At 41.9% G+C, this 144,179-nt stretch overlaps 1 long non-coding RNA gene across 1 annotated transcript; it reads left to right on the forward strand.

Annotated features, from left to right (window-relative positions):
• The first annotated feature begins 24,811 nt into the window (after nt 1-24,811).
• Nucleotides 24,812-54,932, forward strand: LOC134552384 (uncharacterized). Its single transcript, XR_010080851.1, has 5 exons — nt 24,812-34,339; nt 34,545-34,705; nt 35,897-35,988; nt 36,171-36,353; nt 48,334-54,932. It is a non-coding gene; the product is annotated as an uncharacterized LOC134552384 (long non-coding RNA).
• The last annotated feature ends 89,247 nt before the right edge of the window (nt 54,933-144,179 follow it).

Below are 144,179 nucleotides of genomic sequence, written 5' to 3' on the forward strand. Positions count from 1 at the left end.
TTCTGGCACATTCTTGCCTCTTTCTCCAGGGGTGGGTGGCATTACTCACACTCAGCATCTTTGAAAGTTGCTGGTATAAAGCCCAGTGAGATCCACTGTGTTCTCAGAACCCCCTGCTGGAGTCTGACACCCTGTTAGAGATAAGTTACACTCTCCTTGGATTATCTGAAGTGGAGATTTTCACCCTAAGTGGAAATTTTCAGGTGTATCAAGCCATACAATCTATAAATGCTAATGAAGTCCCACTGTGGTGGTAATTTATTTGGGGCAGTTTTGTGCATTTGGGTCTCTGGGCAGACTTTTAAGGGTTAAGTCCAGGGGAATATCAGCAGCCCTTCTCTCAGTTCACCATCCCTCCTCTGAGTGCACAGCAGGTTGTAGGTACACAGTGAGAATGAAGGGATTGGAGACTTTGGGCTCCTTTCTGTTGCTGAACCAGTTGGGTTTTGGGATTTCTCCTTGTCCTGGTCCTGGTGGCTTTGTGCAAGCACGTGCCAAAACCCTTTCTCCGAGGCAGGAGGTGTCTGGAGTGCAGGGGTCCATCCCTGGGACTGTCCCCAGGAGGGGGTGATGGGCAGAGATGTTGATTCACCTCTGGGCACAGCCTGGCTCAGCTCCTCTGGGCTCCTCCTTTGCCACCAGCAGCCAAGTGGGTCAGGAATTGTGATCGTGGCTCTGTGAATGCCAAACTTTATTTCTGAAGCAACCCGAGTGCACTGAAAACCTTCAGGAACCGAGAGTGCTCTGTTTCGCATTGTAACACAACTGGAAAAAAAAATAACTTCTGCTATGTTTTCATATTGATTTTCTTTCTCTTGGTGCAGCATTTTCAATTTAAATGGCAGCAGACTGAGGCACAGAATGGGAAGGAATGTTCTGAGCTCTGTAACTGGGAAAAGAGCCTGGTTTTCTGATTTTATGTCCATGTTATCCAATTAAATTTTGTCACTGTCCTGTGATTTCATGTCCAGTGCAGTATTGCTTCCACAGAAAAGCTAATTATGGAATAAGATAAGTATGAAAGTGCCCATATTTAATTACTACTATATAGTATATTCAGGAAGAAGATTTTTTTCCCTAAAATTGTTTTAATTAACATGAAGGAAAAGTTTCTACTGATTTTTATTGCCACAAGATAGAAAGAAAATTATTTCATGCTACCATTGAACTATATTTAACTTCCATCTTTCTATCTACAACAGAAAACTTGAAAATTAGTTTGTTAGATTTTATTGCTCCTTTTTATCTCATAAATGTTTTCTTCAAGTACCATTAAATAATGACACAGTTTTTAGAATATCAGTTATCAGATGGTAAAAGTTTAATTTTTGTTTTTTAAGTTGTGTGTTTTGTCCTTTTTACATTTCTTAGCTGAGGGGGGAATCTTCTACCTTCCAGAAACGTGATATATTGGACCAGATCCCTGTCTGAACAGGTTGTATGCTGCCCTTTTCAAAATCAAGCTATCAGAGGATGCCCTTCAGCAGAAGTGCTAAGAGGACTTGGTGAGCTTAACATGTTTCGCCTGCTTAATTTAATTTGGAAAAATTCAACCAGAAAATGAAGTTATTAACAGGTTGGTACATTCAGAGATAAGATGATGTCACAGGAAAGCAGTCAAGTGGGCAGCTTGTCAAAATATAAAATATGTATCTGTCAGAATCAAATGATAGATAAGCTGTGGCTGGGTGTGGGATGCAGTGAAAATAGTGAGCTAAAAATTGAAGCCGAATCCCACCAGTCTGGAGCACAAGCTTTTAGTAACTATTGTGGTGAGCAGAAACACAACAATCCTGGGGACACGAACTGTGCTGCCTAAACATCGAGTGTGCAATTTCTGGCCAGCAGCACTTTCATCACCATGGGACCTCCAAGGGACAGCAGAGACCTTGAGAGTGTGGCTGGTCCAAGAGGTGGGGACATCAGCTCTGGTGTCCCCAATGTGAAGAGGACCTGGAGCTGCTGGAGAGGGTCCAGAGGAGGCCAAGGAGCTGCTCCAGGGCTGGAGCCCCTCTGGAGCTGGGCTGGGAGAGCTGGGAATGTTCCCCTGGAGAAGGGAAGGCTCCAGGGAGAGCTCAGAGCCCCTGCCAGGGCCTGAAGGGGCTCCAGGAGAGGGACTGGGGACAAGGGCTGGAGGGACAGGACACAGGGAATGGCTCCCACTGCCAGAGGGCAGAGCTGAGTGGGAGATTGGGAAGGGATTCCTGGCTGGGAGGGTGGAGAGGGGCTGGCACAGGCCAGGTTGGATGGAGCTTGGAGAGCTCTGGTCAAGCAATGCTGTCCCTGCCCATGGCCTTACTGAGCCTTACTGGTCCCTTCCAACCCAAACCACTCAATGATTCCATAACTGATGTTGGGGCATCAGCTCAGATATACCAAAGAGAGCATTAGTAAATCTTTCCCGGGGTAACTTGGAGACTTTTTGAGTCCTTAAAATGTGAAAATAATCTCTCTGGCCAATGTGATGAGTATTTCTGTATTGGAGAGGTCAGATGAAAGAGAGGAGCCTCCAGTGAATTCTCCAGGAACATGTACATGTCGTGTTCCATCACAGTGCCCTTCCTGCCTTCTGGCTTGTCATCTCAAATAGCTGGCAGCAGGAGGTTAAAGTTAATAAACTTGGGAATTTTAAATGGCAATTTGGAGTCTCGTATGAGCAAAACAGAATAGGCCACTTAGCAAGGAATGCAGTCGAACTCCCAAATATTGTGATGGCAAAATGAAAGAAATGCCATTATAATAAAAGTCAGCATTGTGTTATCATTGAATTTGGGAAAATGATCCCATTTGTGTGGAACTTCATTCACTGCAAGTTGCAAAACTGAGCTTAAAGGCTGTAAACTCTTGGGGACAGCTCATGAAATGTGTCTGTTTGCTCAGGACCTTCCATGCTGCAGAGTTTAACTGTGATGGAAACTCTCAGGACTAACAGAATATGAAGAGTAGAAGTCCTAAATAAAATGCTGCTTTTATATTTAAAGGTCGGAAGGGACTGGTCTTACCCCTTGATCTATAGGCTGTAGTGCTTTGTTCACTAATATCACCATGATATTTCCAATTTATGCTTCAGCTTAAATAGTTCCTAAAGACTCAGCTAGAGATGTATTCTTCCTTGGAAAAAATAAATTTTAATATGTTGTTCTGTTGTAATTTTTTTCAGTATAGAAAATATTTCTCACTCAAATTTCTTTAGCCTTCTGACCTCCAGAATTTGATTCTTATTATTTATGCCTGAACAAATTTAACTTTCGTTGAAATCCTTCTCTTTTGTAAATGAAACAGGTGGGGTTTAAATCTGTAATGGCTCTTAAAAATTGTCATTTTGGGTTTTTTTAATTCCTCCCTTGAGTTAATGCCAGTAAGTTTGCCAGGCATTTTATTGTGTTATTTGCAGAACGGAGTATTTCTGGGTTTAGTTTGGTGAGGATATTTTTTGTTTTTTAATAGTTTCCCCAGTGCTGTATACTGAGGAGACAGCAACACTGTTAGCTGCTGTTATCTTCCATTTTATGTACTCAAGGATCACATTCTTCCTTTGGAACTTCAAGCTGTTGGCATTTTATGTGCTATACTTAGTCTATATCATTCTAATTTTTTATTCAGCAATAATTGTGATGGTGATATAGAATGATCTATAGTGCTGCTGTACAAATTTAAAACATCATAGATATGTATCAAGTCTTAAAGTGGAACATATCATGCATTTTTTTGTTTAAAATCTGAAAATAAATCACGAATCTCCCAGCATGAGGAGCTCTGTTTTAGACTTGTGTAACGACAATGCTCTCGTAATTGAAAGAAAAAAGAAAAAGGAAATTTGGGAGACTGTTAGTCTACATGTGGCATAATTTTTTTTCCCTTGAATTGAAAAAAAAAAAAAATCCATTGACACATTTGGACTGAAAAACTCTTTGCTGCACATGTTTTATATATGTGGGTTTATTACACAGATCATGTGTCTTAATTAGGTAATTTATATTGTGTTATCCAAAGAAAATGTTCTTGTTCAATTGGATACACAATGAAAGTTTCAAGAAAACTCATTAATCCTGTGTTTACAGAGATCAGAGCGTGGCCATAGAATAACAACCACTACAAATATATCTCTGTATGCTGAGGGAGTTACCTATGAGGTCGTGTTCCCTTTCCCTGGATAATTGTGTTTGTAAATATAGACATATACACAATATAGGTAGGGATGAGTCATATTTTCAATGGGACTTTTTCTTCCTGATTCTCTTCCTGAAACAAAATATATTAGATTTATCCACTGTGCATCTTTTGAAGCAAAAATTTAGTGATAAATCAAACTGGTCTCAATGAGGAAAGTTCATTCATTTTGTTATCTCAGACAATTTGAGCACTGATGTTTCAGAGGGGCAATGGCAACTTGAATTTGAGCTCTCCTGACCTTTTTTTCCCTCCTTCCAACAGACTCTTGATATTTCCTAAATGAGTGTTTTGTTTCCTTGCACTAATCTGACACTGTTCACCCAGAAACTGAATTTAGTTATCGCTGGTTAGGCTAATTAAGATTTCTTGGTTTCTCTCCCCCTTTGTCATTAAGCTGGATTTGAGCTTCACGTACCCTTGCAATTACTTTGAAATTCCAAGTCTCCTTGCAAGTACTTTGAGAAATCTGAAAGCTAAATTGTTCCCAAGTTTAAAATAGGATGTTCCCTAGTTGAAAGGCAAAAAAGCAATATTGTTATATTTGTATTCTGATGAAATTCATTATGTACAATATAATTTGTGTCTCCATAACAATCTACTCTTCTTCAATTAGGGATTAAGCCAGATACTGTATTTTCTCTAGATCTTTTTAGTAATTTTTTTTCATTGAAAATACAGAAGGAATTTGAAGTGTTTGTTACTGGCAGTTAAATATATGTTTGCGGAGTTTTTCTTCTGTTTATTGTAGATCAGCTACAGAACAGCAATCCATGGCATCAGTCCAGATGAGATTATGTAGTCAGTAAAAAGACGAACAAAATATCGTGTTTGTAAATCTTGATTAACATCTTCCTTGCTGTGCAGTGAGGACCTGCTCCAGCTCTCTTTGAAGTCAACTGGAAATCTCCCACCAGCTTCCAGTGGGATTTGGCTCAGACCCTGCTTTCCCACATTTTTGCCCAGTTTTTGGGGGATACTCCCAAAAAAGAGTGCAGGCAGAGAGCTGTGGCTGATGGGATTGGTGCAAGGACCTTGGATGCAGTGGGGAAGGAAGGTGAAGAGATGAAGTTGTTTATCACACCAATTGCTTTATTCATGGGAACACCAGCACTGGAAATGGGGGCCAATTTGTTCATGTGCCACAAGCCCTCACTGCTGTCCACAACTCCAGTCCCCTGAAGAACATCTGAAATGTAACCTAGGAGAAATCTGTTGTAATTTGCTCTCCTGCTCTCTGTATTTATAAGCCTACAATATTGTGAGTTTTTGCTGTGGGTGGACAAGCAACATCCACTCATATCAAAGAAGATACAAGTACAGATAAATATAACTTTATACATTCATTTTTATATAACTTATGCAAATGTATGCACAAGTTAGTCACAGTCCCCAGGCTGGCAGCAGATCTGATGTGACCATTGTTGTAGCTTGTTCTGGACACCGGTGTTGCTGGACAATCCTGAGGCCTCCAAGAAGAGCTTTGCATGGGTTTGATTGTTAGAGTGAGGTTTGGCTGGATGGAGGTGGCAGGAAGGGACACAGAGGGGCACAGTCAAGGCAGTTCTTCATCTCTCCACCCAAGGTGTGCCTTAGGCAAGCTGCATGTGGGGGCTCCCAGAGTTTTAGCTCTTGAGGGCATTAGCAAGAAGGGTTGAAGTCTGCAAACTGGGGCACAAGGAGCTGGCTTTGTGCATGGGCTGCAGCCCTCACTGGCTTCTTCATATTCACAGAAAGATTTGGGTTCAAGATCATCCCACTGCACCCCCTGCCATGGGCAGGGACATCTTCTACCAGAGCCCCATCCAACCACCCCCTTGCTCAGCCTCATTTCCTTAACAGCCTGTGACAACTAGAGTGCTGTTCTCCACCTTTTACATTAAATAAAAAATTGTCTTTTGCCCCATCGCAGCACTGGTTGCTCCAGAAAATTCCAGAAAAGAGTGGTTTTCTTTAGCTCTTGCTGCTGAGCGTTAACTGACCATCTTAGAGAACAAATCAAAGACTATAGACACAGCAGCTTATTCTTCTTTTCTGTGTGAACTTATCTGTTCCCCAAAGACCAAACAGAACAAAAGGGACAGTTTTGGTATGCCGGGTTCAATTGTCAAAATTAGTATTCTTAATGTTCTTCCTTATTTTAAACACCCATGAATAACTTAGTCCCCACTGCTTAGATTATAGATTTTAGTGTATGAATTTTAATAATTCTAATTAATGGTGCTATCTTTATTATATTACTTTGTACTTGGGTTCACTCTTTCATCAGAAGATCTCAAAGCACTCTATTAAGCTGCACCAAATCTTTGTAAAGTAGATGAATTTTAGCCTATTGAGTTTATGTATTGGATAAGTGTAGTAAAGGGAATGAACAGTTTTTCCAAAGTTCATTTCAGAGCTTTGCATTGATTCTCTGCAATATTTAAACACTGGGAAAATTAGCTCCAGAAAACTTGACTCCCACTTCTACCCGCTAAATTATGGATCTCTTTACTCCCTATTTTGAATTTCAAGTAATCTTTGAAAAATTTGTATTCGTGAGTCTTCAAATATGAATAGTGATAATTTTATCAATATTATTAATATGCACTATTAAAAGAAATAAATCTACATTTGCAAAGCTTTGATGTGCTTACAAAAACTGAACTTTTAAATGAAAGTGTGTTTTTAAATCACGTATGTATTACAGAAATCTGTTCAGACAGTCTCACAAAGATCTGCATATGCTCAGAGCAATGAATCACGTGCTCCTGCAGCAATGCCCTGGGAGCATCACAGATACCTCATGGAACAGACCTGCTCAGCACCTCCCAGGTTTTTTCTCAAACCAGTTTTGCTGTGTTTTCTCCTATTTGTTAAATATGTCAATTTTAAAGAATCTGTTTGATGTATATATATATATATATATATACATTTGTGTGTGATTTTTATGGTGCTGTAGCTGTGTGCTGTGAGAATTACCACCTGGAGAATCTCTCTGCTAAATCCACCCCAGATTTCTCTGGTGAACTGTTATCTCTGATTATCTCACCTTTCAAATCCACCAATTATTGAGGGTATTGTAGTACTTTCCTTAAAAGTTCTTCCTCTCCTTTCCCACTGCTCCACACCAAGGTGAGAGCTGGTCATTCACCACATGAATTTCCTTCTTCTAAAGGATTTTCATATTTAGGACTTGTTAAATAGTTCAAACTGCTACATCATTACTCTTTCTTTTCCATTTGGACATTTTAAGACACTTACTTAGCTGGTTTAAAAATAATAAAATTGTGACCTTTAGTTGACATTCCAAGCTCGTGTTTTGAGGGCTGTGCTTATATTTTGAGGCTGCTGCCTAGGCAAATCAAGACTAACTGAACTGACTAATCCTGAGTGCTTACCTCCTTTCAATGCTTTTTTTGGGGGGTAGGTTTTAGTCTAAAGGAGAATGTTTAAGAACCAGTCTCTGCCCAGGCTGCTGAAGGCAGAAGCAAAAATGTTTTGAAGAGCAGGATTGGACTGCCTGTCTCTTCTGCACTAACCACCAACAGCTGGAGAACAGGCTGCAAGAGGCAAGAGGATCACATCTCATGGACACGTGAGCAAAGGCTTGAGGCTTAGCGAAGTTCCCAGGGGAAAGGTACAGGTTTTTTGTTGCCTTTGCTTGATTGTCTGTATTTAAATTTAATAGAAGTTTTTAAATGCTAGTAGGGATCATTGTAAAATATGTAAGTTGTAGTCTGTGGACTTTCTGTATCAGGTAAGTGTAGCAGTATGCGTTTTTTTGGTTTGTTGGTTTTGGTTTTTTTTTTTAGTTTATAGCTGTTTTTACCAAACTGCTGAACAATGCAGCTAAGCTGCAACAGGGGGAGGACTTTGGTGGCAGAGGGAGATAAGAAAAGTTGGAAGGAAGACAAAAGGATGTCTGTAGGTGTCCAGGGAGTCTCCAGACATTTGCACCATGACTTCAAACCCCGGGATCAGTGGATTCTATTCCTATTCCAGCAGAAGTTTTGCTCAGGGCAGCAGCATATGGGAGGATGTCCCGTTGCAATTTATGGTTCTCAGTAGTGAGGGCACAGTGCCTGTACCTGTCTGCTTCCAGGTCATATGTGGTTAGAACATGTTTGATCTCCTCCAGAAGACAAGGAGTATCCCACAGCCACCTTAATTTCATCTGCAGAAACATCTGGTGGTGGCTGTTGTTGGAGACATTAGAGTGGATGTGTTGGGAAACCCATGTGGCTCAGGACTGAGAGGTTTTCTGCTCCTCTGTGCTGCACAGTGTTGGGGGATCTGGCAGTCCTTCACTGACCTTTTGGCAGTTGAGATGCTTGGTGCAAGGCTGTAATTGAAAAAACATCATTTCCTGCTTAAAGCTTTGTGAGACATATTTTTATTTCAATTGTGAACTTATAACCACTGGTTAAAAATTGGGTCTTTTTAAGTTACCTTAGACCATTGTGTTTTAGTGTAAAGACCCACCCTTTGTTTCTCAATGATACTCACGTAGAATGTGGTTATGTGGGGATAATCTTGACTAGTAATTATTTACTTGGTCAAACTGGTTAGTTTTCCTTCAAACTATGAGTTTCATTTTAGCAGCAGCATCTTAAATAGTTATTTAGAGAAGAGCTGCAGAAGATAAAAACCTCACAGAGGAGGGGAAGAAAAAAAAATCCAAATCAAAAAAATGATAAAGAAAACCAACAAACCACCACACACAAGTTGGAAGGGCTTAGAATAAATTATTGCATGTCATTCTGTGGGAAAGTCTCCCCGTACGGATGCAGCGTTGTTCGCAGTGTGAGTGCCAGATCCACTCAGCTCTGCTTTGCACTTCTGTCACCCTTATCACTCATGAGACAATCCTCTTCTACTGTAAGTGCTACCCCCAGTGGCATGTACTCATTTATAGGACTCGCATGCTTATGCTGAAGTCAGGCACCCAAGAGGCACGGGATGAATTGACAGTATAGGCAGATGCTTTCAGCAAAGGAACCAGGATGTTAAAAGAGCTTTAGCGTGGTTATTGTTTTGCCAGGCAAATCCATGTACTTGTCATCAAGGTGTTCAGGAATATTTCAGCCTCGTCGTACAAGCTTGAATACAAGAGCTGTAATCAAGAGTTACATCATTCGGTGAGACAAGACCTTGAGGAATACAGCAAAGGGAAATGTGCATAATTAGAGCAGTTCAGTTACAAGGGAAAGGGGCTTTGATAGTGTTAGAAATGCAGCTGAAACATGCAGCCTCCATTGCCCTGTCATCAGGCATTAGATAGTAGATGTCAATGGGCCAGGGGAAACTCAGGATCCAGTGGAGTGTGGGGTTCCCTCTTTGAACCTTTCCAACCCTCAGGAAAATGTCTAAGGTGACCAACTGCTGAGCCACAAGGTCTCCTTCTCCATTTGTGGATGAACACCAAACCAGAGATTAAAAAAAAGAGCCACTAACTAAAAAAAAAACCCCAAAAACTAAACAAACAAACAAAAATTAAAAAGCAGTTTGTTTTGATAGTTTTTCTCAGAAAAGAATGCTGAGAAATGGGAGCATGACCAGTTCCTCTGCCATCTCAAAATTCCTGTAAAGGAAGAGGCTGACACGAAGAGGGGCCAGACGTGGTGACAGGGACACGTCGTAGGTCATCAAATGCCTTGGGGCCAGTGCGCTTCCCATGGAGATTTCCACACTAACAAAGTTGCCAAAATCCTTCCTAGAAATTTCACTTGGGGGAATAAAAAAAAAACCAACCCAACTTTAGTGACACCCGTTCTAAGTATGCAACATCCAGCCTGCTTTATTTAGATTTTTCACAAAATATTTATCACTGCCATAGTGATATCTATCCTAAAAAAAGAGACGATGTTTCAAAGCAATCTGACCCTCTCTAGACCCTATCCAGAGACATCTCTATTCTTACACGTGTATTATTGGCAAATGTTTTGAATTTTTGAGTTTGTAGAGGAAAATGCTCCACATCTCAGGGATTCTTGAGCCATGGGAGACTGCTTTCCACCCACCACTGAGTAGGTTACCAGACAATACTTCATGTTTAGGTATCAGATATGTTGTAACTATCCCAGGATGTGCAGTGAATTAATTACATTTCTCCTCTTTGCCTTTTCATTTTTCTATTTATTATAAGGCAAAGCTTGCTGGTGAGGCAATGTGCCAGTGGGGCACTTCCAAAGAACACCACTCAGGGATCACTGGAGGAAGGATTTCAGCACTGATGCTCTTCCAAATCATCAGCACCAACTGGCATCATTGGCATTCATCTTTTGGGTGAGACTTTGGCTGGAATCTTCTCTCTCAAAGCAAACACTTCTCCAGGACACTGCTGTTGAGTTCTTCTGAAATCGACTGATTCCGTGATGATATAAAACTCAAAGTTAGACATTTTTTTCCTTGAGGCTGCTGGCTAGGCCCTGCTGGGTGCTGTGGAACTCTGGCAGTGCTATGAATATCAGGAATGTTAATAATGGGGTCCCATTTCTAACTTGGGAACAAAGGTTTCATTGCGTGCACATAACTTCCATGGGTAGGCATTCCTCTTGTCTTGCTGGATGCGGGGTGTGTCCCTGCGTGAATAACCCCAGTCCTTTAAAAGAGTACTGGAAGACAGTCAAAGAATTGTTTCTTTGCCAATAATCGTAGCGTGGGGAGGCACCAGGCTCAGGTTTTAATCCTGCAAATGATTCCAGTGCAGGGAAGGAGGTAAATATAGAGTGCAATCTGAGATCTAGGTCTTCGTTGGTTTTGGAGGTCTGCTCACTGGGGGTTTCATTGCTGTGCTCTTGGGATTGTTTTATATTTCATTATTTTTAGTATTTTAATTAATTTATCCTAATTTTCTCTGGACAATTCACAGTGTTGCTTGTTACTAATTGACTCCAGGGTGTTTAATACGTTTAAGCCAATAGCAGAGGTCAGAGGAACGGTATCCAAAGACTGCACTGGGAGCATCTGCATATTTGATCTTGTTTGTACCAGATTCCTGGCTCTCGCTGTCTTAGGGACACCCAAGAGGGTCGCAGTTGTCATAAGCATGTCTTAAGTGGGTGCTTCAGAATTGTCTTGGGCTGGTGTTGAGCCAATCCAGCAGCTTCCTCGAGTGAAGTATGCACAGCGGAAGAGGGAGCAAGGGAGGAGGAATGCGTGGCATTCCCCTCCGTCTCTCTGGCACAATTGTCCTGGTGGTCCTGTTTCAGCTGGTGGAATCCAGAACAGCCCCGTGGCTGTGCTAGGGCACGTGAAGATCCCTTTTCTGACCCTTATATGGCACAGGATTGCAGCACGACTGGCAGGGTGGGTTTGCAGCTCCTTTTCCTCTTTGCTCAGCCACAGCGAGCCCAAACGTGACATGTTTAGGAATCTGTATTTCCAAACTCCATGCAAATATGGTAATAATAGCTAAACTGACATTTGCTTTCGTTTCTGTATAGTATGTCTTTAATATGATCACTACCCTTAACATTTAAAGGAACTTTGACAGTTATGTAATCCCTTCAACATTTAAGTTCAACAGGAATTTATTATTAAGTTCAGTGGCTGGAAATGGAGCACTTTTTTCATTCACACTATAAACAGTTATGTTGGATTAGTAATCCTGCTTGTCAGAGTTGTTCACTGTTTGATATTAATCAGAAGGTTTATGAAAGGTGCAATAGAAAGCAGAAATGAGCAGTGAAGAAGTTGTAAACCTTGGTTCCATAAAATCAGACTCTATGTATTGCTCAGGTTCACAATATTTCTTGCAGTGACCTCAGGCTGAGGAGAAAGGAAGTGCTGTGTTATGGTAGTGGTGCCTCTAACTGTCTTTTGGTAAACATATATTTAGCTTCTCACTATATAAATGCAATAGCTGTTAGTGATGAAAGCCCAGACTTTCAAGAACATTTTTAGGTTGTTTTGTAAAGAGTGTGTTTTTCAGATTGTTGTGTAGATCAAGCATGATACAACCTCGCAAAACACTTAATGATCAAATATTACATGACAAAATGAATACCGTCTCCTTTTGGTGCTTATCCACTATTAAAATCATGTGCAAATCACTTCACCTGAATATTTCTACCTAATTTGTGGGTTGTTATCTTTGAGCTACATAATTAATTTCTGTATCTTGCAAACACTGTTGTACTGCAGGTTTGTTGTTGATTTTTTTTCCTTTTTTTTTTAACACTTCTGAGTCTCTAGTACATATTCATGCATCACATACAGAGGAGCCAGGTCCTCTGGTTGGAAATGTCATCCTGTGAGATCTTTAGATGATCAAAGTGACAATGACACCAATGTAATGCAACATGTCTTCAAACAGTGCATAATAAATTACCATGATTGGTTAATGAACATGCATGATTAATGAAACAAAATATAGACATATCATAAAGGCTTTTCTTGTAAATGTCAGTCATCTTCCCTGTTCAAATGCTTCTGGATATGTCCCTTATACACACACCTTGTAGAACAATTGACACATATATGCATGTAGGTATGTAGTAGTGAAATCAAAATTCAATATATAACCTTTCCACTAGAAGTGAAGTTAAACTTGAATAGCATATTTGACAGGTTTCAATACCTAAGTTTGTTTCAAGTTAATTTTTCCCCCTTATTTCTGAAGTCTTGCTTATTACAGCTTTGTTTTGGCATTGAAAAATAAAAAAAAAATCTTCATTGAATAACATTGGACTTCATTAAACTATGTATATCTTTAACTGATCACTTTTAAAGCAACGTGGCATTAGCTTTGTAAATTCTTGGGGCTAAATTTAGCATTTGCTTGTGGTAGGATCAAAAGTGTCAAAAAATCTGCATCACTGCCTCATTATCAATCACTGGGATATTTTGGGAGAAGCAGTTTGATTTGCATCGTCGGACCTCCCACCTAGCATCACAGAAGGCTGTGCATCAACAGAATTAACTTTTGTCACTCAAACCAAATCGGGCTGAGGCGCCCCTGCCAGAACAGCTCATGTGCGTGCGCGGAGCGCGGCCGATCCCGGAAACGCTCGAGCCATGTTTGGGGAAGGCAGAATAAAATAGTTAATTCTCTTCTGGGTGTCATCCCAGAGCTTTCTTTGTCTCAAAAGAAATCCAGCAGGAAGGCAATAGGTCCCCCTCACACAGAGCCAGAAAAAGGAAAGGTCTGGATCCAGCCAGCGCAGCGATGGGCTGGACCAGATCCGGCCTGCTCCATCCCGGTGTGCAGAGCCCTGCCCAGCTGTGCCTCACCTGTGGAAGCCTTGGAGCTGTGATTTACAGCACAGCCGCCCTTTGCTCAGCTCCCTGTTGCTCTGGAGGAAGTTGCTGCAGCTCTTTGCAGAGCACAGCGTACCTCTCATCTCCTGCCAGCTCTGCAGAGCAGAGCAGTTCCCGGCGGCAGGATCACCACCCTCGTCGCCTCCTCCATCGTTTGCCAAGTGGGAGATGCTGCTCTTCCAACATCTGGAGGTCTGGTCTGCAGCATGGGGTGCCTGGGGTTCACACGCTCCCCTTCCCCGTGGATGCAGTTCCAGCCATGCTGGGAGCCTTTCCCAGTGAAGCCCTGCATGGCTGGATGTCCTTGCTGCCAGCGGGCCACTGCAGCAAGGCAATAAAAAGACAAAAAGTCACAGCCTTCCTACAACATCCTTTTTTTTTTTTTTTTTCTGGAGGTTGTATGAGCCAGAGTGGAGGGAGGTGAACGTGTCCTGCCTGGCTGCGTCCTGCCTTGCAGCCAACCCACGCAAGAGATAGAGTTGACTTTTCTTGGGCCTCCTTTTGGCAAAAGAAACAATTCTGTTAAGTCTTACCCGTTCTGAAACACTTTGTGTGGTTTTGAGATAAAAGTGAGTGTATGTTCCTAGGCATCAGTTTCTAAATAACAGATCAGCATCCTGTAGCTACTTTTTTCACCCCTCCTGTCCCAAACTTCTTGCAGGTGCTCAGTACTGTGCTGTAAATGTACATGACATTAGCTGCTAAAGATATGTCAGTAGTACATCCATTCTTCCTTCCTCCTGTGAATCCATCCGTAGCCCATTGATATGGTCCTCATCTATGTTTACTGATAGATTTTCTTATTCTTTGAATTTATGATGAAGAATGCTAGTTTTCTATGTTTCTGGGTTTTTGGTTGGTTTGTTTGGGATTTAAGCTGTTCTGTAGCTCCAGTTTGCCCCAGGAACTGAAGAAACCACCGAGCTTTTTATCCCCTCAGGAAAAAGGTAACAATTTATGGAGACTGCAAAAAGGCAGGATTAGGGGATTTTAGAAAATGTAAACCTTTTCCTTTTCGTGTTGTACAGGCCTTTCCCAAGATGTCATTCCTAAGGAAAATGGGCTACTGTAGTGTGGATGGATGAAAAGTTTAAATTCGAGTTTGAACAAAGTCAGTACATGTACACTCTTCATAATTTAAATAATTGTTTCAGTATTGTCTGTGAAACAAATATTTAGACTTTGATCTACTTTTAAAGACAGATAGTTCTCGAAAATTTTCCTAACCATTTTCCCAATTTCCTGAGCCAAGGAAATGATTTTTCAAAGCCTAAGTCATCTTGTTTTATCTCAGAGGATATAATGTTATTTTAGAGTACCTGGTAGGGTCAACTGAAATATTAAGAAGACTCAAGTGCTCGCTTTTGTGCAAAGATTTCTGAGAAGAGTAAATCCAAACAGGACAAAATAATTTCTTTTAAACCCTTAAGCAAATGAAATGTACAGATTTGCACTGTCCTTTCAAGAATATTCTTCAAATTCTAATTAACAAGTAAACCAGGCCACATGCAAATTCAAATGAAATTTTATTAAATTTTATCAAATTAATGGCATGGGACATGAAAGGAAATAATCTTAAAAACATCAGCAGAACACTCACTGGTAATAATGCTAATTGACTTCTCTCTGCTCTGTACTGCAGTGGGGACTTGGACAAGTCAGTCAGAAAGGAAGAGATGGACTTGTAGGAATTGCACTCTGTGCTGGGTGAGAAATAGCTTCAAGAGGCTGAACTATTTCATTACAAGATCTGAGCCAAAATATTAAGAATGGTAACATTTGGTAAACCAGCTTTCACCTTTTCAATGCTTATAACAATCAAGCTTCAGTCCGACATCACAAAAAACCTCGTATTTTTTCCAAACTTTTTGAAATTTAAAATTGTTTGTTAAATTAATTGCAGGAAGAGAAGTGGAATGCTCCATTTTTAAAAAACTGTTCACCTCTGACATGCGTGGTCCTGGTGAAGGCCATTTTGACTGATCATGGGATGAGCTCTGCTGGTGTTTGGAACCAAGTTCCAAAGATGAATTAGTGGCATCACTTGAAACAGATTTTACAACTGAAAGTAAATAAACTGCAAAAAAACCTAATCCAAAAGACAAAATTAATTAGTGTGAGCGCAATCTATCAAAGCCTCCATAAAAATAGAAAAGCTACCACTTGTTTGAAGCAAACAGTCCCTTCCTTTCCCTTCACACTTTACTGTTTAAAATAGAAGGTAATTTCTAATATTTGCACGTTATATTTTTTTCCCTTTAAATTTATTCCTTTGTAACTGACTCTAAGCAGTCCCTCTGTCTGAAAGACATTTGTAACACCACCTAATTTCTTTCTAGTTTCTCCAAGGTTAAGAATATCCATAGGTATCCATTCAGGGCATATTTATTCAACGGTTAGAAAGTACACCAAACTGTTGTCTCGTGTAGAGTTTATTTTAGGAGCAAACATAAACACGAAGAAACTATAATCCTGGTGTAATGTAGGAATCTAATTAAGACTAATGAGGCAACATTAAATTTAATGTATGATGCATTTTATATGCCTTACCATTAGAGCTGCAGCAAGCTGTTCGTCAGAGCGTCGAACTTTGGTGAATAAGCCCCTCAAGGCATTGTTAAACAATCTGGGCTCAGGCCTTCTCCTGCCCATTAGGTTGTGCTGGGCTTGGAAAAATCTAGGTATAAATGGAAATTCGGGTCGGGGGGGAGGCCTCAGGAAGTTCTGCCCATCTCTGAATGGCTCAGCAAGATGGTAGAGAGGGAAGATAAATGGATGGCTGCATGTGAAACCCTTGAGGAGGTACCAGGCTGGGACAGAAGGGAGGAGGGCCAAGTGTAATGTGTCAACTGCTGTTTGAGAGGCACCTATAGCAACAGGAGAGGGAAAAGGCTGGGATTTAAGTGACACGGTTGATCAAGAAGAATGGGTATGGTGATCGTTGCTTAACAGCTAATTAACAGTACAATTTATTATTTTCTTTTTTTTTTTTTTAATTCTTATAATTCTTATTAAATTCAGGAAGTTCAGGAAATTCTTACATGTAAATAAGAGTACAGCTCCAGATATAGATTTCACTCTCCTGAATCCTTCCCCCAGTACAAAATAGAAGACTCCTCCAACAATAAAAATGAAACTTTTAACAATGATTTATCTCGTAACCCTTCATAGAGTCTGTTTAAGTCCCCATTACTGGAGGAATTTAAGACTTGTAGATGTGGCACTTGGGGGCATGGGTTGGTGTTGGGCTTGGCAGTGATGGCTAACAGTTCAATTTGAGGATCTTAGAGAGCTTTCCCAACCTGAATGATTTTATACTTGCCTTAATATGCAGGGAAGTATGCAGGATACAATGAGGGTAAAGATGAGTTTGAATGAAGACTGGGTGCTGAGGAATGGGGAGATTTTTGGAGGAACATGTAATGAGTTGACTTCATGGGTTTGCAGCATAAACTGATACTATGGTGATGGGTCGGAAGTGCAGGCTGAGCTGTAGCTTGGACAAGTTCATGGGCTCTGGTGTTAATTGGTGACTGCCAGCTGCTGTGAGACTGGGCCAGCCATGGGAAGAAGGTGAGGTAAGGAGGATTTTGTTGGCATGGGGAGGGCTGGTGTCAAAGTGCACTTCAACCCTGCCGCTCCAAACGCTGAGTATCAGCCTACTACATCCTGGAAATTCATTCCAGTTTATATTATTGCATGTGTTAGTGATGGCTTGAGTGTTTGAGACTTTGAAGTATTTCATCTATACATGAAATTGGAATATTTTTTCTTTTTTTCTTTTTTTTTTTCTTCTTTTCTTTTTTTTTCTTTTCCATGGAAACCTGTAGTCTGTGCTGGAAAATAAATGACTGGAAATGTTCCTCGTTGATTAACCTGCTGCAAGACGTTACTGTAAGTGCAAGCACCAAGTTACACTTTTGACAACAAACAAATGTCATGTGCTGGGTTGGAATCAGGGATTCAGCAGCGAGGCTGGTCCGAGGAAAAAGATGCTGTCAGGATGACTGGCAGTGGCCTATATGCTTCTATAGCATATAGAAGGACTTTAAACCTACCTAGTGCACAGGTTTGGGCTGGGGGAATGAGTTATTCCTTTCAGGAACATCAGGGAACACCATGAAAGCTCAGCTGGGGGCAGAAAAGAAAACAATGCTGCCAGAGGGGCTTCAGGGGGGTGGGAAGGAGCGACACTTGTGTTCACAAGTGTTTGGGGATTGACCTCACTCAGCTGCTATGGAAGTGTGGGTGGGGGGGACGACTTCAAGGCAAGCAGATGTAGGCTGATGCTGAGAGTTTTTACAGCCCCCTGGTGTGTGGGGGACATGCTGGGACCACCCCGTTGTACCTGACCCGGCTGCCCGAGAGAGGGAGAGAAAAAGCACAAGCAAAAGGGGGGTGGTTTTCCCACCACAACCTGCTCTGCTCTTTCCCTTCCCACAGGGAATGCCTGTGTGCCTCTACCTTTATAAACCTCAGTGAGGTTTATGCTGTTGTGTCTGCTCCTTGTTCAGAGCTGAACTGAAGATAGTTGGATAATCAATTCAAACAGGGAGATGTGAAGTTTTATGGAAGCAGACAACTCCTGTGACCCCTCCATTCCTCATCCCCTTGTGCTCCGTGCTCATCTATCCATAGGAAAAAAAAACAAAAACAAAAAAAACCAAAAGGCAGCAAACCACAGAAAGTGCAAATTTATTGCTGAGAGAGAATTAATTTGTTTTCATTTTATTTTTCCTTCTCCAACATCCTTCAAATTTCATTACTAACAATTCCTCATCTTTCTTGTGATTGAGCTAGAAATATTCATGCTTTTCAAAGCACAGGTATAGGTCACATTTTTTTCCCCTTAAGATTTTGTCTTTTCCTTGAACATATCACACTCTGCTCAGCTTTTGCCAGCTGGGTGCTCTCTCCCTGTGTTTGGATCCTGTGGATCACAGTTCTGGGATGTCCTCCCATCTTGGCCTCACTGATCTGGCCCCCAGGGCAGCCTGTGCCCCACTGGGGTTTATAACACACAGGTTTAAACACATATTGCAACCAAAGCAATCAGGGCTAAGACATTTGCAAGGCTCCTCAAATCCCACCACTTGGTGTTTGACCCAATTCCAGGGAAAATGTGATACCTGCCTTTCCTTGTTGTGTGTGTGTGTTGTTTGGATTTAGGTCAAATTCCTTGAACGAGATAAACATCCTTTTAATCTCGGCGTCCTGTTGCAAATGGCTTTTCCTTTAGGAATGGATTCTCACCCTCCTCTGCAGCCAACTTCCTTCTGCTTTCCCACTGAAACAACCGTGCTATTACCATATCTTGGGATTTTTGTCTGGGATGTTAGGACAAACAAGGATGGCGTAAACCTTGGGAAGTGTTTGGTCTGCTAGAAAAGCACTCAGATGGGCTCCAAATAGGATTCATAAATTATACAGGGATCTGGTGGTTGTCAGAAGTCCTTAGTTCTATTTACTGCCAACGTGGCCACGATGCAGTGGGAACTGCTAACTTTCCTGGTGCAGTGTTTTTCCTGCTGGGGTGTGGGTTGTGTTCTCAAAATCCATCTGGCCATTACTTGTTTCCCCAGCACAACAAGCAGTCAAGGTGGTTTTTACATAACCAGCCTTCTGATCGGGGAAAAGAGGTGATTCTTGCCCAAAACTGTTACAGAGCTTCCTCCATCCCTGCCTCTGTGGCTGTGCTCAGCTCCTGCAGGCACTGAGCTGGCTCAGGGAAGGGTTAGGCTGTGTCTGCTCCCTTGAACCTCTTCCCTCTGTAGGGAGCCTCTTTTAAACACTAAATCACCAGCGATGATCTGGGAGAGACTGATCCTCCTCACCTCTTCAATAGGTAAATTGCCCTTTTAGAAGAGTGATCCATGCTCCTGTCCTCATTTTTCATATCTCACTTTAAAAAAAAAAAAGAAAAGAAAAGAAAAGAAAAAATAATCTTCAAGAGACTTTGACTTAAGCAAAGGCACTTTAGAGTCTTTTTCTAATGTCATTCTAAAGTTAAAAAACAATTTGACTTCAAGGGAGATACAGCCCAATTTTTTAAAAACTTAATAGGATTAGTCATGGGAACTATTTTTAGCCAAAGTTCAACTTTATCCATGTATTTTAATGTGGGAAAAGTGTGTCCTTTTCCCTCTGCTAATGTTTGATGTATTCCAGCCCTCCTGCGAGTGTGTTTGAGTATCTTAGGGGCTCTGGAGTGGAGGAGAACTTCCTCTCGGATTCTCTCTGTTTTCTTTCGTGAAAATGACATTCCTAAGCTGTTTCACTTTCTGACAGGAAATGGAGCCTTGCCAAAAATGATTAAAGTCCAAGAAAGCATAACAGTTCCAAAGCTGCAGCAGTTCTTTAGGAGTCCCGAGTTTGACATTGTGTCAAACAAATGTGAAATATTGTTTAATAAATTTGAATAATACAGGGAAAGGGAAAAATGGTTCTTGGCTTATAATGCTGGTGCTCTTTATTAAGTCTGTAAAGGCCTGCCTAGCTCTAATAAATTGAAATATATACATAAATATACTTGTGCATGGATAACAGTTTAATATTGTAATATATAATGAACAGCGCACATGCACCCCCCACATGCAGACACTGATTTATTTGTGCTATGACCATATATATATTGATATGTGTGTGTAGACTCCCTCACAAGTTTGTATATATTTATACACAGAATTACCATTCACAGGCAACTCCTGTGCCTGCTTCATATAAGAAATATCATAAGCGTTATTTATAAGGTGTGATGTGACATGATGACTTTATAAAAATACTAATCTAATGCTAGATAAAATACAATTGTTAACGGTTTCTCAATGGTTTTTAATTCAGCATTTGTTTAAAGGAATTATTTTGAGGCCTTTGCTTATGCCAAATGACACCTTATTGTGTAATTCCAGCGTTACTAGAAGGGCTGTGCCGAGGCTCAGGAGAGCAGTGGGAATTCCATGGCACCCAAGAGCCTGGCTCTGCCACCCTGTCCCATTTAACAACTCTCTCTGCCAGGAGGGCTCCCAGCCACTGAGAGCCTGACAGTTTTCAATATTAGGGTATTAACGCAACAGCTCTACCGAAATGAGCCAGACTTCTAAGAAACTCCTGCGCTGTCAAACCCAAGTGTGAAAAAGTCCTGCCAGGCTCCGGTAGTCCTAAGGTTGCTTCTCAGAATCCACCAACACCCTTCAGCTTTTGTAAGTTGGCTTCCAATTTTATTTTGGATTTTGGTTGTACTGGATTCACAAAAGTCACATTTTTAAGTTGTTCTCTGGCCACAAGACCAGGAATTTCTTTTTTTCTTTTTCTTCTTAATTTTAATCTGAAAGCTGGATTACATCATTACCAGATTCCAGGAGCTCTGAATTTTAAAATTAGTCTGACTACTTAAGGCTCAATAAAATTGGGACAGTTGGCAACTTTTCTAGAAAACATGAAAAGTTGCTTTTGTTGGTTCTTGCAAGAAAACTTCACTTGTCTTCCCTCTGTCAGATACATTACTCCTTCACCAAAATATATCAAATATTCAGGAACTTAGAAAACAATAAAAATGTTCTCCTCGTAGGCAAAACATTCTTTAAGCGAGGTGCGTTTCAGAGCAAAGCTGTGGGAAAGGTTTCTATTTTTCATTCTTTGCATGGAGCTGTTGTGTTATTTGATTAAAAGGAGCCCTCTTTAATAGTTTTTCTAACGGCGTTTGAGATTTCACATCGGTGAAGTTGAGCCGGGACCGTTGGTGCCGTCATTCACCAAGGACAGCGATTCACGGCTACTTTTCAGACGAGCTAAATTGATCAGACAAGTCAGTCAATGTCATTGAGCACTATTTGTCACTTCATAAGCAGCTACAATCTGCTGCTCCATAAATGCAGAAGGACCGTCGAATAAATCACATCAACCAGTGGGAGTAGATAGGATCCCTTCATCCATAATTGGAGCGGTCCTCTCCTGTCACTTTCGCTCATTCCCCGCGATTCCGGCGCGGATTGACACTGACAAAGAAAGAGCAGCCGCTGTCACAGGAGCTGGAGTCTGTCTGCTGCTCTGCTCTCCCCACTAATAGATATCTATCATAATATTGTATTAACATCACAAAAAATCAGACTTAGAGCTCCGCTATCTGGGTGTATCGATGACATATGTAGGGGTTTTCTCCTGGGTTGTGGGGAAGGGTGATTGATGCAAGAGGAAAGCTCCTGATTAAAACCACTTACCAAATCCGTCAGCCGAGGGAGTATTCACTGCTGTGTGTGCTGCTGACTTCACAGACAAAAATATGGTTAAAAAGTAATTAAAATAATGAGAACGTGGTTTGTTGTAAACAGACCTTCTAGAAATTTGTTATTTGCTGGTGCAGGAATTATTGCTATGAAGTGGTTTTATGGTGATATATTTACCAAAATAATTAAGGAAATGGAGCACCTTGAAAAAATATTATTGTCTCTTTAGCAAAAATAACCTGCAATAATCCCCCCAAAACTTCTTTCTGGTGCCCGGTTTAGCAAATATATATTTTCTAAGAGAACTGATGAAATCAGAAGAGAATATTTATTACGAAGGTGTGCCAAACTAGCAACTTTTTTCCCGGAGAAATGCTGGATGGTTTCTACCAGGAATATATTAGATTAATCAGCTCTCTTGGTCCTGGAGAGAAATCACAGTGGAATACCCAAACTGCCATTTAGTCACATGTAAATCTCTCTGACAACCTGGAGGCACGGATCATTTGTTCAGTGTTTGGTTCCAACAACAAGCTCGTGGAGGAAAATATCTTGTTTGCTTATAAAAAAGATTGTAGCTGAATGTGTAACTGCTGAGAACAGAGCACTGGGATCCCAGGTCTCCAGGATGAGGATCTGGATCCTTTCTCTTTATTTTGGGGGAGAAAAAGCCTTAAGTCAATTTGCCTGTGTGTAAGCAAAGCCTCACATTGCTTGTCTTGTAGGAAATCAGTGAAACACTTTCTTTTTAAAGGTGCTCGGTGTAAATGTCATGTTCCTGGCTGGAGCCTTTGCTGGGCCCAAAGGCAAAGTGTAATATCAAATGACTGCTACAATCTTCAGTCTGGGACATCTCTTGACCCGTGTGCACAGATGATGAACAATTTCTCCTTTCTGGGTTGGCGTCTTTGCCTCTTGGTGCAGAAGCTGTCCTGAAATCATGCCAGGAACCTAAGTCATAGGTAAGCAGCAGAAATGATTTTATATATAAAAGACACAATTCTGTTAATATTCACATAAATTCTGCTAGAAGTACAGTTCAAAAGAAAGCTCAGAGCAGTAGATCATAAAAGTATTCATCATTAAATACAAGACTTCGACTTGTTTTTAGATTAAAATGATAGAAATGTTACGCTTAAAACCAAAATGTGAGACAAATCCACGTGCATTGGAGAACTGAACGGCATCCAGAGGAGGCAGCTTACACAGGAGCGCGTTCATTGTCAACATCTGATATTGAAAAGGTCAATAGTTAATTAAATAATCCATCACCTTAGGATAGAGAGCCATCCTCACTTCTGACAATCAATGGCAGAAATATTAAAAGGTCAGAAAATGAGTTACTATTTATTGTGTTTTCTTACTGTGTGTTATAAAGATGTGGCTTGTGTTGAGTGGTGTGGGCATGAAGACAGGTGGGAAGAAATATTAGCTGTTGCCCAAATATTTTCTTAGATGCTCTTTTACCAGGCTTCTTTATGTGTGGGCTTCTGAATCGATGGACCTCAAAGATGTAGTAAACTTTTACAATGACAGTTTAAGACTGTATCACAGAATTTATAACACGCTTTCTTTAATTATCAGTGTGTTTTCAGGAGCATTTTTCTCCTGTGCTGCTTGAGGTTATACTGGGATAAACTGGGTGAGTGTGCTGATATTCAGGTTTTGTTTAGATATGGGGTAGAGTTACTTTGGGAGCACAAAAGGCAGGGTTTTGGTGCTTATTTCCTAGATCTGATGGGTACAGCAGGGTAAACAAAGTCCACTCAGTGACTCCTGATTGTGTCTTTCTGCCAGGACGTGGTGTGTACCTGGATCCAGGGTTATCCTTATGAATAATTGTGGTACTTATTAGAGGGTAATGTTTTTGAACACTGAGTGTTTATAAATAGTTTAAATTAATTTTAATAACAATGTTGCCATAAATATTTTTTGCTTTTTCTGGTCATCTTTTGCAAAAGCCTTTCCCTTCCTGGTTGTGGGGCTACTCCTGCATTGTGTTTGTCAGAATATGAGTGTGGAGGACTTTGATCAATTTTGCCATTCCTTTCTCAGGACAGGCAGAAGTTTTATTGTTTTCTGAGTGGAAATTGGGTTTTCCATATGAAAGAAAGCAACAGACTGATGTTTCTGTGCCCAACACAGCTGGAAGGGGCTCCTTTGGTTGATGCTCTTCTCACCCTCTTCAACAGCCCCTTTATGTTGGGACCCTCCAAACTGAAGGAAGGGCTACAAATGCACCAGAACAGGGATGTGCTTCCCTCTTCTCCCACAGTGCAGGAACAATATGTATTTATTAACCCTCCCTTTGTTTCTAAATTTTCTTAATTTTACTTTCCTGGTGGTTAGCTTTTACCCTGAGTGTAAAAGTCACAGCGCTGAATTCCGGCAAGCATTATATGATTATTTTATCTCTCGCTGTAAAGAGTTTTGAAAGACTTTGTATGAGAGGCAATATAAAAATAAATTGAATTGAACTGTGGCTTCACCTCCCCACTTTTTTAGTGCAGAAACCTTTAGAGCAAAAACTGCAATATGAGGACAAAGAGGAGATTAAGACACTGTCATGAAAGAGGTGATGCTGGGCGACAGGTCCGACCCTGCCTGAGCAGTTTGGTGGGTTTGCAGTCAGCTGTGTATTAATTAGATTTTAAGCATGTTCACAACTGGGGAAAAGCCTTGTTTGTATTTTTTAGTGGGAAGGTTATTTTAAGCCATGAGAAAGGTATTAGGTATTATCTACTCTGGTGCATTTATATAAACAAAGGTCTACCTGATGGCTGTGCAAACATCTGTTCTGTTCTTACCCAACATTGCACGGTTCATTAACACTTACCCTGTTGGCCTCTGAAAGGCCAGTTCTGGAAACACATAATCTTACTTACAGATCCTCAGTTGCAATAATCTGACTTTTAAAAGAAAATATTCTTAGCTTGGGGTAATGAGGGGGGTTTTTTGCTGTGGTGGTGTTGTTGTTGTTGTTTAGTGCGTGTGAGTCCCACAGTAAAAATATGATTTTATGTTTTACAATGCCAGCTCAATAAATTACATTAATAAATGACTCCTGGTTCATGAGAAGTGCTCTATTTTGACAATATCAGCCAACCTTACCATTTGTTTAAGCAGGAAAAGTGGGGAGCCAAAATAAAGCTGTAACAGAAGAAATCTCAAGAATGTTTATGAAACTTTGCTCTAGCTACATTTATTAGAAGTAGAAGCATAGTCTTAATTTGTCATGCAGAATTCCAGGGGAGTGAGTAATTTCCAAAGCTTCTCCAAATGCCAGGACTTAATATTTTTCTGCAGCAATTTGTTTGTAAACATGGAGTAAACTGTATAGGTTGCAATGTGACAAAAAGGTATCTAGGATTTGTCATCTTCTGCTAACAGCTGTTTGGTTTATTTTATAGCATCTCATGGGGTTTTTTGGATAAATGCTCTGCTGATGGCAAGCAAAAGCACCCTGAGGATCTCTGATGGTGGGCACGCACAAAGTTTAACTGTAATAAAGCTGTTTGTCAGGGATTTGCTCTCCAATGGATCTGCTCCCCCGGGTCTCAGCAATTCCCACCAGGGTGCCCATGTGTCACCTTCAGAGAAACCCACACTGAACAGGAGGCAAACTCCAGGCAGGATGGCAATTTCCCTTCTGGCAGGGAGAATTTTATGGTGTGAAGAGGGGGAATCAGGGCTTCCTAAGGAGGATTTTTAAGGGAATGGAGTTCATGAATTTTACTTGCCAGTTTCCCTGGTGCTACAGGAACCCAGGATATTTTTTTTTTGTCACCCCCACCTCTCTTTCTCATCCTGTGACACACTGTAGTTGTGGACTTTGGTCTTTTATTTGGTAGCCTGAGGCAACATCTTTTATTTGTGGTGCACCTGAGCTGGGCTCATGGTTGGACTCAATGACCTCAGAGGTCTTTCCCAACCTTAATAATCCTAGTGAGCAGTGGAAATGAAGCTGATGAGTTTGATGCTGAGGGTCTCAAATCTGCCACATTTGTTTTTTGGGCCCAGCCTTGGACTGAGACTGGTGTGGTCCCATGGACTGACTCCCTGGCACTGAGGGCTTTGGGTTTCCCTTGGTGTGCACCAGCATTTTAGTGCCATTCCAAGGGCACCCAGCGAGGGGTTTCCAGACAGCTCCTTGCAGTGAGATGGGCAGCAGAGTCTGGGAGATCTCCTTCAGAAGTTCCCTCTGAGCTCAATAGGAAACTCCTGCAGAAGCTCACACCCGAACCTTAGACAATGTTTTGTGGCCTCCCCTGGTGAGCTGTATTCTCAAAACTCTTCAATATTAGATGTTTCTTGCTTGTTTAAAACTGTTCTCATGCCCTCACTCAGTCTGTGTGCAGGAGGCAGGTGAATGTCTCCATGGGTGCCATCAGAGCATCCCTAGGCTGGATGTGAGCACAGCAGAAACCTCAGTAAATCCACGTAAACCACGTTTTAGGGACGTTGTTGCCTCGGGAGGGAGATGAGCCTGCCTGTGCCAGACGTGTGCTTTCCCGAGTCCTTTCAGAGGTTTTTCATTTTTGAGTAATGTGGCAGTGCCTGAACCAGCACATCAGTTCTCATGGTCCCCTGCTCCCCAGATCGATTACACCCTGTCACAGCAGCACGGCAGAAGTCATCGTCTGAGGGGAAAACCCACTCGTTTCTCACTGCATTCCCAACTGCTTCAGAACCTCTGCCAGCACATGCTAGCTCTGATAACATTTTAAGATACTGCTCTGCTGAAATGAAAGCCTTGCTTGCAAGGCCACGCTGTCCAAAGTTCTCCCATCCCTCATTTAAATCCAGCCTAATTAGCCCAGCTACAGACCTTGTTGTTACACATGCTGAAGTATAATGGCTGCTATTATAGCAGCTTGCAGCAGCAAAGATATATGATTTTGAACGATATGTCAAGGAAAAATAAACATGTTTCATTTCTTCATTAGATAATGTTTATTTATAGCACAATATATATCTACCTCCACTGTACCATTAAAGTTTTGACTGCTTTTTAACTATAAAATTTGATATTGTTGTGGCAGCTGCACTACTCAAATGATTGCTATAGTACAGCTGTTATCAAAGAGTAAGATTTATAGCTGCCCTACGTGGTGTAAAGATATGTGCATATTTACTTTGTGTTTTACTACTTGTGTCCTATATTTTAATGACACAAGGTGAGATGAAATAGTGAAATAATAAACTCTTTTTTGCTGTCGCAAAAGAAAATGGCACTATGTTTAAAGTTTTGTGTTAAATTATCTATTGTGGTATGATAATTTTTTTCTCTCTGTTATTTTGGTTTATTTAAACATATTTTGCATGTTAGTAGCAATCTTAGTTGTTTTGTTTTGTTTTTTTTTTTAACTGGCTTTACTTTTCAAAGTGCTCTGGAACTGGAGTGAGAACGACATGCTTGATGAAACATGTCAAGCTACATTATATTGTAGGTAAGGATCAATATTTTAACCCTTGGATAGACTGTTGGAGCACAGTGAGCAGCAGCTTCCCTCACTGGTGCTTTTCTAGGAAAATTAGATGAATAGACCACCAAAATTCACTTTTATGAGGCTGCTGTCCCACATGGCCCTATTGCAGCTGGACCCTGAGCAATGCACCACATATGAAAAGAGTTTCAGAGGATCTCTTGGTGAAGGAAGGGGTGATAAAGTCTGTCCAGCTCAATGGCCAGATCCTGCCCATCAGCACAAATCATTTACAGCCAGTATTGACCTCTCCTGCCCAAACTAAGGCTGGTTTCCATGGGATTCAAATCTTCTGACCACACCATTTGCAGAGTAGGCACCTTTGGATGCTGTTTTCATTTTGTTAGTGACCAATGTCTTTTTACGTATCCATAATTTTTTTTACCTCACTGGTTAGATCATACTCAACTAAGGAGTGCCTAATCAAAAGGTCCTGCAAGCAGGATTGGGTTATTTCATGAAGGCTGAGGTCCTTCAGCAGAAATGTGGCATAGATGGAGTGCAGTGTATAGTCCTGTGTATAAGAGGAGAATTTTAAATTCAAATATTCTCTGAAACTCCAAAACCAGAAGGAAACAAAAGGACAAATCAAGCTACAGAGGAGAGGTGAGTGACAGACTGTACATTCTTATTTAATTTTTATGACCTGCTTTGTGCACCTTTATTTGGTTGATGTTAATCAATCCTGTTCACTAATCCTGTCCGTGTGAAATTCAATTTTGTTGCATTTTTTTGAGTGGGGAAGAAGGGACACTGGTTTTAAGATAATCCGTGAGTCAGTGTTGAGTCAGTCATGTATTGGTGTTTCCTACCAAACTCTTTTATGTATTAAATCTATTACATTTATCTCTTTGTTGTAATTTTCCTTTTTTGGAAACAGGAAAACATAAACTACAGCAACTTACTTATCTGCTCTCTTTTGAACTCACTTCTGCCTGTTGCCTTGAACATTTCCTATGCCTGTAGTAGGTACTTTTACCTCTTCACCATATTTTTAATAGATTTGAATGAAACTAAGAGAGTGTTTGAGATGCCTCAAGCTGGAAGAGCTGAGCACTGGACAACTCAATGTTCACAGGTTCTTGCTGAAGATGCAAACTTGCAAATCATGGACTGGAATGTCTGCCAGGCTCTAATGCAAGGTACCACCTCTTTTGACTTGGCAGGGAAAGGAACTCCTCATGTTTTTTGGTTTTTTTAGCTTTTGTACCTTTTTTGCCACTGTGTACACTTCGAAAGTCATGTAAGATGTAGTGAAGACAGGCTTTCTCATGAGTTCTTCTTTCCTTCCTGGATATTCTGATGTCAGAAATCCAAGAACAAACTTTTTCCTTTGTATTTTGATATTTCTTTCTTTCTTTTCCTTTCTTCTTTGTGTTTTTTTGTTGGTTGGTTGGTTGGTTGGTTGGTTGTTTTTGTGAGGTTTTTTTTGTTTGGTTGGGTTTTTTTGGTTTTTTTGGGTTTTTTGGTTTTTTGGTTTTTTGGTTTTTTTTTTCCTCTCTTCTGGCACAGACCAAAAGTCCTATCACAAATTAGAAAAAAAAAAAAAAAAAAAAAAAAAAAAAGAGAACTTCACGTCTTGTAAAAGATTTGGCTCTAGCTTTGAGAAAAGCTCCATGCTTCCTATTATTTTACTCAGCCATCCCTACCATGAGATTACTTTGCCTTAGGGTGATGGCTTGTAGGATTTACTCAAGCGTTACTTCTTATCAAAACTTTGACCAGCAACTTGGTGATCACCGGAGTCCCCAAGCACAGATTTTTACAGGGAACTTACAGGCTCAGTTAAAATGCAAATTGCTGTTAATTAGGCAAACAAGCTACCAGTAAAGCAGATATGGCAAGTGAGTTGACATTGGGTAAAGCAGAAGTGATAATTAATAACCCAACAGTTTGGACGGGTCATCGGCTCAGCTCTGCCCCATCAACAGCTGCTGTCTCTGTGCTTTTTGGCTGAAGCTGCACCTAGAAAAAAAGGGCATTTTTGTGAAAACCACCCTGCCCAGCCAGACAGATGTGCTGCACCACATCTGTCCAGACATTTCCTGCAGCTTTTTGCAGAGGTAGGGCTCTCCAGTGTAGGGGCCAGCTCCATAGGTATGGAGACCAGAATTTTGGATTAATTCACCTTAAATGAGCTTAGTATTATTTTTCAGTCCTTTCACTGTTTTTTTTCCCTAAAACCCTGCCAGATATTACTGAAGATCAGATTTTGCAATTACAGAGTAACCACATCCTAATCCTGGGTTTTCCTGCTAATCAGAAACAATTTTTCTCTTGTCGGTTGTGTTCCCTTAATTCATTTTGTCTTAACTCTTTCACTCCACTTAACAGAAGATAGATGCCTAAAATTTTCACCTCTGCTCATATGGGGAGCTTTTACACTGACCAGACACCAACAGTAACTTTAATGTTATGTTACAAAAATAGTCTTTGAGCATCTTAAACACATGATCCTTCCAGGTTCAGGAAACAGGAATGAAAACCAGTAGCTCTGCTGTAAAGACCTCTGCATCATCTGTTGAGTCCATTTTCCTTATTTAAAGTAGACAGAAAAAAAAAAAAAAAAGAGAACCATAAAGAAGATAGAAAATAAGTAGCTGAAAAACCCACTGAAATAACACACCCACTAAAATAATGAAGTCATAAACACAAGGAAAATTTGTGTTAAGGCTACAAAAATACTTTACCTCAGTTCCCTTGGGGCTTGTCTTTACAAGACACATGGCCCTTTTCACTTTATGAGAAGAATCCAAGACGCTCAGCTGTATTTCCAAGGCTGGGCAATACTTAAAGAAAATACTGTAAGACTGCTATGTCTGGTCTGACCCAGGACCCTGCTTGAAAAAGCTTTACAAATATGCAGGAGCAGAGGTTTGACTTGAAGTATATCTGCCATCAGCTGATGGTGTGCCCTGGTGTGTTAGCTGATTAATTATAGAGCCCTCCTTAATGAGGGACCACCATCCCAGAGCACTCCTTTTAAAACTCAAATGTTGAGTATCTCAACTGGGTGACTCTTTTTGTGAGGCTGAACAAAAGCAAAACTCAGAGCAATAATTTGTTTATCCTTTCTCAGGCACCGTGTCACTGTTTTGTTCTTCACAAATATGTTCCTATCAGAGTTTGGGGTTGGAAAGGTCCTTAAAGGTCGTCTAAAATAAAATCTCCATCTTTCTCTCTACCATCTCTTTGCTTCTGCATGTTTTTCAAGGGAAACAAGTCTACCTCTTGCTCCCACACACTGATGAGGTGATGCAGAAGTATTTGCAGAACTGACACAGACTCTGGTTTGCATCCACTGAAGCTATAGTGATGCAGTCCTAGATAGCTCTGCCTTTGCAATATTTATGCCATGGTTGTCTCCTAGGTCTTAGAAGTCCTTCCCAGTGTCACACAAAATTAGCATTTCCTGTGACCGGAGTCAATAAAATTACTTATTTGAGTAAATACTGCTGATTATGAAAAGCAATTGTGTATTTTAGTGATTATAGCCATATTTTGACCAGAAGTATTTCGACACTTCAGCAGAGTGCCAGATTTTCAGCAGGGTTTGTAACTCAGTGCCTTAGATTTGAAATCTTGTGGCCATTTTTTTTAAATTATTTTTTTTGTGATGAACACCGAAAGAGCTCTGGGAGTGCTGAATTCTGAGCTGGGGAGGGAGGGGAGATCCTGTCCTGCCTTGGGCAGCCTTGCAGTGGCTGCTGGGGTCATTCCTCCCCAGGCTCCAACCCTGCAGTGCCTCTGTCCTCCAGTGCTACACGTGTGGGTGGCACAAAGAGGAGCTTGGAATGTTTTTAGGGAAGTTTCCTCTTTCTTCATGTGTCGCCTTGGACAGGGTTACAGCGTTATCTGATGAAGCAAATCTCAGCATCTCTTTGAAGAAAATGTTTCTGTGAGAGGGTTTTTGCAGATACATAAAGCTGGACTTGTATCTGAAACCACAAAGAGGGGGCTGGACACAGCTGTAGAGGTGACACAGAAGTGATTTCACAAGGCCTCCATCTCCCCTCTGTGTGACAATCAGGATGTGCTGCACCAAAAACATCTCTGTCCTCCTTCCCACTGAAAAGGTTTCACCTTTTCTTGACCTCATGGCAGGAAAGAACCTTTTTGGCTATTATTCACTAGGGCAATGGTTCTCCTTAGAGAATGAAAATTGTTGTGCTTTTTTAACTACCTTTTACCAGTGTAGCAAAGCCATTACTAAGCTGAACTGAAATTATTTTCTTATGGTCATATAAAAGAGTAGAAAAGTGTTCATATTATCTCTGGACACTCTTACTTTAGTGACAGTATGGAATATATACTATTACGAAAAGACATTTATAATCTCTTAAATTTACCCTTTCTCTATCTGATCTGGCATTTGCTGCCTCTATGCTGGTGACCATATGTGTGTGCTATAGATCAGTGTGCATGTGTTGCATGGAAGGAGGAAGAAGCCTGACCAACTAAATCCATCAGAAACAAATATGATACAGCACTGAACTTCTACAGTGCTTTTCTCTGAGTCCAGAAACTCTCCTTTCCATCAGGGCCTCTCAGTTCTGCTGCATTTTTCCAGAGCTCCATTCCCACCTTGACAGAGGGGTGAGTGTAACAAGAAATGTACTTTGTCAAGGCAGGTTTGGGAAATATTTTGGGGGTTGAGTTCAATTTTCTGCGACGTCCCTCTTTGTTCTGTTTTTGATTTTGTTTATTTGTTTAACTGTTTGTTTGTTTGTTTGTTTGTTTGTGGGTTCTGTTTTGTTAGGATTTTCTTCCATAGGTGAAACAGGACAGGAATTCTGCCTCAGACATGGGAAGTGTCCTTCCCAAGCACGTAAGGAGGTCTGTTCTGCAGCAACAGGTAAGATGATCCATTGCTCGACACTGCAGAGGTTTATCCAGTATCACACAGGTCAAGGGACCGTGTGTCCAGCCTGGAAAATTCCTCATCTGCTCCTTTTGCACTGGAAGGGGAGGGAGCTGGTGTCCACTGCCCCTTCTACTCTGTAGGATTTCTGCTAGGGATTTAAAATATGCAACTTCTCTACTCCTGCAGCAAAGTCCAGTGCAAATCCTGCCTCAGGGATGTCTTCTGCAGAAAAATAAATGAGTAAAAACACCTGTTGTAGATGAAAATCCCCTCCTAACACACAACACTGGCTGCATTTTCTGTACTGTTTCACTCTGATATTTCTCTGTCTGAAGTGGCCACTCAAGCTAATGTGTAAAACCCCCAAGAAATCACATTTGTGTCAGTTTTCTGACTTGCTGTTCAGCGGTCTGCAGCTTTTTCATGGCACCTGGAGATAATTTAAGATGTTGGTAATTTTCAGTAGGTGCAGGAACTGTGTGTCAGTTGTCAGCATCTGTTGCTCTGTTATGTACAATACCTCATTTATGGCCATAGAAAATTCCCAGCAGTTTTTTGTTTTTTTTGTTTTGTTGTTGTTTGTTTGTTTATTTTTGTGGATTTTTTTTGTTTTGGTTTGGTTTTTTTAGGTGAAACACAGTGGAATCATTAAGAGTGGAAAAGACCTTTAAGACCCTTAAGTCCAATCATCAACCCAGCACCACCACCATGTTCTCCACTAAACCATTTCCCCTAGTGCAGTATCCACATTATTTTTGAAAACTCCAAGGATGGGGGCTTCCACCACTTCCCTGGGAAGCCTGTTCTAATACTTTTTGACCATTCCCATGAAAAAACATTTTCCTAGTACCTAACCTAAACCTCACCTGGTGCAGTTTGAGGCTTTTTTGTCCTATGCCTTGCTACCTTGGAGAGGAAACTGAGCCCACCTCACCAAAACCTTCTTTCACAGAATTGTAGGGAGTTATAAATGCCTCCCTGAGCCTCCTTTTCTGCAGCATAAATAACCCCAGATCCCTCAGCCCCTCCTCATCATACCTGTGCTCCAGACCCAAACCCTACTGTCTTAAATTAACATGGAAAAAAAAAGGCAATTACATATTTTTCACAATTGCTACCATTTATTAAAAAATACACAATTTTCTAAATATTTCATGTGATTTCTCATGCCAAATCTACTGTTAATCAGGGGGATGGAATTTTAAAAAATGTTTCATGTTTTTTCTGGGGTGTTTTAATGTTCCTGGTCATGTGAGTTGCAGGGAACAAGTAAACTGGAATTTGCAGCAAGGATGGCATAATACATGTCAGGATACACCTTGACAGAGGCATTAATTCACTGCAGGTTCACTCCACATGGAATCTCTGTATTTTTATGGCATGTACAGTTGGTTGTAATGCCATACTGGGTATCATGTATAACATCAAAGGGCTAAGTAAGTATAAAGGCATGTTATATTTCTTCAATTCATGTCAACAAAATCCTTTTCAACCTTGGATACCTCTTGTTTAAAATCTTTAGCTCATCCTGCACTTTTATTTGCAGCATTTCTGTCCAAAAATAATATTTGTAACAGGAAAATGGAACGACTAGGATATCTTCTTTTTTGTTGTTTTTGTTATAGTCTTAAATTATTTAACTCTTAGGTGCCCTTGGAAAGCGGACAAAAGTCTACCAAATAAAGTTAAGTTCTTGGAGTATCATCAGCTTGCTTTCCACGCTGTCATGAAATTGTTTTCTTAAATTGGGCTGCTTCCCAAACGAAATTTTCCTCTACTGAGATAACGTCCCACAGCAGATTTTCTGAAGCCTTCAGAGATTATTCCTGGGCCAGGACTGCAGGCTTTGCTGAGTGAAAGGCAGAGGGATTTTTGTGAACAGGACCAAGCAAGGCAGGGAAAAGCTGGGGGTGACCTGGGAGCTGTGGAGATGCTTTCACACAGTACCTGAACCCAGGGTGACAGATCATCCTGAGGAGGAGGGATTGCTCCCTGTGGCATCCTCTGAGCAGTTTGTACATGGCTAGAATCATATAATCACAGGGTGGTTTGGGCTGGAAGGGAACTTAAAGCTCATCTTGTTCCAACCCCTGAGTGGGCAGGAACACCTTCCACCAGACCAGGCTGCTCCACGTCCTGTCCTGCAGATTATCTGAATCCTTCAGTAAAAGATGGGAAAGCTCTACTGAGCTGAGGTGTACATTTATGGGAAAGGTGTGCACAGGCCTGGATCAAACCCCTGTATTCTCTGCTCCCTTTGGAGGTGACCCTGAATTCCCCAGGCAGAGGAATGATCAGGCTGCCCTCCACAAAGGAAGACAAAGGGAATGATTGTCCAACCTTTGCCCGTGCTGGTGAGTAGTTACCATTAGCTGGCAAAAATGTGTCAGGAGCTGGAAGAGATTTTGTTTGACCAAATAGTTTAAAATAGGGGTTGGAATTGAAACCAGCTGCTGCAGATACTGGCCTTTGCAGTAATGTAATTACAACAGTCTTTGCACTTTCCATATCGCTGCTTTTAGCAAGGCAAATGGCTTTCAGGGATTTATTTTTGTACAGAGTATCTGAAGAGTGCCCATCTCCGAGGTGGACAGATGCCAGTGGGGACATCACGTCTCGTGTAACATATTTCAGCTCGAGGCTCAGAAATGTCACAGGATCCACAGAATCCTTGAAGAACAGAGAGGACCTGAGCTTCTGATGTGCCACTCAAAGGAGAGGTTGTACATGACACATAGGTTGCTTTATACCACTCTGTAACTTGGTGTGCTTATGCAAAGAAGTGCATGTGGGATCGATGGCATATGGTATATTAAGAAAGAATAACACCAGATTTTTTAAAAAATGTATTCACCCATTAAATGGTGTAAATTAAAGTAAGCTGTCAAAATGACAGCACAATAATGCCATCTTTGCAATAGCACATACTGCAGCACAGTTAAATCATATCACTTTTGGGGAAGAATTACAGATGAGATCCAAGAAAAAATTGCTTTTGAAATGCAATTCTTTGTTAGTTAAGGATCATCATTGCTAGCCAGGATCCCCTATAAACACATAAAGCACAGAGTCACTGTAATAAATCATGATAATTTATATCACAGCTAATTCTGGGGAAGTAGCATCAGGGGTTATACTTCAGATACACTTCATATTACTCAAACTGTAATTATTTTCATTAAAATATAAAATTGCTTACAGCCAAGTTACTTGAAACACACAGCATTGCACATTTAACCATGTACACAACAGGGCCACAAGAGTTCAAACTAAGTAAAGTCAAGTGTTAAATAACAGCACTTATACTTTTTAATTGCATATCTTTGCAGACACAATCAATGCACTTTTAATATTCCTTTTTAGTGAAACGTTGGGCTGGCTTTTTCAATCATCGTCACGTTGATTAAAAGTCAATGTCAAAATAAACTTGAGAAAATACTGTTAGGTGCTTGTAAGCACAGCCTCTCTAATGGTTTGTGCATGTCAAGAGGGCAAATCTTATTCCAGGAGGAGAGAGGGAAATGCTTCAAGTCTGTGAGAAGGCGAGCAGTGGAAGGCTGAAGAGTTTGAACGTTTTCAAGTGTAATAATTTATAACACCACTCGCTCTCTAGTGCCTTTCTCTAACAATCTCAATGGTTTCTACAAACAGTAATTAATTACAGCCTCCAACACCTCTGAGAGGTAAATACAGGCAGTATGGGGTGCTCTTCATCCGTCCGTGGAGCAGAGCAACCCTACAAATCTCTGGAATATGCAGGGGTTGCAGGAGAACTTCCCTCTTGGCAGATATTTATATCACCTTGGATATATATGTCTTTATTAAATTGAGAGTCAGAAAATGAGTAATAAAATGCATCCTAAAGCCTGTTTGTGTTTTTGTTTTGTTTTTGTTTTTATTTTTCCTTAGAGATCATCCCCTATTCTCTGCAAAGGATGAGTTTTACTGCACAGGAGAATCAAAGCTGAGAGCTAAAAACATCCTCACCTGTTTGTCTCAAAAGGTAAGTGACAATGGTGAATGATGCACAGAATTCCAGAAAAAGAAAGGAAGAGTGGGGTTTTAGATGTGCAAATGGACCTTGAAATCAATGTGAGTACACAGAGCTTGACTCTAGCCTCAGTTTTCAATAATTTCATTCGAAAATAATTGTATACATCTCCTGATGAACATTTCTTGATGCAGGTCTCGTGCATTGCTGCAGAAACCATCAAGCTCCTGGAAATCTGTGGCACAGCTGAACCTTTCGTGTCTGTAAGAAAACTCTGTATTCAGACTGGATGAGGGGCCCAGGCAGGCTGACCAAGAACTCTTAGAGGAATTTTTCCAGGTGGCTGTTCCAGAAACTGCTTCCCACAACAATTCCAGGTGAGTTTAGAATTCATTTTGAACCTGAGCCTGCTTCCTACATTTTGTGGTGCTTTTGGTGTCTCAGACATACTGAACCATCTCCATTTTTCTAGGTCAGGCAGTAGTGAGTCTTCAGTTTGCTTAATATCATAATCCTCATTTCTCCTGAAGTGGAACAGTCCAAGCTATTCCTATGACTGAAAAAAAGGAGGAGCTGGTTTTCTCAGTCTTTATTGTGTATTCTCACAAACTGGGGAGCACTAGGAGTGTTGGAATTAAGGAACTAAGACACAGAGATTAGGGCTAAATCTCAGCACTAAACTTTTTGACGTCTAACTGATGTCAGCAAAACTGCTTTTCCCAGCTTTCCCATGCCTGTTGTGCAATGTTAGAGGGAGCTGAGGATGACACTCAGCAGTCTTCTTAGGAATTTCAGAGGAAAAGTGATCATCAGGAAAGAAAAATCATGACAACTCTCTGTTGTGGATTAAGGTGCTTTTATGGAAGTGAAAAATGTGTATAAATTTAGCAGTGAGGGAAGGGATTTGAACTCTGGCATCAAGGGAGGGCAGTTGGTTGCCATCACTGTTTCCTGACTCTGTGACAGTGAGCTTGAGTTGGAGAACTCTCCTGTGCCATGTCCCAGGAATGAAAATCCAGGCTGCTGGGTCCTGTATCCAATGCCAGTGGTGCTGTCCCAAAGAAAAACCACCTCCTGGAGAGTGCAAACATCTTTATGTTTGAATGATACTTTCCTAGGAGAACCAGAAACTCTCCAGGTAAATCCAAAATATAAAAGTGTAAGCACTCTCACAAAGCTGAATCAGTTTCCCAAGCACAAGATCTCTGGACAGAGCAAAGCAGACCTGTAACTCATGGTGGATATTCTCTGTCCACACTTGATTTGCAGTATTTTTTGTCCATTTAGATTAGATATTATAAAACAACAGGTTTATATATGCCCTGGCACAAATTTTCCAGAGAAGCTGTGGCTGCCCCTGCATCCCTGGAAGTGTCCAAGGCCAGGCTGGATGGAGCTTGGAGCAAGCTGGGATAGTGGAAGGTGTGGAATTGGATGAGCTTTAATGGCCCTTCCAACCCAAATCATTCTATAATTCTATGACTTGTCCTGTCACTTATATGTAAATAAAAATTGCATTATTTCATCCCTTCCACCATTTGTTAATTTTAGAACCTTCACAATGAGAGACTAAAATAGAATAAAACAGGTAAAGTAGTAGAAGGCAGTAGAATTATTTCACATTGTATGAGATACCAGCAATCTCCCCAGGAATGTAACTTTTTTAGTTCAAGTTGACATTTAAATTGCATTTTGTGCTGGAAAGAAAAGTCAGTGGGAGAAGAAGGATATCAAATGAAATAGTGGCACATGTGGTGAGTCACATTTGCTATTATTTTGTAAGTATTATAAAAATATATTTGATTTTATTGGAATTGACAGAAAATTATTAAAAATTTGAGATAAAGTTTTCCTTTGGTAAACTGTGCCTTACAGATGGCACATCAGAGAAAATTCTCTTCTTGTTAAGAAATCAAAACAGTTCAGGGAACACGGCAGCATCAGGATAATAATAGTTGACAGGTACAGTGGCTGTGAACAAACACCCATATCATGGTATCTGAGATACCATATTTTCCCCACTAAAATTAAACCATGAGCTCTCTTTGACAATGCTGTGTTAATTATATGCCAGCATTTGCTTCACTTTGGCTTAATACTGCTTTAATTCCCTCACTAGCAGGCCTTCTTGGAGCTCACCAGGGATGTTTGGTTAGAAACCTCTTTCCACTCCTCAAATCTATCCCAAGCAGAGCTCCAGCAGCTGCTGAGGGTGTGCTGGACACAGACAGGAGAACCAAATCACACATAACCCTGTAGTAACCCTGTAGTAACCCTGTAGTAACCCTGATGCTTGACCCGTGTGTTTGTGTTGAGCTGTGCAATTTTCACTGCATCTAAACCCAAATTATATTCTATGCTTAATGTGGCAATAGCTGAGGCGGATGGATTAAACATTTTTTGAACTGCATGGATTAGGGCAAGAGTATTTTTATGATGATAATTGGCTATTTCAGAATGAAATCAAACTGATAGTAAAATTGACAAAGTCCTAACAGAAAGTACTGACAAAAAAAGGTAATCAGTCTGTTGTTATATTTGTCAAACCCCTTGATTAAATTGGTGTTTAAAGCAATAACAGCTACAATTTATATTACAATATATTGCATTTTTGTGCACAGTAGAGAATTAGACAAAATATCGTGTGTCAATGAGTGCCACTTCAAGTAAGGTAATTAATTACTTCAAGCAAGGTAATTAATTCTATAGTAAATGAATCTGTGGTATTAGACAATTTCAAAGTTAATGCACTGTTTTTTCTCCCCATAAGGTTTGAATTATACAAGAGTCTGTTCTCCTGATGACTCCCAGTGTCCCCACCTCCCACAGGTGTTTCTAGGGGAAATAACTCTCTAGTTTTGGTTTGACCCAAAATTATGTATCAAAATTATAGAGACCACTTGATTCATGCAGGGATGGATTCTGCACCTTGATGGATGCAGTCCATCCTAACCTAAGGGGTAGGACTTGGATGCTACTTTCAGACTTTCCAGTAATGCCAGAACTGCCACGGCTTTCAGAGCAAAACACTTATCCCAAAAAATAAAAGGAGTTCTCTTCTACCCCCTCTTGTCCTCCTCCTGCCATGCCATTACAGGGGGAAACCTGCATTCGTTCTGCACAGCAGAGATAATTGCAGTCTGATAGTCTTAATGAATGAGTTTATACAGAAATGTTATCACTGTGACAGTCGAGAACAGGCTGGAGCACATGTGTGGCGAGGAGACCAAAAGCTGTGCTTGAATATATATGAGAGCACGAGCAGCATCAAGCTTAATTCCTCTTAAACTCCTTAGATCGTAGCCTGGGATGCACAGGAAGCCTTGCAGTTGCTCTCTGCTTGCAAATGTGAGGGGGAAGTGAAATTAGCATAGATAAAAGTAAACCTAAAAGATATGTATCTGTGCTGGCATGCAGAACAGCAGGGTCAGTGAAACCATTCAAAGCACTGGGCTTGGATTCAGCATATTCAGAAGGTAAAACATCAAAACTGGGGAGAAACAGGCAAGTGAGAAACGGTGCAGTAGGAAGAAAACAGAAATACTGAATAAGCCCTGAAGCTTTTCAGAATTACTACTTCCAGTGAGGAGGAGTGTCATGAGAGCATGGAGAAAAAAAAAAAAAGGCCTGCAGAGCCCTATTTTTGGTGGTGCTGATCACCACTGTGTTATCTCCCAGAGCTGCCTCCTTGCAGAGCTCCCACAAGATTTCACTCATCCTTTTATGCCACATGCAGGGCCCCAGAGCAACCAAGGGTGTCGGGGCCCTGCCACCCCCAGCAGCAGCTTCTGCTCCAGGCAGGACAAATGGTTGTGGCACCATCAACCCTTCCCAGCCACTCCCTCTCTAACATCATCTTTCAGCCTTACAAAACAAGATGTCATGAATGAAAGAAGCCACCAAACAAATTAAGTTCTCTGAATGGACCGGATATAAACGCTGTGTTTACCAGTGGTAATGTTTCTCCAGTGAGATTTTCCCCATTATTGTGAAAATGGCACCAAAGAAATCAGAAAGCTTTATTTTCTCACTGATTTATGGAATATAAATCAGGCATTAGCAATCAGGTGGAAAGAAGGTGCCAGACCCAAAGTATATTCCAGGCAATGAGGTTCCTTCCACTGACCGGAGTGGATTTTGGATCAAACATTTGGAAGTATGGGCTGAAACGCTGCAAAATATAGAGGAGAAATGTCAAGTTTGATTGCTGCTGGAAGCATAAGAGAGCAGTGCTGGTGCTCCAGAGGCCGAGGCAGGAGCTGAGAAGATTAGCATGGAGCTGACAAGCTACCCTGGTTTGGGGAGTCTGTTGGAGGTTTCTCCTTGTGGCATTCCCCAGATCCCAATCTCCTCTGTTACGCTGCCTCCATAGAACCTGGAAATTTCTAAAAGAAAATTGGCTTTCTGAAGCAAATGGGAAGGAAGAGAAACTGGAGAAAAAAAAAAAAAAAAAAAAGGAGAGGGAAAATCCAAGGAAAAGCAACCCCAATCACCGTTCTCCCAGCCACCTGTGATGTGTCCATGCTCCAGAGCAGGGCTCATGTAGAGATCAGAGATGGACCAAATCCAGAAAGGTTTGCTGAAGCCCAAATAAAACGGGATAAGGATCTGACTCACCACTTCCTCTGGTTTTTGAAAAGCCAAAGCTCCACGGCCATGGCTTTTCAAACCCAATCCAGCCCTTCCTTCCCACCCGGTGCCTGCTGCACCGCGCGTTCCGAGGCGAGCTGTTCTCATGACTCACGGGGACGGCTGACCACCATTCTCAACTGTGCTCCTTCTCAACACATTTGGTACAAAGAAGGCGAAAAAAGGGATCCATATTCCAGTTTTATGGAGACACAAGCACATACACAGCAATGCTTGATCTGAAGCCAGCTAATGGAGAGGATATGTTGAAACCACCAGGCATATTGTTATGAGGAGAACAATAGATATTGGCAACATTGTTTGATCCGTGTGCCAAGGGTAAAATTAAAGCCGTATGTTCACCCCACCAGACACAGATTGTGGATGGATGTTTACGTAAACAAAAGGGTTTGTTGAGCTGTGTTATCATTTTCTTCCTTTGGCTCTCCAACTTCTAGGCCAGGTACATCAATAAACTCTTTTCTGGAAGAGTCTGGAAGAACCACATCAAGAGTAACAGTTACACGAAACCTCGGTTGATTACCATGTGGATATAAAATAATTTCTTTTCTTCCCTTAACCTCTCAGAATAGCAGCAATCACAGCCAACCCCTTTATTCTTGCAGGGAAAAAAACTCCACTATAAAGACCCAAGAGATTTTTCCTGAGAGAGCTTGGGGATCGTATCAAGAACAAGCTGTAGCAAAAGTTTTCCCATTTCCTACCTGTGCCACCCAGCATCCCGACCTCCTCAGCATGGCTTGTGGCAGTGCTAAAGCAATTGGTAGAAAATGAATCTGGAAAATTTCCCGGAGTGTACAGCTGCCCTTTTAACTCACACCTCACCAACCCACCAAGTCAAGGCACCGACATGTGGTGTGTGCTCCTCCGGGAGCCGCGGGAGCGCAAATACAGCTGTGCAGATCTGGCACACGGGGTCTTTCATTCCAGATTGGCTTCCTGGCCAGGCAGCAGTGAGCTTCCAGGGAAGAGTTACCCAGTACTGCCTTGTATGGAAAGAATAAGGCAGGGAAAAAACAAAAAAAAACAGAAAAATCTTTCAGTGGTTTATCAAACGTTGTTGTCCGAAGCTCCCAGTAGGAATATGCTACAAGTTGCTTGTGCATTACTGTACTCAGAGCTCTTTTGGGGTGTGTGATTATTGCTGGTCTTCATAGGATTTTATAAAAATTCCTGATAGATCTGGATGCATTGAAAAATCTTTCACCTTTTTTGGCTTGACTTTGGTTGTCTATCTATGAAATTACCAAAATTTCTCAATTTAAGAAGTTACAGGGGAAGCTTGATGCATTTGCTTTTTTCGTTATTTCATTTTTTTTTTTTAAGAGTGGATGCTATATTTTAATAATTTTATTAATTCATAACTATTTTTAAGAATAACAAAAACTATAATAAGGCTGTTACCATCTGGTTCAGATGAGTCTGGGACTGTAAGCATCTCTGGCTACTTCAACACAAAAATTTCTGTAAACCAGAATTAGATATTTAAAAATGCCCACATCTTCAATTTCTTTGTGGAAAATACCCAAGTCAAAGAAACTTTATTAAAAAACTTGCAGCGACAAATTTTCTCCCTTTCTGCATGATATCAGCAGCTGCTCTGCTTTAGAAACTGCATACAGCAATTTTCAGGGTTATCTCTGTAATTCTGGCTGGCACCGAGGCTTTTGGCAGAGATTACTTGCAAGGAAGAGTCTGCTACATCTTGTAGGTCCTACTTTGAAAACAGGCAGTCACAGGTACTGAAGAGATACATCATCTTCATTCTGCTCTGGCAGTTAGCAGGAGGACTGATCACTAAACTGGTCTAATTGAGCTCTTCTCAATCACTTGCAGAGATGAGAAAGTTGTTGGAGAGATATCACTGGAGGCTCTGGGATTTTCTTCTGAAGTCATTCTGAATTAGCTGCTAATGGGGAGCTTTCTTTGATAGCTCTTTTATAATTAAATGCAGCTGGATGGAAATCAACCACAAAGGGAACTCAAGTTTGTTTATCATTACTTCTGACTTTGTTAGCAGATGTTTTCTGAGTACCGTGGTAGCTTGTTTAATTTGTCTCCGTGTAATGTGAAGCAGGTAAACTTTGATTAATAAACTGACAAGAACATTCCTTCATTTATTTTAGAAGTTTCCATCTATGTCTGTTGTAGCACATGTGCCAAATCCCAAAAGAAAATAACTGTTTGTGTTTGATTTTTACTGTTATTTCTAAATCTAAGGCCAGATGAAAACGTGCTTGTTGGTAACACAGCCTTCACCTTTAATGGACACAACCACCAGCAAACTTCTGCCATGTGTGAAAACTGCACGTTACATTTCCCACTGGGCTATTCTGTGTTAATTTATGAACAAGAATTCACCTTGGTTTACAGGTTGTTTATTTTTCTATTAATTCCATTGGAAATACCCTCTGTTTTTGGGCTTAATATGTGCCCACCCTCACTAACTGTGGTGGATGACTGTATGCCCTCAGTCATGCATGTGTAATTTATATTTGATGCTGTCAGTAAACAGGTATCTTAGGAAAAAAGTGCTTAAATGCAAGTATAAAAAACTGAACTTGAATGCTTAAATGCATTTTTTCCTAAGTAAGACATCTACATCTCTGTGTGAAATTCAAAATCCCAACCAGAGCCTTTTTGCTTTGCAGATTGAGTGTCCAGTGCTTTAAGTGAATTATCTGAAAATCCTGCAGTGTTCCAAGCAACATTTTAAATTAAATAGATGGTCCACTTCCTGCAAAGTGTTTCAGATTAACATCTTGGGGATAGTTACTAAAACTGCATAGGAAATACATATGCAGCAGTTGGTTCCCATACATAAGATGAACAGCTTCTTTCTTATCTTCCTCTCTGTACTGCATGTTTTCCTTCTTTCTCTCTCTCATTTATCTGCTTCTAATCTGCAAGAAAATTATTTCTGCCTCTGTCTAGCCTGATCTCCTACATTTCAGAGCTGACCTTGCCTCAATTTGTAGCATTTATTCACCGCTCTTTTTTAAAATTATTATTTTTAATCTGCCCCTTCTAACAGCGAGGACTCGGACATCTGCTTCACATCACGGTGTGACGTGTGAAGCATCAGGTTTTTGTAGCTGTCCCATTATTAAGTGAAGGCTGCCCTCCTCACCCTGGCCCGTGTCAAGGCCACTTCCCTGGGCTCTGCACACCTGATCTGGGCACTGCTCATTGCTGGCTGGGCTTGTGGAATGAGAGATTCAGAAAAGGAGGGGTTGAGGGGAGAACCAGCATTGGCTTCACAGACTCAGGACTGTGTTTTGGGGGTTGGGCAGAGCTGGTGCTCAGGTGAGATAAAATCGCAATACCTCAGCCCAGCTACCAGTTTGTTCTGTCATTCCTGATGGATAGTTCTAGTCTTCAGAGAGAAACAGGATATTTTCTGAATACTTGGTGTCCCTCTCAATTTTTGATGCTTAAAACTCTACAGGTTTAAATTTACCACAGTTCTTCGTATTTGTTGTAAACAGCCTGTCTGTTGTTTCTTATTCTGTAGCTTAAGAAGTTGCTTTTCAATAATTGCTTTATAATTTTATTTTTAACTAGCCTTAATGAGTCAGAAATGGAATTGACAATAGTTCTTGCTTTTTTAGAGCAAACATGTTAAAATTAACCTTCCACAAGAGAAAAAAAAACCCTGTTTTCTCACCTGCTAGCAAAACCACATTTCCTTGTGACGTTCTTTGTGTATCTGATGACTGTTGAGGTTCTTTGGTGATAAAGTGAAGTACAAATTGCAGCAAATTAATGGGAGAACATTTTTGAAAGGACAATCAAATCTAATTCAGTGGACCTCACCTTGATTTGTGGCTGTTTGGTGCACTCAGCTGTGAACCAGCACTGCTTGTGAGCCTCCTGCCAATAAGGAGGGCTCCAAAGTCAGGAATTAATTCCTGGGGGACTCTGGTTTCAGGGATTTGGATGCCTGAGCTCACAGCCCCAAAACCCCGATCACGCAGACACTGGCATTGCTGCAATATCGGGATCTACGGGCCTGAGCTAATATTTTAACTACTGAGAAACGTAGGATATGCAGAAGATGATGTGTAGAAAAAAGAAAAACTTTCCTGAGTCATCCTTTTTTAGAGCAGAACAAGGCATGAGATAGTAAATATTGGATATTTTACTCTGCCTTTACGTTTCCGAGACTGGGTAACGTTGTGAGCTCTCCTTACAAACCCCAGAGCTAAGGGATTAGCAGAACCACGAGGTTTCCTCTATATTCACCATCCAAGAAGCAGATTAAAAAAAGGATATACCATTTGATCAGCAGCTTCCTGCATATGGAAATCCTGGGTCACCTTGCTGCTCCTTGATGTCTAAACCCGCTCTCAGGTTTCTGCAAGGAAAACGTGTGTTTTGCCACCGTTTTGAGGACAAAGACAGTGGAATTTAGCAGTGCTGGGGAATGCCAAGGAGTCGAGCTCTGAGCCCACGCGGGTCACCAGGGAGGGTCACCACAGCCCGGTCAGGTGGTGGCTGCTGAGATGGTTTTGTTTGCAACATTTTCACACATATTTATTCAATAAGGCTTTTGTTTTACTGAAACTGAGGAACACTATATGGCATTATCCTGATTTTGAAGTGACAGCGCCAAGGGGACTTCAGTAAAGGATTTGAAGGCAATTGAATCTGAAAAGTAAAGCTTTGTGATTGCTTAGTTATTTTTTGAAGCCGTGCTTACATTTAAGATTTATGTACAGAAACAGACTATATCAATAGTAGTGAAGTGGTTTCAGGCCAAGCCTTTTTCAAAGAAACTTATGAACAGAAGGTCATTTCAGAGTTCTTTCTTCTCTTGCAAAGAGACAAACACAAATCCCACCTCGCTGTATTTGTATAATATATAATACATTATTACGCTGCTGCATTTTAGTAAGTGCTTGTACTTCCACAAAAATATTCTTTATTCTTGATTATAGTGCACTGCCAACTGCAAGCAAAAGCAATTGTTATCCTCAGAGTTTCAGTGACCTATTAGGAAAATATAAATTATGACAAGATTTTTTATTCTCTCATCTGTAAACTTCTGAAGCCTCATCTTACACTGTCTAAACCCCATCTTAAAAATACATAACACAGAGAATCCTTTCCCGAATCCTCTGATGATACTACAATATTGAATCATCTTTATATAATTATGCTGGTGAATATGAGGTATCATTGTTTTCAGTATCTTTCATGAAAGCTGTTTTGACCTTCAGATTAAAGGATCCATATGGATTTCCAAATGCAAAAGTTGGAGCTCCTGTTTTAAAAACTAGAGCTCTGGTTCGGCACGCAGACATCTGATGTGCTTCCACTTGAAAAAACGCAATTGTAGCAGCCCATATCCCGTCTGAATTTTTCTCCTGGGTAAACTCTTATAAACGAGTGCATCGTGCATAATGAGGATTGGAGGTTAGCTGCTTCCAGTGAATTCCTTTTCAAAGTGCAAGAAAGAAGCAGAGCAGCAAGGAGGAGAAATCCATTGGTATTTGAGCTCTGTAGGATGAAGAGGTTTGCTGCTGGGGGAAGATCAAGAGGAGGCAGTAGGAATATTTTGGGCACTTCTGAAGGAGAGATGGAGACCATCTGGTAGAGAGGATGCTTAAAGGAAGAATGCCAGGACAGAGATAAAAGTAAAGGGAAAGGAAATAGTGACTGAGTAACATCAAAGAGCCAGGCTGACTGTAGAGCAGAAATGAAGTAGTAGCAGTGACCCAACACAGGCAAATCCCGATACAAATGGTGACACTGGGCCAGGGATCCACAGGACTCACTGAAGGCTCAGGGGAAAAGCTCAGTGCTTTAATTTCAGGAAAGTCTCCAGGAAAGTGGCGTTGACATCTTTGGAAGGCTTATAATTTAAAACTGATGCAGTAAGCAGGGTTCCTGCTGTTTCAGAAATACTGTCCTGGAGTCTAATCCAGATACTGTCACTGTAGCAGAATTTCAAGTGGAGAGACGCCAGGAAGAATGTTTCTCCCCTCTTCAGCATCAGCATCTTTTCATTTGGATGATGTGAAGGGTATTAGAGGTTTCTGTTGAGTTGCCTCCTAAGGCTCGTGTCCTGAAGCCATGGTTGGTGTGTGGTCCTTCCCTGTGCTGAGCTGGAGCTGATCTCATGTCAAAAAGGGAGATGCTGGTTTTGCTTTGCTTCTGCTGAAGCAGAATAGCTGTTGGCCAGCCCTTTTCTCCTGCCAAAGCCTGGAAAACCTTGCTGTCACTGGAATTCCATCCAGAGGGAAACTATGACAATCCCCATGGTTTCTTTGGGTGAAACAATACAGAGTAAATAACTCTGATATTCCCTTGTGTCTTGGTTCTCCTTAGCATTGCTTTTCTGCCCTAAAGGTAGAGAGTGGGGGCAGGTGATAAACCTAATTATAAAGGCTGTGCTCCTGTCTCTCTCCACCTTCCTTCTTCCCACCTGCCTATAGGAGGAAAATTTCTGCATTCTAGAGAAACTGTGCTTTTTGAGGCTAAATACCTCTGTGGATTCAAATTCAAGGCCTGAAAAAGTCTCTTGGGGTTTTTTTCCCTTTTTTTTTTTTTTCTCAACAAAACTTGTGTGCTGCCTTTTTACTGAAGTCAGTCCAAGGAAACAAAAAGAAGAAAGTATTTCCACAGGGTGATTAATCCCATCTTAAAACAAGTGTGTAAGACAGGTAGGATAAGTCTCTCTCTGAAAATGCCAATCTGTCACCACTATCTATAGAAGGAGCCTTCACGAGTAGCTTGGAGTAGGTGTTTGACTTTTACACAGTTAAATTTAGACAAGATGATTGCCACTTTATAAGTCAAAGTGTTTGTTTATCAATGATTAACCATAATAGAATGAAAAGTTATGAGAGATAACAAAAGTAAAAATATAATGCCATTGATGGAGATATCACATCATAAGAAATAGCAGTGACAAATGCAGATGGTTAACATTTACATCCCCATTGTTTTTACTTCACTGTTAAATCTTCCCAGATTTTGGGTCTCGTTTGATCTGAAGAAAGAAAAATTCGCCTCTGCTTTGGCATAAGCAAAAACTGCTGAAATACCAGTAGGATAAAGAAGTGATTTGTCCTGGAAATGTCAATTCTTATGTGTAAGGTCATTAATCCATAAAACGAATTTGCAAACATTTATAGGTTTCCTTTAGTGTTGTTGGTGGCTCACTTGTCATGCTTCTGCCTGGGCTCTAAATGAAGATTGTGCTCAGAAGACCCTGGCAGGACTTGGTTTTGCACCTCTTGACCCAATGTATACAGCCAGTTACACTGAAATAAACACTCTTGTCATTTAGGAGAATTAATCCTATTTCAGGCTGTTACCCAAGGGCTCCACTGCATGAGATGCTTTCACCATTCATTACCATATTGCAGAAATAAGTAAATAAAATTCATTTTTCCTATACAAAAAATTAATTCTTGACTGTGGTGTAGTTTGCAAAGTTGATAAAGTTTGCAAAAAAAATCCTGCAACACCTCAGTAGTGCTCAGAAGCTTCAGCATATTGGGACGCTAAGAATTTTAAACAAAGTTGGAAAAAGCATATGGTGTATATGGACGGGAAATCCTGTGGTAGTTTTGATTTTACAGAGAAGAAAAGTAACTGCTTAAGTTCATAAATCTGTTGTATGCAGTATTCAAATAGAAATATTCAAGATCTTAACTTCCCTGGTTTTTTTTTTTTTAATGTTGCTTTCAAGTACAGATGGGCCTCTACCACAAGTTTGGGATCCAGATTTGGGCTTGGACCTGACCTTTATCAGAGTTTAGGAAATGCTGAACCCAGCATCTGAGGTCAGGCTCTGGAGGGATTAAAAAAGATGCTGCAAAGATCTGGATTGAGTGGATCCCCTCCATGTTTCAAGGCATTGGTGTGGAAAATACAAGGACTTTATTTGACCAGTCTCTAAGGTATTTCAATTTTAAAATGGGAGACTTTTAGTGGAGTGGGAGGCTGCGATTGTTGTTGTGCCTAAAGGATGAAATTGCATATGGGGATCCGATTGACTGAGTGCTGTTGGAGATTGTAACAGGAGACAGGAACTGCCTAAAATGGTTTCCAGCTTAAATCCTTGTCCAAGGTCAATAAGAGTATCTGTGAGAAAATACTGAGATCCCTGATTTATTATCCAGTACTTTTACGACAATAGGGTTGCCTCAGTATAATTCTTGACTTGTCCTAAAAGAGGATAAAATACCTTAATAACACTATACACCTAGGTGAAGAAAGAGACTGCAAATGCTCTGAGATTCTCATCAGGCTACAAATCCCTCATATTTCCAAGATTAATGGCTTCTAATCCGTTTTTAAATGTTCCATGTGGATAGTGAAGGCGTAACTATCAAAACACTGTAAAATCATAATGTCTGTGTAGCTATAAATTACTGTTTTCAAAATGAGCTGGAGGTCTCCAACTTATTCCTAAGTGCAAATTCTTAGATGGTATAAAAGTGCTCCAAATAATGACTAGGGGCAAAATTTCTGGCTTTTGCCATGGGGAAGCCAATTGCTGGTCTGCCTGCTAACTCCATAGCAGTGTCTGTCCTGGTGACACTGAAATTGTCCTAAACAGTATAGATTGGGTAGATCAAAATCATTTCAGATCAGAGATTGATTGAAAGGCATGAGTCTCTTTGCATATTTCTCTGATGTGTCTTGTGCTTTTCATTTGTCAAGTTCTGAACTACTTTGTATGAGCCTGATGATGAATTCAACTCATACTGAAGTACAAGTTTCATGACAGATTGCTTTAAAAAAAAAGTTTTATTGGCTTAGAGTATTTTCTTAAGCCAAATTAATGCATGGCATTACAGAAAACAGGTAAAAGAGAACTTCCAACTCATTATTATTTGAGTTAAATACATATGCAATGATTACTTCCAAAAAACAACAACACAAAGCATGATTTAAAAGATCATTAGGATAGTCTTTTGTGGGGCACAGAAAAAACCTTTACAGATGTTATGGGCTCTTTGGGGTTATGCTTAAATAAAAATTTTGAGAAGTGCCTCATTTGAATTTATACTCCCTTTGTGGTCCATCAAAAAGGATTCATCTCCTATTCAAATGACGAGTCAATATGTTAGTCAGATCAAATACCACTAATAAGATGCTAAAAATGCTTCTGAGGAACAGGGGGATTTCTTTAACAAGCCATAAAGTGCTTTTTAATCCATTTTTGACTTGTTAAGTTCTTTGTGATTCTCACAACTGTTCCATCGTGACACAGTTTCAATCCTTCGTGCAGATGGAAAAAATCAAGGTGTAAATCAAGGGCAGTGCATGGATATTGCTTTTCCTCTCCAGCATTTCCCAAAACCACTGTGGTCCTCCTCCTTGTCCTTTTCCATCTCATGTCTATTTAAGACACTGATGCTGGTGGGTGTTTTGGGTTGATAAAGCTGTAATTGATGAGATTGCCAAATCACAGAGCCCGAGATTCACTAAAGATCCAAAACAACATAAAAGAATGAAACTCCGTCTCTTCCCCACAACAGAGGTGGGAGGCTTTGGAGAGGAGAGATGCTCCTGGTGTCCTGAGAGAAGGAAAACCTGGATTCCCAGCTTTGGTCTCTCCTCTGCTTTGCAGAGCCATTTGCTGAGTTATCTGTCTGTGGGAAGTGCCCCGGTATTGCAGTTTTGCTGCAGACACAGCTGCACGGGGCCCGGGGACGTAGGAGTTCTCAAGATATATCTCTCTATCAGCGGCAAAAAATGCTGAATAGATGCAGATATTATGAAGAGGCTGATGAAGGAGTGGGTTTTTTGCATATCTTCCTGGTCACATCAGCAGAGAAGAATTCTCCTGTGCCTTAGCTCTGGGGTCAAAGAGTGATCCTTAACATTTGTCTGATACCCAGGATGTATTTCCCAATCTGCTGATGGCAGTGGCAAAACCCCTCAGCCTGTTTTGATTCAGTTGAAGTTTCATACTATTCATTTTTATTTTTTTCTTTAGCTAAATATATTTAAGTTTTGGGTTGTGAACGACAAATAGAAACTAAATAGCTACTTAAAAAAACAAAGTAAAAGTGGTTTTGATTAGCACTGTTATCCTTCCTGACTTTGCTCACCTCTGGAGACCAGAATAAGTCAAAATTCAAACTTCACTACCAAATCTTTGCAGATAACCCTGAAAATAGTTTATGAAATTCCCATCATGACTTTTTTATTTGCTGAAAGCACAAAGCATTTGACCATCCCTGTAATTTCTGATTGTATTTGTGGCTGACAGAACAGAGCGTTGTGACAAGTTTATCCTCAGATTTTATGTGGAACAGGAGGCACTAGCCCACAACACACTTTATTCCATAAACATAAATTAGTTCATTCATTAAAATAAGTTTTTCAGGATTAGGTCTGTGAGTATCAACCTTTTGTGATGGAGAAAATAAATAGCAATGTTTAATAAATACACAGTGTACTAAGATTGTATTTATTAGTCTTTTGACATTTTTATCTGGCTCCTATAAAGGAGTCTTTGGAGCTGGGACAACAACTGGTGCAGGTAAATTTCCTACATTGTGAAAGGATCTGGTATTTAGTTTATGGGAAGCAGGCCTGAGCAGATGTGAAAAGTTCAAATAAAGGAAGGCCAGATAAACGCACTTTTGTGGCTGGAAAATCAAAACAGATGTTATTATTCAACCACAAAAAAATCTATTTGCACTTAAGTAGCATTAGGTGTCTGACTAGTTATATATTTTTTTTTTAGTGAAAACAACAAAATGATTATAAAATTATATAGGCTGATAAAGTGCTTTGAAATGTTACCAGTGGACTGAATAGTTAGCTAATAGAAAAAACCAAGCAGATCTTACAAGACCAATAGAAATATGAATAAATCTATTTTTGAAGGGAAAGTGAAGAAAGATACACTGGAGGAGCAACAAAATTGAATGGACTCTCCTCTCTGAACCCTTGATGTACATCAGAGAAATGTCGATTTAAGATGGGTGGATTTTACACTGCCCATAATCTTTTCTGGAGACCTGCCCGTATAGAAAGGTTGATGCTGGCAGAGGATGACAGGTGCTGGAGATCCTCAGGAGCCCTTGACTACAAGAAAACACTCGCAGGGTGTGAATGCTGCCAAATAGTCTTGCAAATTATTTCTGATTAAAAAAGAAAATTCGATTTGGTTTCAGAAATGTACATGTCAAAGAAACACCTAGAATAGATGGAATAATACAGGAGAATAAAAATGATTATTTTTGTCTGTGAAAACCTGCTCATGTGGGCAGTGGAAATAATCCTTTTTTCTGGAAAAGCTGATCTGATTTGAAGAGATTTTGTTGGCCTGACACATTTCTGCTCTTGATATCCAACTTTTCTGCTCTTGCTTGCTGGGAGTCAGAGGTAAATTAAGAGTAGGTCTTGTTGGCTTGCTGGAGTTGGTGAAACTTGTTAATAAATTTGGGGTTTGCTGTCTGTTGCTTCCCTCTTCTTTGGGAAATGGAGTCCAAGACATCTTCATCTCAAGAATGGTAAAAGAGAGGACAGAGCTGCTTTTTGTTCCAGTTTGAGTTGCTGCAGGAACACTGAGGGTCTGCATGGTTGGGAGGATGTTGTGAAATAACAGAGCTTTTTCCTGTTTGTGCAGTTATTCAATATTTGATCGTTGCTCCTCCTCCTCCCTGTCTTCAGCACCACCAGGTCTGGTCCCCATTAAGCTCCCATCCTACATCCAAGCCACCCTTCCAGTTCTGCTGCTTTTCCTGAGGTGGAGCTGCCCTGCACTGGGAGATGGAGAGCTGAGATGTCTGGGACATGAGGCCCCTCCCCAGCCCTCCTGTTTTCCTCTGCATTTCTGGGGAAAACTCACACAGATCTGCTCTGAGGAGCTGGACTTTTCAGGGCAGAGATGAGTGGTATAACCAAAGGTTGGCTGTCCCACCTCATATTTAGGGTTAGGAGCCTTGCTCAGTGAGCCTGTAGCTCACTTATTCTCTGCCTGAATGCCCCTAGAACCCATCATTGCTGTGCACTCTCCTCTCTCACATTAAGATTACAGGGAGTTACCTCTTAGTTTAATTTAAAGATTATTGCAGCTCATTTGGGCTCTTCCCTGGTCTTAGAGCTCAGTGGTTAGTAGTCATCAGTGATGATTACTCTCAATATTTGGGATTTTAGGGAAAAAAAAACCCCAAAACCCCACCATTGTAGCTCCTCAATCACACAGGTCTTCTGCACTTTTCCCTTATTTAAAAATGAAGTGATACCAGAGGCCACACCTTGTGGAGAGGTGAATGCTTAGCCATGATTTGTAAGTTTATGAAACTGTTGTTCTTGGGAAGAGTTCGAAACTGAAAAAAAAGAAACAACAAAAAAATCCCACTCAAAAGTAAAAAAAAAAAAAAAAAAAAAAAAAAAAAAAAAAATTCAAAACAAGATTAAATATTAATTCTAAAGGTGAACGTCTGGTTGGCTTTCAGGCTATGTCAGAGTCCTAAAGTCAAAAATCAAAAGGTTTTTAAAGATCTGAAATTCCTATTAAAATCTGTGGTTTAGCAGCCTAAATCCCATTGAAATGCAGTGTAATTAAGATTTCCAACACACTTGGGGTTTATTTCTAAGAAATGATGACCTGTAGGCAACTTACTGCATTTTCAAGGGACTATGTAATTTTAAAACTATGAATACTGGTCATTTCTGTCACGGACCTTAGAAAACCTTTGTAAAAATGCATAGTCTTTAAGAAAAAACTTATTTTTTGTGACATCAGGACTCAGCTAATACAGCTTCTCACTTGAACAGTTCCTTCACATTCTCACTGAGCTTGTGGTTGAGATATTCCTGTGAAGGTGGGAAAATATTATGTGAGAAAAGGTGGTGGGACCATTTGTCTTTGACTCCTTTCCTTATGGAGATGCTGAGTATCCCACTGATACAAAAGGGTCAGAGAGAGCAAAATGTGTAAATAATTTAATAAGCAAAAGAATTGTAAGACAGAAACTCACCAGAGTAAGGACAATGGAGTACAAAATGCCATAAAAGATAATAGGCTTAGATGAATTGGCATGTGTTAGTGATTATGCAATCATTCATTTCCCACAGATTTCTTTTTATAGGAAACCTTGGAAAATCCCTGAAGAACTGACCGAGTCGTTTAACCACAACAGGTTTCTCTTCGACGTGGCTGGGAGTGGGCGAGGAATATTTTCACATCTCTGTGCTCTGCTGGTTTGGGAGTGCTGGAAGTCAGGGCGCAGAGGGCGGCGGGGGACGGTGACTCAGCCCGGGGCCGAGCGGGTCCCCCTGCCACCCTCCCTGAGGGAACACTCCCGTGTGATCAGGGGCTTTGAGGGTTGGTCCACGGCTGAGGAGGGGATTTTTGCTCCAGAGGATGTTCCCAGAGCCGGGCTGGATGTGAATCCCTCTGGCTCACAGGGAGCAGCTGAGCTCTCCTCGGTCACTGGCAGAAGGAGTCATTTGCTTCCTTGCTGTCATGGGCTGTTTAAATACTTGTGTTTCTGACAACAATTTTCCTTCACCGCTGGGCTAAGGAAAACAAGTCCTCGAGCAGCAGTTTGAGTTTCTTGAAATTTTTTCTCCTTCCTTTTCTTTTTTTTTTTTTTTTTTCTTTCCAAACAGGCTGCTCTCCTTGCGTTCTTCAGAGCAGCTCCTCAAAGTGTCCCTGCTGCTCCGAGATGTGTCACTGGAGGGGCCACCCTTCACTCAGCTGCCTTGCTCCAAACCCAGCATCCTCATGTGTGTAACATCTCTCTCAGATCCTCCTTCTGCTAAAGCTTCCTGGTGTTGGGCTGGATGATCCTGGAGGGTCCTTTCTGATACCTTGAGTTTTAGTTTTCATATTTTTCAGATTCTGTGCTGCCCAGGGGCAGCTCTGAGCTCACACTCAGGCTCACTCAGCTCTGCACACAGCAGGGACACAAAACAAATCCTTCTCCTGCTGCACACCAAGGACAACTTTCAGCCCCAAAAGCACAAACAGGGGTGGCTGAAGGGAGGAACAAGAAGGATGGGACCTCACAACCTGGAGCTGTAATTGGACAATTAAACCCCAATGTGCAAATGGCCCAAAACTTATAAAAATGTAAGACCTTGTGACCGATCAGCCATTTTGTGACCATTCACGTTTTGTAGCCCTGGCCAGGCTCTTGTCCTGCCCAAGGTGTACCCTGGAGGCCTTTTAATAAACACCCACTTTATTCTTTAGCTCTGTCCAGTCTCTGTTTCAGATCAGCCTTCCAAGGCATCATTTCCAACTTGAGATACTCTGTGATTGACTCCACGACTTGCTCTGCTCAGCCCTGTGGAACAACCAGGCCCAAGCCACAATGGTGAAGAGAGGAAACGAGAAGGTTTGTGGAGTTTCATGGAGATTTGTTGCCCCAAAAGAAAGTTTCATGGAAATTTGTAGCACTCTGGATTAGGGAGGTAAAATGGGTTTAATCACACCCATCTCATAAGAACCTCCAAGTATTTTTGCTGGTATCACTCAAATGGTCTTAGCTGGGTGCAAGGTGTTATTCTTCTTTCCATATAAGTAGCAATATGAAATGGTGAAACAAACTTTGAACGCCAAGTCAGTTTAAAAGACTGAAAAATAAAATCATTTGGAGGATCTGGATCTCCCTCATGTTTCAGCTTTCAAATTCAGAATTCTGATGTCTGAGAGATGCCATAAATCAAACCTTTCACCAGGTTACAGACATTTCTGAACATGAAATTGTTCATTATTAGAAAAAATGAAACAAAAGAAATCTAAACTAAATCCTGCAAATGATTCAAAATGGTCATTAAGAACATTTGCAAATACTTATCTTAGCTGAAGTTAGATGGGCACAATTTTGACTAAGCCACAATTTTTTTCCCTTTAGTTACATTACTAAGTCAACTATGAATAGCAATGTTTTAATTTTTAAGAGATATTGCCTCTTTATTCAGTTTCAGTTCTCTTGTGTTAGAGTTTGACCAGCAGTACTTGGATAAAAAAAGTAAAACAGGGTGAGGGGCTGTACTAGAAAAAGAGTTTGATCAACCCCTTTTCAAAACACCAATACCTCACTAAATCCTTCCCCTTCCTTCAAAATATCAGCAAACAACATCAAAATATCAGCAAACAACATTAAAACCATGAGGGAACCTGATGGTTGAGCTCACCTGATGGCTGAGCTCACCTGATGGCTTCAGGTCACCAGCAATGTTCCAGAGTCAAGAGTTGTGCCTGAGTTTGTTTCTCCCCCAGTATCTGAGCTGATCATGGTTGCATGAAATAAGAAAAGCAGTCAGCTCCAGTTGGCTCAGGGCAGAGCTTCTAAAAGAGAAAATTTCTTGACAGTCACACAATAAATTTTAAAAAGTTGTCATCAGTGAAAGCTGTGCATGATTGTTCTCACCTACGTTTGAGCAAAAATGGCTCATGATTTCAGGTTCCTTCGAGTTGGTCACTGAAAATGGAGCTGCTGCCCATGTTCCTATTTTAGATTTCTTAGAATTATAGAATATTTTGGCTTGGAAGGGACCTTAAAGATCATCTCATTCTACCCTCCTGCCACAGACACCTTCCACTCTCCCAGGGTGCTCCAAGATCCATCCAGCTTGGCTTTAGACACTTCCAGGGATGCAGGGGCAGCCACAGCTTCTCTGGGCACCCTGTGCCAGGGCCTGCCCACCCTCACAGGGAAAAATTTCCTTCTAAAATTTAATCTAAATCCACTCTTCTTTAGTTTAAAGCCATTCCTCCTTGCCTACAGTTCCTTTCTAGCTCTCCTGGAGCCCCTTTAGGCACTTGGAGAGGCTCTAAGGTCTTCCCAAAACCTTCTCCAGGCCGAGCAACCCCAACTATCTCAGTCTGTTGCCACCCTCCAATCTTTCCATGGTTTTTTTTTCTGTGTTTACAGCCCTCAGTGGCCAGGCTGCCAAGTTTTAAAGTCTTTTTCATATTTTCAGTATGAAATATTTTCATATTTTCAATATTTGTGAAATATTTTTGCAGTTAGGAAACACAAACGTAAGGTAAACCCCGAGTTGCCCATCGTGTTTCCTTCCACAGGGCATGGACACCAGCCGGAGTTCCTCTTGCAGCAGTGCACTGAACCAAACAATGTCTGTGATTTTAAAGCAGTGTTAATCTAAAGCAACGAGTTCTGAATAATGTTTATTAACTATATTTTAATGACTTGTCAGTTTTCTAAAGCACATGCTGAAGTATTTTAGAAATCACTTAGTAAATGCAGTTTTAATTCTGTTCCCATATTCATGGGCTGCTACTTACTTTAAAAAAAAAAAAAAAAAGGAGAGATTAGAAGGTTCAGATTTAGAGCAGCAAATTGCTCTGCTAATCTGCAGGTATTTCTCTTCTTGATATGGCCACTAATGTCTAATCTTAGCAACGCAGGCTCAATCATTGTGCTTTTTCATTAGAGCTGCAATGAACTGTGTGCCAGGGACTTGAACTCTGGTGACAAGCTGCTCCGAGCCTGCGAGCTTTCACAGGAAAATGTTCTGTGCCAGTCTAAAATGATCCTGTTGGGTTTGTGCAAAAGATGGGGAGCTCACCACACGAGCTCTGGTAGGAGCAGAGTGCCTGTGAACCTCTGGGCCGCCTGGGGTTTGGGCTGGACACAGACAAGAGTTTATACTGTGAAAAAATTTCAAGCCTTTTAATTTGTTCCCATGTCTCATGAGACAGAAAAAAGAAAATCTTGGGATTTTATTTTTTTTTCCTGCAAAATGTCGTGGAGTAAGGCTATGGAGCACATCTTTCCTTCTGGATGCTGTCAGCAATGTTGGGAATGTCTTCAGAGTTGGGATTTGGACCTGAACCTCCCGCCATCCCTGGGCGTGTAACCATCAGGCTATGGGTGAGTCTGGATTGGCTTCCTCTGTCTTTCCTCTGGCTATCCAAACCCCTCATCCCAGAATTAAAATCCTGGCAATGACCTTTTTTTTGAGAAAAAGCTACATCTCTGTGAAAGTTTCAGTGCTATAATAATTTTTTGATCAGCTGGAGTTTTGGTGAGCTCTTTTTGCTGAAGTTTTTAATGGTTGCGATTGCTCTGTGACCTCGGTGTTGTGATGTCCTTTGTGTGACTTCTGTCCCTCTTCTTGGAGCCTGGAACAGACTGGTTTTGGTAGAGAGCTCAGTAATGGGAGATGGTCATTGATGTTCATTTCCTTACGAGTTGGGGGTGTTACTCTTGAAAGGGACTTGTTTGGAAATCCTCACCTAGAGGTGAGAAGTACCTCCGGGGATTTATTTCCCAGGTGTTGCTGAGCATGGAATTCTTGATTCCTGTTTTCCGCTTTTCCTGGTACTTGAGTTTTGCCTTCCTGTATTCCTGCATTTCCAGTATTTCTGTTTCTGCAGCCAAGTGACCATACAGATTGCTCCCAACATGCTCAGAGCTTATCCACTTCCCTGTAGAACAATCTTCTCTGTCTTTGTGGTTTTCCTCTGTCTCTATAGTCTCCTAATTCTTTTTTTCATAATCTTTCATCTTACTCATTCCAAGTATGTACTAGTTTTGATCCTCCCCTAGAAACTTATTTATCAGTTCTTTTCCTTGTCAAACAAAGGGATTAAAGATATCCTTTGAAACCAGTGGTCATTTGACCATGCACTTTAAAGACAGTGAAGCTCCTGAGGACCAAAATGGTGAATACAGCCCAAAACCAGCCTTGATTTAATATTATCAACTTTATAAGTCTAAACTTCTGCTTTCTGTTTTTCTGCTTGGACCTATGGCCCTCTGTGTAAAGAATTCAGGGTGTGGGGGACAATTAAAGAAGTCACCATCATTTTCCAGAGCCGACTTCAAAGAAAAGCTCACTTTTCCCATTGCTTTTTATCTTTGTTCTATTCCTAGTGTTTACTCTTTTTTTTTTTTTTCATGCTGCTGTTCTAATTTTTTCCCCCACTTTTAATTTCTCTATTAACTTTAATTAGGCTCATGAGCTTGATCACCAGGTGGGTTTTCCCCAAGCTTCCAAAGCAATGCTTTCCAATCAGCAGCAGGCTTGCGAGGGAATTTTGTTAAGCTGCAGATAGGAGATAGAAACCTAATGTGATCAGATCCGGTGTGCCTCATTGCAAAGTGTTTTTTATATCTGGTGAATTTGCCAAGAAGTGTTATATATTTAATTATTTCTAAGCAGGCAGGCTCAAAAGCCCCTGATCAGTGGGGTACCAGAGTGTGAGTGAGAGAGGAGGGATGTGGTGTTAGCCAGGGGAATGATTCATACCTCTGAAGTTAACCAAATGCTCGTGTATCTCAGGGAAGTTGCTCTGCATCTTCCAACTGCCTTTTTTTTTTTTTTTTCCTGGGGAAAATGCAGTGTAGGAAAAAAATATGGTGAAAAAAAACTTACATTAAAAAAATCCCTGGATTCATTTCTGGAGAATCTCAGCAGATGTGAGGTCCAGCTCTAGGAAGGAAGATTGGCATGCACCTTTTGGGAGTTCATGGTTTTCCTGGGCAGGTTCTTACAGCGTAAGCTTTTCCTGTCTCAAATGCTAAGTAGCATAAAATACGAGCTATCAGGGTAAATTGCAGTTTTTGCAGCCTTTGCTTGGCATATTTGCATATTCAGAATCTGCCTTGGGTTTTCTTGTTTTTATTCTTATTCTTCTAAAAGTACATTTACCTGGAGAAGGGCTTAGTTCTGAGTGCACAAAATAAGCATTTTCTCTGCAGTTGACTTTAATCCTGCCAAAAGAATTAACACTCAGAGCAGAAAACCTTCTTTGGGTCCTACAGGGCATTAGAACATCTCAGGTACTGGCTGCTGGTTTAATAAAAGGATAGGATTTCCATTTACTTCAGGCAGGCTTAATGTATTGTTCTTGTAGTGAGACAGTCAGAATGAGTCAGGAGCCAAAGAATACACTTTATAGACACAAATAATCGTAAATTCAGAATGTCACCTTTAGGCAGAGGCATTTTTATTATTGTTAGTGGAGCTGCTGAGTAGGTTTGATGTTTTATTCTCTTGAGTACTAAATGTTCCAGAGTACCACAGCCCTATCTTTATCAGGCTCACAAGGAGGGAGCACAGCCAAACTTGCTTCCTATACTTCTCTATGATTGATAGCAGATGGCATGCTTTAAAATAAACCTATCCATTAGCAGTCCTCAGTGTTTTTACTCAAGGCATTTACAACTGTCTCAACCAGAAAACACATTCTCTCCACAAGCTCGTTTCAGTCTGCAACAGCTGTACAGGTGCAAATCTTTCATTAACTCTTAAACCGTGGTGAAATAAATGCTGCACTGTATTTTATTTTTAGTGGAGGAGGTTGCTCTTCAGAGGCAGAGTGGATTCTGTTCTCCCTTTGCATGTGGCAGGGGTTGGTGTTAATACACTGATATTGAAATATGGGAGGTTTTAATTTAATTTTTCCTTTTAAATCTGTCTTTTTCCTAGTCCTCTGTGAACCTTTAGGATGTTCCATTGCCAGGAGATAAACATGGCTGTCTGTAGGCATATAGAAAATAATTGGTGAGGTAGCAACACTGAAGGAATTTTAATTCAGGGCTGGGACTCTTGTGGGACAGCAGCCACCTCCTTCCCTGTCCCTGTGGCATCACGTGCAGTGGCAGCACTGGCTGGAACCCGATGGAGGGGAGGCTGCAGGGGTCCCCCACCTCTGCCTCACAATGGGGATGTTTTTCTCTCTCCCAATTTATTGGAGAGATGCAGAGAGGCACGCACTCACATGCCCACACACACACATACATTTTCAACCTGATTCTGAGCTCATTGCTGGCAGGACAGTCCATAAATAAATTGCTAAAACCTATCCCTATATTGCAGTTATTCTGCCTAGATTTCTATGCAATGCTCATAAAGGCTGTTAAAATTTATCCAGCTGTCCTTCCAATATAATGAACTCCCAAGCACCTCCCCAAACATTAGCACACTACCAGCAAGAGCTTAAAATATTAGTAGCAAATCTTTAATATTAGCATTTAGCATTAATATTAGACAAGATCTTAAAATATTAGAGCCAGATAAAAGAGTATTAACAGGGGTATAGGAGTCATTAGGCAGAATAACCATCACTGACTAAATGGATGCTGAAACTTTAACACGCAAACCAGTGCAGATGATAAGAACTTCACAGAGACAAGAGGATCCTTTCATTTAAAAGGAAGTTGGAGAGAGGAAGGTTAGGGATTTGAAAGCTGGTAAATAAAACAACACAGCGGGAGAAGTTATATAGAACGTGCTGTCTTGTTAGTGGTGATCATGTCCTATGTTATTTTTCTTAAGCTGAAAAGATAAAACAAGAAGACAGGCAATATTCTGTCACAAATAAATGGAAATTGGGGCATTTTTTGTATAAATCCAAAGTAGCAGGAGAAAAATACAAATGTGCTCTCAGCACTGTAAGTCTGTGTAGGGTAAAAGAGGTGCTAAAATGATTTAGCATGATGGACTGCAGATACCATGTCCTTTTTATGGCACAGCAAACAAAACCCAGGGAATTTGAACTTGACAGCATCGAGGTGGGGCAGTTTTGCCAATGTTGGGGGGCAGAGGTGCAGAGGGGCAGCCCCTGAGGGGGGCTGAGCTCTGGGGTGGCAGCGGGGACCAGCCCCCGGCACAGCTCTGCCCTGTAAGCACCTGAGAATTTGGTGCTAAATGAAACAGGAGGGAAAAAAAACAAGGCCAGCTGTAGACATAAGAAGTTTAAGAGCATCAGTACTTGCTTCCAGCTAATCTCTCTTGATGACTCCTGTAAGCAGCCACGGCTGGTCGTTCCTGTTAATTATTCAAAGCCCCACACCAGTTTTGCAGCTGAGTGGTGTAAGAGGATGTGCAGTGTCCCCATTTCTCAGTCTGACTGGGGGAAAGGCATGAGACATCGCTGAGTGACATCCTGTTTTCCACACAGGAAAGGTGAGACTGGGAGAGGCAGCAGCTGACCCCATTCCACAGCACACTGTCACCCTGAAACCTCACCTCTTCCTGGAGGGTCTGATGAGCTGGATGCAGGGCAGGACTCATCAGGGTCATATTGTATCTCAAAACTATGAGTGTGATGGCTTTTTCTGAAGGTTCAGGACTGCATTCTTGCGTGTAGATTAATAATCCAAAAGACATGTGATTGCATTCGTTAGTGCTCCATCACAGGAGGAAAAAGAGGGAAGAGCAGGCACCTCGGGATCTACATGGTGTCCACCATATCCTCAGGCTGCCAGACACTAGAAGGTCAAGCCTGCTCTTTTTTCCCCGTAAAAAAGATGGGGGCAAATTTTTAACAGGGCTTGTCATGATAGGACAAGAGATCAACCTAAAGAGGGTTGGTTCAGCTTGGAAATAAGGAAGACTTTTAATAAGGGAGGTAAAACAATGAAGGAGGTTGTCCTGAGAAGTGGTGGCTGCCCTGTCCCTGGTCAGGCTGGATGGGGCTCTGAGTAATGGGGTCTAGCTTGGAGCTTGGACTAGATGGCCTTTAAAGATCCCTATCAGAAAATAGAGAAAATTATTCCCAAAAAACAATCTACTCCAAAAAGATCTGTTCTAGAGGCAACCTTTGAGACAGCATTGATATGTTGGATGGGTGTCTGTTGATGCCAAGCCTATATAGATATATATTTGTATATATAGATATAGATATATCCCTCACAATATAATTTTTCCATTTCATTATAGCAAATACAATTTATTTCATTATACCTTTTGGAACTACCACTGGGCTTTTTTTTTTTTTGTGTGATACTTGCTTTTTTTGGTATCCAAGACTGCTCCCATCCACACAGTTCACATCTCCTTCAGGTCCTTTAGCCTGAAGCAGAAATTCTGAAACACCTGTCAAAGGTGGCTGCTCTTTTTGGTCCACTGGTGTTGTGGAGGAAGATATCCCAAGCCCATTCCTGATGTGATTAGGGGCTCTTTGAAGATAACTTTGCATAAATATCTTCTACAATATGCAGAATTTTGGTTGTCACTGATCTCACTGTGGTTGTTTCCAGGAGTTGAGGTGCACAGGTGCCCAAATATCCAAATAGTGGCACATATATTCTCCTGAAAGGCAGGGAAATATCTCTTTTTATTTTTCTAAATGGGAGTCACATTCACTCCCTCAGTTAAACATATTCTTAAGCACTGTGTGAACTTGGGGCCAGAGAACAGAGTTTATTATGATACCACAGGTTACTGCGAATTATGTGGGGCCTTTATAGCAATAGTTTCATTTAGCAAAGGCAAAAAAGAACAATCCTTTTATTGCCCCTCCAAACCCTTTATTTATTAATGACCTAGAAGGATACAATGTTGTTATTATTAAGAAATGAACAAATTTTACCTGGACGGGGTCCAGCACTCTCGGAACTGGTGTTGCCCTCTAATAGCTCCTTTTTCTGAATCAAGGAATGAGTCCCAGTTCCATGTCTGAGCTGGTAAATGGAGGGCAGCCAAGGGGGACAGGGAAGGGGAGGGTGGAGAGGGGCTACACTTAATCCCCAGAGGATTTGCCCTTTCTGTGAATAAGATGGATTTCTGATGCTGGTCTCCATGCCATTCATAGCAGCATTGCCAGTAGTAAATTTGTGCTTGCAGAACCCCCCATGCCCCCTGCTTTCTTGCCAGAACTTAACTCAGCTAAAATAAATCATATTTTGGAAAGCTAATCATACAGCCAAATAACAGAAAGGTATTGAAGAACTGTTGTGTGCCTAACATTAAATGAATTTAAGTTGGCAGTAAGGAACACACGCACTAAAAGTAAATGCAGTAATATGGGCAAGAGGAAGTAAAGGAATTTAAAAAAAATGTAATGCCAAACATTGGGACTGGTGTTCAGGCCCATTGCAGAACTAATACTGTGAATCCATTGCACGCAAACTTTTACAGCTTAAACGTTCTGAGTTAAATTTGCTGTTTTATCATTTTATTGTATTTCTTGGAAAACTAAAATATCAGGGGAATGTAATATTCCCGCCTTCAATTGTATTACAAAAGGTGTGTATAAGTCCTCTTTAAGGGAAGAACAGCTTGAGGCTGGGGTGTTTAAAGGCAGCTGAGAAACAAGGTAGAGCCTAAACAGAAGCAAAACATTAATAGAAGAGAGAAGTGAAAGGGGAAAAAATCTTCAACAAACCCCTCAACTTTAGGAGAAGATTAAATAAGTTTCCCAAGGGATCAGCATCCCTGAGATTAAACATTCCCATATGTAGGCTGACATTTTAAAATGTGGGTCTTATAAAAGATAAGGAGGAAATGGTGATAAATGCAACCTTAAATATTTTGAAGCACGACTTCCTGTATTATGTGGCAGTTGGCAAAACTTTCCGGGGAAAGATGAACACTGCAAAATCCAAGTGGTGAGTTGAGGTGGTGAGTAGGTGCATGAGTTTCCCTAAAAGTTCCCTCCTGTTGCTTCCTAGTTTGGTGTTCAAAACCTTCCACACCTTTGGAATAGCACTGCAGTGTCCCTTCAATGTTTAGGGATAATTTAATCTCAAAGACAGATGTTTTAGATCAATCGCTCAAAACGCAACAGTTTAGCAGTCAGAAAACACTGTCAGAAAAGATTTGTTGTAAGGAGGACAAAACCGTGAAATAAAATTGAACTTTTATCCCCATTTGGATGGGAACTGCGCTTGGCTGGGAATCCCAAGGGGACGAAGGCAGTGGCCTATCGTGTGTTGAAAAAACAAACAGATGACAGTGCTCTGCAGTAATCAAGCAAACGCTGCTTCTGGGAAATGGTGTGATCACCATTGTTCAGTGCTGCAGGACCCAAAAGAAAGAAAATTATTGAAGAAAGGAAGGTGGCCTTGTGACTGGGGTGAGGGAAGGCAGGGCAAGCTGCTGCCAATGGGTCTGAGTTCCTGCTGGCCCTGGGAAGCCCGTGTTTTCCCTGTGGTTAAGGTGTGACATACCCAGCCTTGGCAGAGTGACCGGGCTTTGTTTTCCAGTGTTGTTCAGAATCAGGAATGATGAACACACCAGCAGTGGATGGTGTCAGTATTTCTTGGATGCAAGAGCTCTTCTAATGGCACATCTTCCCTGTGAGTGTGGGCAGGCCCTGGCACAGGTTCCCGGAGAAGCTGTGGCTGCCCCTGGATCCCTGGAAGTGTCCCAGGCCAGGCTGGATGGGTCTTGGAATGACCTGGTCTAGTGGAAGGTGTCGCTGCCCACAGCAGGGGTGGGAACAGATGAGCTTTAAGGTCTCTTCCAACTCAAATCACTCTAAGATTTTTATTTTTATTTCTGAAAATCCAATGGAGATGGGGCAGTGCCACTCATGTAAGTAGCCACAAACTCTGTGCATCCAGCCAGTGAAACAGAATTGGCTCTTTCATGACAGCCCCAACCTCCTGGACAAAATCAGTATCTTCCCACCGATCTCTAGATATTTTACAGCAGAAATATTAAAATGTACTCCTTCCCAGAAGGCCTTATTTTGTTTTGTGTCCCGTGGTGGCCTGTTCATATGCTGAGCTGGAGCTCTGCTTGGCAGCGTCTTGTGGTCTAACCATATTGCAGTGTGGTACCTGTTTGGAAACGGCAAATGTTCCTACCAAGGATTGTGCCTTGGAGCCAGTTCCACCCCTTTGTCCCCCCTCATCCACGCTCGGGTGCACCACGTGCTTTTCCCTTGCCTTGTACTTTGCTTTGGGAGGTTTTTGCCTTTCCCTGCCCGCCTCCCTCTGTATCCTCTGTGCTGGATGAGTTTGCATTGTGTGGTGTTTTCCTCTTCATTTATTGCAAACAAATCTGGTCCCTGCCATTTGTTTACTCTTATACTCTGTCTTTATGCCTTGGTATGCATTTTTAATTAGATGCGCTTCAGTTCTTTCACTGCTTGTTAACGCTTTCGTATGGTAAGCACCGTCTCCACCAGTCCTGTGAACCCTCTCCGTGCTTAGGAAATTCGGACTTGCTTCTCCTAGCCACGACTGTCATTTGATTCAGAGGCTTGTTCGCTGGCTGGCCTGTCTGCGAGTGCTTACGCTCTCATCGTGGACTTTTAAGGTTGTTCCCCTACACAGCCGGCATGATCCAAGTGCCCTCATTCTGCTTAAAAATATTCTGCATACAGAGAAATAGTGTTTTTGCTGTTTGTCTGGGCTGTTTCCGGACTTCAGCAGCTCCAGTTTGGATGCCTGACATGGAGAAGTCCTGGACAAAGCCTGCAGTGTGTGCAGATCAACTGCCTGCATTATGAGGAGTTCTTCTGCACACGCAGAGCGGGTCCCAGGGACCAGGAATGCGCCGAATTAGCCCTGAATGCGTTGGCCATCAGTCCTGTGAATGGAGGATGGATGTGTCTGGAGGGGAGTACTGGAGTCCCAAACACATGACAGCTTTCAAGATCTGCATCTTTCCTGAGTGCCAGTATTGTTAAAGCATAAAATTACTTTTTTTTTTTTCTTTTACTTTTTTTTCCCGTGGTGTGAACCCGTTCGTGCTTTCACTGTTCTCTTTTGCCTCCACATCTGACTCATGCCACAGGCAAAGGACTTCACCCTTTCTAACTCCCCTCTATGCCGTCAGATTTCTGTAGATGATCTGGGAACTGGGATGGAAAAACTTGACCCCACTCCACCCTTTCCTTCCAATTTGCCCACCCTGCTGCAGCATTTGCCTTGTGTTGCAGAACCTGCATGATCTCTAGGATTTCATACCCTGTTGAGGGACTGCAAGGTTAAAAAGTGACTAAAATGGCTATTTCCATCTCAGACAGTGCTCCCTGACCCGCCTCTCTGGCTGGGGGTGAGGTTGCCAAAGGTCACAATCCACTTCAGAGTGCACAGAGATCGATATCTGCAGAAGCCAGTGCCTGGATTTGCTCCCTTTCCCTTGCCACTGCTGTATTTCATAGTGAGGAGCCAAGAAACATTCCTCCTCCCTTCCAAGAAGAAAGGGGAGAGAAAAAAAAGGAAAAAAAAAAGGAAAAAGTCTTGTCTCCACACTTCCTCCCACCAGGAGGGCATTGTGTTTGGCCTCTGCTCCACTTTTTGTTGTAAATTTGCATGGTGCTATGTTTGCTTTGGCCGGTGCGTGGTGGCAGGGCAGCAGCTGGCACGCCGACACCGCGACCGGCTCCTTTGCTGGGGGACAGGCCAGGGCAGGGTCCTCCCAGCCCCTGTGGTGGTGGAGAGGAGATGCTCTGTCTCTGGGAGGCCTCAGGAGGTGGAACGCCCTCTTTGAGGGTTTGGGACATCGAGGGCTGTGTTTTGCGCTCGGGTGCCGCGGTCTCGGCGTTGGTGGCGGGAGCAGGGAAGGCATCGCCCCTTGGAGCACCCTCACGTTGGCAGCACATGGACTAATGGGTCTTTTCCACTTTAATTTCTGCTCTAAGATGACTCTTTGTTGCTGTTCTCAGACTCTGCGCCAACCGGGACGCCACACACCAGATCCTTCTTTCTTTTCTGCCCTTAGCTTTGCAGAGAAGCCTTTAAAACAAACAATCACAAAACTGTGAGAAACCAAGGGAAGATACGGACTGGCCCACTCGTTAGTGCTGGAATGTGGAAACTATGAAGGCATCTTTTTTTATTACCAATGCTGGAAAGCACGGTCACTGAGTGGGCTGGGATACAATTTATACTACATGCAGTAGTTAAAAAAAACTGCAAAAATGGGTGTAACCCTGGGCTGTGGTACAACTGGCCTTTCAGCCCCCACTTGAGATCGGGCCATCCCAGGGGGAAACTGTGGTTTGGAATAAGAGCATGCATTTAATTTCACTCGGAGAACTTATTGGAGTTGGCACTTCAACAAAGGAGCTGAAGTATATTTTTTGTCGTGATTAGTGGCCCCCCTCACCACTACGTTTGATTATGTTGGAAGCTGAAAAGTTAAATTCTTATAAAATGATGATTTACAGTCCGTGATTATCCAGGTAGGGTGCGTGGATTGCGCCAGCTTGGTCATGGGACTCCAATCTCATCCTCTTACATTGCTGTGAGAAAATAAAATTAGAATGTAAAAAAGCTGAAAACACATCCTCTGATTGCTCAGGGAATTTTCTTAGTCATACTTTATCTTTCCTAGTAGTTTCAGTTATTTTGTCTCCACTAAAACCCAAAACAAAACACTGCCCTGACACTTTCCCCTTGATTTTGGATCTGCAGCATCCACATTTATTTTTATCTCGTGTCGTCTTTTCCCCTATGGTTATGCAAATCTGTGGAATAGGGGGCAAAGGGAAGAGGTAATTTTAAAACCAGCAAATTCCAGTGGAAGGCTTCTTCGGTCTCTCTGAGCAGGACTGTCCTGGGTGCTGCTTTGGAGATGGGGCTGCCTCAAACAGCACAGGGGTAGGTGCCAAGTGGGGAGGTTGAATATTTTCCTTGTAGACGCAAAACTTTGCCCACAGGATTGAAGTCTCTTGCCTTAATGCTCTGCTAAGCTTCTCAGGAAGTACAAAGCTGTGCCTAAGGAAGCACACGTTGGGAAAATGTGTCTCCTTGTGATCAACTGCCGGATAAAACCTCAGTGTGGAAAGGGTTTGGTGGTGGGTGAAGTGTGAGGCTCATGAGAAAGATCTTGGAGAAAATAAGGGGCATCAGCATTTCATGGCTTTTCCCAGAAATCTTTTGGTGTTTCAGTTAGAACTTGCTGTATTTTGTTATGATGTGCCTTTTTTTTTTTTTTTTTTTCTTCATTATCCCCTTCTCCCCTGCCCAGGGAATTATTTTTAATTAGTAAAATCTATTTTATTTCAAATTTATCTTTACCCTCCCTCCACCTCTGCCCTAGTACAACAATATTTCCTTTAACCTGTGTTTAACTCCTCTGTATAGTAGTAGATACTCAATGAGTTCCCTGGCTACAAATCCAGCAGGAGTAACACTGGGGTGTGCTTTGTGAGCAAACATGAGTGTGCCAGTGTGCATGTGTGGATGTGAGACCTGTAGAATCATAGAACATAAAATCGTTAAGGTTGGAAAAGGCTTCCAGGATCACTGAATACAACCTTTGATCTCCATCTCTTCAATTAAACCAGAGAGCCACATTTAGTCATTCCTTGGACACCTCCAGGGATGGTGACTTCACCACCTCCTGGGAAGCTTGACCACCTTTTCAGTGAAGAAATTCTGAACCTGAACTTCCCCTGGCACAGCCTGAGGCAGTTTCCTCTTGTCCTGTAGCTGCAGCCTGCTTTATAAGTTTTACAGAAAAAGTTGGAGATATCCAGGGTATATGGCACACATAAGAGCCTCCTGCCAGTGCTGGGTGAGTCAATGCAATTTGTGGTCAATGTCTGGAATCACATTCAACGCTTGTTTGCTCTTCCTTTGAGTGCCATTGCTCTGCTCATTACTGCAACGAATTAACCACAGTCTCTAATCTTCCGTGGGGCCTAAAGTTTCTGCATCCAGCAACACACAGAACCCTCTCCTTGCATGGTGTGTAAGGGGGCTCCAAATGCATCCTTAAGTGCTTCCTGAACTAGGATGAGTTTAAATATCCATTTAAGCTTTTCTCTGGTTTGAGATGGGGAGATGAGGGTGCGAATATTTATTTAAAAAAAATAAATTATTTAGGTGCAAGGTACCAGGTTTGGGAAAACTTGGCCCATGAAACACAGTGAGGGTGTTTGTCGTTATCTAAGTTAACAAAATTCATAACTCATTTGGATTAATCTCTCAAGTTATTACAGGGGCATAATGTGTTCGCATTCATGTTGCCTGATTATGAAATTATATTCCAGTTTTTCAACCCAATAGACATACATGATTTAAAATGCCATACATGGTTTAAAATGCCTGACAAGGGCTGCAGGGTTTGGAGTATAAACTCTGTTTTCTACTTTCCTGAAGGACTGTATGGATGCCTGACCCTCCTTAGAAGGAGCCGAGTCTCTCCCATGTCAGTCTGCAAAGGAACTGACCATCTGAATGCCAAAATAAGTAGAATAAATTATTTCCTTGAGATACACATTCGAATGTGCTCTTTTTCACATGTTCAGTTCACTTGTGAATTCTCTGGAAGTCGAGTTTTCTGCTCAAACTTTTGGACCCCTTGTGATCTGGCTGGGAGCTGGAGCACATGGAGCCTGGGACGTAATCAGAAAATGCCGTGTGAGAACGAGCACTGCTGGGAGCAGCGTCTTTGTTAAATTCCAGCTACTCCAAACTTGTTCCTTGCTGCTCCAGCCCTGAGTTCGCTGCTCGTAGGACTCTGTGTGCAGTCTGAATTGATTCCTGAGCCCAGCTAAGGGAAAGAGTTAAGCTTGTTCTCCCCTTCTCGTTGGCAGAAAGTTTGCAGTTTAAAATTACATACTGACTCTGGTGTAGAGACACAAGAAATTATAGAGCAGACACTGTCCAGGACAACGTATAATTTAAAATGTACTAAAGAATGTATACCACATGGCAAAGTAAGTGAAGTGCTTCTTCAAATATAAGTGTTTTGCATAGAAAGGCTGTAATTATCCACTCCTAGGGAAATGTTTGCATTCATTCTAAATCAATATTTACTATTCATCTCTTGTGTTCAACAAAACAAGGATTTAACATTTTTTTGTTTTAATGAGGTACTAAGACTACAATAATACTACAATGTAATTGTCTTGATACAAAATATTGCTAAATTGCGTTGCTATTTCGGGAGCAAGCAGTTTTTTAAGAGGAGGGGTGTCCCTGTTTGTGAGATGTTACTGCAGTAACACACGATTCAAACCCAGCCAAGCAGGGAGACTCACCAGTTCCAAAGAGCTGTAAAAGCCTCCTCTCTGTTAAGGCCCTTAACTGGGATCATTCGGGTGAGTCCTCTGTCTCCCCCTGAAAGTATCAGCCTCTTTATAATGATTCCTTTTCAGCTGGCATCTCAACAACCACAACAACGATGCTATTCCTCTCTCTGGTTTTTAAGCTTGGGTGTTTTAATTTTTCACACCCCCTGCCCTCCCAGCATCTTTCAAGCATGCAGTAGCCGAGGGTGGGCAGTAATTGGGCTGCAGCCTCTCTGCACTCTGGTTCAAACCTGTTGATGTAAATGGAGTTTCCTGAGCTTCATCCTCCTGGGAAAATCTGGGAGGGGGAGCTGAGGAAGTCTGCAGGGTGATAGCAAAGCTCGGTCCTTTATCTTTTTCAAAGGACTGATCCACCTTGAAAAAGTTTGATGTGGTACTTGGGGAGGGCATGGCAAAGGAAAAAAAAAAGTCCCAAAATTGCATGGGAAAGTCACTGCCTGTGGTGAGGGGGGGTTGGAACCAAATGATTTTAAGGTCCTTTCCAACCCAAACCATTCTATGATTCCTGCAGCAGGATTCGGGTGGAATGAGAGCATCTGAGAAGGATCAGAGTCTCTGGGAGGAACAGCACATTTAATCACAGCCTGTGGCACTGCTATTCTGTGGTTAGGAGGATGTCCTTGCACCAAGCATCCCTCTCTTTGAATTTACCTGGCATGTCTTAAGAAGTAATTCTTAAACTTCTCCAACTTCAAAAAAACCCAACAAGCATGCATTTTTGGCACTGCTGTGGCTCCATGTGAATCAAATCAGATAACTGGAAACACTTTAGTTGGAAAATCCTTTAAAATCCTTTTCTTTAATCTCTATTTTTTATTCTTGCACGCTGCCCACCATATTCCAGGCTCTGGCCTACCCTTCCCAACACTAAATGCTTCCACTTCTGCTGCTAAAATTCACAGTACAAGCGTAGGCTCTTGAGTGGATTTCAATCTTGTGCTCAAGCAGACCATTCTGTATTTTTTTCCCTGAGTCTGAAGTCATTCTTGTCCTCTTAGAAAATCATGCACATAAATGGGGTCAATAGCCCTGAGAGAAAAAAAGTCTCTTTCTCCAGCAAATGTTATTGTAACTGGTGTTTTAATTCTCCAGATATCACTCTCAGTGTACTGGGTAACAAAGGGCTGTGTAGTGCCTGATCATTCAGCAGTGATCCAGGGAAAAAGCAGAAGGTTAAGAGCAAGTTCCTAAAGTCTGTAAAATCAATGGGACACTAGAAAGGGAACTGAAGTGTACCAGAAGGGACCTCTTGAGGGTCATTAAAAAAAGCAGAAACTGATTATGAACAGAGCTTTTACTCGAAGAACTGGAGGGGGCCAGCAAAATCATTCTGCTTCACTCCAGTTAAATGTCTAATAGTGGAGATGTTTTCTACACAGCCCATAAAGGATAATGAGGATGCCTTTGATAGCTTTCAAGAAAGTTGTTCTTGTCAGTGTTCACAAAAACCTGTTCTGGGCAAGCACTCCCTGTGCATACAGCCCGTGGTGATGGTACACAGAGGGTGAGAGGGAGGATGGCAGCCCAAAACTCAGCATTTCACCCCTGAAACGCATCCTGTCCATCCCATGTGGGAAAAATGGGATGGGCCTGACAACAGGATGAAAACTGCAGCAATGGTGAAGCTTGGTGCTGCCTACTGGCTTGGTGCTGTGGGGGATGTAAGGAGAGGTGACAGAGCCCTGTGACTTCCTCCAGAACGAGTGAGAAATAGTGGTTTGTCCTGGAACTTACTGAAATCGATTGCCAACGGCAAAGTTTGGACCAGAATCTAATTGCTTTCTGCTCAGTTTCTGTGTTGGGAAAGCAACCCACGGCAGTGGGAATTGGAATGTTTGTCCTCCTCCTGTCTCTGACCCTCATCCTCTGTGTGGTTCTGGGCGAGTCACAAATTTGCTATGATTCATTTTCCCAATGAAGCAAATTAGTACGATCCAACTTGCAGATCTTACCGGTGTGCTCTAAGAATGATTTGTTAAAAAATGAAGTGGAACTGTGTTTTGGAAGTTAAAGGTTTTATTGGCCACCTTAAAGTAGAGATCTGGCTCACAGAGAGCAGACTCTGCTCTGCTTTTAGATTATAGAGCAGCTCTGTTGGGAAAAAAATACCAGAAACCTTTCTAGTAAAAATGAACTTCGAGTTCTTTGCACTTCAGAGGAAACAAACCTTTTCTCCAGAAACAGGCGTTCACAGGGATGAACTGAATGTGAGTCAGTCCAACAGTCCTACAGCCAAATTGTGAAACTTTTGTGTCACTGCCCTGTGATTCCAGCTATCTTCAATTAATAGAAAAAAATGCAGGAAATTCAGGTGGAAGGAATGCATGGAAATTGAAGTCAAAGAAAAATATTCGTTGTGGCCTTGGCAAAGTGAGTTTTCTAAGCTGAAGGAGCTTTTAAGCAATTAGCATCTGCTGTGTGCAATTACTGAGTGACACGCAGCCCCAGATGGAGGGCTCAGCAGCCAGTGGCCATCTGGATTTCAGTCTCTATCGAGGGTACACTCTGTTCTGGGCTTCACCTGGCCCAGGAGACAGCCCTCCCTCTGCCCCACGTTGCACAGTCAGCCTTGAGTCATTGGTGGGGGAAACAGTGAGACAATTCCTCCAGGTCTCTCAGGTCCAGAGCTTTCTGAAGTCACCGGAAAGATTACGACTGGAGATGTTGACCTCTGAATTGATGCACTGCCCCCAGTTTTCCAAAATGAGGTAAGTTACTCGGCTAAAATCCACCCCTCAGCTGTGAAAGTGGCTTGATGTGCACCAGCCTCTGTGGGGACATATGGCTTGGGAGCCCCAGCATCTGAAATTACACAACGAAAACCAGCTCTTAAAGGGAGAGTTTTGTCAACAGGCCTTTTTATTTACAAAAAAAATGCAATTAAATTTTTCTTAGAAGTGCTGAGAGGTATCAGACACAGCCACAGAGACTAATTCTCTGAAGTAATATAGTTCTAAAAGTGAAACTATACTTCAATTTCTGAAATTCAAAGAATAAAAATCAAAACCAACTGACAAACAGTTTCTGACTACTCCGTATCTAAAAATGGGCCAACCTCATTTGCTCTATTTAAAAATTGTGAACCCATAATGCTCATATGCCAAGTTCAGCATGATGAAAATGAAAACGGTTGAGGTACAAACCCTTGGAAAACAGGGTTTATAATGGAAACAGTAATTGACTCTCAAATACCGCATCAAAAATACAATGCTATAATACAAAGCCTCCTTCTTGGGATCCCAGCTCTGCTCCTGACCTCAGGTTGGCAGCAAACACCTCACCACAGAGCTAACTAATGGTTATAGGTTTGGTGTTTTTGTTGTTAGCTGTTTCTTCTATTTTTTTTTTCCTTCATGCAAGCAGAACATGGCAAGTGAAGAAAATTTATAGGAGAAAAGCAAAATTGACCAACAATTCAAAAGATCTCTCTTGTAAGCTTTTGATATTTTTCCCAATCACTGATTCTCTCTCAACTCATAAGACTGAGGAGATGCCATGATTCTGGTCTGGATGCACATATTATTTTGCTGATTCAAAGGTCACAAATTTGGTTATCCTGAATGGAGAAGACCAAAAAAGACCAATATCTTTGCAGCTGCTGACTATCCCTGTTCTGCATGACTCTAACAGAGAGGAGAGGCAAAGCAAATATTCCACTGATCTCATTGAAGGTGCTTCCCAGAGCCTTTGCCTGGGCTGAGCCAGGGTGCTGCCTTGGTGGCTCCCATGACATCTTGTAATTTTGGGCTACACTGAAAGTACCAGTTCTGGCTGAAAATATCATTAAAGGTGGTGAAATGGGGCAAATCAGGAAGTTCAACAAGGGAGAACCACCAGTCAACTGTGGTTGGTAAACGCACATGTGTAAATGTTAAATAAAAATACCCTGATATCTGCATGCTTAAAAAAAAAAAAAAAAAAAAAAAAAGGAAAGAAAAAAGAGAAATTCTACTAAGGTGATTGAGTTTAAAGTGCTTTAAATATTACTACTGTCTGTGCAGAAATAGGCTATCAAATTCATATTTTCTTAAGTTTTGAAGGACACACAGCAGAAGCATTTTCTGTCCATAAATGATCTTCTTTTGGTAACAAATTAAAAATAAAATAGTTGCTTTGGTTTCTTTAGGCACTGAAGATGATGCAGAGCCATAAGCTTTGATCTTGGTAGAGCTACACCTTCACCTCTGGCAGCTTTGCAGTGGCTGCAGTGGTGTTTGCAACTGGATCAGGTGGGTGCACAGGCAGAGCAGCTCACAGCTTTGTTTTTGATCACTGCTGGCTCTTTTAAAATTCAAAGAAATAGGTCATGGACATTCCAGAAATATAATTTACCTCTCCTTAGGCAACATTCCCAGCCATGGTCCCATGGGCACTCTTTTTTCTTACCTTTAGCCATTGAGCACCTTTCATTTCAAACCATCCTGCTGATGTCAGTGCAGAGAATCTGGAACCTAACCCAGAATATTATTGTTAAAGCTTTTTTTCCTGGAATAGAGAAAATTTACCTTTACTGGCAACCATGTCTTTATTCAAATGCTGCTCCTTGTGAAAATGATTGGGAAATTGCCAGTGCAAACAACAAATAAAGACTCCAAGAATTGGCCCTTTATGATGAGTGATTTATGATTTATGCTCTAAACCATATAAGCTACGTATTTCTATTTGGATTTTGAAAAAAACAAGCCAGGAAAAAACAACAATGGCTTGGCAAAAAAAAATGTGTACAGTTGTGGAATGTTAGTACAGTCTTTGGCAAGGCATCAAATAGAGATAAGGCTCGATTCTATAGGGATATTAACATTTTTTTAAAGCAATCAATGTGAAATAAATCCAAGAATGTATGTTTAAATTATAAAAAAAATGCAGCATGAATATGCATTTTGCAGTTAACCGCTCCCTGTTGTTTTGGGCTCTTGTCCTGCTTTAGCACGATTTTTGAGGAAGAAAATCCTGACTGGAGCACAAGTTACATTTCAAGTCCTATTTTAGGTGGTTTGCAATCGTGGATTTCCCTATTCCCCTTATCATTTTTCTTTGATTTGCTTTTTTAAGAGTATTATCCAGCTCGGCTTGGCACTGCTCAAGTGCACAACTGCAACCTTTTCCATGACCCAAAAGTCAGTGCCACTCTGTGGGTTGGCAGTTTGCAAATAAAACATATCCTTAATGAAGTGTGGAAGCTCCTGTTCTTTTCCTTCCTCAGGAGACGTGCCTTAATCTCTGGCTCGGAGCCTTGTCAAATGCTGCAGTACAGAACTGGCAAGCTCCATGCTGCTAATGGATTGAAACCTCCACCAGGTTGTTCATTTCTAGAGGGTTTATTTTTTGTATTATTATTTTTTCTCTTTCCTTCTTTTTTTTTTTTTTTTGTCCCCCCTAAATACTGCGGCAACCAAAGCATCACTCAGTCTTCCACAATGATTGGTCAGGGACTCCAGTGACAACTCCACAGTACACATAAGAGAAATTTAAATTATGCCACTGTAATGTACCAAGGATTTGGTTGCTTATGTAGGTCAATTATTAAGGGAAAAAATAAGATTAAAACCAGGGGGCTGTTCTGTGTATTTGAAATTATTCCCGAAGATATAAAACTGTGCTATTTATGCTTATAATTTGTGACAGGTTCTCTAAGTCACAGGCATTTTGTCTCTTCTACAGCAGAAGCTGGAAATGCTTGGATTTTTCACTTTTATTTTATTTTTTATTTTCTTTTTTTTCCTGGAAAACAACCATAATCTAGTGAAAAAGATTTGAATAAAATGACTAAATTTACTAAAAATGCAGTACTGGTATATATTACAGGTCCTTTTCTTCTTCTTTTTTTTTTTCTTTTTTTTTTTTTTTTTTTTTTTTTTTTTTTTTTTTTTTCTGGATATATCTGACAAATATTGAGACATGGGTAATTTTCACTATCTGTGGCATAAATTGAGATAAATCTAGAAAACTCTGTATTCCTTTTTGAAATTTGGATTTTTTTTTTTCTTGTAACACAGGTGTGCTATGTGATCTCAGATTATCTTTTCTAGAAATGCTGGGGTTTATACAGCTGAAGAAAATGATACCTCAGAATTTACCTCTTTACTGAGTCATTTTGAGAGGGGTCCAGGCTGCCTGATCAGGGTGCAAAATGCAGAGCACATTTTCAACGTGGTGGGCAACAAACCCCCTTTGCAACCTGTTGTTGTGCAGAGCTTGAGAACTTTTACACCAGGAAAAAATCTAAAAGAAAAGCAGAAAGGGGGAAAAAACCCAATTATTCGATCTCTCCTGCTAGGGGGGCAGGAATTTGTGGTGTGCCTTTAGTCTCTGTTAACCTGGTTCTGTCACTGTCAATAACTGGGTGACATCCTGGGAGGAGGGAAAGCCGTGGGACGCGGGGACTCGGGCGCTAAAACGTATCAAATAATGCGTGTGAGGTAGCACCGTGTGCTCCGTGTCACTCCTGGGGGAAAGTAGGTTACCCTCGGCGCTGCTGGTGGATGGAAGGGGTGAAAAGGAGGTTTTTCACATCCCTGCCTTTTCAGATCCATGCTCTAGGCGTTGCTGGAGGGGCCTCGGTGTGATTTCTCTGCCGAGCAGATGGGAAGTCAGGTTTTCCCAGCAATGCTTTGGCAAATCCTAGATTAAGGTTGGAAAAGCCCTCTGAGGTCATTGATCCCAACCATTCCCCTGCACTGCCAAGGCCACCACTTGTCCCCAGGGGCCACATCCACACAGCTCTTAGATCCCTCCAGGGATGAGGATTCCACCCTGAGCTGGCTGTCCCAATGTCCACTCTGTTGATGTTCTCCACAAAGGTTCTTTGCATCTCTGGGAACTGCTGGAATAACTATTCTTTTTAGGTGTATTTCCATCAGTAAGGAGTTTATATAACCTATTATGACCTTCATTATTTCTCCTCTAGAGGATTTCATTAAGGAAAGAGTGGGAACATCCACACATTCATCATCTCACATAGAGATGGTCTGGAACCCCTGGAGCAGCTCAGCAGGTGCAGGTTACTTGAAAATACTTTTGAGCTGCCTGCTGGAAGAAGTGGTTTGCAGTCTGTAAAGGCAACAGATTTAGGAGAGGAAATAGGATATGATATAGGAATTGACCCAGCTGTGAAGTGTTATGTCAGTTCAGGGAGTTTCTGGAAGAGAAAATAGAAAAGAAAGAAGTAATGTTTGGCTATCTTTTCTTAGAAGGCTGAGTTTTATATTAAACATTGTGTGTCTAGAATGCTTTGAAAGAAGCCTGAAAGGACACCAGAGTCCCAGGGAACAAAAGGAAATTTGTGGAGGAGATCAGAAAGGCTGAAGCTTAGAGGCAGAGCTGTCTGGAGTGGGGAAAGGCACAAGTGGAGACATTAAAATCTGTTTGTTAAACTTGTCCAAGGATGGACCAAAGAGTTTAACATGAGAGGAGAGGACTTGAGGAGCTGCTGGGATGTGGCTGCATTGTTTAGCTGCTGGATTTTGGATGAATGACTCTGGACTTTGAATTGCCATGTGTGGATCACGTCCCAGTGAAGGGAATCCTCATGGAGTTATTCTCCTCTTCCTGCACAGATTTTGATTAGTGGTAAAGGCCCAAAGTGGCTAAGACATGTATTAATGCAAGGCCTCCAGCTGTAAATCAATGTTTGGGGTAAATGGTTTTAACTGTTCATGATGGAAACTTCATTCTGAGAACAATTACAAGTTTAAAGGTGAAAGTGAGATTTGGCAAGCAGCATCCATACTTAATCAGTCACACGGTGGCTTCCGTGCTCAAGAAGGAGGTGGCAGCTTGTTTGTTCTGAGAAGTGCAGTGCATGCATTCATCATGTTTATTCAAATTAGGGCTTCTGAGGAGTAATGACAAGGTTATTGTGCAGAATTACCTGCTGTGGTTTGAAAAATGCACCCGCCAGTGTGAAAATCTGGGAATCTGGTGATGGCAGGTTTAAAAAGAGTTCAGCAGCCCAGTGTTACCCTGTGAAAAACAGCAGAGCACACGCTCCCTTGACTACCTTGACAACAGCAACCTGTATTTGTAACTTTACATTTCTTCTGAATCTCCATAAAATTATGTTTATGTCACTAAATGTGAACTTTTATTGTCAGCACTGGAAATGCTGGTTGGCTGTATCACAGCTACACTAGGAAGCACCTTGCTAATTGCTGCAGGTATTATTTTTTATTTTCTCGAGGAAAAACAAAGTTCCATTATTATCTTTGCGGAGCAATATATTTCCTTGATGACTTAGAGCTGCATATATTTCTTCCTTACTGAATTCCTTTACATTTTATTGAGGCACTTCACCTCTTATAAGGCATGATTATTATTGAGAAGCACATACACTGTCTGTAGGAATAGTTATTGGGTTTTTCCTCTGTTCTTATAGAAGTCCCATTGCCAGTTTCTCCTCCACCTCCTTAGAATTAAAAAAAAATAAAAAAAAAGAAATAACAATAAGAGTCTTGCTGTTTTCTCCCTTCCAAGTAGGTAGAAGAAAATTACTTGATTAGATTATAGGGTTTGTATATGTGTTTAAAGAATTTATTGTGGGAAATCTATACTAGAGCCAAAACGATTAATGGTAATTAATGTTCCCACATTTAATAACAAAAGAATTAATAGAGAGCAGCCACTTCCCATAAAGTGTTTCCTTGACATTTCTCAGTAAAAATAAAATTTCTGAGCATGCCACGTAGATTTTTGGGAAAGAAGAAAGAGAAAGATTAGGCAAGGAAACATCTCACTGTAATTTAAACCATTATTTCTCTGACAGCTTTTTATCTCCTGTCTGGAAGAAATAAACATATTAAATTTTTTATTAAAATAGTTAGGCTTTGTGAGAGTACTTTTTTCCCCAGTGCAATAATAAATATTTATTTGCGCCAGAAACAAAGAAGTTTCTCTACAAGGCTTTTACTGATGCTTAGCCAAAGGTAGGGTTCTTTTAACCTCATAAATACAACTCTTGTGCACTTGCTTTCTCTTCCTCAGTAGAAATTTTTTGATGTATAAGTAACATTCCTACAGAGACAGGGTCATCCTCTGGTATTGATCACCTGCCTCACTGTCCTCCTTTGATTGTTGTTTATGAAGGATGAAGTGCCCAATATCAATTAAAGAACAGCTCCAAAACACAGAGTTAAGCCACAGCCACAGTAAATTTCCAAATAAATAATAAAGGCTTTCCAGCAAAGATCTTCAGACATACGGGCTGGACACTGGATGTGGCCAGAGAAGGAGTTTAACGTGACCCAGCGAGCTCTTGCAAAATCCTCCTTCTGTTGCTTGTGCTGTGCCTATCCCCCGTTGTGTTCCATTGGCATGGCTTTAAATATCACCTCCTACCCACGAGGGCAGCGTGTCTGCACGGAATGGCAGGAGGCTGGTGTTGGGCACTCACATCAGAAAGGGGATTGCATCCATTGGGGAAAAAGCTCTTGGCCAAACTGTCCGGTACAGAGTGAAATTCCGTCCTTTTGAAGGAAAAAAAAGAAAAAAAGAAGATGAGCATAAAAAGAAAAATACTGTCAGATGTCCGTGTACTATTAGCACAGAATAATTTATACTGAATTCTGCTCTTAGTGTTTTGGTAGATCTGGACGTGCTCTGCCTCTGATCTGGATGTGGCTGGGGTTTCTCTGTCTGTGCTTCTGGCAAATGTGGTCAGTATTTAACCCAGACTGTATTTTTGTGCTTGCCATCTGCTAAATTCTGAATGTCAGATCCACAACTGGCCTGGTAGTTATTGCTATTCAGCTATTTTGAACCCAGCTCAGTGCAGCAGATAGGAGAGGATGTACTGGTTGTGTGAAAATGTCATTTGAGCTGAGTCTTCTCCCAAGAGTTAAACTCAAATCTTCCTGTGAAAATAATAAGAAAGTATGATCCTCCTGTTCTTTTATTGCATTGTTTTCTCCAACTTTGTGCCTTCTTGGCTTAGTTGCAATTAGAAAAAAAAGGAAATCTAGTAAAAGCTGAGCATGTAAGAGTTTTTCATCTGACTGGAATACCAAGTCAATGGGCATGCCACTCTAATTCTTTACTAAGTAATTTTCAGAAAGATTCTACGTTTTCAGGTGTGGAAAAACTTCAATATGTGGCTTAACTGGAAATGTTAACAAAAGTCAGCTATTAAGTTCCCTACTTTAACCCTTCCAGCCTTTCTTATATGGTCAGGCTGCTCAGATTCTTGTTTAGATAATCTAATAAAATAATTGGAAATGGTTTTGATGACTCACTATAACTTAGAAATTTGGATGTAACACAGGAATGCTGGGAAAACTGCTTACAGTTATTTCATGTTGGGGATATTACTTAACACTCACAGTTATTTGTATTCTTCACAGATCTGATTCAGTTTTACAGTTTTGATGTCTCAAACAAACGTCAGCACCTTTAGAAGGAGCCCATTGACAAGAGGATGAGACAAGCGAGTGGGCTGGAGAAGACATCTGCCTCCAGTGCCCTGATGTACCTCGAGGACCTGTGTCTGGAGGTAGGAGAACTGCTGCAGGATGGGAGGGAGAGCTCAGGAAGGGTCATTTTCGTTATTTTGGTGCTTGAAACTCAAGTCATATTGGGTGCAGTTTGCCCATCTTTTGGGGCAGCAATACCCATAGAGGTCAGAGGTGGTTTGTGGCTGCAGAAATTCCTCCAGATCAAAAAATGGCCATTTTATGTCAGAGGCTGGGGGAAAGATGTGGGAAGGAAGGCTGGTAAGGGCATGATCTGTCTCCTAGGCTGAAGGGCATTTCCAGCTCTAGGCTTCCACTGCAGAAGGCAGAGGTCAAAGAGTGATGTGATGGGATTAGAAATGAGTTTTTTCCTCACTCTTGTTGGATGATGTGCCCGCTGCCTCCTTTGAAAATGGTGTTGCATGTTCTCCAGTGGCTGAAAGGTAGCTCTGCCTGCCAGGCAGCAATGGGACAGTGAAGGTGGCCACCCTTGGAGGAGACTTTTTGTATCCTCATCCCCACACACTCCTTCTGCTCAGAAACAGTCAAGTAAAATACATATACAGGCTAATAAATCTATTACACAGAGCTACCCCAAAGCACCTATCTAAACCCTATTTGCCAGAGATTAAAACATTAAGGTATGTCTGATTGTAATCCAATTATTGTTTGTGAAGTCACATTCCTCTTGGACGTCCCTGGGCGCCAGGTTTTGCTTATGGATCTCTGAACCAGCCGAAGGAAATGTAAAATCAAATGTAGACAGACAGCTCCCTCTCGAATACACATCCACAGAGGCTGAGGAACACTTGTTATGCTAGCAAGGGTGTGGAATAAATTACGCTGAGGAGGTTTGCTCTGGGCCCACCTATTTGAGAGGAGAGGCTTGGTGTGCCCCGCCGGCGCGGGCCCCGCGGGAGCGGCCGTCACCACGGAGCAGACAGGTGGATCTGGAGATGCTCGGGCTCGCCACGTGGCACAGGACCAGCAGATCAATATTTAATGTGAAGGCTGTTGCAGCCCCTCACATGCATAATTTATCCCTGCTTTTGGGTACAGCTGGACCGCAGTCAAGCCGTGCTTCCAGACTGCAGGGGGATTTAGAAGTGGGTCCAAGCGTTTCAGGCTGTCCTCACCTTCAAAACCGGGGCAATCCCAAAGCCAGGATCCAACTCTGTGCCTCCCGTCTCCTTTGCCCAACACACACAAAAAGGTTTTGGGGAGGTCTTTGAAATTTGTGTTGAATTACACTGACTTTCCCTCATTAAGGGCACACAGCAATGTTTGTGTAGGACAGAATTAGGGCCCCAGAAAGAAATAAGCATTTCAGTGTTTAATTAAGTGCGCTAACAACACATGAGCAAAGTCAGTCTCATAAAAAAGAACTTTATTGTACGAATTGACACAAAATAAAAGCCCTTTGGGATTAAATGAAAAAAAAAAAAATCTTAAAAAATCTCCCACATTATGGGGAGTAACCTGGCCACCCTGGCTCATTTCAGTGATCAAATATCTCCACTTGGGATATTTTTTACCCTGACAAATGATTAAATTCCAGAGATACGATAGCACGCGATGCCAGCGTAACAAGGTATGAGCAGAGGGATTTGCTTTTGACTAGTTAAGAAATAAGCTTACTAATTCACAAATTTATTATAAGATTAGCCTTTAATACCTGATAATCACCTTCGTCAAGGAAAATTTTGTCTCTTCAAAAGGCAAATGAAATTTATAGATGGGTCTTGAGCCAGGCTCGTGGGTGGTAGGCAACATTCAGGAGAGGTCCAGCCTTTCTCTGAGAGCAAGAGAAACAGAAATAAGACAGGCATGGCAAAACCTTGGATGCCATAAGATTATTAATCTCTTTGCAGAAAACAAGTTTGATCTCTGTCAGGCTGTCCATTAATTTTGATGGAGGTACTTTTAAGATCTTATGTTTGCACTTCAGCGGGGCTGTTACAGCTAAATATGCAAGTAAAAATGTTTTCTCATAACGTATACAGACAAGTGTTCCCATTTCAGAGGTGATGTTGTCATATAGATATGAGAATATCAGATTTGCTAGTCTTGTTATTATCTTCTTTGCAATAGCCCATCTGGACCTGAACTAAGAAATGCTCCCAATGTGTTAGGCTCATACAAACATCTGGTGCAAAAAGAGGCCTTTCTGCTCAAGGACTCCAACTAATGAAAAAGGCAAAGTGTGGGAGAGAAAAAAAAGGACAGAGAAGGAAAAAAAAAAGAAAAGATAACTTTTCGCAGTCCCACAACCTTTTGCTAACAGATGGAAGTCTGTCTCCTGACTCCCAGCCGAGTCCCATTGCCAATAAAGGATATTGTGCAACTGCTGAGCACAGGTTTATACCCAAGTCACTCATGCAATGATGTTGTGAACAGGTATGAGAGTAGCAAAGCAGTGTCCTACACCAGAAGTGGTTGTAAAGACAAATAACAACACAAATACTCTCTGTGTTGCTGCCATTAGCTTTCAGATTCAAAAGCTGCAGGTTGAGGACAACATTTTATTCACAGATGCTGAATCTGGAATTAGATTCTCCTCCCTGGGTACCAGGTATCACATCAGTTCTCATACACTTCTCCAGAAATTAGGTGAAACTAGGATTTGAGAGTCAGCACTTGTGGAAAGGAGGAGCAAAATTAACATTGCACCCTGAGATGCAGAATTCCTGAAGTCTCATTGTCACTGCAGATTCAGCATTTGAATCCTTCATTTATTGATGTGAAGGAACTGAACATGGCCAGCCTTTGCCACGGTGCCTCAGTTTCCCCCAGGTGCTGGGTCTCTTGGTTGAGCCCAGGCCAGCAGAAATTTTCCTGCAGAGCCTCCTAGAAATGCTTAGATTGAAAAATCTCTTTGAGACGATTGAGCCCAACCATTCCCCAGCCCTGCTACCACAAGGCCATGTCCCCAAGTGCCACATCCACAGGGCTGTTAAATCCCTTGGGAGGATAGGGACTCCACCCCTGCCCTGAACAACCCTTTTGGTGAGGATATTTTTCCTAATATCCAAGCTAAACCTATGATTGCAGTTTTTGCTGTGGCAGAGGCTCTCCTTTCAATCCCCTACCTGTCTCCAGCTGCCAATGTTTGCAGAAGTTACAGGAATTTAATTATCTTCAGGGCTTCTACCTCTCTATTAAATTGGATTGAAATAAGCCAATGAATTGGCAAATGGTTAAGGAAGAAAAGGTCTGGCAGACAGGCCAGTGTGAAAGCTTCATTGCTTCAGGAGAGTTGCCCAAAAAGAATTGAACCCAGGAAAGTGTGGGATTCTGAAGAGTACAGAAGCATTTGAACTGTAACACAGATTGTCTGGTTAGACAGTGAGTGAAGGAGAACAAATAAAGGAATTAAGTAGAGAGGAAAGCAAAGGTCGGAGGTCAGTCCCCTCCTTGGATGACATGGGGAAAGAGATTAGACGTTTCCATGACTAGGAATATATTCTTCCCCAAACAAAAAACCAATTTCAAAGTCCAGACATTAGAAAAAAGTTTGTTTATTCAATTTATTGAAGAGGTCTCAGGCTAAGGGTTCCCATTCTTTCAGTTCTTATGGGTTTGTACACACTGGAGCAGGACACAGAGAGTCTGCTCCAGAACATTTGAGTATGGAGCACCCAGTGCTGAGGGTCCTCGTGGGGCTGGGACCTGCCTGGGATCCTCCTGGAGAAGGGACAGGCAAAAACCTCTGTAGAAATCCACAGGCTGCACCAGAGATGACAGAGGAGCAAATAGCTTCTCTCATATTTAAAGTGGCAATTTTAAAGTTAAATATGTTCCTGAGCAAAGACACCGTCAAAGGGCCTTTGGAAATTACTCAACAAAGTTATAGAGCTTCCTGAACTTGAGCCAGGCAGAAATACTAGGACCTAAATCAAAAGGAAATATTTTATAGCTTGAATTCCTTTTACCTATCAGTTTTTCTTTTTTGTTTGGAAATGTTTTTTCCCCTTGTGGTTGAGATGAAAAGATTAAAGTACAATAATGATGTTGTGGAAGAATCGTGTTTGGCTGGGTGATAACTGAGCATTTTGGATAGCCTGGTATTGGCTTTCACAGGTTTGCACATCCCTGGAAGTGTCCAAGGCCAGGCTGGACGGAGCTTGGAGCAACCTGGGACAGTGCAAGGTGTCCCTGCCATGGCAGGGGGTGGGACTGGATGGTCTTTAATGTCCCCTTCAACCCAAATTCTGTGATTCTGTGTGTAACACCTACAGTTCTGAATATAAGGACATCTTCTTTGTCTCTTCTTGTGCTATTTTTGTGTGTGTTATAAATATTTGTGGTGGAATTGATAAACTAAATGAGAATCCCACTCTCCATAGGTGCACAAGAACTGCTGGATCAAAGACTGGCAGCCAAGGTGAGAACTGATTTCAGAACACACTAATTTTAAAACTCAGTAATAAGTTTGGAGTTAAACTTAATAAGTTTAACTCTTACTAGAGGTATTTCAGTTTAAATGTCTACTTTTTCCTGTACTGGGTGCTTTCATCCCCCTTCCCTCTGTGAGGCTGGGATGAGCAGGATTTTGGGGAGGGCTGATGCCCTCACCTCCCACTCTTTGACTGAGAGCTGCAGCTCCACAACACTTTTCCTGCAGCCCACAGGTTGTAAAAAGTGTTCAGTCACACCAGCCCCCTGTGAGCTCGTACCTGCATTATTTATTAGGCAGCAGACGTAACTCTGTCCCTTTTTTCAACCCAGCTTTAGTGACTGTGCATTCAGGGTCAGTTCACTCAGCCCTCTGCACGCTGGGGAGGGTGAGGAGAGGCAGGGATTTTCCATGCCTGCTCCTTGGCTGGCTCTCAGCACACTTCCCTTTCAGATTTGGGGGTTTACATGGATCCTTAGGCATTTGTGAGTTAAATTAAAGTATTCCTTGCAAAGAGGGAGGTGAAGTCGTGTGGAGCATCAGAGCAGGTGGGCTGATCTGAGCAGAGGGGTATTCCCACACAGCTGGTCATCCAAGATCAAGGCACATCATTTTACAGTTTTGATACATAAAAACAACTAAATGAGGAATGCAGCACGGAAAACTGCAAGGCAAGCTTGCAAAACACTCCATGTGCTCTGAAAATGGAGCTACTGTTCTTTTTAATAATTCCAACAGCAATTCCTAATAATGAGCCGAATTAATTTAGATTTGCATTTTGTCTTTTCAAAACTATTACAAATATTCAAAACTTTTCAAAACTATTACAAATAGTTGAAGAACCTTGCCCTTAAAAATGATATTATTCTGACAGCCTGGGACTGCTGTTGGAGAAAAGACTTTGCCTGAAAGCATTTCAGGAAGTTACAAAACTCCTTTACATGGCCTGTTGGATCTGTGTATGATTTCCAACATTACACAAAATAAATACCAGGAGACTGGTGTGGTTTATACAAGAGTTTATAGAGAAAAAAATCCACCCACCAGCTCCCTTGCTGAGGATTACAACCAGGTCTCTGCTGCCAAGTTCTCTGTTTAGGTAAAGCATGAGAAAATCTACCATTTTTTTAGAGTCACAAAAGGGGTGCTACAGGGGGGCAGTGAGAAGTTGACAGCTCTCACTGCTTAAAAGGCAGCTGTTCCTTCTCAGGTACTAGTATTAATAAACCCTAAGGTAATGTTTGCTCTGAAATATGTCTAATTGAAATAATTTACCCTAACCCTTAGAGAATTATGAAACTGTTTTCATCATGTTCACACACAGCAAAATAATTATGAGATGCCATATGGAAAAGACATCATGTGGTATATGTATTTCTGAATGTATACTTTTTGAAATGGTTCCCACAGATAAATCATACAGCTAATTTACAAAGAGGAGGTGGATAGTAGTTCTTAAGTATGCAGTTTAAGTTTAAAATGGTTCCAGGCTGGGTAAATTTACAGTGGTGATGACATGCAGTAATTGCACTGATCACAGGATGTATATCACAGAAGATGTCGATAATGCCATTAAGTTACACTGCACAAAATGGAGCGAGACAATTCTGCTGGTGACTTTCTGCTATTGCCATAAACCACCCCCCAAAGCCTCTGCAGGTCCTGTGTGGTCCTGAGCTCGTTCTGCAGCTGATGTGTACCTGACCAAAGCACTGGAAGTGGTGTTCCATCATCAGTGAGTCTCTGAGATGTTCCTGGTTTACACTTGGAAAGCCCTAAGCAAAGGGAAGAATCTCCTTAATACATAAATAAATACACTTAAATACAGAAATTTATTTTGAATGAAGCTCTCAGGAGAATATCTGTTAAGATGTTGTTCTTTTCTGTACAACCCTTGAAAGTTTTCCAAAAGGTTTTATTCTTGATCTCTATTTACATGCATTATTCTGTGTATGGATGATGTATTTCTATGATTTGATGTATGTAGGTTTGATAACATACAGACATTCACAGGTTTTGAGAATTCAGTAGGGCACTTCTTGGTCTTTTTCCAGGAGTAATTGTGGTGGCTGATAAGATATCTGAGGTTCTCTTCCTAGTAAGTCAAGAAGTTTTAAAGGTGCATTTTTGAATAAAGAACTCTTATTAACATTTCTAGAAATCTGGCTGGAGATCAGGCTGTCTTGTCAGACTTCTGGTAGTTCTTGTTCCAGATGGATGGAAGTAAAATCAGAGAATATTTCATTGCACCCTCGCTGTTCCACGTCCCGTGAGGAAACCAGCAAGGGACGATGACACAAACCCATTTCACTCTGTCCACTCCACTCTCTTTATCTTTAAAGATCCTCCAAACAAACAAACAAAAAGGATAATTTCACACTCAAGCACTTCAGATCTGCCTGTGTCTGAATTAGCTCCTGCAATTATTTCTGTGGTGATTAGCGAAATATTTGAAAGATGTGGAGTACACAAACTAATTCACCCTCAGCTCTGTTTTGCAAGAACTGCAGGCACGCACGGCAGCTGCGGTGTTTATCCCCCCGTAATGACATCATTACCCTGCATTACTGCTCTAGGTAGTGTGTTTGTCAACAGCCAGGAGCTGATGAGCACAAGGAAAATATTTACCCAACTTCTGTGCTGTGGCACTACCCCAGCAATGCCATTTCAGGAAGATCACACTGCCTTCCCGAGATTCGTGCTGCAGAAACCAAAAAAGCTTTGACATTTCCGTGCGTGTAACACCAGCCTTCAAATAACCACCTTTTGGAGACAGTAATTACAGTAATTCTGGTTTCAAAGGACAAATAAAAAAATAAAAAATAAAGAAGAGGAAAAGCGATATTCCCCACAAATATCTAAAGGGGGGAATTTTCCAATATCCTCCCTGTGTGTGGAGAGCTGGGGACATCCATATTTGATGTCTGCCTAATCTTCCCAGGAGTAACTCCATAAGCCAATATTTACTCTCTCTGTCTGTACAGATACAGTGTCTGAGTGCTGCTGCAGAGTATTTAAACTGAGCTTTTCTCCCTCATCCCTGGGAGCTGCCTGCACAGGAGAGGTCTCGCCTCGCGCCTTCCCCCTCTCTGTCACTCCTGCTCCTGGATGAGAAATGTGAGGCTCTTTCTCCATTTCTAACGTTGCACAGATGAAAAGGCAAGTTCCCCTTTCAGCAACTTCCAGTCATTTGTTTTTATGCTCACCGAAGGTGTATCACGGTTGGTGTTATTGCAGTGCCCTAAACCAAAAGTCACTTTTTTTTTTTTTTTCCTGGTGAGTTACAGTAGATTATTATTTCACTACAGTATCTGAAAGCATGAAATAGAGATTTATGATACTCTTGTGTTTTCCACTTCAATTCATGTAATGTGGGGAAGGTAAAGTGTCTCTAGCTGCACAGTATCCCTTTTTTTTTCTCTTTGGAGCAGTGTGTGCTGTGTGATTAGAGGATAGTGAGAAGGTCACTGACCAAACTTTATCTTCCACACAGTTTCCCACAGAATGTATTCCTCCTAGGGAACATTTTCTCAGCTCAGGTTATTTCCAGAAATGTTCTCAAACCATAAGAGCAGTCCTTGCAGTAAAACATTTCATTCCCACTTTTTATCCTTTATCTAGCAGCGCAGTGTTGACAGCATTTATGTTTCTTCTATTGACTGGGCCAAGAACAACAGGACTAATGAGGTTGTCTCTTCATGAGTGCATTATGTTTTTTTCCTCTGACCTTTCAAACATGGGAATCTTCTGTTTGCAATATTTCTTAAGGAAGGAAAGCCCCTTTTTGCAGGAGCTGGTTTTGACAATCCCCGTGCCTCCCGCCAACCTGTGGGCTGGAAGGAAAATGGGGAAAAAGCAAAAGAGAGAATATCTTTATTTCCTCGTTTTTTGGAGGAGCTGTCTGGGGAGACATGGGGAATTTTAAGGGTTTTCTCAAGCCTTGAGATTCTGATGACAAATCTCTCATGGCTGCCTAAGGACTATCATGTTACAGGAACTGTTCAGGAGACGAGTGGACATTGCCCTGCTGGTTTAATTATTTATTAATATTTCCAAAGCATTGCATGTGTTTAGACTGGACAAGGAGGGGAAGGAGGAGCCGCAGGATTCACAGCCTTCCACAGAACACTCTTGTGCTTTATCTTGCCTATTCCTGATTATTTTTGACACTGGGTAGCTGGAACACCATCAAGATCGGATCACTGCTAAGTACAGCAGGACAGGGAACGTGAGGAATTTTCCCAAGGATGGGAGCACAAATATCTTTAAACACAACAAATAGCTTTGCACATATGACATGTTTTAGCCAAGCTCTTCAAAATACTTCAATTAGATAAGCTAAACACAATTAAATTTTTGCATAAGACCATTAGGGGCGGCTTATTCCCATTTTTCATCTGGGCTAACAGAGGGACAGAGAGCTGGAAAAACTCCCACTAGCCCAAAAGTTATATATATAGGTAGGTCTCAAAGCTCTTAAATTCCCTTTTAAGTTGTTTATTTGCACTTTTGGTGGGAAAAGAGGCACCACAAATTTGTGTATTCACATTTACATCTTAGGAGGCAGAAAACGTCTTTATGGAGGTAAAGGTGGTTTAATGTCAGTCCTTTAATCTTTTTTTCCCATACCGTGATGAATGATGGAGAAATCTGCCTGTTATTTTGGATGGGGAGAAGTAGAAGAGGTTCTATGGATGTGTACATAGAAAGTTGTGTATGTGTATAGAAAATGCAAAATTTATGGAAATATATAAAATATATAAACATTGAGATGTATAAAACTCAAAATATAACCTAAAAATGACTATAAAAAGAAGTGGAAACATGAATGCTTGCAAACACTTGCAGAATATGTTTCCCAAAGGTGTGTAGTGCTGCTGCAAATAAGAAAACCCTTTGCCAAGTAGGAAAAACAGCTCATACCTCCTGACTGATGGGAAAATGCATTGTCCAGGGAACTTGCTGAGCACTCCAGTGCTGGCTTTACTTCATGTGCAGGGTGTAGAGGGCCAGGACTCTGGGCTGGGATCCAGGAGGGCCAGAGCTCAAGCAAACTCGAGGTCTCTGTGTGTGGATTCAGGTCATCCTGGGACTGTGAGATCGAGCTGAACTAGACATGTGGACACAGCCAAATTCATCCATGTCAAGCCCAGGGAGGGAGCAGAAACAAATATTCCTGCTTGCTTTAATGATTTAAATAATCCCACGTATTAGGGACAGGCTGCATTTGCAGAGTCCAGACTGAAAAAATGATCAGAGAAGCTAAGAAATTTCTAAGCAACTCTTCAGGGTAATATTTCATGAGATCTTGAAATATTTGCTCCTGAGAACAAGACTTATGTAGTTAAAAAAATTCAACTGTGTATTGTATCACAGGAGAGAGTTTCTAATTTTTAAGCATGATTATATTACATGTTCTTAAATTTGGGGTTCCTGGGCTTCAAGCATTTGAGTTTGATGCTTGAACTCTTCCGTGTTTCATTTAGGATTTCTGGTTTAGCTGCACTTAAATAACCAGAGAGAGCATTTCAAGAATCCACATTTGTCAGCATTTAGGGAAGTTGAACATAATTGTGATCCTATGAAATTCTTGTATTCTACTTTTGCTTTCTTATAATATATGCACAGACCCAAATCTGCTGTCGCTGTTGTTTAGCAAGAATAACGTGGGTAAAAGCTAAAAAACCTGCAGTTTGCTTTCTCCCCCCTTAAGCAGACAAGCTCCCTGTCACACACTACTAAAATATGCTCATAAAGCCCCAAATGAAAAGGATTTTTGGGATGTAACCCTCAAGACTTTGGGGTTTTTAAATCCTGACACTTCAAGATTAAAAAAAACCCACCCACGAATCTATCGGGGAACAGTGAATACATGTTTGTGTAGTTTGCCTTATTTGCATTTGTTGGTAATTAATTAAAAAACATGAGTTTAATTAAACTTGGAGTTAGGGGATTCATTAAAATAAAAACAAAAAGCATTTCACTTAAAAATGTAAAATAACGTGTTGGGCTGGGTTTGCTGGTGCAGCTTAAGGATTTGCAGGGAAGTGCCGGCAGTAGGAAAACTTTGGGGACTATCACACTGCTCACAGTTAGAGAAGAGTTTCTGAACAAAGAGAGTCTTTGTCAGCAGATAAATTTCACCTTGCAGATACTCAAATTGGAATAACAAAGTTTGCCCTCGGTTTCTTTCTGGGCTGAGTCTGTGGCTATGAAAAAATGACAACCACAGGAGCCCAAAGGAAATGGTCGCAGCATAACTGGAAGGAAGGTTGTTAAAATAAGAGCTGGAGGGAAAAATAAAAGATTAAAAAGCTTAAAGGGAAGAAGTATAACTCATCAAAAACTCAAAACTACATCTACCTGTTTATACCACCATGAAAAGTTTTTTCTCTTTTCAGTCTCTTAGTCACAACTCACTGCCATTAAAATTTTTTTTCCCTTTGAGAAAAATGGAAGAGGCTTGATTTCTAAGAAAACACATGTTAGAATGTGGAAAGAGTTAATAATAATAATAATAATAACAATAATAATAATAATAATAATACTAACAATAATAATAGTCCCCTCAATTAAGAATTGAATGTTTATTAAATATTTTTCTCTGCTGTCTTTGAATTTGTCCCTCTTGCAGGACCAGGCTCATCCCTCCAGCAGAAAAGTGTGAACAGCAGAAAAATTGATGTTTTTGTGGTCTGTGTCATGAAAATTGTCACCTAGAAAAGAAGTGAAACCTTTCCACCCTCCCAGACTGAAGAGGTTTAGTGAAGACTTCCCAAAGCAGCCCCCCAGGTGAGATTTTTGCCTACAAGGACCTAAACATGGTGCTGGTTCCAGAGGCTTGGGACAGACACAGCTGGCAATATCACTGCCACCTCTGTTCTCCTGGGGTGGGGGAGCTGGTGAAAAATCCCTGACTTTCATCAAACAGCCTCAAAAATCAAGAATCTCTACTTTACTCTTCCCCTGAAGTATTTAATTTGGGGAGGAAACAATTATAATAACGGAATATAATACTCCCTAAAACATTACAAGTTGCATTTATTAGACTCATTTTCCTATTAAATTAATTTAAAACACCTCAGCAATGAATACGAAATGCACACAAAAACAAAACCTCAATTTATTTGCCTGGAGATGTGTCATGACTGTGGCTTGGCTCTCCCTTGGCAGGATGTTGGAGGACAACTTTTGTGTGCAAAGGAGCAGGTTTAAAAAGAAAAAAAAAAAACCACAACAGAGAAATATTTTGGGTCTCTTTGAGATGAGAAACCATCTGTGGGTGCCCATTTCCTGCAGGGCTGGGCAGGAGGATCCCACTTTGGCAAAACACCTGCACGGGTGGGGAAGGTGGCCCTGGCAGGCAGCAGATGCTCCACAGCTGAAGCCTTTCAAAGGAGACACCTTGAGAGCTCCTGTCTTTATGGGATAACTGAATCATCCATAAATAGTCTTTAAAGGCAGCATTGTCTGGCTGAGGAAAAAAAAAATGAAAGCAAAACGAAGTGGAGGTTTTGTGTGTGGGTAAAGTAAATACGGTTGGAAATACATGACTTGTTAAAAGCTTTCTGAGGACCCCACACTCACGAAATCTTTTAGGTCATGTGTTTGCTTTCTGAAACATTTGGTAAGTAATAAGTGCCAAGGGACTATATGCACTCCATCTGGAATTAGCAGATTCCTCTTTGTTCAATTGTTCCTAAATTTGGAACCAGCCGACTCGCTTAAAAGTATTTTGATTTGCTTTTAAATAAATATGGGAGATAAACATAGCCCAGGACCAGGAAAGGTGCATTATTAGTCCTCTCCCTCTCTTCACACAATTCTTAAAGGGCTAATTCTGATGTTTGCTGTTGGTTTACGGTAACAATTTGTTCGGAGTGGTCCATAACTTTTCTTCCCTTTTTACAAATAGTATCAAAGAAATCAGAGCTGGAAAAAGAGCTATTAGATCACTGAATCCACTCTGCTGCTGACACAGTCCTGGTCCTTACAGAGAATTTTTTCCACTTCTTTCTCCAGGTTAAACTTGGAATTAAGTTTAGAGCCTGTAGGTCTAAGGAGAGGTACAAGAATGAGTGGAGATTTCACTCTTTTCTCCTTTCCTAACAAGAAAAATACCTCATTTTCATCTCCACCATCCCTACACAAGGAAATGGCATGTCAAAAGATCAAGGGGATGCTTGCTCCTTGCAGGTGTTGTAGATTACTACCTCATCCCTGTAAAACTTTAATTTTTGCTTGAGGAAAGCAGAAAAGGAAGAGAAAAGCAATACTTCTCTTATCTTCCCTTATGTCCTGTAACAAGTAAAAGTCTGAGACCAGAACACCTGCTTGTCCTGTAGACGTATGAAAAGAAACTTCATCTCCTTTAGGGCCTTTAAAACTTTTTGAGGCACGAGTCTTTACAAACACGTTTGAGAAAACACTTTAAAGAATTGAAAAAGCCAACTGGAATAACCCAAAATTGCACTGAATTCACGATACGGAAAAAATTTCACCCCAGAAATGCCTTCAGTGAAAAGCTTGTAAAAAAACAGGGCTCAGGAAGGTTGTCCAACGTTGTTACACTTGGCGTGTGAGTAATTATTAAGAGTAATTAATTAATGCAGGTCTGTAGATTTGGGATCCCAGCCTAGGATGTTCAGCCTGTATGTGCTGGTCTGCTTCCATGGATTGGGATGGAGCAATCCCTCCCTACTGCAGCCGGGGATGGGTGATCCCTCTCTCCACTGGCGGTGGAGGAGGCTTAGGGAAACTCTCCTCCCTAAGCCAGAGCTGGCCTTCCTGAGCTGTGTCTTACCAAGCATTACACAGCAGGATCAAGGTCTTTATCTACTTCACGGCTGCTCAGAATTTCTTTTCATCCAACGTTTATTCAGAGTACAAGCAAACATTTCATTTCTGCTTCAAGCTTTCTTAGGGCTGCAAGCAGAGCAGCACAAGGTACATATTTCCCTGTCTCTACAAGGCCTTTTTATTTGGCCTAGATACACATCTGTAAGTATTTTACCCTCTGGTATATTTATATATACTGTAAGTCAAAGGAGCTTAAGTTTTCACTTCTTGCATTGCGTTGCAATCACTCTGTTCCGTGGGGTGCTTCCGACGTGTTGCATCTCAGCAGCCTCAGGCCTTCTCTAAGTCACTGTTCCGACCTTCCCAGCAAGCAGGAACTGAAACCATAGTGAAAGATTAGTGTGGGATACTCAAAACCCAGCCATAATCTCTTCTACCTCCTTTCCTATTCCAGTCAATCCTTGTTTTGAGGATCAGATCTGTATTTCCTGCTTGAGGAAAGTCTGTCAGAGTGATGGAGTATCAGCATCACTCAGCAGGACCTGCTGAGGAGCCAATGTTTGGGCTTGGCCCATCCCAGTTCTGGTTTATCCTTTTTAACTCTAATCCTGTGAGTATGAGCTCAGGAGCTGTGCCAAAACTTTGTGGAGACTCTGTTATGTGCACACACCTTAGGGCACTTCAACATGGTTAGGGTAGGGGTTTGACTTGATGGACTCAGAGGTTGCTTCTAACTTTAATGATTTTGTGATTCCAGAACTCTAATTCTTAAAGAGAATGAGGTCTCAGATTTAAGGAACGTAGTGCCACAGGTTGCTGGCTGCAGTTAATGTATTTAATTATATATATATATTTAATAGATGTATGTGTTTATGTTAGGAAATATTTAGTAGAATCTGGTGATTTGAAAAGGGAAAGATTTAAAAACAGTGCCTGAAGGGGGTCCAGAAGAGCTGGAGAGGGACTTGGGACAAGAGAAGGAAGGACAGGACACAAGGAATGGATTTCCACTGCCAGAGGGCAGGGATGGATGGGAGATTGGGAAGGAATTCTTCCCTTGCAAAGGTTACCCAGAGAAGCTGTGGCTGTCCCTGGATCCCTGGAAGTGCCCAAGGCCAGATTGGATGGGGCTTGGAGCAACCTGGACCAGTGGAAAACATCCCTGCCCATGGTAGGGGTTGGAAGTTGATGATCTTCATGGTTCCTTCCAAACCAAGTCATTCTATGATTCCATGAAAATACAGCAACTTGTTTCCTTCAGTACCTGCAACATCAGTAAATGCACCTGCTAACAAATAATGGTGGTAATTGTAATAATATTCTGATAATGTGTCCTCCTCATGGATTTTTGTAGGTCAAGAAAAGAAGAAATATTCATTCTTGCTCAATAGAATGGAATTAAAACCTTGTTGTTGCCACCTGTGAGAGGACAGAACCCCAGTTACTCTGTAAGTGAGAGACCAGTGGTTTCCTTTTGTTTCTGGTTATTATTTATAAATTCTGAGCAAGCAACTTTGTTATGAGACTAAACTCTTTTGCAACTTGTGAATTTTTTTGACAATGCATATGTTGATGTTTCACATTTTGTCATCTCCTTTTAGGAGACTACATGAATTTCCATCATTTCACTTGGAAAAAATTCTGATAGCTGGGCAAAACTCTCTTAGAAAAAGATGAAGCTCAGAGAACAAACAGAAATTTTGGATGGTAGATGAGACAAATCTAAATTTTGCAATGAAGGAAGAGATTATCAAAGTTTCACTCTCACAAACTGTGGTTTTGTTTTAAGGGGTTGAAGGCAAGCGGTTGTGGCAGGTCAGGTTGTGCTATAGTTAGAACTCTGGACTGGTTCTGTGCTGTTGTTTGTTGAGATGACTAAGTTGTCATTTTTAATTAGCTTTATGCTCCTCTCAAAGGCTAATTACTTCACTTTTTATCAAGAACACTTGATTGGTAATGACAAGGGTGCCATGGTTACGTATTTTTAGAGAATTCCCCAACCTGCACCATTGTGTGATTTCCTGTTCCCCCTGGATTCTTTGTGCAGTAAAGCCTTCAATAACAATAATGGTTAAGAAAAATGGAAGTTTACTGAAGATATTGGTGGAAAAAAAGTATCTCTTGATTTCTTTTTGGCAGGAAGACCACTGCCAATGTATTTACTCAGTGTAAAAACCATTATGCTTGATTTACCTCCCCGTCAGTGACACTCATGTTGTTCTATTACCTTCAGTGAAGTTACCTCGAACAAACTGAATTTGAGACCTTCCTTTTTTCCCCCTCTCATTTGTCTGTAGCTATGCATCTCCCCTGGTCGTTGTGGAAATCTGGGCTGACTGAACTGCACCCTTATTTCCAGGTGTGGATATTGCACAACCAGACACAGACTTTAGAGAGGGTTCACCACCTTTTGTTACCAATACTGGGCTGGAGAGCCCTTGAGATAAACGTGGGAGGTGCAGTCACAGGTGAAATCTCTCTTTGCTTTATCAACCTGTGGATTGCTGTAATCTGTCCTTGTTTGAGGCAGCAGCAGCCCAAAAAGTGATGTTTCTGTGAAGGCTCCCTCACTGGGGGGAGGCAGTAATGGGAGACATAAATACTCCCCTGACATTTTTTTTACAAATACAGTTATACCCAGAGAGTGGCTGCTTTTCTCCTGTTCATAAATACACGTCAGATGTGTGGTAAACCAAATTCTCCCAGGAGCTTGTCCTGAAAGAGGGAAAGACAATGATTTAGAGTCTACATCTGCAGTCTGAGCTGCTTTGGTCCCTGCTGCTGGAGAGAATTCCCCTGCACCAGCAGCCTCCCCACACTGGGCCTTGAGCTCTTCCCAAAGCAGGAGCCCAGGGGAATCTAATGCTGTTCCTAACCCACTGGAAAGGAAAGGAGGGGACAGCCACCACCTCCCACTGCAGGTGGAAAGGGCCTCCCTGGTGACAGCAGCTCCTGTCACATTCTCCAAAACGCGCTGAGAGCAGGATCAGAGGAGAGAGCCCCCTGAGCTGAAGGGAAGGTGGGTGTGGTGGGGTGCTGGTATGGCACACGTGTGTGCCCAAGCTGCCAGGAGCAGCTCCTGAAGGCTGTGTTTGGCTGGAGAGCCCTGCTGGGATGTCTTCAGTGGCAGGAACCACGCAAGGGACATCCCTGGAAGCAGGGAGCTGGGGGTGTGAGGGTGTTCTGGAGCCAAGGCTCGCACAGCGCCCGTGTTTTGATGTTCTCCTTCTCAGAACCAGACAGGGAATGTGGCAGCTCCAGCCCCTGCAGCAGTGCAGTGCACGTCCTTGCAGTCTACATGCAAAAAAACACCTTCTTTACTGAGCATCTCATCCCCTCAATGAGCCAGTAACACATCTTGGGCTTCAGTAACTAAAGTCAGCTTTCATTGCTTCTTACTGACGCCAGCACCAAGCAGGAAGGAGAGAGAGACAGGTAAGGTAGGCTGGCAGCCTCTCTGGGAAACAGGGATTTGGTTCCCTGCTTCCTCTGCTGCCAGAAAAACAGACAGGACTGGATCCTAAATGTATAAAATGTCTAAATCCTATGGAATTCAAAGTGAGTGGGTGGCTAAATGCTGTGGGAATCTGCGTTTAATCTCTGTGTGCCTCAACCCTTCATCTGTCCTATAAGTATAGTCATCCTTTCCCATTCACAGTAAAGAAAAATAATGCAAATGTTATGGAAAACAATTGTTATCTATTGTTATCTTTGAATATATATATATAAAAATATCTAACCGTGATGTATTTATTGACTTTTTTTAGTGATGATTATGTTATAGTTTTCAGTTTAGAGAGAAGTGCTTGTTGATGAACACACTGTTGTACTCCCCAGCTGTAATCAGGATTCAGTTTCCTCTCCAGACATTCACCAAAAGCAAGGACCAACAAGAAGGTAAGGAATGGTTCAACTTGTAGAAGTCAGACTAATAATATTCTTTCCTCGATGCAAAGCTGAGCCTGTTTCACTTTCAGGCTAACTTTCAGCATCTCTGATTTCTATGTGGTGCCTTGCTTCCAGTATAAATAAATGATCCCACATTCCGTCATGATAACATATGCTCATGCAGAGCTCAAAATTAGAAGGAATATGAAGTGTTCTATTAATTGCATGAATGTTGATTGTTAAAATCATGTGCTAATTGGTAATATCTGTGTGCAGTAGGTTCCTGCAATATGTGTTAGATTACATTAACTGTGCTCGTGACTCAGATATCAGCATTATGCCTTTCGTAGAAGGAGCTTTTTTAGACTTTGTGTAATTAGGTTCTATAGATTATCAGTGTAGAAAAATTAGTAGAAGGCTGTGTAAAGGGCATGTGAAGTTAGAGGCATGAGGAATACTGAGCTTGAAAGATGCATCTGCTCCTCTTTCTCGTGGTGTGCTTTTCCCCACATCCTCTCCAAAGTAATTCTCCCCGTGTTTGTCTTGAGGTAACTCCCAGGGAATCAAGCACCTCACTGCCATGGCAATTACATCTGGAAACTGCCATCTTTTTTTCTTTTTTGAGTGGGCTTTCCCTCTTTTCAGTGTTTTCCTTTGCCTTCCCCAGGCTCTGATCCAAGAAGCATTCAGGTACACTGCAGATAAATGAGATTATTGCTGTACTCACCTATCAGTGGGGCGGCCGAGCACGGTGAGCAGCGCTGCTCCCCTGGACCAGATGTGCTTCCTCTCCACTCCTAATCCCTGGGGGAAAATTCATATGGATCTGTTTTGCTCACTGATGTTTTAATTTTATTGAGTGGCATGAGTATTTAATAAAATAGGCAAGGTAGAAGGAGCTGGGGCTTGGAGCTCAGTGTGGTGAGTGTTTTTAGTGTGTTTTTAAGGAATGTGGTGGGTATTTCCATTTTGTGTGTGACAGTCAGGAGGGCTGGGCTCCAAACTCACCCAGATCTGGGACTTTTCATCAGGAATGTGGTGACAGGACAAGGAGTGCTGGGTTCAAACTGAAAGAGGAGAAATTTAGGTTGGATACATAGAAAAATCCTTCCCTGTGAGGGTGGGGAGGACCTGGCACAGGGTGCCCAGAGCAGCTGTGGCTGCCCCTGGATCCCTGGAAGTGTCCCCTGGACAGGGCTTGGAGCACCCTGGGACACTGGAAGTTGTCCCTGCCTATGGCAGGGGTTGGAACTGGATGATTTTTAAAGTCCATTCTAAACCAGACCATGCAAGTTTTCATATTTTCAGAAAGGAAGGCTGAAAATTTAAAAAAAAAAAAAAAAAAAAAAAAATTAAAATTGTCTAGAGAAACACCAGGCAGATTTTTCTTTTTTTAAGAAAAAAAAAATTAAGCACTTTAAATATTTCATGGGTTGCATTGAGAGAAATATTCAGAATTGAATTCCTAACTAGCATAATTTTAATTCATTTTACAGTGGACCAGCTTGGTAATGATGCAATGAATTAAAACAGGTTGTCTGAGAGGAAAAATGGATGCAGTTTTGGTAAAAAGAGCATTTACAGAAGTGTTAGAAGTCTTGAGTCTTATCAGGGCTGTTGCTCTAATATCTCTTGATTTACTGATCTTGAAACAGGCAGAACCTCACGGGTTCATGAGCTTGATGTTAGGGCACACTTCATCAGTTGTCCTGAGAAATGCAAAGGTTTAGGAGGAAATCAGTTTTAGCCCCCATCCAAAATGTTGACACTGAATCAAACAGAGCATGAACTATATACACAGTTTTAATTAAAAGAAAAACTGACAAATTACCAACATTCTAGTGTTCAGAAGATGGTTATCTGTTACAGAAATATGTTTTCTAATGCACATGCTCTCAAACATGAAATAGTTTCTAGATTTATTTTATTATAATTATAAACTATGGCACAAACACTTAATCTTACCTACTTAAAAAATGTAAAATGTCTTCCAATTTCTTAGCAAGTCTCCCTCCTCCCCCCACCTCTGACCCCCAAAGTGATGCATTGAAAAGGATGAACAAATTTAGTAGACAAGATGACCACTGGAAATATGGGGAAAAACTAAAATATAAAAAGAAAAAAAGCAGAATGAAGCTGCTTACTGATTTTTAAGATAAAAAAGTTAATCTAAAATGACTATCAGCCTTTCAAAGATTGTCAAATTAAGTAGATAGACACGCTGTGGTCACTGGCTACCTGGGGGAATGAACTGTTAAATTGCTGAGTTCAGTGCACATAATTTACAAAGAAATCAGCTCCTCTGCCTCTGTGAAAACTCTGTATATTCCAGGGAAGGTGAAGGAGGTCCCATGAGGACCCAGCCACTGGTGGGAGCATCTGGAGCAAATAGTGTGTGTTTCCAAGGAGGTAAAAGTAAACTGGGGAACAGAGCAAGTTGTTACTCCCCGGGGAATAATAAAAATCAGTTTTCTCTCATTTCCTTTGGACTGCTAAAGAATTAGCTAAATATTTGGAGAGCAACTTTTCACATGGGCATGGAGTGATTGGACAAATGGGAATGGTTTTACACTGACAGAGGGCAGGGTTAGAGTAGATGCTAGAAAGGAATTGTCCCCTGGGAGGGTGGGCAGGCCCTGGCAGAGGTGCCCAGAGAAGCTGTGGCTGACCCTGGATCCCTGGAAGTGCTCAAGACCAGGCTGGGCAGGGCTTGGAGAACCCTGGGATAGTGGAAGGTGTCCCTACCATGGAAAGGGAGTGGAATGAGATGGACTTTAAGGTCTTTTCCATGCCAAACCTTTCTGGGGTTCTGTGAACTGCAAACCCTCCCCGTCAGCCCACGGAGTCAGGGGCAGAGGGGAAGTGCTGAGACCCCTCTGCCAGGCAGGGTCCTGCCACCCTGAGCTCCGCTTTGTGCACAGCCACCAGAGCTCTGCAGCACCCAGAACTGAGGGACATCACTGATTTTAACGAGGGCAAAGGGAATCCAGCAGAATGCTGCTCTTTCCCCGTTCTCCTGTGTTCCATTGTTCAGGCTGGCAGGGCTGGCAGCCTGGCAGGAGATGTCACCACACAGCTCTCCTTCCTCCAGAGCCCCTCTGGAGCATGGCTGGGGTCCACGAGGGGCTCTGGTGGCCCAGCCAGCCTGACACCTGATATCTGGGCTGTGGTGAGGAGGGCAGGCTGACTCTGCCAGAGGGCTCCTGGATGCTCCAAGAGCTCTGGTGCTGGGAGAGCAGCGATGTCTCACTGCAGGAGCCTCTCCCCAGGGCTCACCTCGCCAGTTTGCAGAGCTGCACCTTCCACAGCTGTGCCAGCAACACACTTGGAAACCAGTGCAGCCTCCCCAGAGCCTGCAGGGCCAGGACTGATCCCAGGGGTCACTCCTGGCTTTTGTTGTGGAGCCCACAACACGACCATCAGGGTGGGCTGGAGGCTGCTCCTCCTTGACCATGCAGTGCATTTTTCTGACCATTTTTCAAATATTTTTTGTGACCTATCAGGCCCCTGGAGTGGCAGAAATTATTTTTGCCCTCCCTTTAAGAGCTATGATTCCCTGCTGTTAATCTACCTCATAAAAAAACCCCTTAAATATATACTGTGAAAAATGTTATGCCTACTTAAGCAAGATAGTTGCCTGTAATAGTGTGCCGTAAAGCAAGCTGAAATGTTTATTGTCTGTTCCTCAACTGCAGTTTTATTTCTTTTCAGCAATTTTTGTATCTACAGGATTTTCTTCACTATGAAAGATTCTAAAGAAGTTTTTCCCTTTTCCTGCTAACAGTCATTATTTGTCCAGCAGATCCTCCTGTCAGTGCAGATACAGATTTTTTTACAAAACTTCCACTTTCCTAAACTTTTTCTAGTAAAAAAACCATTGTTTAAATCAATAGCAAGCCTTGATATGATAGGTTTTAGAGGGCAGCCTGACTTCCAAAGGAGCAGATAATGTTAAACAAGATGTCTTTTGTAAAGGCTTAAATAGGAAATCAGGAAAAGAAAAGGAAGAAAAAAAAAAAAAAGGAAAGAAAAAAAAGCCAAGGTTAGGGGGTGGTAAAGATGTTGCTGCTGGATCCAGCTCCAGAGACACAATGTGTATTTCATTGCCACGAATAAACTGTATCCAGGGAACAAGCAAATGAAAAAGTGAGGACAGGAGATATCTTATTTTTGTTGTTTGTTTCCAAAGAGTCCACCCCCACATAGGTCACTTGGAATTCATTTGTCTACATCCTGGACTGCACGTAGGGGAAAAAAAAAAAAAGAAAAAAAAAAGAAAAGAAAAGAAAAGCCTGGGATCTGAGAAAGAGGAATGCGATAGGGCATGGGAATCACAGCGTCACGGTGGTCACCAGAGCATAGTTTGGCTCGTCTTAAAACAAGCAAGCACCGTCGGACCTCTGCGAGAGCAGCGCAGCGGCCGCGCTATCGGGCTACCTATCAGAGCCTGAGTGCCTGAGAAAAAGTGTGTGGGATTTCACCCGCAGCCCGGGGCGGTGCGGGGCTCCTGGAGCTGCTGCTTTCCTCTCCACATCCAGCACGACTCGGTGACCTCGGCAACAATCCAGTGTACTGTTACAGTTCATTTCAATAATTAAACAGTTCAGGGATGGCAGGGCTTTCTCGTTGTCAATAGAAAAATCAGGGCTGCAGTTTGCCTTTTTTTTTTAATTTCTCCCTTCCTCTTTCCCTCTGCTGAAATCCAAAGTGTTTGTTTTTAATTATATTAGCTAGAGACAATTAATTTCACAATCCGAACAAAAAAAAAAAAACAAAAAAACCCCAAAAACGTATTTTGTGAGAAGGACTGGCAACTGGTAAATGCAATTATTATTGTAGCACATTTTCAAAGGAAGAGATCCCAGCTCCAACAAAGTCATATGTATAAAATTTCAGTCATAGAATATAGTCTCAAACAGCAGATTTACTCTGCAAGAGATGGGAGCTGCTCTCCCATCTGGAGCTATGTTCTGTTCATGCCACGTGGACCCATTTGATACCCGCTCTGAAAAAAATCACCAGCCAGCAAAGCAGAGTCCTGTCCATCAGCTCCTCCAAGGGACTGCCTGATGAGCCCCTTTAAACTTGCCTGACGTAGAGATGATTAATACCAGCCCCTTTTTAAGCACAGCCTCTCAACAACAACTTAAAAAAACCCTCTCTGTGCAAACGGCAGCATTTACATTTCTGCTGTCGGAGCAAAAAAAAAAACCTGAAAATAATTCAACTTTATGTCTTCTAAAATTTCCTACGATTAAAAACCTATTTTTTTGAGGCTCTGGCTGTGCCCCTTTCATTGCCCATCTGGCTGCCTCCCAGCTGCTCCCTGGCTGACTCCGCGCTCTGCCACCGGAGCTGCCACGATCCCGGCCCTTGTCCCCAGAGCTGGCCCTGCAGGACTGTGGGGCAGCAGCCTGGCCTCACTTACTCTGATTTACTTTTACGGGATTCAGTCAAAATGCTGCGGATTCATGCCATGGCAAAATCCAGCTCCTCGTGTCGGGAGTGCTGGTAAGGATCCAGGTCCTTAGGGAATGTTTTGTGCTGGCCCTGGTGGCAGCCGTGCCAGCCCCTGCTGTCACACTCCCATTCCTGATTTACATGCCTCACAGAGCTTTTACCTTTTCCCATTTCCTCCCAGTGTCATTGACATGAGAATATTAAACCAAAATACAGTGAGGCATTGCTCCTCTGGAAGCGGTGTCTGACATCCTTATTCCCGGTGAACAGAGTTCCATTTCCCAGATAGCTGAATCCTGTCAGTGGGGCGGCTGCAGAGGGAAGGCCACATCCACAGAAGGATTTTGAGAGAGCTCTGCCTAAATTGTAGGCCTGGTAGATTATTTTAGCTTGAGTCAGGAGTCAGTCCTTGCAGCCTGCATGGAGACAGTCAGACATGGTGGATGGGGGAGGCACAGCTCTGGGAATCTAACCAGGAGAATATTTTTGTTCAACAGTTCAAAGCATCCCAACGGAGAAATCATCCACTCCCTGGCACTGCAGCAGGTCTCCCTTTCCTGGTGCTCACCCCAGGCAGGATCCTGAGGAGCTACCCTGGTTCTGAGCAGCACCTTCATTGTGTAAGTGTCATCCCAGCCCACAAGGAGCCCAGCTCCAATGCCGTGACTTTCCAGAGGGGCCTCAGCCCTTTGGAGCCTTGTTTTAAACCAGTAAAAGGGAAATGCATGGGTGGGTTGGACCCTTATTGAAGCAGCCCAGGAAAGCAGAATCTTGACTTCACAGGCTCACATAATGGGGTGGATTGGACAAAATCCTGAAGCTCCTCTTTTCCCGTCCTGCCTGCCATGGCTGGGACACTTTCCACTAAACCAAGTTGCTCCAAGCCCTGCCCAACCTGGCCTGAACTTGCCAAGGCATTGATGGACAGCAGCTCTTGTGGGATATGGGTGGTGGAAACCTTTATTTCCACCCTCTTTTTGAGGCTGTCAAAATATTTTACATTAAAATAATCAGCAAAAAGTGGTCTGTGGGTCCCAAGCACCAACTAACAGCTGTCTGAGGATTATTTTCTCTATTAAAGGTCTGAAGCAGGAGTTAAACACAGATCTGGCTTTTTGAGGCTGCAGGTGAGCTCAGCTTGGCCTTTGCAGTTCACACCTCCACGCGTGACAAACCTCTCACCTCTTAATTTTTGGGCTTGATGAACTTAGGGGTCTTTTCCAACCTTAATGATTCTGTGACCAACCAATCCAGCCCAAGAATGAGGAGGTAAAAACATTCCCTGTGCACACGAATTTCCAGAGTGGAGGAGCCTCTGCTAGAGGTGCAGCCACTTGTGGTGGAGCTGCTCTGGATTTCCAGGAGAGCTCCCCAGAACCTTGCAGAGCCAGACTGATCTACACCAACATCAGAGGGACCAGCCTTGCCCTTTGCCTGATTTTCTGATCCTTCTGCTTGTTCTTTTTTTTTTTTTTTTTTTTTTTTTTTTTTTTTTTTTTTTTTTTTTTTTTTTTTGGAGGGAGGAGAAAACCTTGCAAAGCTGAAATGAAATATTAAGCCTCATTCTTTCCAGGTAAGTGCATGCCAAACCTCACAACGATGTTGGCAGGCTCCCAAAGTTGCAAAATAATGAAGAAAACATTGAGTTTAGGACTCTGTGCCCATTTTAGCAACATTCCTTGTAAGTGCAATTAAAGCTGCCACTGATTTGACCTCAGGAAACACAGCAAATATACACTGGAGTGCTAAAAAATCACCTTGAAAGGGGATTGAAGTATACCCTCAACCTTGCTCTTAAAAAAGAATAAACAAAATCATTATTTAAGGGCCATTGGAGTCCTCATCTGCACATCCATGGTGGGTCAGGCCTGCCAAGCCCAGCAGGAGCTGAGGTGCCTGGGATCAAAAGTAGCTTTGAGCATCTCTGGGGGTTGTGCTGAGCTGATTCAGTCTGTGGATATGTTGTTTAACACCTGCTGAAGTACATTTTGCCCACATCTGGACCACCTGAGGGCACCTTCCCACAAGGCAGGTCCCAACTTTGTCTGCAGGACTGGACAAGAAAACAGTGTAGGGGTGCATGAAGGTAATTTAAGGACAATTTTGTCTGGCTGCCTCTTGCTATTACCATTATTGATGAATGCTGTTGTTGCAGGGAGAGGCCTCTCAGTGTGAAATCATTTTTTTTGTTATCCTTTGGTCTCCAGTATCCCATTTTTTGCAGGAGTTACTCATGACAGATGCAACTTTCCTGGCTCCAGAGGTAGTGAAAATAAAACATAACGCATTACAATATGTTATGAAGAATGAAATATGGAATTCCCACACTGTAAGCCTGTTCTAGCTATAATAGGCTGAAACCAAAGGTTTTGAGCTCTTATCCTAGAGGATATTGCACAGTAAGGTAAAAAAAGTCTCAGAGGAAAAGTTAAGATCCTTGGAGTCATTGTGGTGGCCTCATGCAGACCTGTAGAAGACTGAATTTTTTAAATGATTTATTGTTCAAATTCATTTCTATCTATAAGGCAAAGGAAGGAGCTTCACTTTTTTCCTCATTTCAATATATTTTTAGGCTGAAAAGAGAACACCAGAAACACAGAAGCCCCTGGTGGTACCAGCAGGAATGCTGCTGGTGGGTGACACAGACTGTCCACACTCTTTTCCTGACACAGCTCTCTAATTCAGTTCAGAAGAATGACAAGAGCTGCCTGAACATCTGTTAGAAACTGCAGCTGAGAAAAAAACCATAAAATTCTCCTTGGGACAGGCCACGGAGCAGGAGACTTGAACCTACTGCCATTGGTTTCAGTGGTAGGGGCTCAGACCCACTGACCTCTGGTTGTCCCCTCAAAATAGACTGGGAAACCAGAATTTTATAGTTAGGTGGTTATTTCTTCTGGAGCCAGGAACTGCAATCCTAATGACATGATTACAGCACTGAAAAGTGATCTGAAGTAATAAACCAGAGGATATTTACCTTGAGGACAGTTGTGTTTTGTTATATATTTAAGAGAAATAACATGCTTGGCTAAAATACTTTTAACACATGGGTTTTGGTGTTTTGTTTTTTTTTTTTTCATTGGGGATTTTATTTATTTATTTATTTTAAAAATATGTAAAGGTTTCCAAGCAGAGTGACTCACAAGAGCAGCACTCCAACTCCTATTTTGTGAGCTGACTCTGTGGATGGGAGCAGAGCTGCTGGGAGCACAGGACCTGCTGCAAAAATATTCCTACTTATTAAACAACAACTTTAACTTTGTAGTGGTCCAGATTTATTCATATTTTCAGGGTTTCTCCTATGCTTCTGGTTGTGATGAATTTTATTGACAGTGAGCAGGAATTTGTTATTGTTTGGGCAAAGTATTCAGCAGGGGTAAGGCTGAGACATGGAAATAAGACTGGACAAGGACTTTTGATCTCCAGGCACCTCTCTGTGCTGCTGCTCTCCGTGCAATCACTGTGAAAGCCTGGATAGCTCTGTCTTGGGATAACTGAGGTGTCCTGACTCCATTCCTGCAGTGAGGAGCCACCACAACCTCAGTTATCTGTTGATTGAAGTCTTTCTCCTACTTTGCATTGCAAATATATGTATGACTAATTCAAACCCACTGGCTTTTTCCTACTTATTTTCTCTCCAGTTTTCCCTTTAGTTGAAATAATGTTTCCTTCTCCCAAGCCTTGAGACCAGTAAGTTCAATAACAGTGAACAGATTTTCTTGGAGCTTCAGCTAACCTGAAGCTGTGGTGTTGGGTGGAATGAAATTTAAGATGTGTATGATAGGTCACAGTTCTTAAATTTTTTCCTAATTTTCCGTGTGTCTCTGGCTTTTCTACTTCTGTCTAGCCTTAGTAGATGTATTTGAATTCTGGGTTTAGCACATGGCTAAATCCTCCTAACCTTCAGAAAGTTTTGCCCCAGTTTATTCAACCAAAAAATAAAAAGCCAACCGCCCCAAGCACAAGTAGAAACCACAAGAAAAACATTAAAAGGTCTGATTTATGCTGGATATCAGAGGAAATCATCTTATCCCCTCTGATATGCAATCTATGAATGCAGAAAATTTGGGCTGACTCATGAGAGTCCCAGAATGGCACTAGATGTTGACAGATATATTAAGAAGAGCTAAGCAATTTTTTTGCACCGAGGCAGAGGCAGGGGAGATGTGTTCATTAGTTGATGGTGAAATTACTGAAAGCTCTGTAATAAAGTTTGGTAAACTTTTTACCTTCCCTAATCACGGGCTTACCTGGGTCACAAGCATTAGTCATGGATATTCATTGCAAACTGCAAGCTCATAAAAGGCAGCATATGGCAGCCCCGAATTTCTTGCTATATAAAGTTAAATTCACAGTAATAACATCTGTGCAGAATTTAGAGCCCCACCAATTAAAGTGAGGTCAACGTGCTGAGGCAGAGATTGATGGCATTCTGCAAATCTTAAACGACAAGTTAAATGGGTATAAAATAAACAAACAACTTTATTTCTTGTTAAAGAGCAGACGAGCGGGGTGAGAATGCTGAGTGTTCAGTAATGAGGGCCAAGGGGAGCAGGGCAGTGCTGTGGGTTGTGCCTGGGGTGTAACTCAGAATCGAGGGGGGCACATGGAGCAGGCTCTTGGTGCCTTTTTCTTGCTGGTGTAACAAATAAAATCTGCTGGGCAGGACACTAAAACCCCAACCTGTGAAACTCGGGCTACAAAAGTGTTGAAAGAAGAAGGGGAAGACACAAGAGGAGTGGCTGAGGTCACTTGGGCTGTTCAGCTGGAGGAGACTCATCCTGTCTAAACTTCTTCAAGAGGAGAAGAGGAGGGGCAGGTAACAACACAGTTCTGGGTATAGGCAGGAACAGCTCCACATGACTTGGGTTCTAGGTTGTTTGTTTTTGTTAAATGGGTGATGTAACTTTTCTAAAGTGATTTCTGCCTTAAGTTTTCAGTGTGTCGTGCAATATTTGCAGGAAGAAAGAGTTAAAATGTAAGTGGTGACTGAAATCACCATAATTGGGCTGACCCCACCATGGAGCTCTTCCTTTGAGTTTGTCTGTCGTGTTGCACTTGAAACTTAGGAAGTCCTTGTCAATAAAAACAAAAGTACTGGAGAAAACTTCCTGTTTAAAAAGGTGGAATTTAGTAGGTATTTATCCAAACCTGCAAGTAAAACTTGAAGGTTTCAAAGCAACGTGAATTGAAAAAGATGAAATTATGCCTTTACCTGAGGCTTGGGTAGCTTCTGTCCTTTTAGTGCAGTGTGACCTTCAGGTCACATTATCCAAAGAGATTCAGCTCAGACTTTCCCAACTCACAGCCAGGATTTTTGCTCATGGTTTTCCACATGAACATCTGAAGCAACATTTCCAACTCTACGGCAGGGTAGGGGGAATGGCAAGGAAGGGGAATATATGTTTTGCTCAGTTGTGAAGCTGGAGACAAGGAAACTTGTGCTTGTTTGGGGTTTTTTCCCATGCAGTGAGAAAAACATGCAAATGAAGTGTGAAAGAGAAATTATTCTGAAAGCAGACAGGAGCAGCATCACTGAAAGAACAGGGCCATCAAGAGAATCCCAAATCCAGGGCACAACTGAGAGAAGTCACAGAGAGCTGGGACCAACACCACCACATCAATGGGCAAAGGTGAAATTTCAAAGGGAATAATCAATGACAAATAAATCTTTCTTTTTTTTTATTTCTATGGAGATAATTTGGAATAGGATGGGTGAGGAAAGCTGTTATATAATTTCAAAAACCTGCTACGTCACCATTTCTCAACAGCCAAATCCTGCTCTTGTGTGTGTCCAGACTAAATTATGATTTAGTCATAGAGTTTTCTGTTTCCAAAGCAGGAAAAAGGCTGAAATACCTTGTTGGAAGGAGAAGCTGGGCAAGGGAAATATGTTCTGCTGACCAAAAAATGAAACCATGTGTGAACAATGGAAATGCTGTACTGGTTATCTTTAAATCGATGTATTTATCAGCACCATTTTTTACCAAGGGTTTTCCTGGCAAGCTCTTTGTTATCATAAAGGAAACTCACGGCTGGCAATTCTGTGTGGTGGTCATTCACTAAAAATGAGAATTTAGTGTCTTCTGGCACTGTATCAATCTCCACTAAAGCCTTATGTATAAACTAACTCAGAATATTGACTCAAAATTTGGAACGGTAAGCACATTTCTTAGCTTAGAGATGAGCCTGATCTCTTTTTTCCTCCTGTAAAGAATAATAATGTCTTATTTAGAAGAACCTGTAATGTTTCTGGCCTGCACTCAGTGTCTTGTACAGCTAAAACACAGGATTTTGTTAAGCAAGGGGAGAGACTTTTCTTAGCTTGGGAGTCATCCAGGGAAATAAAGGTATGGCATGGAATTATGCAGGAAAGGCAATAGGTGATGATATTCTTTCAACTGCACTTCCCAGCCAAGGCTGTATCATATTTCTTGGATTCCAAGGAACTTGGAACTGGGCAGTTATCTGATGGATTTACGACTTGGAAATGTTTTACCTCAAAGAACTCTGGTGTGCCAAGAGCCAGGAGTTTAAAGGAAGTGTCTTTGTTTTTAAAGAGATTCTGCTGGAGGTGGGTGAACTCAGTCTGGAGAGCTCAGCTGGGTGCCACAGGGGTGTCCCCAGGGCATGGCCCCAAATCCTGCCAGGACTGGGTCAGCCTCCTCTGCCTACAGGGCTCCTCATTTCACTGATCCCTGCAGGAATTTTGGTGACAGAATTGCCCCAGGTCCAGGCAACAAGGTAGACCTGGAAGCTCTTGAGTGATCTGAGACAAAACCAACGTCCCTTGTGCTGTCCCCATTGCTGCTGAGCAGCTCAGGCCCCAAAAAGGGGCTTTCAGTGCTCAGCTCTTGTTCTATTTTTGTTTTTATAAACAAGGATTTTCAGCCCTTGATATTTTGGGAGAAGTCTTGAAATATTATCGATTTTGATTTGCAATTAAAAAAAAAAATCCAGTCAAACCCACCCTAGCAACTTTCAAATTGAAACAATCACAAAAAAAGGAATTTCAGCCAGCTATAGATGTAATTCACGGGATTTTGCATATTTCTGCTCAGTAAAGAGACCACAGACTTTGGAAAGGTAGAGGTTTTGCCTGTTTGTGTGCAGAAAACAGCAGTTTCCTTGATTTGCTCCATTGTGATGCAGTTTCCATGTGAGATTTTGGTGGCACCTTGTTTCAATCCCAAAAGAAGTTGTTTCAGTGGATGGTAAAGACTGTGCTATGTTTGTTTGCTGGGTATTAATTAGTTAATTCTCATAAGGATGTTGTTCTAGAGGAGACAACGTTGGCCAAGGCAGTGTTGAACCAGCAAATCCTAATGCTAAAATTCTAAATCTGAAAATTTAATATATAAGTGTTAATTATGACTCAATTTTGGTTTGTTTTTTTTTTTTTTTTCAAAGGTGTCTGTACTCACCCACATACCAGGAGCTGAAAGAGCCTGGTCAGCACCACACATGATCAGAAATATAAATCCTGAGCTCAGCTCAGGAGTGGCTGGAAGAGTTTTGGCTGGAGGGTGCACAAAAGGCTTTGTGTAGTCACAGGTTCGTGGTAGAAAAGTTTGCCAAAGCAAAAATTGCTCTCATGGTTATGCTGGGGATTTGGTTGACTTTTGTTTTTTCTTTTTTATTTCTGCAAAAACGGGATTGAAGGCTTTCCAGGCTATTATTAATAACGACTATAACACATTAATTCTATATACAGTGTTATGCATAATTTAATATATGGTGTATGTTATTTTATACATGCAGAATATTATTTTATACGTGCATAATATTATTTAATAAATACATAGATGCAATCATGTGGCAGTGCCCTGTTCAGGAGATACATTCCTGGCTTCAAGCTCCTCCAAATGAGTTCAACCTGTGTGGCCCTGAGCAGAATGGCAGACAGGCATATTTTTTATTGCTGATTCCAACTCTCATAAATTCTTAACTTGCTTAGAATTCGCCAGATTAAATGAAAAGTTACTGTAATTAGGGATTTATTAAAACATGAATCCTTGACCCAATAGAATATAATAACTCATTTGTTTCAAATAAGGCCTCTTTAATTGTTCCATCATTGGCCTAAGCAGCCCGTGCAGTGCAGAGTCACGTGTGTTCTCCAAATCCACTTGCAAAATTCTCTGTGAAATTTGTGATCCCTTCTGTAGGCAGAAGCCCCTAAAAAAAAAATGTGTCATTTTAATTAAAAATTCAAGTGCTGAAAGCCCCTTTTATTCTGCACTACAAGGCAAACTCTGTGGAAATACTCTTTTTATATATAAGGTTCTATTTTAACTTTTTTTGTGAACAACCTTCTCTCCCTGTATCTTCAAAACCAATAGTTATTGATTTATAATCTTATAAAACAGGACTGTAAAATCTTGTACTGTGGAACTATAAATAGATATTTTTAACAGATATGAAAATTGCTCCCAAATCAGATCTATATAAGGCACTAATCAGCAGAGAGCCGTTTTGCAGGGGAATATAAACTGCAGAAAATAATTCCTATTGAAAATGCAAAGAAATCTGAGACTACACACAAACAATGCAGCCAGAATTAAGGAATTACCCATTCCTCCTCCCCATCTCTGAAATAAGCCTTCTCTTTTTCTTTTAATTGGTTGGCTGTAGAAAGCATATTGCTATATTTGGGTCCTGTTTCCCTCTATAAGAATAGTCCTACAAGGAATTCCCAGTAAAACAGCATTGCAGTTCTACAGTATATGAAAAAAAAAATACCATTGGAAAGTGTTATCCAATGGGCAGATGTTAACTTAAAGTGCACATTGTTTGGAAAAGGAGTTAATTAACAACTTATTAATTGGATAGAAAGTCTGAAACTGTTGTACTTCTAGCAAATACATAATTTTCTTCAAGTATTATTAAAGCGTTTTTGTTGTACCTATTAAAGATTCTTGTCTCTAAGTTAATTTCATTATGCTAATAAGCTATCATCGTTACAGAACCTAAGCTTTGATCCATGTTAATTGTCGTGATCTTCAAAGACAAAGTCACCACTTACTTTAAATGAATTTTACATCTTTTTAAAGAATCACACGGAAATTAGGGGAAGTAATTAATTTTTTATTATGTGTCTCAATATTTTTAAGGGAGGAAGTCAATGGTATTGGCTAGAATTCATTTTAACATTTAACTAGGGAAAACAGCATGAGGCAAAAAAACGTTCAGATGCAAAAGATTAAAGAAAATTTGAAACTGGGACCTAATTTGTCTTGATAAACTTTGGTGTTTAATATGCTTCTTTTGTTCTCAGTGTGAAACTGCAGGGTTTTGATTTGTAAAAACTTTTTGAAGAATTAATTCTTTCTAATTTTTATTCCTTTCTTTTCTTTCCTTGTACTCGGAGACAGTGGAGTTGACCTTCAAACCATAACACTTTTAAATATCTGTGAATATACAAGGTTAAATCTATTAGTGGTCTGAGATTAGCTGTTCTGCACTTGCAAAGTGTGTACCTTCTGCAGCAAATTTTATCTTCTGGAGAATGATAACGAGCTTACATCCACCCTACAAGTTTTCAACAAATAATGGAATATGTGTTGTAAGTGATCTATTCCTCTTTCCTTTAAGTGTTGGTTATTTTAACCCTTTGATGTTACACAAAGCTCGGTTCTGAGGCATTTTTTCTTGTTGAGATCAGGACCTAAATGTTTGCTTTGTCATCACTGCTGGGATTGAAAATTGGCAGCTCTCCTTTAGCTTTTTCAGACATCTTTTGCAAAAAAAAAAAAAAAAAGAAAAAAAAAAAGGAAATAAGACTGTAAAAGAAAAATGTACAGGAAAAAAAAAATAACAAAAGTGGGAAGGTTGTGTTGTGTTTTCCTGACAGGATTCACTGTCTCCAGCCCTGCTCCCTGTTGTATTTGCACAGTACAAGCATCCTGTTGAGCTGGAAGTGAGAAGTGGTGCCTTTTTAAAAGGCAGCAGACAAAAAGTAATTTAAGGATGGTAGCAGTGATTGAAACAACAGCCAGATTTACCCACTTCCTCCTCCCTGGTTAGCAGCACAGAAGTGCTGGAAAGGCAAGAAACCCTCAAGTTTGAGCTGAACCTCAGATTTCTGCAGCAGACAGGTGGTGAGCTCAGCGCCAGGATTTTTCAACATTAATGCTGAACTCATTTGGACTAACACCAGGCTTGAGTGACCCTCATCTGGATTTAACCTCTGCCCCGTCAATCCACATATACCAGGGTGATCCAATACTTTCAGATCTCACCAGATCAGTTTGGCTTTTTTTTTTACTCCTTTAATTTTTTATTTTTATTTTATATTTTTTTTTAGCATGGATGATTTTAATCATTAAGCAGCTTTCATAACTGGAGCATATATATACATGTGCTGCTCAGAGCTCTTTGATTTGTAATCTCGGGTTCTGCCCAAATAATCCCCAGCGTCTGAGTGAATTGAGCTCAAGTTCAAAATTCTTTGATTGAGAGTGCAGTGATGATTTGGCACAGGATTCTGCTGCTTTTCTCGTTTTGTAGCAGGGGCTTTAGTGTGCTAAAAGGACAGATGTGTTGCTCATTATCATTATTATAAGTAGTAGTAGTATTAAGGTTGTGCTCAATGGTCTTGGAGGTCTTTTTCAAACAAAATGATTCTGTGATTCTCTTATTTTAATATTTGGGCATTTGTTCCAGTAAAGAATTTTTTTCAAAACAACCTTTTCTTTGTCTATTATATTTTTTATTTCAGTTTTTAGATGTCAGTTTTAATTAAGTTCATATATAAAATATTCATAATTCTTCTGTTCTGATGCCCTTTTGAAAAACCTCAGGTTATAGTGGGTATAGGGCATGGCACGAAGGCATAACCCACCCTGCTGTACAGAGAAGCAAGAGTTTCCTCACCACTCTAACAAATCCAAGGAAGGTAGTGGCTCCCAAACTATCCTCCCCTCGCCTGAGCAACTGAAAGGTGCAATTCTCCCTATCACATCTTTTCTTAACAATCATAACAGCCCATAAATGTTTATGTAAATACACAGTTTAAAAGGACTCATCCCAGCAGCACTGTGCTTGTCAAGTGAGTCATTTTTTCACCTGGCAGGATGATGTTGTAAGGCTCAGTTGTCTTAACTAATCCTGGCTAAAAAGCAAAATTCTGTTTTGTAAGAAAATTCCTGGCCAGCTCTAATCTTAACCTCTTGCATGTCTGTAGCTTCTAAATCGATGTCACAGTTGTAATAGCTTTGAAAACCCATATGTTTGTAAACTAAATAAACCTTGATATTCAAAGGAGATGAAGACAAGAATTACATCTCTTGGCACTGGTGCTCTGAGCTCCGTTTCAGCTCGTGTTGGCTCCTCATTTTTATGCCCGTGCACCACGCCAAATCTGCCTTATCTGTGCAAACATATTAACACTGGCTGTTTGCTAAGGCTGTGATGCATCAGCCTCTTATCTGCAGTTCTGACCCTAATGTTACATAATAGCTCCGGATCGGTGTTTCTTGATAGTTCACTGGGACCGCCTTCGCTTTCTCAACTCTTCACTGGGAGCTGCCTCTCCTACCCACTGACTAAATCAGCTCCTGGCTGCTCTCCTCCAGCTAAGGCAGAGAGGCTGCCAAATAGCTTCCTGCTCAGAGATCTCTGCATCCTTTCTGTGCCACGGGCCATCACCCTGCAGCTCCGGGGTTTTTTCCAGGTAATTCTCCCTGTTGTATTAAACTTAGGTGGTTTGGGTTTTGTGGTGCAACCCCAGATCTTCCTGAAATTGCCCCAAACCTCTGATCTTCCTATTTTCAACACTCTGTCATTAGACAGGCTGAAATATCTTCTTAAAACAAATGGGTGTTCTATGAATGTGTGAAAAAATTCTGCACTAAACATAATAAAAATGCCATCCTAAATACCATATATGAATACTGATAAGTGTTCCTGATACTGCCTACTAAGACTATTAATGCCAAAAGAAGAAAATAAATATTTGTCATCGGTTCTATCTGGCCAAAAGTCTTCCTTTAGGAATAGCATAACATATTCCTTTACAGTATATAATTGCTTTAATTATCTTTTGGCCTATCCACAAAAGCTTGGTTCCATCTCTCTCCCCAGAGCGTCCGAAAGAATATGCAAATTCAGTTCATTCCAGCTCAAAAAAAAAAAAAAAAAAAAAAAAAAAAAAAAAAAAAAAAAAAAAAAAAGCCTGAAAAGAATCTCCTTCAGCTACTTAGGAAAGGCTCAGAAAACTTCCCCAAGCATGGCTGTGGTGTATGCCAAGAACTTTCTTATTTGTGGAAGATGTCCCCAAGCTCTTTGCTATTGTTCCGAGGTCTTGCCCTCACCCAGTCTGGCTTCTCAGAATTCCTACAACAGCTCTCTTCATGCCCCATCCCATCTGTAGTGTGGAGCCTGCAAACATGGGAAACTGAGTCAAGCCCTTTAAAACTTCCAGGCTCTGTTAGGAAGCCAGAAACACAAAATGTAGGAGTTTTTAGGGTGCCTCTCCTCTTAATGTGGATTTTTCAATATCCAAGACCTTCTATCTGTCTTCATGGCTGTAATTGTCTGGTTAACAACCTCCATGAAAAATCAGGAAATCCAAAGGGTGGAGGGCTTTGAGAGGCTGGCTCTCCCAAACTTTCTGTTTCCAACCCACCCTTTGTGTGATATAACTGAAAGGATCCCCAGAATCCCTGGACACAGCAGGCAATGGGCCTGTGTGGTATATAGGGTCGGTCTCTGCTGCAAAATGCTCATACTGCAACTTCTCAACTCTTTCTCCTTTTTCCTTGCTGGCTATTAAAAATTCCACTTTTAATGCAAAGCAGAGCTGGAGTTCTGTGACCACCCTATGAGCACAGAAATCTGTAACTCAGTTATAGGAAATCATTCCCTTTAAACAAGACACTGAGGACGTGATCCAAAACAGGATTTCCAGTATTCCACGACCTAGATGACAGCTGGATTGACCTGCCTGTATTATGCTCCAAAATAAAATGGAAAATGATCCAATTTTCCAGTGTGTTAGTGAGAAAAAATAAGTGAAAGGAAGTCGAAGAGCAGCTTCTGATGCTCAGTGGAGGTGGCCCTTTTGTTGGACAGATTCGTACATAATTCCAGCACCTGGAGCTTAGAATTTTTTGTCTTGAAAACTCTGGTTGGTAACTGGGTATCTCTCCCTTTTTTACCTCTCAGAGAAGTCAATGGTGTTCTGAGAAAAGCCCTTCGGTTTCCCTGTTTTCCAGAGCAGTAGATTATGAAAACGAAGCTTGACTCGAGACTTGCTGTGGGAATGTTATTCAAGCACTGGTTAAGTGCCAGAATGTGTTGGGAAGGAAGAGTTTCCAGAAAAATATCGTCCTGATTAAAACCTGATTTGACTGAGTTTTCTCTATGCAAAGGGTTACAAGAATAGTAAGACAACGTCGTTAGTCAGATTTTCCTTCCCTTACTTGATCATTACCAGTGATGGTTTTGTTGCTGCTTTGTGAATGATTATTGTAACAACAACTCATCCACAAGCTGCTTAGGTACTGTTTGCCTCACTCCTCACATGATGTGTTAAATGTCTTGTTGATGCCTCTCCTTGTTTGGCAATTTTTCCACAATACCCTTTTATTCTTTATAATACATTTAATTGGATATATGAGGGAAAGATGGGAAGAAGGCCATAATACCAATGGGATTTTTGCTCCCCTGCATTATGTTCTTCATGAAGCCACCCTTGTGACTATCAACAGAAAGCAGCCAGTCAAAGGACAAAACTAAATCAGCAGAAGGCAGTAAAAAATGCTGTTTTGATAGTTGAAGGGATTATACATTTTTATTTCTTTTGTAGGGCCATTTGTAAAGTTCATGCATTTGTCTCTTTTCAAAAGATAACAAATACTGTGGGCAGACCATATTTGATAGTGGTTGAGTGAGATCTTTAAAAATGGCCATGGCCATGCTACCACTCCGTAAATATTGACTGAACAAACACCCACCACGGGATTTCTGTGAAACACAACTTCTTTTTTGTTCTCTCTTAGCCATGGATGTGGTTCAAACACCCCACTGTATTCTGTGAGTGCTGTCCCTACTCTTGGTAGGAGATCATAAGATGTTGGGGTTAACTGTCAGATGCTTTACTCTTCTAAAGACCTTTGCCTTTTAACTAAATGCTTGCTTATCTTTCTAATTTAACATAGTCCCACATTCTTTTTGTAGTAATTTTGGACTATCTGATAACATATAATGGAAAACATGTTTATGTCTTCCACTAGTTCTTGTTGCATATTTCAAATGCTTAGAACAACAATTTTCAGAAGCTTTCATTAAGGTTAATTTAAAAACTACATTAAATACAAACAGATTTTCTCACAAACAAAATGCAATGTGTACTTAACAGACTTCTGTATGTTATATTTGATAAACTACCTCATATAAATGCAAATTCTGACTTTCTGCCAGAACAAGGTGGTACAGAAAATATTTCTATTAAACAAATAATGCTGGGAGAGCAAACTTCAAGTTACGGTATGTTACACTGAGAAAGAAGATTTTTTTTTTCGCTGAGGTCAGATATATATTTATTTTATTTGCTCTGAGTACTTTGCTACTTCTACACTAAAGATGATGTAGCACAGGTCTATATAAAAGGCAGGTACATGTATACATAGGATAAATATCCATTTTAGCCCATTTCTTTGTTAATGTTATGTATGGGTGTTGCTGATTTTTATTGCTTTACAGAACAGCAGTATGGGAAGAGGCAAAGCTCTGACCTGAATGCCAAAACTGAGCCAGAAGGGTTGGGAAGAGGAGGAGCAACCCTCCAAGCTGGAATTGTGAGGTATGATCTAAATACTGAGCTTTGTATTCATTTTCCTGGGTGCCAGATTAAGTTGGTTTTATGTTTTCTTTTCTTCATGTTAGAGCCAGGATTAAAGCATGGGAGTTGCAGTTTTGTGTTTGGACTTAGATGTTTATTAATTCTCATCTAAAGTGAAGTCTCACAAGTGGGTTCTAGCTAAGAAGGTAGAAAATTACTCTCTCTATTTCCAAGGTCTTCTTAAGCACTAATAATAACAATAATGAGATAATACCAATATTATTTATATTTTAACCCAATAATTGATCACACAAGGTCTGCAGTGCAAACCTTTTCACCCAATAAGAAAAAAAACCCCAAAACCATGAAGAAGAGAGGGAAGAAGAAGGACTTAGCCAAAGCCCTAAATCCTCCATGTTGCCTCACATATATTACTGTATACTAAAACCTTAAATCCTAAGTTTTTCACCCTGTGAGATCACACAATGCTATTCAAACTACACACCCACAACCCCAGTGCCATCACTCAATTTTGGAATCCTGTTCCACAGCCTCAAATGGTCAAATGTAGTTCCTGCCTGAGGGTCAGTGTCTTTTAGCACAGAAACCCTCCTCTTCCAGGGTTCCAACTCATCGTTCTGCTGTTGGGTAACGTTCCCTCGGTGAAGGAGGTGAAAAATAAAGCTGCCAGAGGCGACTTTGAAGAAGAGCATATGATGGAAACAGATTGAGTCACCACCAGTGTGGCTGACATTGTTGGTGGAATCTGGGACACCCTCAAGAGCCATTGTTCGCTGCACCTCGTCTGGTTTATGTAGCTCGCCGAGTTGAAAGCTGGATCGGCGCTAACCTTGGGGTTGGAGGGGGATTGGTGCCATGTGGTTTCAATTGTCCATGGATGCTTTCAGCTCCTGCTGCCAGTAACGAGCCGTCCTCCTGGTCCTCCCACAGCCCTGGTGCTGTCCCAGCCCGCCCCGATGGGGCTGTGGTGAGAGCTCTTTCCTGATGTGGTCCCTTTCGGCAGGAGCTGCAGTCTGCTGGGAGAGAGGGTTTATTCACTCCTCCCTCTGCCCCAACAGCAGCAGCTGCAGAGAAGTTTTCCCTAAATACATTTTGCTGTGGAAAAGGGCATTTTTTTTCCTTTTTGAGCTAGTTCCTTTCCTGACTTGGTCTGACGCTGTCTTTAGTGCAATATCTGAGGCTGTGAGTTGTTCTCTTCAGCTCTTTTCCTTTGAAGGTCGTGCAGAGTGAGGCTGATACTGGTTTGATCACCTATTTCTGTCCTGCTGGTGCACACAGCTCTTGTCTGGGAATGTTTTTTGTGGACATGGGGGTGATGAGACCCACAAAAATTGCAAGTGATCACTTCAACCACCACCAAATTACAGCCATGCCTGAGGCAAATTGCAGCAGCTTTCTGATAGTGTCACCATGCTATCTTTGTGACGGAGATGGAGATAATGAGAATTAATTAATCAGTCTTTGATTAGAAAAAAGAGGAGGGGGAAACCCTTGTGCTGTGATTCCACTACAAAAATACAAGAAACTGGTGAGGTTTTTGTTTGATGTTACTTCTCAAATGTAGGGCAGGTGTTTGTAATGCAGCTCTCAGCGTTTCTTGGCTACTGGCTTGGTTACCCCCAGCTGATGGACCACAGGGGCAAGAGATCCTCACTTTATAGAAAAATACACATTCAACACTAACACCAAGAGATTGATGGGGATGTTTTTACTCTCACAGTGCAAAAACTGTCTCTTATTCAAAGATCCTGCAAGTTCCAGGTACAGTCTCGTTGACTGGAGTCAACCTTGCCTTCTTTACAGTCCCGGGGGTGAAATTTTGTCATGTACTCTTTAGACTGATGGCTACATCTTAGAAATTGGTCTCTTATGATAAAACATGAACTACGTGGTGCCAGTGTCTGACTGGAATTACAATTATCTAAGTAGATTCATTTGTATCCCTTTCATAGCAGCTTTTCTCTGGGCACAAGATTTTTCTGTGGGGCATGGGAAGAACTAAATTAATCTTATAAAGAGGAAGGGGTTTACACTGAAATCGATAGTTACAGAATTAACTGGGTAAATGACTTTTTCTTAATTCTTCCTCTTCTCAGAAGATGAAGTTTTGATGGGTACACAAATCCAATGGCTGCCAAAAAGCTGATATCACATGAAATATTTCATCTCAGCTGCACTGAGCAAGTCTAGACTTTGGTATTAGTGAGAACTGAGAGTGTAAAAATGTCAGTGTTGATGTGGGGGATATGCCTTATTCTGGTTATTAAATACGAGTAACTAATGAAGTTATGTTTTTAAAAAATATTGTCACTTTAGAAAGAGCTACGTGGTTCTTTCTCCCGGACAGTTTTAAATATAAGCCAAATATGCAATTTTAAGCTTGGATTTAGGTAATTCACAAACACAGGGTGTTTGTATTATTTCAGAGAAACAAAGCACTGGATTGCACAGACACAGGCAGTAGGTGAGCCACACTGTGGAAATTTTTGATGCAGCCTCAGTGGCTGGCTTGATCTGCAAAGCCCAGGGCCCAATTCCCAGGCCAAGGTCATTTCCTTTTGTGTATCTTCAGTGTCCAGAGCGCTCAGATTTTCACTTTCAGCCAGGTGGAAACAATCTTATAATTTCTTCTCACCACCAAGCCTTCAGCTTAACTTCAGCTGTTCTTCAGCTGCGTTTAGGGGATGCAGCCCCAAAGATGCTGCAGGGTTCCCAGCCCAGCCATAGCAGTTCTGTGTAATGACAGTGGTAAAACCTTCTCACATGCAGTTCCCAGAAATGAATTGTACCAAGAGCATCTATAAAAGCTGCAGCATCTCTGTAAAGAGCACATAATGTCATCATTTTTCAGTGGGTATCTTCTCTAAAGGCAAATAATCACTTTTCCCATTAATGGTTGGACTGAAACTTTCCTTCATTCCGATTTCAGCAAAGGTTAGGGGCAGAACATTTAACATGTATATGGGGGTGCTACAGGGTGACTCGTGCTTTCCCACTGCAAATGTTGAAGGCAATAGAGTACCTAGGATTTTTTTTTCCTCTCTATCCTGGGGACTATTTTCATTTTTAGTTTTCCCCTTCACTCATTACTCCAGAAGTTTTTACAAGGGCATATAGAGACAGGACAAGGGGGAAGAGTTTGAAACTAATAGAGAGGAGATTTAGGTTTGATGTTTGGAGGAAATTTTTTGCTCAAAGATTTGAGAGGCCCTGGTACAGGGTGACCAGAGAAGCTGTGGCTGCCCCTGGATCCTTGGAAGTGCCCAAGGCCCGGTTGGATGAGGCTTGGAGCAGCCTGGGACAGTGGAAGTTGTCTCTGCCTTTGGCATGAGGATGGAATGAGATGATCTTTAGCATCTCTTCCACCCCAGACAATTCAAGGCTTCTTCTGTGATTCTATGAAATTTGGTTCATCCTCTAAAGATGTTTCATCTCCTACCAGTTTCTCAGACTCCTCTCTGCTGGGCACAAACCATGGTAGCACCAGCTGCTGGCTTATATCAGGTTCAGTGAATAATTTATACCAAAACCAGTGTCAGCACTGGAGAGTCCTTTCTCTAAGTGCTGTTAACCACCTTTATTCAGAGATGCCACGGATGAATGCTGCTTTAAAGAGAAAAGGAAATATTTCAGCAGCAAACCTTTCACCCTTGTGCTTTCAGTTTAAAATACACGTATTTTGTCAAGGTCTATCTAACATGTGGACTCAAGGAATTACAAAACCTTAAGTTATAAATACACATATGTTAATGCCAGCTATCAGCCTGCTCCAGGACCATCATGTTTGACTTCATACCCTGTGTACTAAACCACTGCAGGACACATGTTCTGCTGAGGGGAATCCAGATGTAGTATCAACACCTGGCTTAACATCCAAGACACCCACAACGTTCCTGTCCCTTATTCAGGATACTCCTTTTGCATTTGGGAACTCCCTCCTGGATTTCTTTCTCCTCTTGACATTGGAATGTCACACCACAGCATCTAAATCCCAGGTCAGTGTTAAAAATTTCAATTCCAAGCTGTCCCTTAATGCTGTCTGCTTGCAAGCACCAGGTCATGGCTGTTGCAAGCTCTTGTTTGTTTCCAAGGAGCAATCAAAATCAGATTCCTGAAAACTACAGGTTACTTTATGTTGGATGTTTCTCTCTCATTTATCTTTTGTCTCTAATTTGTCGTTGGCCTCAATCAGCAGCAAGGTCCTGTGTCAGATGCAGCTTGTATCCATCTAGGAATTCTGTGGGAGAACCTTCGCCATCCTGAGGACCAAGGGCCAAGTTTAACTTTCTTTATGCTGCTTGTTAGCAGCTCTCAAAGCTGGGGCCACTGGGAACACTTAAATGTATTTAGTTATTTCCAGGCTCATTATTTCACTGTAAAGCTTTACTTTTGATGCATTCTGTCCAGTAATTTCACTTGTGTACAAGTTCTGATCTCAAACCAAAGTTTTAATTTACTGGTTTTTTCTGCTAAAAAATAAGTTTCTGCTTCTCATTGCCCTACATACACTTTAAAAAATTACTTGTGTGTACTCCTTGCTACAATTTAGGGTATTTATGAATGGCTCTACATAAAAGGAATGAAAATAACTAATTATAATAATACCACTAAAAGCCATGGCTGGCTAGAAAGTGGAAATCCCTTCCCATTACATATTTTCTGTTTTTAGAAAAGAAATTAATCCAATTCTTGGATGAAAATTGAAAACCACAACATTTTTCATATGAAGGGATTTCCAAAAATATCATATTTTTAGAAATTCACAATTTAAGTTGCTGATAAAACTGAAATTGATTTAAAAAACTTAACCAGTTAAAAGAAAGCCGTATTTTAGTGACAGAGAGAAAACTCTTCAAGCTAAATATTGTTTTCTATTTCAGGGAGAGGACACTTTCTATTAGAAAAGTAATTTTGACAGAAAAGTTCTGATATGGTCTACTAATTAGAGCATCTGGTGCACCCAGCTGGCCTAAGGTAAGAGCAGCTATGAGATGGAGCAACATTTGCCCAACCCGTTCTTTCAGCTCATACAGAGAGGAGCCATCAGAGTCTCCAAGACATAATTCCAAACGTCCTTGCCATGAGCCAGAGCTTGTTCTTGTCCAGTCTGTGGCAAAAAGAGGACTGGGATGTCCCTGTGGATGAGGAAACAGCCCGTTTTCCTGTTAGCATCCAGCAGAGACGTGACATTGTCTGTCATCGGGATTCAGCAAGAGGTGAGATTGAGAGCTGTTCAGTCAGAAACACAAAGACCCACCCTGACCCCGTCATGTCCTGAGCTCTCTGCAGAAGGCCAGCCAGAGGCAGTGAGGCATAAATGTCCAATCCCTTCCAGACATCCTGGTTTCTGTCTTGAACCTCTAGAAACAAATGTAAGAGAGAATTTTCTACTGAAAAGAAAATGTTTTACAGCCATCATAGAATAGTAGAATGGTTTGGGTTCAAAGGGACCTTAAGGATTATCTCATTACAACCCCCTGCCATGGCAGGGACACCTTTCACTATCCCAGGCTGTTCCAAGCCCTGTCCAGCCTGGCCTTGGACACTTCCAGGGATCCAGCAGCAGACTCAGCTTCTCTGGGCACCCTGTGCCAGGGCCTGCCCACCCTCACAGGGAAGAATTCCTTCCCAATATCCAGTCTAAACCTACTCTCTGTCAGTTTGAAACCATCCCCCCTTGTCCTGTCACTCCAGGCCCTTGTAAATTGTCTCCCCCCATCTTTCTTGCAGGTTCCCTTCAGGTACTGGAAGGTCACAATTAGATCACCCCAAACCTTCCACCTTTGTGGTGAATATTTTGATTGGAAAATTTCGATTTCATCACTCTTGGTAAATGCTAAAAATTCATGGATCCATACTTAAAAAAGAAAAAAGTTAACGAGATGGCATCAGTAGGGGTCCTCTGAGCAGTGAGTCACTCTCACAGGTCATAATCCCATTTGTGGATTGGTCAGGCTCCATCTTCAGCAGCCTCTGGAGCTGTTGTTTCCTTCCATCCCTCATCCCCACGCTCTTGTGGGAGAGTTCACACTGCAGGTCCCTTCATCAGGCTTCTCCCAAAGCTCATTGATGGCCAGATCATACCCATTCATACCTGAGTTAAGTACAAATCTTCTCCCCACTTCTTTTAACCCCACTGGTTTATCTACAGACAGAAACTGCATCTCAGCCTTTGATTTATCAGGCTGAGCGTGCCCAGCTCCTTTCATCTCCTCTGGTAACCCCTACAGGCTCTCCTCTGCTCACCTACAAGTCCCTCCTTGCAGATGTTCTCATCAGAATTAATCTGAACTGATTCCAGGTTAACCTGACACATGCTACCTTCCAGAAACCCATATGGCAACGCTGCTCATTTTGTATTTACTTCCACATCCGTAGTTCCTTCCTTCTTTCTGTTCTCATGCCCAGTCTTAAACACCGTTTTTCCACCTGACAGGCTTGAACTTCAGACAATCTTTTCTCTTTCCCAAACATCCCTCTGTAAATCCTCACAGGAAATGCCACGTGGTGCATTTCAATTTACTCTGTTTCTCTAAGTTTCACACAGTTTCTAGTCCGAGAATGTTTGTCATAATGAATTAATCTCTTATAGAGACAAATGCATATGAGAAAATGCACATCTATATACATTGCTATATGTATATACACATGTATATACAGAAATAAAATACATATAAAAATACGTGTTTACATATATCTATTTTTGAGAAGGGAAGGCTTATAGAAAGAGATACATATAACAAAAATATGAATGAATTTTACTTGTCATAATATTTCTGGGTCAGATTTGGGACCTAATATTATCAGAGTGGATAGAGAATTTGTGGATTGGACTTCTCCTAATAGCTAAATGGGAACAAAGTGCAAAACAGGGGATGGGATTAATGATCCTTGGAATCTGACCCTATCCACTGAAGTGAAGACACTGTTTTGAGTCACATTTGTTTAGTTAAGACTTGCTGCAATAGCCCTGCAATAATGAGTTTCATAAAGCCACTTTTTGCATAGTTAAGCAAATACACTGTTAATTTGAGAAAATGATAGTCAAAGCTCAATAAACATTGATAGGTACAGCATGATATTTAGTCACATAAACTCTTTTTAACAAACTACTTTGAATCAACAGATAAAAATAATTCAAAATTAACTTGCTAGACTCAGTGCCTAAGTGCATGCACAGTTTCCATGGAAGTCAGCATGTTGTAGGGCAGAATTTAGTCTGTGTATTTAATTCATCTTAATCACTATTATTAATTCATAACTACTGTTTCCAGAAATGTATTCAGTTAGTTTTACATTAGTCAAAATCAATTGTATGTGATTTATTTTGATCATTCAAGATTACAATTTTGATGTATTTGCTCTCATCCTGTATGTCAAGCCAGGCTGAGTGGGAATGCTTTGCTAATGAAGAGTCACCTTCTATCATCGGTTTAGGCTTTATTTCCCTTTATTGGGAATTTACATATTCTTTGGAACAATCCTGGTTCTGGTAGGCTTTCACAGTGGGATGGTGAAGTGGATAATGAAATGTCATTGAGGTGTTCAGCAAGACCCATGGTGGTTGTTCCAGGCTGGTGGCCCCAGGGGACACAGGTTCTCTGTTTGTAAGTAGACTCAGATATAGGAGAGTTGGCCAAAATCTCAGTACCATCATTCATCAAACATGGTTCAAAATTGGCTGGATCTTACTTCATCCAGAGCAGCAGCTTTCCGGAGACTGATTTCAAATAAAGGGTTTAGCTTCTTCTGGACCCCCACCAACTTCTGTGCTGAAAGAAACGTGATATCCTTGTGCAGATTTGGGGTTTGGGCAGGCCTGTGATGATTCAGATATGGAAATTCACTTGGGACAAGTGTTTGGTGCCTCCTGTGATTTCAGAGTGAGCGGAGTGTGTCAAGCGCTTCTCCAAGAAAGGCTAATTTTGGATAAATGAGGGTACAGAACAGTTACAGTTGGAAGAGACCTTAAAAATATTCTAGTTCATGTCCAGGGAATCTTTCACTAGAATTTATTCAGTAACTGTAACATATCTTGCTCTTACAGGTGGCTTTGCTTGAGATTCTTGTGGGAATAACTTAAAGAATCAGGACCTCAGTTTACAAATGTGAGTGGCGCCTTCAGGTTGAAGGAGGGTTTTGTTTGGCTGTTTTTCTTTATCATTGCACTGAGCCCCACTCAGGCTGTGTCTCCAGTTTGCACTCCCTTGTGCTTGCTGCCAGCTGGAAACACCACTGAGGAATAACCCTGGATGTTGAAGCCCATTCAGCTCCAACCCATGATTATACATCTTCAGAAGACACTCATTACCTTCCCGCACGTCTTTGTCTTTTCTCCCAGCCTTCCCAGTTGAGGATTACCATTTTGCAAAAAAAAATGCTCCTATTTTTGTCTCTCTAATGGCATCTCCATCCAGAGACAATTCTTTCTGGTGGAGGGAGGAATCCTGGTGTTTAAACCTGGGATCCACACGAGAGGAACGTCCCTGGCCTTGCATGGCTCAGGGCTGTTGTACAGTGAGCTCGGTTAAGATGAATTCATAAAGCTTTAGTGGAATTAAAACAGCATGCTCCGTACCAAGATGCCTTCACTTCCTGTGCCTTAATGTTAAATCCTATAGTATTGTGGATCTTAAAGATGATTGAGTTATTTTTAAACCACTGGATGTCTTCCAGTCACTCTATTTCACACTGGATTAATTATGTAAGAATACTGACTTGTTCGTCACTAATGTTACAACTTTTAAAAACAACATGCTGTTTAAATTCAAGCTTGGCAACTCTTTCCTGAATCCCCTCAAATTTATGGCACCACACCCATAGCATAATAAAATCTTTAGTGGTCTTTTGTCTTTTAGCTTGCCTTCTATTTTTTCTCAAGGGTGTTTTATGCTGGAAGATGCATACAAAAGTTGTCCAGATGTTATTTGTATCAGAGCAGGGATTTCAGTCCAGCTATCTGTGGTTGCAAATGTTTATTTTAATGGGTTATTGTGCAATCCTTGCTGTGCGGACCTCAGTGGCCTTATATGTATGTTCTCAGCGATGCCAGCACATTGCTTTTGGAGATACTTTTTGGGGTTTTTTTTCAGTCCAATCGCAGTGGAAATGGTCACTGGGGGGAGCAAAAAATGTAACACCTGTAGGAGCCCGGGCGGAGTTCTGGCCGAGCTGGGCGCGAAGCTGGTGGGCGTTGGGTGGGAGCAGGGCTGGGACAAAGAGCTCAGCCCGGCCACCACGGGATGTGCTGGGAGTTTATTTCACCGTGGCTGTTGCAACAAACACAAGGGTGGGTTTATCAAACATTTTTTGGGAGCCTCGTAAAACCCCGGCCGGCGTTTCCTTGATACTGGAGTAAATTGTTTATCTCGTAACTAAAGCCGGGCCGTGCGTGCGCCAATTAGGGCCGCGGATTTCGGCTCATTAAGATAAATTTGAGATGTGAGTTTTGTTATGTGCTGTTAAGGACTGTGAAGTGCTGCAGGAGGAAAATATCTGTGGGGTTGGGAGCCCTCCACCGAGCCTGTGAGCTGAGCCAGGCGTGCACAGAGCTGAGGGCTCATCTGCAGGCTCTGCCTTACCTGTTCGGTCCTGTTGGGACCCAGGTCCCTCCTGGCCAAGAGCTTAAAGCTAAATTTGCATGCTAAAGGTGCCCAGCCTTGCATTTCCAAGACGTGTGAGCAAGGGACATGACGGCAATTAATGACAATGACAGTCATTTGCACGTGCAAAGAATCAAGACCATTTAACCTTTAAGAGAAAACAGCTATTATATTTTAATGTTGTTTTACGTATTAACAGTCACACATTATTTTGATGTGCTTAATTAATATAAATAAGCTTAAGCCGTTATACTGTCGTTTAAACCCACATAATTTCCTTTTTGTAGGAATTTGTGTGTAATTTACACTGTTGCATTCAGCTCCCAACGTTCCAAGATCATGCTTCAAATAATTAGATTTCAAAAATACAATTGGAATTGTTCTTTGTCTTTTGATTTTTCAGCAGTAAACACATTTTGAACTTCTCAATAATAAGGACCAGGGGCTTGTTTTTAAAAGCCAAAGTCGATGTTTTGAAGCATCATATTATTCCTGGAGCTTGGGCTTTGGTTAGATGGCCTGGTGAAATGGGCACCATCAGCAACACAGACCCTGTTTGTAGTTCTGCCCAACCTCACTTGTTTTCAACACTGTTCAATTACACAGGGCTTTACCACTAGGAAATTAGCCCAAATAACTATCTTGCCCTCAAATTGAAGGTATCATGTCAGTAGTGAGTGGCATCAATCCTGCCATGGAGATGACTTAATTTGGAGACACTGGAAGCAGATAACAGATAGCTCTTTATAAATATGGGGCTGGGATAGGCATTAAATATTTGTGTTCATGAGACTGCAGAATTGGGAGAATAAGGGATGTGGCCTTTCCTATGAGACCCCACATCCCCTGGGCATGATGCAGCTCCTGCAGTGCCTCCTCCCTTGTGCCAGTCCCCAGAACAAAAGGGCCAAATATTTGATCTGGGAGCTCCTCCATGCCAGGGAAATCCTGCGTGTAATAAACAGTGGATCCTGCAGAGATTGGGGCAGTTCACATCCATGAGATCCAGCTCTCCTCTGGCAGCAGGGTGGGAACTGCAGGTCCCAGTGCTCCAGTGGTCACTCCACCTGTGGGTTGTGGTGATTGAAACCCTGCAGCAACACCTGGGAAAAAAACAAATCCCCACCTCAGGTCTTGGCAGGTGGCTCGGAAATCAATTGCTTTTCGTTTATGTTCTGTAGAAAGTAAATGCATTTGTAAATTTGAAAGCAGCTGCTGACGCTCAGCAGTAAACCAAACCGGTTTTGTTTTACAAAACCTTTGCTGTTTGGTCTCCTCTGGTGGAGCTGCGCATGGATCCAGCGCTGCTCTTCGCATTGCAGGGAAGATTTTGTCTAGCTGCCTCTGTGACATATGGTAATGCTTAGTGTGTGCTGTATGGCCTGGAGCCATACCACTGCAGCCTGTATGCTGCTCAGATCTCCCAGGCTAAGGGAATCGGGATGAGACAAGGTTTGAATGCAAGGGACCTCCTGGAAAAAGTCAGAGTGCAGCGCTTTGTGCCGGTACGAGGACAGGATGTTCCTCCCTCAGGGCTGAGGCAATTCCCCATACGAGGCTAAGGTGACTGTACTCTCCCAGCCGTGGCTGTTTGGACTCAGATTATGAGAGACCACTAGTGCACCATAAAAGATCTCACAGCTCTCAGCCATGGGAAAACAGCAAACAATCCCACTTCCCAAGGTAACCCAGAGGAAGTGGTGGCGTGGAGGAAAGCACTGCGAGACCTTTTCTCATCTTGTTTCTGGGGTGGGAGGACGTTCCCATCACCACCTTCCCTTTCAGGGTGCAGCTAACCCTGCTTGTTTCTCACACAGATTGCTCCCAGGCTCCCTGGGAAGCAGAGAGAAATCCAGAGGCAGCCTCAGCACAGCCCAGTGGCACAGAAACCCACCGGTGTCAGGGTGGGAAAGGAGGAAAGCAGCATGGCTTGCAGGGAGGCTTTGCAGCCTCTTCTTGGCGATGTTATTAATTCGTTCTGGGACGTTGGGAGACTCGTTTAACCTCTCTTTGTCTCAGATTCAAACCTCTACAAGCAGTTATTATAACATTTGGCTGCATTATGGCATTGTTGAAAGGCTTAATTAAATTAAGTGTTCTGAGATCTTTGAATGAAAGGTGCTATCCAAGTGAAAGCCTGTTGATGATGATGACTTTAAATTATGAGGCCAAGTCCCTCACAAGTTTTACTCAGTCCTTGGTTAGACAAAGTTATTTTTAAACACTGTATTTGATGTAGCATTAAAATTGTTTGGGGAATGCCATGTGTATAGACATGACATCTGACCCACAGTGGGAGGGATTTGTCACTGGAGGGTTTTAATGGCAGGAACCAACCCCACATCATCCACATGCAGGCAACTGTGCTGGTCACAAGCATTTTTTAATTGTTTGTTTGGTTTGGTTTGGTTTTCATAAATTTATTTGAAGGTCTTTATTGGGAAGAATGGCCAGGACTTTTAGTTATTTCAGGAGAAATGCTGTCTCAGGTGGGAAATTAAAAAGAGCTGCTCAATCAAAATTTGTAGGCTTCTTAGCCAAAAGATGCATAAGCAGATGTCTTCTTTCTTCCAACCTGTCAGTACATCTCTAGAAGGACAAAGGAGTTTGCTGGGGCTTTCACTAAGTGGTATCTTACCAACAGCAAGAAGGCAAAATTGTATCATTTTTTAATTTTTTAATTTTTTAATTTTTTTTTCAGCCTGTGCTTTGACAGGAGGGCTGTAGTTCTAAAACTCCTGTCTTTTCTTCCTACCAAACTTCTCCTCACCTGTTTCTTCCGTTCACCTTTGCCTCTACCAGAATACCTGACACCCTTATCCTCAGCGCTTTTTCTCCTTTAGCATCTTTTCCTCTTAATTTGAAGGACACAGCTTTCCTGACTGTTTTAATGGGAAGCTTTGTCCCCCAGTATTACCCTGTAACCACAAAAGGCTGCTGCCTCTCTCTCTCCTGCCATCCTGAGCAAGTTATCAACCCTACCCAGCATTTCCCACCAGTTTGTCTCCTTTTCTATTTTGCCTCTATAATTAGCAGATTCACCAGAAACAAGAGAGTTAATCATAGAATTAAGTTTGAAATACACCTCTAAGATCATGCAGTTCAAGAGTTTATGAGGATATTTTAAATGGGCTAATTGTTTGGCTGGGTACCACAGGCACAGGACCACATCTAAAGTCTGGGTTTATTAAAGGCCTGCTTTACAGCTTATTATATAATATGTGATTCTTTCAATAGACAGGAAGGATGGTATTTTGGTTAAAGCCTCCAGGAGATCAGGATTCAGCTTCTAGCTCTGCATACTTCCTGTGTGGTTTTGGGAAAGACACTTTGTGCCATAATTCCCCATCTGCAAACTAAAGATGATATTACATCCTGTTTCTCACCTTCTCCCTGCAAGCTCTGTAAAGCTGCAGAGCCTGTAAGCACTCTAGAGCAAATAATGTCATTTTTTAATGCAACACTCCCCACAATAGCATTTCAGTCTCAGCTGAAGACTAATGACTATTGTGGTGTTAATAATAAATAATAATTGTAATCATAAATAATAATTGTAATCAAGTAAGACTTTCAGCCTTACTTGCACTTAAGGTTGATTCTTCCAGACTTTCTGCAAGTTTACCTTGGGATCAGTCTGAGAAAAGAATAACCATATCAAACTGTACTAAATAAGGTGGATTTCTTTTCTCATATACTTTCTCCGTATTTGCTGAAGGACAATGAACAGTAGACTTAAGACCATCAAACTCATTTCACCTTTGTAATATTTAAACTAATTAGTCTCAGAGATGAACAACACATTGCTGAGATTCCCGATAATCTTAAACAAAACACTTCATGCTGATTTTATTCTGCTTCTATCTGTGCAAAGATTAAACAAAACCCACAGTTGGTTTCATCTGCCAGGCTCTAAAAAAAAAAAAAAAATCATGTCACAGAAACAGAAAGGGGGGAAAATAAATCCAAGGCAAGGCTTGCAGTACTCTGAGTTTGCTCATCCTTAGTTTATCTTCTGCAAATGAGCATGTATAAAACAGTCCACCTACTGTTCTAGTTGCTACGATATAATGCAGTTCCACTGAATGATCCTGTTAACCTAACCTTCAATTTGCTGGGATTTGAACTCTGAATTACAGCTTACTAACATAGTTTAACAGCTGGTACAAGGGCTTCTTTTGAATTTTTAATCACATGAATTAAAGATTGCTGGAGATGCTTTTCAGACCTCCACTAGCAGTGATCCAATGTACAGAAAGACAAGTATAGGTAGCCCCATGAGGATTAAGAGCACAAAGGTACTATGGCTTGTGAAGCTATGCTGCACTCTTTGCTTGCCAAATTAGGAATACCGGTGCAAATTATTCATGTGAAGATAAATTCACATTATGGCTCCAAATGGATTTAAAACCCCCTTTTTAGCTCGCGTTTTTACACACAGTGTGCATCGCTGGAGCACAGGTTTTGAAGATAAAGCTCAGTTTAGCAAAATGTTTCTTCTGTTCCGTGTATAAAGGGAACACAGGCACTCACACAGAAAGCAAGAGAGAGAAAGAAATATATATAGAGTGATTGCAACTGATATCTGGAATGCAATGAAAACAAACACGACTGTCTGTGGATGTTTCGGGGTGGATGTAATCATTTGTTGCCGTCGCGCAGCGTGCGGAATGCTCGTGTTTAGATCCTGCACTCTTTGTGTCTCCCGTTATTTATTCCAAGAAGATCTTTCTTATTGAGGGTATTTCTCAGGGAAAAAAAAAAAAAAAGAAGAAGGAAAGGGATAAAAAAAAAAGGCAAAAATGTAGTTCTGTTGGAACCTTCTCTACCCTGACACGCCAGCTGATGAGTGCTGTGAGAACTTGGGAAAACAGACCCTGCCTCCCAAGTTCACTGCCCCTGCGAGCCTGAAGATCAGCAGAATAAAGTGGATGGAGTTGTTTAAACAAAGTAAGTAGGGGGAGGAAAAAAACCTAACCCAAAAAAAAAAAAAAAAAAAAAAAAAAAAAAAAAAAAAAAAAGGGCAGCAGGAACAAGAAAGCATGTTGCTTCTTAATTATGCTGTGTTCTCTCTCTAATGGATTGGCCTCCCCACACGCTCTAAGTAAAGCAACTGGCATGTGGCATCCTCTGCAGAGAGAGGAGCGGTGGCAAGTGTACAGCTGTTCGTGCTGACACACAGGTGTTGGGTTTTTGGATCTGTTAGCTAGACAGATTTTTAAGGGTGTACAGGGGAATCATCCGCCGTCGTTGCACGGAAAGTGACTTGTCCAAGAATAGCAGAGTTAATTATTATGTAAATCCCACTCCACGGCCAAGGCTGGGGTTGGGGCTGTGCTCCCCCTGTGCCCTGCCAGCTCTGGGTCACTGTCTGATTTCCTTGCTGTGCCCTGTTCATGAATGCTGTGGTGAGCTGGCAGCGATGGGCAGATGTGACAGCAGAGGCAGGAAGGTCGAGAGGGGATGAGCAGCCGGGGTGATCCCTGCCCCGGGATCCCCGGGAAGACAGGGGTGACCACACCACATAGCTGGAGAGGTGATGCTGAATTCAGGGATGCTTTTCCCAGTCCTAAGGGAAAGCCTTAAGTGCAGCAGGTGGGGGAAAAGTTCAGGCAGACCTTTAGCAGTTTATTGTCCTTTTATCACCAGGACTTGCTCTGGCACCGAGAGCTCACGCTGCACTGACAGTCCTGAGGACCACAGTGGCTTTGGGCAGGGGGTAGCTGGGGTAGAATGCACTGGGGTGGAAACAAGGAATGTCATCTCCTACCAAATTCCCCCTCTGGACAGGCAGTGATTTCTCCTTTCTCTTTGCAAGCCTCTTCACCCAAGGGTGCCTTGGTTTCCTCAAATAACGTGTTATTTGGTTTCATGAAATAATAGATGCTATTTCAGTGCGGGCAGTGTGCCATGTTTTCTGTAAACTACTAATATATTTCAACCTTTATATTTTTAATGATATTTGTATTTTAATGAGCTGTCCAATGAATCAGAGGTGTCAAGAGGGACTGGAGGGATGTGAGCAAACAAGCCCAGGTTGGAAAGGGTTTTGAGCAACCTGGTCTAGTGGAAGGTATCCCTGCCCATGGGGAGGGGGTTTGGAAAGAGATGGTTTTTAAGTTCACTTCCAAACTAAACCATTCTATGATCTCAAGATAAAAGGTTTTGATCAGCTGCAGTTTATGGGACAATTTCTCCTCCCTGTTTCTTCAGGGCTCCTGGGGTGGATCTGATGGGTTTGCTCTTCATCTGCACCCATCAGGTCAAAGGGATAAATGCTACAACTTCCTTTTTGGCCAATTCTAGAGACAATTTCATCCTGATAGAAATTAAGTTTTGTTCTGTGTGCTCTGGGACCCTGAGTTTTGGACTTGTGCCCATAGCTCTGCCAGGTTTCTGTGACTCTCAGCCTCCTGCTGCCGTGGAGGGCTCTGACCCGCCCGGGCTGCATCCCTCTGGGGGTGGCTGAGCATCTCCCTGAGGGGCAGCACGGGCAGCCTTAACGCTCCCCTTTAATTCAGATTTGAGTGATGAAACCCAAGAATGCAGAGCAGCTGGGAGTGGGTCTCGGAGCGCTGATAGCGGGCAAGCTGGGGAGTATCACATTTCTCCCCGGGGAATGGCCTTTTTTTATTATTATTTTTTTAATTTCCACCCCCCCCCCCCCCCCCCCCCCCCCCCAGGTTTAAGTCTTTTGTTTCGCTTGTGCATTCTGCTCTTAGTTTTACTCTTTTCCCCCCCGAAGTTCGCAATGGGGAAAAATAACCAAATCCATCTCTTTTTCTTGCAGTTTCCCAGGGAGGAGGAGAGGAGGAACCCTTTGTCGCATCCTCCCATGGCTCCCAGCCTCTCCCGCCGATCCGGGGCTGCTCCAGCCGCCCGCTCCTGGCCCGGAGCTCTGCATCCATCCATCCATCACAGCTCCGGTTCCAGCGCTCTCAGAGCACCCGGATTTCCCTCTGGCTCTCTGAACAGCTTTCGGCTTGTGGTACATCACAGGCACCGGGTCAGCGGGGCCGAGCGCTCACCTGGGCTCGCCGGCTCACCTGGGCTCGCCGGCTCACCTGGGCTCGCCGGCTCACCTGGGCTCGCCGGCTCACCTGGGCTCGCCGGCTCACCTGGGCTCGCCGGCTCACCTGGGCTCGCCGGCTCACCTGGGCTCGCCGGCTCACCTGGGCTCGCCGGCTCACCTGGGCTCGCCGGCTCACCTGGGCTCGCCGGCTCACCTGGGCTCGCCGGCTCACCTGGGCTCGCCGCCGGGATGAATGGCTCGCCCGGCTCCGCTGCTAACCCCAGCAGCCCGCCGTGTACCTCATTATAAAGGCCGACAGCTCCCTGGAAACTTAAATCCACTCTTTTCCCCCCCTTCCCGACCGTGGGGAGCTATAAAAGAAAAGGGCTTGGTTGGTAGGCATGTAATATAACAAAAAAAAAAAAAAAAAACCCTCTGTTGTGGCAGGATCCAGACTCCCCAGTAATAATGGGGATTATGTTCTCGCATCAAAAATGCAGTTGCTAGTTTTAACTGCAGTACCTTATTACAGATTCCTACAGAGCACGTTTATGTCAGGGGCTTGGATGTTTAACTTAAGTCAAGCCTGGTAGCAAAGAGAGCTCGGCAACCTCTGGTTTGGGTTGTTTTGGGTTGGTTTTTTTTTGTTTTTTGTTTTTTGTTTTTTGTTTTTTGTTTTTTGTTTTTTTTTTTGATATGGGAGGGGAAGGTGCAGCTCGATGTGCTGCTCTGGTGTTACCTTCCCCCAAGTCACTTCTCAGAGAGCTTTAAATAGCCTGACACTGGCACTGGGCAAGAGCTGGCAGAAGAATGGATTTTTTCATCTGATGGCTGGCCAAGGTTGTTTTCAAGAAGGAGAAGTAGAAGAAGAAGGGGAAAGAAAAAATTTTAAAAAAACCCCTTTTGCATGCCAGTCATTCATTGCCTGCCAGTTCCCATGGTTCTCCTACGGATGGTAGCCACAGAACTATTCAAAGTACAGCAAACATTGAGGAAAGTGAAAAGAAACTCATGAAGCAGAGAACAGAGAAGGGAAAAGAGTTGGGTATGGGATACATGGTAGTAGGAGTCACTTAGGGATTGCTTTGGGGTGTTCCATGAATGCTTCACTCAGTGCCAGCAGTAGCTGGAGCAGCACATTTTAGGGAGGACCTGCCTCATTTCTGCAGGATGGGGAAAGCAGCTGATGTCACGGCAGTGGGGAGGCAGTGACTCTGTCCTGGGGTACCACATATGGAAAAGAAGGGTGTTTGCAGTGCCATTCAGCTGCCCTTGGGAGGGGTGTGTACAGTCCTTGGCATGGACTGCAGATCCCAGGGGATTTGTGCCATCACCCTCTTTTCTGCCTTTTCCTCCTCTGGAGTGGAGTGAGTGTTTGGGTTTATTAACTTTGATTTTCTTCTTAATAATATTTTTGTTTGTTTCATAAGTCAAGGAAGGAAAAGAAAAGAGAAGAGATGAAGTGTGATACCCCATCCCTGGCAGTGTCCAAGGCCAGGTTGGAAGGGGCTTCGAGCACCCTGATTTAGTGGAGGGTGTCCCTGCCCATGGCAGGGGGTTGGAATGAGATGAGCTTTAAGGTTCCCTGCCAAACCCACATCAGTCCATGATTCTAAGTCTCGTAGTTTTCTTGACAGGAATTCATTTTTCTTGCCTCCAGGGCAGGGGAGCTGTGGATGGAAGTCTCTATAACGAGACCACTCGTGCAAGGGACATCTGCACTGCCTTCACGCTGTGTATCATATTTAACCCCCTGGGATGAGAGAGGTGATGTACCAGAGAAAACATAATTATCTGATTCAGAGCAAAACTTTTATAGAGATGGAGAATTTACCACTGTGGACTTTTCTGATACAGTTAAGCACAGGAAAGATGCTGAGATGGATCAAAACCTTCCTTCCCTGGGAGGTGTACAATCTGGTGTCCTTATTGGTTTTCCTTTAATACTTTCATTATCAAAAATCTCTTTTCTTTGACAAGCTGTTTGAAACCCCCCACATTTATTTGTTGTTTACATTATGAATTGCTCAAATCAAACCACACAGGATTGGATCAGAGGACAGCTTTCCACTGACTCTGATTAAAAGGTAATGAGAAGTCCCACTGGCCTGGGACAGTTCTGAGATTCGTCTCTCCCTTGAGCTTCTTGTGCCTGCGGTTGGGACCTAAAACAGACACCTGGTCTTGAGACTTTTGTAATTCCAGTTACTGAAGGTCTCCCCTCCATTCCTGTGTGGGACAGGTTGTACCCTGCTTTTGTACTCTTGTGTGAAATGACAATTCAAGAATTACTTATCAAATTATGTATTGCTTAGGGGAAAAAAAACCAACACAAAATCCACCAAAAACTCCAAAATCAAACCGCTCTCTGAAGGAAGAGGAAGCTGCACTTGGAGAAGAGGGCCTAAGAAGAGCAATAAGAGCTTTTAGGTGTCTTGAAGTCTGACTCTTGTGAAGATGAGAGGAACTAAAAGTCATGACAAAATTTATATTTCCCTACAGCCACGGAAATTCTTTGTACTTGAGCAGAGCAGCTTCACAAGCAACAGGTGAAAGGCAGGGATGAGCACCTGCCCCAATCTGAGGGCTGGCACCCTTTGAGGTGCTGGTGCTCCCCAGCAAGGTGAGACCCCCAGGGCTGTGCAGCCACAAAGGGGGTGCTGGGGTGCCTGGGGCCCACTGGGGTTTGCTCAGCACAAGCTCCGTGTCTGTGTGAAGGGCAGGGGGTCCCAGGGAGATCCTGACTGTGTCACCACCTCCCTCCCCAGCTCCCGGGCCCCCCTCTCTGCAGCTGCAGCCCTGATTCATCGTTGTTCCCAGGCTCTCCTCGCCAGTGAGAGTGCAGCAGGCACCTGGTGTGCTAAAGAACCCTCAGCAGTAGGCTGGAGATCATTAACCCTTCCGTCCCCGGGTCAGGGGGTTCTGCAGAGCACATGCCTGGCAGTGGGATGGGTCCTGCAGGAACACCTGGTTTTTATTGAAGTGCTGTACTCGAGGAGCAGAGCACTGCAGAGCTAATGCACAGGGCAGCCCACTTCAGAGCAGTGCAAAGGGGGAAAAGGCAGCCTGAAGTGTGTGTGGGTCTCCTCAAAACACCTGCGAGTGATATTGGAGAGGACAGATGTGAGAGGGAGATGTGAAAGGGTGAAAGTGGCAGGAAGCAGCATCAGGGGAGTGTTTGAGGGAGGTCAGGTTGAGCAGCAGGAGGCTGAGAGCTCCCTTTGAATCTCTAAAACCAGAGGTTCCTGTCGGCCTGGCTGCTCCTCAGTGCTGTGCAGCAAAAGGCTGGGATGGGGAGCAACAGGGGAGCTCCCAGGAGAGGAGGAAGCCCATTCACTGAGCACATGGTGGTTGGACATCAGGAGGCATTTCTGCACTTAAAAGGTCATTAGACACTGGAAGGGGCTGCCCTGGGAGCTGGTGGAGCCCCTGGAGGTGTTCCAGAAACCTCAGTACTCTGGATTAATTGTGAGAGTGCTGTTTGGTCAAAGGCTGGACTCAATAATCTTGGAGGTCTTCCCCAACCTGAAGGATTCTGTGATTCTTTGATCCCTGCAGTTGTTTCCTCCACCACAAGCCTTCCACTGGTTTAAGAAGTCCTGGCCTTTTGTGCCCTCATTTCCAGCAGGGTATGGCTTTGTACCACTAAAAGAGGTACACAAGGGAAAGGAGAGTTGACAATGGCTCTCTTTAGGACCTTCCTCTGACTCTCTATCCTGTAGGACATGAGGGAGTGGGAGGAACACACTCGATGCGAGCATGTCTACCTGTGACCCCACACCTGTGCAGCAGGTTGTGCACTGGCCCTGGGGAGCTTCCTTCACCCTCCTGATGATTCACAGGGGAATTGGCAGCAGGAAATGCAGCTGGAAAAAGTCTGCTGTCCTACAAAATAAAGTAAGTGCTGAGTATGTCTAAGGAGGCCTGGGGTCTGCAATGGCACATTAAAAAAAGAAAAAAAAAAGAAAAAAAAGAAAAAAGTTCTACATGCTGAGAAAACAGACATCTGGTCATCTGGGACCAAAACCTGACTTTGTTCTTGAGCTGATGAATAATTCAAAAGGCCTCTTGATATCCAAGAGGTAAAGTGTGGGTGTAGACCTCTCAGTTCCCAATGCACCTGCTGCAGTTAAACCATTGTCCTGGATGGCCAGTGCAATTCCAGGGACTCAGAGTGCTGGAGAAAGACAGGAAATCTGTTCAAATACACCCCAGAAATGATGAGTTACAGTAAGGTTATTTAAAGCTTAAGAGAATTTGGCAGGGTGTCTATTGCTGTTATCCCCTTCTTTCCTTGGTCCCAGCTCTCTGCCATGCTAAAGGGAGCAGGAGAGGTGGCCCTGTCAAGCTTTCAAAAGGCAGAATACTGAAAAGGTCAGAGTAGTAAACTATGACAGAGCATGTAAGTCATTATCATTCTAATATTGCCTCTGTAATGAGAACGAGAGCAGAGCAAATTATTGTGAAATACGTTGTAAAACTTGGGAAAACGAAGTTCTGTTGCTGCCTAAGTTCTTTAATGACAAGTGGATTCTATATGTGTCTTTATAAACATGGTCTGTAGCTTGAAGGAGGCTGAAAGAAAAAGATTTGTGACAATTTCCATAGCAACTATTCATTTTTCCCCCCAACCATAAGGAAAAAACACATTGATGCAAGGCTGAGAGAAACTGAAACAAACTAAAGAGCTTGGGAATTTTTACTTGTTTGGTTTTTTGTTTTGTCTGTTGTTTGGTGTTTTTTTTTTGTTGGTTTTTTTTTTTTTTTTTTTTTTTTGTTTGTTTGTTTGTTTGTTTTTGTTTTTTGGGTCAAAATTTTGGTATTAATTCCTCACATTGGAGTAACACAAAATTGAGGGTGAGGTACTTTTACCCTATCTAGGTCCATGTAACTCTTAAAAGTCCCATGCTGTATAATTTTATTGCTGGTGACACCAGGACCAGTTGCTAGAGGTGTTTCTTTCGCAAAAATTTGTGTGACTGATAACTCACAACCCCTTATAGATTCATCAAGACAAAACTGTAAAAAAATGGTGACGTTGGGAGCACCAGCTGGAGAGATTATAGCAAAATGGAAAAGAGATTGAAGAAACACCTGTGGAGGTAAGTGCCCATTAATTCTGGGTGTTCGTTTGTGAGTGATTGCTGTGCTGAAATAAATCCCTCAGACCCACTCTCCATCCCTGCAGGGGGACACCAGAACAAGAGGATTCACTGCAGCTGATGGGAACAGAAAAGAAGATGCCCTCAAGTTGTGCCAAGGGAGGTTTGGGTGGATTTTAGGGAAAATTTCTTTACTCTACAAGTGGTCAAACATTGGAACAAGCTGCCCAGGGCAGTGGTGGAGTCCCCAGCCCTGGAGGGATTTAAAAGCTGTGTAGAAGTGGCACTTGGGGTCATGGGTTAGGGATGGCTTTGGTAGTGCTGGAGAATGGATGGACTCAATCATCCTAAAGACATTTTCCAACTTAAGAAATTCTATGATTCTATGCTTCTGTCTTATTCTGCCAACTTGCAGCTTTTTATGCACTCAGCGATTTAAATCAAGTTGATTATGGGTTGATTTCTGTAAACCATGGAAAGCTCCACTTGACTGGGTTCACAAGTTGGCTTTTGTCAGTTTGGCTTTCTTTGATACCTGAGATTGCAAATGAAAATACAAAATAAAGTTAAAGTAGTAACAAATGTGCAACATGTCCTTTATACCAAGGAAGATGGCATTTCTGGGTGAACTGCACACATTCAGGGCTTTGATCTTCAGGTGGGAGAAGCCACAGTCAGAAAGTGCTCATGACATTTCAAAACTAAGTTGTGATCACAGAAAACCAGCTGTGATATATTCCGGCTCAGGTAATTCAGAGAGACAGAGGGAAACAGAGTCTTTGCTCATCTTATTACAGCCCCTGCCATGGCAGGGACACCTCCCACTGTCCCAGGGTGCTCCAAGCCCTGTCCTACCTGAACTTGGACACTTCCAGGGATCCAAGGGCAGCCACAGCATCTCTGGGCACCTGTGCCAGGGCCTCCCCACCCTCAGAGGGTAGAATTTCTTCCTAATATCTAATCTAAACCTTCTCTCTTTCAATTTGGAGATGTTCCTCCCTGTCCTATCACTCCAGTCCCTCGTAAATAATCTCCATCTTTCTCCCCTTCAGGTGCTGTGAGGCAGAAATTAGATCACCCCAAAGTCTTTTCTTGCATGGAAATTTGGCAGTGGCTGTCCTGAGCTGGACTCAGTGCCCCTGGTGGGTTGGACTGAAGGTCCCCCAGTGCCCCAGCAGCCTCTGGCATGTCCACGAAATCAGGACAAGGGACACCTCCTCGGATTTCTTTGAAACTCTTCTCTGGAAAGCAATGATTCAAGATGGCTTTTGTTGGGAACATCTGGGATCTGGTTTCAGGCTCAGCTGTAGTGAATGTGAGGAAAAGTGTGTCTTCACGGTTAATTTTTAGCTTATGTGACAACATTTAACGGGGCTGTTGAAATGTTTAAAAGATGGCACATACATAAGTGTTTGTGGCTCCTCAGTTGGTGAGCAATCTGCTCTGACCACAGCATGAACTTGATTTATGTGAGAGGCCTGAAGTACCATGGAACACCAGAAACCCCTTGATCTCAAGCTTTTCAGTTTTTGGGGAGTTTGCACAGGAACAAAAAATGTGTGAAAGTCTGTGAGCTCCTTGGTTTTTTCAGGGGAGGGTGGGGGTTCTGAGAAACCAACTCTCACCCCACACCTTACGTGGGCAGGTAGCTGAATTCCTCCAAAAAGTCTTTATTCAAAGGAGGTGAAGCACAGGACTTGTCTCATAACCATGTCTTTCAGAGGGAAATATTGAACTGCAGAATCTATTTCCCCTCATATGAATTTGACTAAATAAGTTCTGACTGCTTCAAAATATCAGGCTAGAGGTGTATTAAATATCTGGTGGGAAGTGTGTGGTGCTGCAAGGGTTAACTGGAGCATCAGTAGTTTTCTGAGAAAGCAGTGGGGGGAAGAAATCTGGACCCAGATTCCAGATCCTGATTCCAGCTGAGCTTCACGGGGTGAGTTTGACTCTTTCTTTTAAAAGCAAAAACAATACGGTGCCCCAATTATTCTTTTATTTTGCAAAATGTCAAACTGCATGTGATCCATTTAATTTCTACAAGTGTTCCAAATGGGAGAGCTGTCTAGATGTTCCTTTAATTGAGCAATACCCTGCATAGCAACTATAGCTTCAAATATTCCTGAAAAAGCTACAACAGACCTAACACACATACAGAGCTTCAGCTAGACTCTAAACTCATTTTTGGAGTTAAAACCCTATTTAACCTGTAGTTGTAACTCCTTATTGAACTCTCCTCATCTATTTTTCCTTCAATCTGGCTTGCAAAAGTGATACCTTTTTTTTTTTTCTCAAAGTTGTCTGTAAGATCTTCCTCTGATGATGGATCTGTGCTGTACACTCACCTCCCAGAGCTGAGAAAAGGTCACTGGCAGTTCACTCCTTAAAATTTGAAAGAGCGAGTTGCTCTGCAGTTCTACAGTTACATCTAGAAGCTGTGAGACATAAAAACAATATTGTGCCAGCTTGTCAGAAATCCACCGAGCAGCTGCCCCTCAGGTTTCTCATGGATGCATATGTGCATATATCTGGCATTTTCCAAACTCTAAGAGGTCTGAAAGGTAACTAAAACAACCAGGGCAATTTATTCACTGAACAGAGGACATGACTAAAGGAGTGAAAATCCTGTGGAGCTTTTCTACCCTCCCCACCACCTTTTTTTCTGTTTTTTCACTGGCAAGAATGCGGACTTCGTTTGTCATTTTGTGGGCCTACCTATAGCAGTGCAAAGGTGAAATGCCTGAATATTAAGCCATAATCCATCATTGTACACACACTAATTACTTTCTGTCCTCCCCTCCTCTTGTCACCGTGGTCCAGAGCAGGTTTTCAGAGGCTGAGTACATTCATCTGAGATGTTTAGCTGCCACGCTCCACTGCATCCCTGTATGATCTGCCTGGGCTCAGGCCCCCAGAGGAAATTTGTGCATGCATACTGTATGTGAACTTTAGATAAATAAATAAACAGGAGAAACAGCTTCCAGATAATTGAAAGCGAGTGAAGGAGGGAGCAAAAAGAAAACAATTTCTCAGGGGAGAAGCAGGCTGAGGTGGCAGGTATGATTAAAATCCATATGATTTATGAGTAGGTGCATTACTAACATGACAAACCCTTAGTGTTTGTTTGTTTTGTTGCGTTTGACAATAAAGTTTCTTTTTTTTTTTTCCTTTCCTGGTACTTTTTTTCTTCCTTTCTTTTTCCCCCCTTCCCCTTCCTTCCTCTCTCTCTCTTTCATTTTTTATTTTTTTTTTCTCCTCATCTCCTTGCTGCAGGTTTTGCTCAGGAGTTAGCCACTCAGGAATTCCTAGTGCCTGACTGAGCAGTAATTTAGCGAGCTCTCTTGTGCTCTTTTCCTGTCAGCATTAACATGTCAATTCATTTTAATAGTCTGGGCATGCGCAGAGGGGAAGCATTTTCTCAGTAGGCATCCCAGGAGCCCACCCCGTGGTGCAGAAATGTGTTATAGCTTGTCTCAGGCCACAGAGACTTCAGCAGGTTTATTTTCATTATGGCCAAGCGCATTTGTTAAGACAAAGCATGAACAAGAGGAAAGAATACACGAAAAAATGAGACTTTAAAATATTAAAGGGGGATCTGATGTGTCTGATTGGTAATTTATGACCTGTGCACAGAAGTGGTTAGAAAGGACTTCTTTGCATGGTATCGTTACGTGGGTCCAGGAAAATGTGTGTTGTCGCTTCCTCTGGTTTTTGGAAATTAAATTATATCATGCCACATTAGGAATTATCTGCAATCGTGATTAATCATTGAATTGGCTTTTATATTAAACCAGAATTTACTTGCCATCTTTCTTACTGAAGAGCCTTCAGATAGATTTGTATCTAATGCTTTGGCTCCATTATAGAAAACCAAGGGCTGTCCAGAGCAAGAACCAATCCTTGGATTACAATATTCTCTTTCTATCTAAAAAAAAAGTTGAATTTTTACACACTTTAAATGAGGGGGTAGAAACTGTAGATCCATGAGAAGAGAGAAGCAAAAAATTAGAAAGCTACCTCTTGGCATCTCAAATGACAAGTTTCCAGATGCAACCTAAATTAAGCCAAGGTATTTTGGTTGTACAGTACCTTAGTGGAATTAAATATTTAAGCAGGCAGAGCTGTGGTGTCAACGTCCGTATGGTGCAAATACTTCTGCAGCCCAGCTGGACTCAGCTGCATTGTCTAAGTGACCTGAAAAAGGTAAAATCGTGGCTTATTTTTAAAGGACTCTCTTCTCTTAAGGAAAATGCACTTTTGTGGGAAATCCTGCCTTTCCTGCTCTCTGTAGGCACGTGGAACTGCAACATCTTCAAACCCTGTTGAGAACACGCTTGTTCTGTTGTTGGGTAGGGGC

This window comes from Prinia subflava, chromosome 6, assembly GCF_021018805.1.
Source record: "Prinia subflava isolate CZ2003 ecotype Zambia chromosome 6, Cam_Psub_1.2, whole genome shotgun sequence".
In the NCBI taxonomy this organism is placed as follows: Eukaryota; Metazoa; Chordata; class Aves; order Passeriformes; family Cisticolidae; genus Prinia; species Prinia subflava.